This window comes from Canis lupus, chromosome 31 (genome assembly GCF_048164855.1).
Source record: "Canis lupus baileyi chromosome 31, mCanLup2.hap1, whole genome shotgun sequence".
NCBI lineage: Eukaryota > Metazoa > Chordata > Mammalia > Carnivora > Canidae > Canis > Canis lupus.
Genome location: NC_132868.1, coordinates 18,425,907 through 18,563,305, shown reverse-complemented (window position 1 = coordinate 18,563,305; position 137,399 = coordinate 18,425,907). Strand labels below are relative to the sequence as shown.

The 137,399-nt window shown below is 42.5% G+C and overlaps 4 protein-coding genes and 1 pseudogene across 8 annotated transcripts; 1 reads left to right on the top strand and 4 right to left on the bottom strand.

Moving 5' to 3' along the window:
* Nucleotides 1–4,353: 4,353 nt before the first annotated feature.
* On the bottom strand, nt 4,354–10,178 carry LOC140622086 (5-hydroxytryptamine receptor 3C-like). The gene is made up of 9 exons (XM_072807602.1): nt 10,112–10,178; nt 8,462–8,628; nt 7,989–8,033; nt 6,858–6,967; nt 6,401–6,570; nt 5,910–6,070; nt 5,344–5,548; nt 4,915–5,130; nt 4,354–4,798 (listed from the first exon to the last, which is right to left on the bottom strand). Exons 1-9 carry the CDS (start codon nt 10,176–10,178, stop codon nt 4,596–4,598), a joined length of 1,344 nt encoding a protein of 447 aa, XP_072663703.1. The 3' UTR covers nt 4,354–4,595.
* Nucleotides 10,179–15,651: 5,473 nt separating this feature from the next.
* Nucleotides 15,652–16,279, bottom strand: LOC140622088 (ATP synthase F(0) complex subunit C2, mitochondrial pseudogene; annotated as a pseudogene).
* Nucleotides 16,280–17,424: 1,145 nt separating this feature from the next.
* LOC140622085 (5-hydroxytryptamine receptor 3C-like) lies at nt 17,425–23,925 on the bottom strand. The gene is made up of 9 exons (XM_072807601.1): nt 23,859–23,925; nt 22,381–22,547; nt 21,915–21,959; nt 21,336–21,445; nt 20,887–21,056; nt 19,119–19,279; nt 18,388–18,592; nt 17,786–18,001; nt 17,425–17,654 (listed from the first exon to the last, which is right to left on the bottom strand). Exons 1-9 carry the CDS (start codon nt 23,923–23,925, stop codon nt 17,425–17,427), a joined length of 1,371 nt encoding a protein of 456 aa, XP_072663702.1.
* A 7,441-nt stretch (nt 23,926–31,366) lies between these two features.
* Nucleotides 31,367–35,143, bottom strand: LOC140622414 (5-hydroxytryptamine receptor 3C-like). Its single transcript, XM_072808144.1, has 9 exons — nt 35,123–35,143; nt 34,704–34,748; nt 34,146–34,255; nt 33,703–33,872; nt 33,385–33,509; nt 32,924–32,926; nt 32,357–32,561; nt 31,942–32,157; nt 31,367–31,811 (listed from the first exon to the last, which is right to left on the bottom strand). Exons 1-9 carry the CDS (start codon nt 35,141–35,143, stop codon nt 31,582–31,584), a joined length of 1,125 nt encoding a protein of 374 aa, XP_072664245.1. The 3' UTR covers nt 31,367–31,581.
* An 11,583-nt stretch (nt 35,144–46,726) lies between these two features.
* On the top strand, nt 46,727–135,775 carry ABCC5 (ATP binding cassette subfamily C member 5). Of its 5 annotated transcripts, none has more exons than XM_072807594.1 (30): nt 46,727–46,866; nt 50,511–50,694; nt 76,932–77,089; nt 77,281–77,436; nt 78,114–78,261; nt 83,185–83,418; nt 83,569–83,742; nt 84,341–84,488; nt 86,599–86,747; nt 87,565–87,672; nt 91,058–91,414; nt 94,722–94,793; nt 97,163–97,287; nt 97,409–97,481; nt 99,998–100,201; nt 101,079–101,222; nt 103,655–103,757; nt 106,050–106,234; nt 106,815–106,961; nt 107,254–107,383; nt 108,611–108,764; nt 108,850–108,978; nt 110,810–110,996; nt 112,789–112,878; nt 114,849–115,038; nt 119,046–119,205; nt 129,597–129,675; nt 130,669–130,782; nt 131,386–131,550; nt 134,307–135,775. In XM_072807594.1, the coding sequence occupies exons 2-30, from the start codon at nt 50,566–50,568 to the stop codon at nt 134,406–134,408; spliced, it is 4,314 nt and encodes a 1,437-aa protein (XP_072663695.1). In that variant the 5' UTR covers nt 46,727–46,866; nt 50,511–50,565; the 3' UTR covers nt 134,409–135,775. The 5 variants fall into 5 exon arrangements, with proteins under 5 accessions (XP_072663695.1, XP_072663699.1, XP_072663698.1 ...); XM_072807595.1 differs by lacking the exon at nt 46,727–46,866 and adding an exon at nt 48,913–49,046; XM_072807598.1 differs by lacking the exons at nt 83,569–83,742; nt 84,341–84,488; nt 86,599–86,747; ... (19 more) ...; nt 131,386–131,550; nt 134,307–135,775 and adding an exon at nt 80,727–80,801 and having other exon boundaries at nt 83,185–83,308.
* Nucleotides 135,776–137,399: the final 1,624 nt, after the last annotated feature.

Below are 137,399 nucleotides of genomic sequence, written 5' to 3'. Positions count from 1 at the left end.
GAATAAATATATACAATCTTTAAAAAAAAAAAAAGTCTGCCTGTGTAGTGACACTTGTGATGTTCTTCCAAAGAATAGAAGCTAGCTAAATAATTTGTAATATAATATCAAGACAAATGTTATAGGGGTGCCTGGATGGCTCAGTGGTTGAGCATCTGCTTTTGGCTCAGGTCGTGATCCTGGGGTCCTGGGGTCCTGGAGTCCTGGGCTTGAGTTCTACATCGGGCTCCCTGCAGGGAGCCTGCTTCTCCTTCTGCCAGTGTCTCTCATGAATAAATAAATAAAATCTTTTAAAAAATAAGACAAGGACAGCCCGGGTGGCTCAGCGGTTTAGCGCCGCCTTCAGCCCAGGGCAGGATCCTGGAGACCCGGGATCGAGTCCCATGTCAGGCTCCCTGCATAGAGCCTGCTTCTCCCTCTGCCTGTGTCTCTGCCTCTCTCTCTCTGTGTCTCTCATGAATAAATAAATAAAATCTTAAAAAAAAGAAGAAGACAAATGTTGTAAAAGTATTACCCATTTTAAAGTTTATAGGACATTGTTTTATAATTAAATGGATAAACTCACAATCTCTCATATAGTATATAGTAAGCAATTCTAGCAATAACTTTTCTGCAACTTTTAATTTTATTTTTTATCTTTTTAAGATTTTATTTATTTATTTGAAAGAGAGAGAACACAAGCAAGTGGAGGGGCATAGGGAGAAGGAGAAGCAGACTTTCTGCTGAGCAGGGAGCCCTATGTAGGGCTCAATCCCGGGATCCTGGATTGAGTGATTGCCTGAGCCAAAGGCAATCACTTAACCAACTGAGTCACCCAGGTGCCCCATCTTTTAAAATTCTATATTATCATCAGTTCTTTTTTTTTTTTAAGATTTTATTTATTTATTTGAGAGGGAGAGAGAGTGAATGAGAGAGAGAGAGAGAGAGAGAAAGAGAACATGAGCGGGGCTTTGGGGGCAGGGGCTGCATGGAGGGGGCAGAGGGAAAAGCAGACTCTCTGCTCAGCAGGGAGCCCCATGTGGGGCTCAATCCTGGGACTTAAAGATCATCTCCTGAGAGGAAGGCAGCCACTTAACCAACTGAGCCACCCAGGTGCCCCTCACTAGTTCTTTTTTGAGTGAGGCTGTATACATGGGTAAGTAAAATAGTTTCAGTGATTAAAGCCATTTGAAAGTTTCTATTCGAAACCCTTTGAGTGGATTGTAAATGTTTACCCTCAGTTCTTAAATATTACATAAGAGCATCAAAATAATCAACATGGGACCTCTTTTCAATTTCTCACCTTGCTCATCCAAAGATCTTGGCTACCCGGATCTACTGTAAATGTAGTGCTTGTCTATCATGTTTCATCTCAGCCTCCCTGTATGAATACATCAGTACAAATCTGAGGACATATCCCCTCATTATATGATCATCTATTTCTTGGCTGGCACAAATGTCACTTTCTCAGAGAGGCTTTCCTAGAACATCCTGTTAATCTGTGTGTCACTCTCTGTCCTATTACCCTGTTTTATTTTCTTCGGAGTAATTATCAGTACATGAAATCATCAGTTTGTTACTTTAGAAGATTAGCTGCCTCATGCCTTACTGGCCTATAAGTCTTATAAGTCTTACTGGCTTATCCCCAGCTCTTAGATAAAATGCTCACTACATAAATAAGCATAAGATTGGATAAATGAATGAATGAATGCTTCACTCATTCCATGTTGCTGTTCTGGGACCAGATGATTAGATGGTCCATAGAGGCAGAGACTCATTTGAGCTTGATGGCATGTGCCATCTCCAATCAAGTGTCTCTGAGTTGGTCTGATTGGTGAATGTTTTATATAGTTAGAGATGGTGGAAACTGTGTCTAGCCTAAAGTTGTGGGTGATTTCCAAATCAAGGAAGCATGCAGAGCTGACAGGTGAGTGGGGAGCTGCAGTCTGTGGGCTCCTGGTGAGTCATATGATGATGGAGGAGGACCAGGGACAGACACTGTTGAAACTCAATATATGAAGGCAGGAGTCAGTCAGGGAGATGGCAGCAGGGAGCAGGGGAATGAAATAAGCAGGAAGGAAGTGGTGAGCACAGAGAATTATGTGGTGGGGTTATGTATTTTTGTTGTTGTTTAGTCACTTTATTGAGATATCACTTAGATGCCATAAAATTCACCTATTTAAAGTATATAGTTCAATGTTTTTTTGTGTATTTGCAGAGTTATGCAATCATCACCTGTCTAATTTTAGGACATTTTTATCATTCCCCAAAGAAATCCTATACCCATTGGTGTCATTCCTCATTCACCTGGCCTTTTCTCCACCAAGTCCTAGGCCACCACTAACCTACTTCCTGTCTCTATAGATTAGCAGATTCTGGACATTTCACTTAAGTGAGATTATATAATATGTGGTCTTTTGTGATTGGGTTTTCTCTTATTTGGCATAATATTTTCAAGGTTTATCCATAGTGTAGCATGTATGAGTGCTTCATTTCCTTTTCATAGCCAAATAATAATAATATCATCATATAGATATATAAAATTTTATTATCTGTTCATCAATTAATAGACATATGGGTTGTTTTAGCTATTTTGAATAATATTGCTATGAACATTTGCATACCAGATTTTGTGTGGACGTGTTTCCATTTCTCTTGGGCTTGTATCTAGGAGTAGAATTGCTGGGCTATAGGGTAACTCTATGTTCAACATTTTTGAGGAGCTGCCAAATTGTTTTCCAAAGTGCCTGCACTATTTTGCATTCTCTTGTGGGGCTGTTCTGGTAGATGATTTTATGAGTTTGTTCTGGGCCCTTGAGCCATCTGAGTATCATGAGAACAAGTGTGTCGTGATTCAGCCTGGATCCTGCTGTTCAACTACGGCTGCACAAACCCCCTGGTCCCTGAGGCCTAACCTGCAGTGATTCTGCACTAATGTAACCCCAGAGGTGTATTGCGATTAGTCAGTCCCTGCAGGTCCTCCATCTGTTCATATATTAGTCATCCTTCAGAGTCCAAGTCAATACTGCCTCCTCTGCTAGCTCAGTGCTTTCAACTCTGACTGCACATCAGAATCTCATGGGGAGCCTTTAAATATAGCAGATCCAGGGTCCACACCAAAGGTTCTGATTTAATTGGTCTGGGCTAGGGTTATTTAAAAGTCTCTTCCAGACTCCTGCATGGCTCAGTTGGTGGAGCGTCCGACTCTTGTGTTCGGCTCAGGTCATGATCTCATGGGCCAGGTGGGACTCCGTGCTCAGTGGGAGTCTGCTTGAGGATTCTCTCCCTCTGCTCCTTCTCTCGCTCCCACCTGAGTGTGCATGATCTCTCTCTTTCTCTCTCTCTCTCTCTCAAATAAATACATAAATCCTAAAAAAAATTAAAAGCCACTTCAGATAATTCTAATGTGCAGACCGAATCGAGAACCACAGCTCTGCTCCCACTAGAAGAATCCTTTCTCTTCTGAAATTTACAGCAGTTTCTTTTCAATGGCACTCACCAAAACTTTAAAAATAGATCCCATATTTAATTGCAATTATTTGACATATGTATTTTATTTGTCCAGCTGGGCCACAAGCTCTTTGAGGACAGAGCTGTGTTTGACTCATACTCAAGTCTCCATTTGTCAAGGGACATCTGTTTATAGCACCACCTGGGCTCCCCCTGGTACTACTGAGGAATAATGCATAGGAACCAGCCAGACAACAAGTTCTCATGAAGCCTTCCCTGGCCACCCACCTAAACTTGCAGTCTCCATCCCCTGCCATTTCCCATTCTTCCTTTTCTTTTCTTTTCTTTTCTTTTCTTTTCTTTTCTTTTCTTTTCTTTTCTTTTCTTTTCTTTCTTTTTTTTCTTTTCTTTTCTTTTTTAAAGATTTTATTTATTTATTCATGAGAGACAGAGAGAGAGAGAGAGAGAGAGAGAGAGAGAGAGAGAGGCAGAGACACAGGCAGAGGGAGAAGCAGGCTCCACGCAGGGAGCCCAACATGGGACTCGATCCCGGAACTCTGGGATCATGCCCTGAGCTGAAGGCAGATGCTTGACTACTAAGCCATCCAGGCATCCCCCATTCTTCCTTCTTTAATTTGCCTTTTCCCCTTGGCACTTAGCACATGCTCTATGTTTCACTTATTATCTTCTTTATTGTCAGTCTCCACCCACTCTCCCTGAGGAGAGGGATTTTTGTCAGTTTGGCTCACTGCTGTACCCTCCGCACTCAGAATAGTGCCTAGCCATAGTGGGTGCTCAATAAATATTTATTAAAAGAATAAATAAATAAATCAGCCTATATTTAAAAAGAAATTTAATCCCTTTTTTCTACACCAGTGTGAGAGTTTTTTTTTTTTTTCTAAAAAATTTTTTTTGAGAGTTGGTTTTTTTTGGGGGGTAAATACTTGTAGTCATTTATTACAAAGCCTTCCTTATCCAAGGAAAGTTACATTTCTAACATATACATGTACATTCTGAGAGTCTGTAGAAGTTCTACTTAAGCCCTGGATCATGGTGTGTTTGGGTCTATGTATGCGAACTGGAGCAGAGGAACAGGGGCTGGGATGGTCAGTTGAAGCTGAACAAACTTGAACCCTGGCTTGCTCTTCTACCATAGAATCCACCTCCTACGTGTTCCAGAGGACGATGACCACGATGATGGAGGAGGCCAAGAAGAGCAGGTAGAGGCGGAAGAGGAAGGTGTCCATCATATGGCTGAACTGCACCCACAGGCCAGCTAGTTGAGTGCTTGTCAGTCCTGAGTCCCCGCTCAGCTCTGCCTCCCTGGGTGCCAGCTCCTTCCCTACCAACTGCCCCGGATCCTTCGGTCCTGTGGAGAAGACAGAGACTCAGCTTCAAAGTGGGAAGGAGACAGGATTGGGGAGGTGGAGGACTGAGGAAGCTGGCTCCAGTGTAGAGAGTGTAGGCGGTGCAGACTTTTCTTACCGGGCAGGTGAGGGGGCGTGAGGCCTGGGCCCATATTCTCCTTCCAGAGCTTGGTGGGGCAGCATGTCCTTGGGCTGGCCCAGGAGAGGAGCAGAGAATGGAGCCACCGAGGCATGGCTGGGGGCCGGGTGGTGGCCAGGTGCAGCAGGTAGGTGATGAAGATGGTCTCCAACAGGCTAACCACCATCAGGGACAGACACAGGGCAAAGTAGACACCTGGGGTGGGGGTATGGAGCATGCATGAGTGGGGCCCAGATGAAGCAGCAATCCCCCGCTTTTCTCTGTTTCACACACAAAGCCCTTTCTGAAATGACCATGATCACTTTCTCCTTTCTGCCTTAGCTGTGTCAGCAGGTCTAGCCAGCGCACTTGTGTACCCTGCCTCCTTTTATCCCCCCCTACTTTCCAACAGTAAGGAGGTAGGCATACTGATGAGGGGGGTGCCACTAGCAGGAAGTAGTTTATTCATCATGAGCAGGAAGACGTTGTAGCCCAGCAGAAGGGTTATCTTGAATGGGGCACGGTTCTCGCTTTCTGCCGGCAGGTAGAAGCTGAGGGCGTCGATGGCAATCAGGAAGCTACTGGGCACCAGAAGGTTTATGATGTAGAGGTTGGGCCTGCGCCTGATGGCCACCTGGAGGCAGGAGAGAGCAGAGAACCAGGTGAAGCTAGGGCTGAGGGAAGACTGAGGGACGATTACAGCTCCTTTCTCCCTTGGTGTCCTCAACCCAGCAGGGGCTCTTCCTGGGTGAAAAGCAGCCTTCACATGACAAAAAAAAACTCTGCCACACCCACCAAAGAAAACCTATGCCGGAAGTGGCAGTTTCAGACAGGAGGGTGGCTTTGGGGGACTTGGGAGAGAGAAAGGCTGTGAGGGTTGTGGCACCAAGTGGCTTTCTGGTCTTGGGGTAAGACGTGAGAGGCTCTGGGATTTAGAAAGATCTGATGAAGAACAGTAAGGAGGATGGACACATCTCACAAATCTCTAGGCTTACATAGAACATGATCTGGTCAAAAAGACTGGAGCCCACAGACATCTTCGGCGTGGCCTTGGTGATGCCCAGGAGCTCCCACTCCCCTTCTGTACGGACAATGTCACGTGAAGTGTCTGCTATCTCCCACACTTCCTTTGCCATGCCCAGTAACATGTTTTCCACTGCAGGGGAGATAAACACTCATTCAGCACACTGTTCAGCATCTGCTCTGTGCAGGGCTCAGAGAGATGAGCAAGAAAACTGCTTTAGCTCCCTGTCTCTGGCTGTCCAGTAACATGGCTCCTTCACTCCTCAGTCACCTCCTTTCAATTCTGGGCTTTCTCCTCCTAAATTCAACTCCCCACCACCATCCACACACCCCCAATTAGCAAATACCCCACTGTCCCTCTCTAGGCATTAAAAAAAATAATAACCTTGTTGTGTGTGATGTTTTGTTGCCCCACCGATTGAGCTCATTTTACCCCCTCCCAGAACCCACACCCACACCTCACCTGTATAGAGGAAAGAGCTGAAGGTGAGGGTGCAGTTTTGCTGGTCAAAGGGGAAGTAGAAAATGTCCAGGCTACAGATGCTGGTCACCCGCATTGGTTTGTTATATACAATGTGACCGTCACTAGTCACATATGCAGAGAGGCCTTCTGGGGTCTGATCCACATCCATGCTAAGTGGCAGAAGGGGAGAGAGGCAGATGCTCTGGGTTTCATATCAGCTTAGGCGGAGCTTCCCAATGTTGCTCACTGTGGCTCCTCTGCCATCTTTTCTGCCCACCACTTTCTCATTTCCAGAATAAATGTCTTCTAGAAATGAGATACTGTTGATGAGCTGTGATAGTGCTCCTCTTGGAAATAAGTTTTTGGTGGCCCCAGTGACTGGGTTTGCCCTATACTGCCCTGGCTTGCTCCTTGCAGAAGGGTTTCCCCTCCAGTTTTCCCTAGCCCCGGCACTCACGATTCCACGATAAAGATGTCTGGGAGCCACAGGTTCTCAGTCGTCACAGTGAGTTTACTGATAGCTCCACATTCTTCTGGATCCCAGCTGATGAACGGGTTATTCCAGACCTAGATCACGGAGCACAGGTGGCTGAAACCTGGAGCTAGTTTATGTCAGCATCTACCCTTCCATTCCCTTAAATATATATACATGTGTATGAATTTTTTTCCCTAAATGTATTGACTACAGGCATATGATAAAATTTTAACCATTCCAGAAAGGTATAATATAAAAATCAAGCTATTCCCTCCTTGATTCACTCCAATTCAGTTTATTTTATTTTTAAGATTCTATTTATTTATTCATGAGACACACACACATACACACACATACACACACAGAGAGAGAGACAGAGACAGAGACACAGGCAGAGGAAGAAGCAGGCTCCATGCAAGGAGCCTGACTTGGGACTCGATCCCGGGTCTCTAGGATCAGGCCCTGGGCTGAAAGCAGCGCTAAACTGCTGAGCCACCCGGGCTGCCCCCCATCTCAGTTTATAACCTCAACTCAGTCTCCTTATTAACAGTTTCTTGGGTATCTTTCTTTTTTTTTTTTTCTTGGGTATCTTTCTAGAAAATTAATTAATACATATTCCAGCATTCATTTTTTTTTCCAGCATTCATTTTTACTTATACAGATAGACTTATACTTTGCACATTGATATTTGTGCATGTCACTTAAAAAAAAACAAACCCTCATTTCCTTTTAAACTCTGATTCCTCTTCTCTACCTATAATGGTAGAAGCTGAGGGCGTCGATGTGATAATGTTCCCCTTCTCTAGCTAACAGTCTTGTTAGCTTTTCAGTTTCCACTCAAAGGAAATTTTAAGCTGGGTGCTGAATACCTTTGGGCCCTGGAGCTTACCTAGGGGTTTTCAACTATACCACCCCCGTCTTCCTGTATTTTCCATCTATGTCTTTCAAAGTTGTTTGGCAGCTGAGAAAGTGATTTGTCATCAGCATGAGCCTTATTTTGTTTGGATTTGTCTATTCCCTCGGGCACTGCCAATTTCAACAAATGTGATTTTTGCAAACAAGCCCAGAAAAGAGGGGAAAAAAAGGGAAGAGAATTAAGCTGGAGTTACGTACCAACTTTAACCACAGAAATGATGTGAGCAGCTGGAGTTGTTCATCCTGACAAAAAAAAGTCCCCATTCAGGATGATTAATGCCCCGAGATCAGGTCCCATTCTACCTCTTGCCTTTGTTTTCTACATGGTCCTGTGTGACTGTTCAGTTTTTCAGTTACAAATCTCAAAAGAAAAGTGGGTCTGAAAAATGCAGGTTACATTGAAAATGTAGGGGAAAGGACAGCATGAAGTCCCATTGGAAATATGTTTTATCCACCTATAGGGGCAGAACTCAAGACAAATGTTCCCTGCAGACACATCACTGCAATGTTCCCCTTCATGTCTCTCCACCCCCTAGGATGGACATCTAACTTGTAGAGCATTTGGGGATGGATTGCTTGCCACTGGACCAGTGCAAAGTTGGGTTGCCAGGGTGAAGACTCCTTGTTCCCTACTAGCAGTCTCTGGAAAGAATGTAGGAGTCAGAACTCACCACTTCCAGGATGGCAGACAAAATGAAGGAGATATTGACTTGAGTGGGGATGCTGTAGTTGATGACTGGACGGAAGTCCTTCTGGTTAAATATAGTCTGGAAGACAGCAGGGTCCACCCCATACTTGTCAAAGCCTGAGCAATTGATGGTGAAAGTGCTTGACCTTCCTGTAGAGAACAGAGACCTATAAGATGGGAATAGGGCTTTTATGTTTCCTAAGTAAGAGGAGTATCAGGGCTGAGGCCTCAAGCCTCTCCTCAGAGAAAGAAAACGTGGACATGGGGTGAAGCATGTGAACCCCTCCTTTCTGGGCCAAGACTTCTGAAGGCCGAAGTTTTCCTGCCAAGGCTAGGGAGCAGGAGCTGGTCTGGTAGGAAAATGGTGGAAGTTGATGTGGTGAGCTGAACCAGGGCTCAGACCTTTCTTCCTGTGCTTTGCTCCCGTATAAAGCCTATCCAAATTTCTATGTAAACAGCCTCTCTGGGGAGTCCTATTCCTTCCACAGTCCCAACCCTGAAGTTTTGGCTTTGTCTGACCATACTTTTTTTCTTTCTAGCTCTATTATGATTTGTTCTCATAGTCACTGAACAAAATTTCCCTAAAATTTTGTTTCTTAATCCCCCCCTTTTTTAAAATTTTTATTTATTTATGATAGTCACACAGAGAGAGAGAGGCAGAGACACAGGCAGAGGGAGAAGCAGGCTCCATGCACCGGGAGCCCGACGTGGGATTCGATCCAGGGTCTCCCGGATCGCGCCCTGGGCCAAAGGCAGGCGCCAAACCGCTGTGCCACCCAGGGATCCGATTAATTTCCCCTTCATGCTTTTATATCTTTCCATTTCCTGGAAAGAAAATTTTGGAAAGAAGTCAACATGAGTGCAGTGTGAAACACACAGGGACTTAACGTTGTACTGAATGTGAATTTACTGACTGCCCACTGTGTGCTGCACTCTGTGCCCTTCCCAAATTCAGTGGCTTCCTCTAAGATCTGTGGGATCCATCTTCATCATTACCATTCTGAGAAGATCTCACTGATCATCTACCATGTGCTGGGTGGAGCCATGCAATGAAACATAGAAGCCCCTTGGCCCCTCTCACCCACATCCCAGCCGCATATACTCTGTGATTATTCCTGTCAGTACAGCCCAGCAAGTTCTTCTGTGCCCCATCCATTACTCCCCCGTACCAGCTAACTCCAAGGTACATCTCCAAACCAAAGAGAAACACATTCTGGGGAAGAAAATGTTGTCCTTTCCCCTCTACATCATCTCCTCTGCAAGATCTTCTGAGTGAGGTAGGAAAGGAGCTATGTTACAGTCAACAGGACTCAAACCACCCTGTTCATAGTAACTGTATCTTGGTAGAAAGGAAAAGTTGGAGACTAAAAAAAGTGGGATTGGAGAGGTGATGAATAGAAGGATAGACAGGATAGTAGATGCCGAGGCAGACAAATGAGAGAGGGGCCATGTGTACTGATCAGTGGAATGGGGTTTTTGTCTGTTTCCAAGGAAGCCATAACATAGATACTACAGAGAAATAAAATGTTTAACCTAGCTATTTTAGATGCTCTCTAGGTCTGGAGAATGAAAGGGTTTATGGATTTTGCCCAGAACAGCGTTTCTGTCTTTCCTTGTTCTTGCCCCATCTTACCTGGAAGCAGAAGGCTGACAGTGAGGCAGAGCAGGAATCCCCCCTCAAAAGGCCACCCCCCTTCCATCCTCCTCTTCTGGACTCTTCTCTGGGGATTCACCACGAGCCCCCAAACCTTTGAGCTTAAAGGAGCTCAGACCACACCTTGGTTCCTGATTTTGAATAGTGCTCATGACAGGTGACCACTTCCTGGTGAGAGGCTGTGGCCAGAGAATGTTCTGCTTTGCCCCTCCGCAGGTATGCCTTCTGGGCTCCAGGCAGGGAGGATGTTAGGCCAAGACCAGGGGAACAGCATCTGTTTAGCAGCCTTGTCTAGATGAGTGGTTCTAAATCTGAATTCCAAGTACTTTTTCAGAGAAAATTGGAGACATGGGAGATTGGGCAGGTAAGGTCGTCAGGTAAGGGGTCTTCAGGTCCTTCAGGAACTAACTATGCCTCAGGGAAAGTATATGGATCACTCAGAAAGGGAGATGGTAGAGACACCTGCTAATTTCACAAGGCAAGAACACATAATTATTTTGCTGCAGACCTAGAAATGTATCCTTTATCCACTTGTGGACATTAGGGATTATTGTCAATAGTGAGTTAAAAATATTGAGAGAGTAAGCTCCTTTTTTATGATGAAAGCCTGACTAGCAGACCTCTGCCCCCACAGCTAGCACAGCTAGTGCAGATCTGCAACATCCCTTGTTTGCACTATTAAAACATCTTCATAAGGCTTGTTCTGTCTAGTTTTCTCCCAGTCCAATTCATTTTGCCATTCTCCTAACACAGAACTCTCCTACACGCCCTTCCTTATCTTATGTCTCTTAGAGGCCTACAGACCTGGGGCTGTGGGGGAATGTTGAATTAAAAATCATAGTGATCTTTTTGAAAATACCTCCCCCTCCCACCCCCAGCCCCTATGGAGGTGTGTGTGTGTGTGTGTGTGTGTGTATTTAAAAGCTCCCCAGATGGTTTTGATTCACACTTAACTTCACTGAAAACCTTTGGGCTAGGCTATGTTACCGTACCACAAACAGGATACTGAAACTGATATAGTCAAGATACATAACTTTAACACCAGGATCCCTATGTTGTCCTTTTATAGCTGTAAATACCTCCCTTCCTCCCTAATCTCCTGCTGTCTGGCAGCCATTCATTTGTTCTCCATTTCTATAATTTTGTCATTTCAAGAATGTTACGTAAGTCAAACCACGCAGTATAAACTTTTGAGAATGGCTTTTTTTTCACTGAGTGTAATTCTTTGGAGATCCACCCAGATGGTTGTGTGTATCAGTATGTGTTCCTTTGTATTGCTGATTAGTATTCCATGATAGGAATGTACCACAGTTTGTTCAACCACTCACCTGTTGAGTGGTTCAATTGTTCGACCAATTGAAGGACTTCTGAGTTTTAAGGGAAAACACTTATTTCCTCTACTTTACTTACAACACTTTATATATATATATGTGTGTGTGTGTGTGTGTGTGTGTGTCTGTGTCTGTGTTTATTTGAAGGAATGAGGGGCCAAGGGAGAGGAAGAGAGACTTTGGAAGAGAGACTTTCAGGCGGACTTGCCACTAAGCACAGAGCCTGATATGGGGCTCCATTTCATGACCCTTAGATCATGACCTGAGCTGAAATCAAGAGTTGGATGCTTGACCGACTGAACCACCCAGGTGCTCCCACAATATTTCTGACACCAAATTGTGGGTTTTCCCCTCATACCAAGTAATTCTGACGCTCCCCTTCTGGCATACCCCTTGGGTTAAAGGCTCAGTTCCACAAGACTTAGCCCCACTTCAGGTGCCAGTTATAAGTCAGGGCCTTCTATACTTCTGACCAACTGACAATAAATTGGGGGAGCCTCACAACCCCCTCCTCAGATTCAATTTTTTGCTATAACAGCTCACAGAACTCATGGAGACATTTACTTCTGTTAACTGACTGAAAAGGATATAATAAAGTATATAGATGAACAGCCAGATGAAAAGGTACACAGGGTGAGATCTGGAACAGTCCTGAGGGCAGGAGCTTCTGTCTCTATGGAGTTCCAACATGTAGATGTGTCACCAATCTGGAAGGTCTCCAAACTGCATAGTTTAAGGATTTTTTTAAAAGATTTTATTTATTTATGTATGAGAAACACACACAGAGAGAGGTAGAGACATAGGCAGAGGGAGAAGCAGTCTCCACACAGGGAGCCTGATGCGGGACTCCATTGTGGGACTCTGGGATCATGCCCTGAGCCGAAGACAGACGTTCAACGCCTGAGCTACCCAGGTGTCTCAGTTTAAAGATTTTTTACAGAGGCTTCATTATGTAGGCACAATCAATTATTAAGTCAATCTCCAGCCCCTCTCCTCTCCCTAGAGGATGGGGATTAGGGCTGAGAGTTTCAAGCTTTTAGTCATGGCTTGGTCTTTCTGGTGACCAGTCCCCATCCTGAAGCTATCCAGGAGTCCAACGAAAGTCACCTCATTAAAATAAAAGATGCTCTTATTATCCACAAAATTCCAAGGGATTTATGAACTTTGTGTCAGAAACTGGGAGCAGAGACCAAATATACATTTTTTCACAGAGTTGTTCAGTTTTTTCCTATTACATGGAAAGCTGTTATAAACATTTGTCTATGGGTTTTTGTGTGAACAAGTCTCCTGGAATAAATATTCAGAAGTAGAATTGCTGATTGTATAGTATTTGCATGTATGATTTTTAAAGAAACTGTAATACTCTTTTCCAGAGTGGCAGTACCATTTTACATTCCACCCACAATGTATGAATGATCCAGTTCCTCTGCATTTTTCAAGGTTTAGGACTTTGGATAAGGAAAGACTTCTGAAAATAGGACCCTAAAATCACAAACGTAGAGGAAATGATTGATAAATACAGCAGTTAAAAAAATTTTAAACTTATTTTCATGAAAGGACACTAAATATGAAAAGCCAAATCATAAACTGGGAAAATAATTTTATAACATATAACTGAGAAAAGAATAGTAGAAAATACACAAAACATATAATGACAAACAAAACAAAACAAAACAAAACAAAACCCTATCAGGAAAATGGACTAAAGACATAAATTGGCACTTTATAGAAGAGAAAACACAATCAGCCAACAAAAACCAAAAAGATACTCACACAAAAACAGGGAACAAACTGATGGTTGCCACAGAGGAGGGAGATGGGCAGAATGGTGAAGGGGAGTGGGAGATACAGGCTTCCAGGTATGGTAAGTAAGTGACGGGGATGAAAGGCACAGCATAGGGAATAGAGTCAAGGGTATTGTAATAGCATTGGATAGTGACAGATGGTAGCTACACTTGTGAGCACAGCATGACATATAGACTTGTCAAACCACTATGTTGTACACCTGAAACTAGTGTAACATTGTGTGTCCACTATACTTGAGTTTAAAAAAGATAAGAAAATAGGGCAGCCCCAGTGGTGCAGTGGTTTAGCGCCGCAGCCGGGGTGTGATCCTGGAGACCCGGGATCGAGTCCCACATCGGGCTCCCTGCGTGGAGCCTGCTTCTCCCTCTGCCTGTGACTCTGCCTCTCTCTCTCTCTGAATAAATAAAATCTTTAAAAAATAAAAAAAAATAAAAAAGATAAGAAAATAAACACTGAGATGTGAAAAGGTTGTGAGGATATTGCTGGATGCTGCTAAAGAAAAGAGAGTGAGAAGCTAGTAGAAAGCACAACCCAAGAAGTTAGAAATATGATCAAACATTTGAGGACAGTAATATATCCAGGGCCAGTGGGTTGGTTTTTACAAACAGTTCATAAACTTCCATGCACACTCTTAACAGAGATTTATGAGAGAAATTGGAGGAAAAGGAAATAAAGTTATTATCACAAGGGCTACTATTTTTTTTTAAAGATTTTATTTACTTATTCATGACAGACACACAGAGACAGAGACACCGGCAGAGGGAGAAGCAGGCACCATGTAGGGAGCCCGATATGGGACTCGATCCACCCCACCCCCCCCAACCCCGTCTCCAGGATCACACCCCCCCGCTGAAGGTGGCGCTAAACCGCTGGGCCACTCGGGCTGCCCAAGGGCTACTATTTATATATATATCTTTTATTTATTTATTTATTTATTTATTTATTTATTTATTTATTTTATTTTATTTTATTTTATTTTATTTATTGGTGTTCAATTTACTAACATACAGAATAACACCCAGTGCCCGTCACCCATTCACTCCCACCCCCGCCCTCCTCCCCTTCTACCACCCCTAGTTCGTTTCCCAGAGTTAGCAGTCTTTACGTTCTGTCTCCCTTTCTGATATTTCCCACACATTTCTTCTCCCTTCCCTTATTTTCTCTTTCACTATTATTTATATTCCCCAAATGAATGAGAACATATCTTTTAAACGGGAGAAGGATGGCAGGAACCAGAAGCACCCCCTCTGAAATTGTGAAATACTCCTAATGTTCCTGATGACATGTCTGAGCTAGTACTAGCTTAAAATATTTTGCTTTGTTTTTTAGATCATATTTTAGATCACAAAGTTCATCTCAACCCTAACATATGAACAGGATGTTCTTTCGCAAAGGATATTGTCAATTATAATGGTCTTGGCACAGAAAATCTAAAGTCAAATTTCAACGAGGTGGAAAAAACTTGCAAAATGACATGTAGAGAAATACAAATGTGGAGATGGGAAAAGAAATGATGCAAAAGTGATCTTAAAAAATTGAAATTCAAAAAAAAATTGAAATTCTGCAAAGATGAGGTAAACATTCTTCATTTTATGCTACTGGCAAAAGTCAAGGACAAGTTTCTGCATGAGAAATATGTTCTGAGTAATGGAAAGAAGGAAACATGAGAATGTGCAAGCAGAAATACCTGTCTGTGTATAATTAATATCTCTAAGAACTCAAAAGTAAAGTTGATGCATAAAAGTGGGTTGCTAATTTTCCACATTAGATATGGAAAAACAAAATAAAATATACCAGGATGGGATAAAGGGATTATACCTAGAAATAGTAAAATACTGATTCTTGGTTGACTGGCATTCATGCATACATTTAATCATTCAGTGAGTCTATATTAAGCACCCATTGTGTGTCAGGCATTAATGCCATATTCTGAGTTAGACAAATGAATGAGACATTGTACTTGACCCACCCAAAAACATAGTCTCTTAGAGAAGGCAGAAATATAAATAAATCTCTGAAATGTATTCACCTAATTGAAATATAATTCAGAAATTTGTCTTTGGTATTCTTTTAACTTCCCATTTCAATTTCTGGCTCTCCTCAGGGCCAGCTGTTAGAATCCTCCCCAAGATCATATCTGCCTATGAAGTTGTGAAGTACTATTATAAGGAACACTTTAAAAAATAGGGTTTTTTTTTTTTTTTGGATAGTAAAGATAATACATGCTCATTGAAAAACAATTAAGAAAACACAGATGAAGATATAAAAGAAAATAGTAATAATTTTTAATCCTATTATCCAGGACAAAGTTTGCTTGTGCTTTGGTCTCTAGCCATCTATATCTTTTTTCTCTGCACTTCTTTTTTTTTTTTTTTTCTTATTAATACAGTATTTATTTGTCTTTCCTCTGTCAAACCCTGAGCCAACCACTTTCCCCAGGCTGCCTGGGGAGGTATAGGAAAAGGAACATACAGGGATACAGGGCAGACAAGACATGGGAGAAAGACCTATGGGAGGTGGAGACGACTCCTTCACATGGCAAAGAGGATGAGAAAAGCCACCATCAGGCAAAGAGCCCCAGGGCCTCCGAGAGGGCAAAGCCCAGAATGGCGTAGGAGAAGAGCTGTTGCTTCAGAGAGGGATTCCTGGCATAACCAATGATGAGGCTCCCAAACAGAGTCCCAATTCCAGCCCCAGAGCCAGCCACCCCTACAGTGGCAGCCCCAGCCCCAATGAACTTGGCTGCCGTGTCAATGTCCCTTGAAATGGTGCTGGTTTGGAAGCTGCGGCTAGGAATAAGTGAGGTCAGGGGATGTGGGGCTGTCAAGCTGCTGAGGCTCTTATCTGGCAGTGTCTCTGGTGGTTTTAGCACCACTGCAGACAGTGATTGGCTCAACAGCTGAGAGGTGCTCCGGACCAAGAAGGGGGTGGAGACGAACTTTGCACAGGCGTACATTTTCAGGGGATGAAGGGCTGTAGCTGGAGAGCTGCTCCCAGAGCGGAGACGACCGAGAGGCTTTCTCTGCACTTCTCTCCAGCCTTCTTTTTCTTTTTAAACAGAACTTATGTATAAAAACTGTTTTATAACTTGTTTTTTTCCACTTTATATATCATGAATGTGTTTCCATGGTATTAACATTGACCTATATTCTCACTTTAAATGGCTACAAAGCATCTAATTGTGTGGCTGTATGACAATTTATTTAACCTGAATCCTTGAATTAAGGTCCCTAACTAGTATTTCTGGACCTCCTCCAAGCAAGTATATCATATTTTATTTATTTATTTTGAGAGAGAGAGAGCTCAAGGGAGTGCAAGTAGGGAGAGGGGCAAAAGCAGAGTGAGAAAGAGAAGCTCAAGCAGACTCCGCTAAATGTGGAGCCCTACAGAGGGCTTGATCTCACAACCCTGAGATCATGATCTGAGCAGAAATCAAGAGTTAGATGCTTGACCAACTGGCCACCCATGTGCCTCCAAACATGTATTCAGAAGGCCCTCCTTGTTTGATTTTGTGAATTCTGGGTGGTGGTGGGGAAGATACAATATATCATTTATTTCAAAGAGCAATTTCTGGAATGAGAGAGGTAAAGGCAAGTGAAATGAAAGTGGTTGATGAAAGAAACATTTTGCAATTGTAAATATTTTATAGTGATTTCTTACAAATGAGACTTAACCCTTTCATTCTTTTAAAACTGTGAGTGTCTGAAAGACTTCAAATCAAATTGGATTACACACTCACTTAGAGTGAACTATCAGTGTCTTGCAAGAGAACTCTCTGCCCCAATGTTTATGGACCTATTGTAAATGTACTGAAGAGCCAGTGCTTTGTGAAAAGTTGTTTTTTGGGACAATCATTGAAGGAGAGACTGCTGACCCTGACCTCCATTGGTAACAGAGTCAGAAGTTAGGTGTGGCTAAGGAACACTAAGTGTGTAGGAATGAGGACCAAGGCATATGAGAAATCAGGAAATTGTTTGGGGGCAGTTCTGAACCTGTACAGTAGGGTTGTGTTGGAGTTTGGGGGATATTGATGGGGCATGGTAGTCACTGGGGTAAGTGAAGAAGTTCAGAAAAGGAGCCCAGGTCTGGCTGGCTCTAACACCAAGAGAAACTTCAAGCTGTGGTTTTCATGGAGGAGTGGATGTGGATGTCTCCCTAGGTGTTCCAGAGGATGATGACTGTGACCACAGAGGTGGCCATGAAGAGCAGATAGAGGCAGAAGAGCAGGGTATCCATCATGTGGCTGAACTGCACCCACAAATCGACCAAGTGCTGCCTCTGAGCTTCATCTTCCTGCTGGGCCCTTGTGGACTCAGGACACCCATTTAACTCTGCCTCTCTGGGACCTGACACCTTTCCCACCAACTCCACGGGCTCCTTCACACCTACAGAGGGAAAGAGACTCAACCATGGGTCATGAGGTGCGCTTAGGGAGGGAGGGGGGCAGGGAAGGAGGCAGGAGCAGAAGAGTGGAATTGTGGGAAGAGGAAGTATGGGCAGTGCTGCCTCCCCTTACCAGGCAGGTGAGCAGGGTGGAGGTTTAGGCCTTTATTTCCCTTCTGGGGTGCAGTGGGGCAGCATGTCCTTGGGTTGGCCCAGTAGAGGAGCAGAGAGTGGAGCCACCAAGGCATAGGTGGGGGCTGGGTGGTGGCCAGGTGCAGCAGGTAGGTGATGAAAATGGTCTCCAGCAGGCTGACCACCATCAGGGACAGACACAGGGCGAAGTAGACACCTGAAAGCAAAACAAGTTATAAGTAAACCAGGGCCGTTTCATCTCTACACTTTTCTGAAGACTTTCTCCAAATCCAATGTTTTTTTTTTTTTAAGGTTTTATTTATTTATTCATGAGAGACACAGAAAGAGAGGCAGAGACACAGGCAGAGGGAGGAGAAGCAGGCTCCATACAAGGAGCCCAATGCAGGACTTGATCCTGAGAATCTGGAATCAGGCCCAGCGCCAAAGGCAGAAGCCCAGCTGCTGAGCCACCCAGGCATCCATCTCCAAATTGAATCTTTCCACAGAACCTCTTCCCTCCTTAAGTGGAGAAGCAGCCAGTTTCTGGTTCCCCTCCCTATGCCCTGCTGCCTTTGCTTCCCTGGAAAGTGGGAGGGACCATACTGATGAGGGGGGTGCCACTGGCTGGGAGTAAGTCATTCATCATGAGCAGGAAGACGTTGTAGCCCAGTAGAAGGGTTATCTTGAACGGGGCACGATTCTCGCTTTCTGCTGGCAGGTAGAAGCTGAGGGCATCGATGGCAATCAGGAAGCCACTGGGCACCAGAAGGTTTATGACGTAGAGGCTGGGCCTGCGTCTGATGGCCACCTGTGGGGCAGAGAGATTATGGAGAAGGTAGCAAATATACTGATGCCAAGGGGTTCTTGTATATTTGACTATAGTCCTTGCTGATGTGCTGTTAGGCTGGCTGTGGGATGATTGCTTTAGGTAACACATGTATTTAATTGTATCCTCTACTGAAGTGTCCTGCTTTGTTGTCTAATTTTCAGTGGTAAATGTGTCCAACCTGCTGGGAACACAACAATTGCAGACTTTCAGGGGCAAGTAGGGCCCTTGGGGCCATCACAGAGGTGGCTGCTCCATTCTGAACAGTAGAGCTTGTTACAGCTGAGCTACTCCTCCTCTTTGTAGGGTGGAAGAGGGGGGAAAGAGGGGAGGAGGGGAAGGAGGAGGCCCTGGTGATCCTTCTTTAGGGCAGTTAGGATAGAGGGTAGAGTGGGGAGCAGGTGCTTAACCCCCTGGAAATCCTTTTTACTTTCCAAAGTGCCTTAGGTCAAGAGGAAAATCACAGAGGACCTGGGCTCAGAAGTCAGAAAGGGACCCTTGGACTTACATAGAACATGATCTGGTCATATACGTTGCTGCCCACCAGCATCTTTGGGGTGGCCTTGGTGATGCCCAGGAGCTCCCACTCTCCCTGAGTCTGGATGAGGTTGCGAGATGTGTCTGTTATCTCCCACACTTCCTTGTCCATGCCCAGTAGCATGCTATCCACTACAAGGGAGACCGGGGACAGCTCAGTCCAGAAGTGCTTCCAAGATTCCTGCACCCAAGTTAACTTCCCCCCCCTGAGCTTCTTTGGCAAACTTTCTTCTCTATTCCTTTTCTTCTTCAAGGAACTTTATAACCTACCTGGGAGACCAGACAAAACAATTAGAAAATGCTTCAGTGTGCTGGATTTCATGGTAGACTTTTTTTTTTTTTTTTTTTTAAGAAGGAATAAGTGAATGCAGTCTGAAGTATTCAGAGAGGACTTCAATGCAGGAAGTACAAGGGAATACAGCTGGTCTTTGAAGAAAGAGAAAGAATGGAGGGGGAAAGAAAGTTTTTTCAAAAGTGGGTTATAGGACCACAATTCATGTATATGCAGGCTGCAGCATTGATTTTTTTTTTTTCCGGTTGAAAACAAGAATGAATCAAAGTTTTTATGGGAATACTGGGTATGACTCAAAGTGAGTCAAGAACTTTTGCAATCATTCCTATTTTCCTTCTCCATTTCCCAGTTGTATGATGTTGTTTTAGTGGTATCAAACTCGAACAGCTCAACCTTTTTATAATTACATGCATGCCCACTATAATGATTAATTTATCCAAATCTGCCACATGACACTTGGAGGTATTCAGTGTGTTTACTGGTTTAAGTGTGTTAGCTATCAAAATTAAGTTTTCAGCTAAAAATTGTAGAGCAGCAGCTCTACAGCAGCTCAAGGTCAGATAGGCCTCATTGGCATAAGGGCCACCCAAGATCTCAAGCAGTCCTTTTTTTAAAAGTTTCTTTTCTTTTATTTACTTATTTATTTTGGTAATTGCTATACCCACTGTGGGGCTCAAACTCACAACCTGGAGATCAAGAGTCACATGCACTTGTGATTGAGCCTCGCAGGTGCCCCTATAGTTTTTTTTCTTAATTAAAGATTTTATTTATTTATTAGAGAGAGAGTGTGTGTGTGTGTGTGTGTGTGCATGGAGGGGGAGGGTCAGTGGGGGAGGGAAGAGTAGACTCCCCACTGAGTGTAGAGCTTGATGCAGAGCTCATCCCAGGACTCTGAGATCATGACATGAGCCGAAGTCCAACGCTCAACCAACTGTCACCCGAGTGCCCTTCTGTAGTTCTTTTTTTTTTTTTTTTTAATATTTTATTTATTCATGAGAGACACAGAGAGAGAGAGAGAGAGGCAGAGACACAGGCAGAGGGAGGAGCAGGCTCCATGCAGGGAGCCGGATGTGGGACTCGGCCCACCCAGGTCTCGAGGATCACACTCTGGGCCAAAGACAGGCGCTAAACTGCTGAGCCACCTGGGCTGCCCCCTTCTGTAGTTCTTTTTAAATAAACTGTATTGAGAAATTAAAGCAGTGATTCTTAACCCTGTCTGCACATTAGCATCTCCTGAGGACATATAAAAAGTAATCAGTACCTGGGCCCCACCTGGAACAATTAATTCGAAATCCCTAGAGTGATGCATAGTTACTGACATTTCAAAAAAGCTTTAGTGGGTGGCCAGAGTTAAGAAACACTGATCTAAAACCTTCCCTAACAATACCTGCACCACTTAAATATCTTCCCCAAATCTTGAATAACTGGCAATACATGTCTTGCTCACCTGTGTAAAGGAAGGAACTGAAGGTGAAAGTGCAGTTCTGCTGGTCAAACGGAAAGTAGAAGATGTCCAGGTTACAGATGCTGGTCACCCGCACTGGCCTGTCATACTTCATTCGACCTTCACTGTTGACAAATGCCGTGAGACCTGGAGGTGCTCTATCCACATCCATGCTGCTCGTGAGAGGGAGGGAGTTGGTGCTGTGGTGCCTTCATTAGCTTTTGTTTCCCTTTCTTCCCATATCTTTCCCTACTGTGCTCCCCTTTTGGACCCTTTCTCTACTGTCATGCCATCTTGTCTCTTGTACAGCTCATAGTATTTTGTGCAAGTCAATTAATTGAGATTAACTGTTCTCCTGTCTGAGTGTCTTGGTTTTCCTGTGCTCTGCACTGACCCTCAGCTGTTCTTTGCAGATGGGCTTTGTGCTGGCTTTCCCCAACCCAGATACGCACGATTCCACAATGAAGATGTCTGGGAGCCACACGTTTTCAGCTGATACAGTGAGGTTTTTGAGGCTGACACACTCTTCCAGGTTCCAACTGATGAAAGGATTATCCCACATCTGTAGCCAGGGCAATGGGAAAAGAGGTGAGCAGTGGTGCAGCTAATTCAGCCAGCTTCTCCTACCTTCTTGTTCTTCTTTGAGCTCTGATCTTCTTTCTCCCACTCATGTCCCTGTGACCACAGCGGGTCTCCCTCTCTTTATCCAGCTAAGTGCTATTGGTAATGTACCCGGTAATGGCCTTTTTTCCGGATAGACCTTAATTATAACCTAAAACCCCCTTGGTCCCAGGAGCACACCAACATATTGGCCTGCAAACCATTTGGCCATTTTCTTGGATCACTATTTCCATTTTTGCAAGCTGCCTGGGGAGATTTGTGTCCTCAAGGTCAGTCCAGTTCTAGATGGAATTATTTGGTCCTGGAAAGATTTGTACATGAGTAGAGGTTGGACTAGGAAACCTCTAAGTTACTCCTCACCTTTATACTTACAAATGGAAGTGGGAAAAGGACGGTTGAATCTGCCTTACCACATTCATCCACAGGAATGACGTCAGAAGCTGGAGCTGTGCATTCTGGTAAAGAGATTGCCATCCAGGATCATTAGTACAAAAAGACTTGGCTCATGCCCACCTCATATTCTTACCAATATTTACTAATTTATTGGGTCAGGCATAGTTCTAGATGCTCGACTGTCTTTTCCTCACTTGTCTGCCCCTGTATCTAGGGACAATTCAGGTTTTAACTGACATACTGATCACTTTTTCCTGGAGCATTCCAGAAAGGACAGGACTCAAGAACAAATCCTTCCTGAAAAAAAATACCACTGTAACATTCTTCTTTATTTCTCCTCATCCTGTAGGAAAATCCTCTAATTTGTGTAGAATCCATTTAGAAGACCTATTGTTCACTACCAGACCAGTACAATGTTGTATTAATAGGGCAGAGGATCCTTGTTCCCTATTAGAAAAATGGAAAGTGGGGACTAGGTCTCACCACTTCCAGGATGGCAGACAGGGTGAAGGAGATGTTGACATGAATGGGGTTGCTGTAGTTGAGGACTGGACGGAAGGCCTTTCTGTCAAACACTGCTTGGAAGGCAGCAGGATCCACCCCATATTGGTCAAAGCCTGAGCAATTGATGGTGAAAGTGTCGCCTCTTCCTGTAGTGAGCAGAGACCCTGTGAGAGAGGCCTCCATGGCTAGGGCTGAAGCCTCTCTGCAGAGAGAAAACGGGTGACATACTGGGAGGAGTGGGAAGCCCTCCTTCCTGGGCCAAGATTCCCCAAGGCCAAATCCCTTCCTGCCAGATCAGAGGGGATAGGCAGGTCTGGTAAGCAAATAGTGGAAGTTGATGTGGTAAGCTGAACCAGAACTCTATTCTCATTCCTATTGTTTCGTCCTCATGCAAAACCTGCCCAAATCTGTATGCAAACTTGGCCTTGGTGCAATGGCAGCTACTTCAACAAGTCCTCAAGTGTATCCATCACAGACTGCTTGGATCTACCTAGTAGCACCTCTCAGCACTGCCCTAAAACTCATCATCCAAATCACTTAGAAATCTGCTATAGTGCATTTCTCTTCCTTATTCTCAGAGACTTCCATTTTCTGAAGACAGTAAGTGATTTATCAAGAAAATAAAGGAAGTAAATAATTTTACGTTCTAGGTAGATATGGGTAACATGTAGTAGGTATTCTGAATTGGTATGTACCTTGGCACTATGCATTTATTTTGCCCTTCTCAGATTTAGTGACCAGATATCTTGGGGTTTATTTCCAGCATTGGGATAATTAGATGATATCACTGAGCTTATACCACATGCCAGTCATATAATGTGGCCTCTGCAGGTGTTGTCTCTTCGCTATGACCAGGAACCCATCTTGGTAGTACCTGGGCAGAATCTTTCCCCATTTGAGCTTTGTGAGATATTTTGCTTTGCTTGTTTCTCTACAACTCTATCTCTTTCCATAATATTTAAGGTATATATCCTGACTAGGAACAGATATTCCCTCATGGAAGCAAAGTATCTACTCCTACCTCAGATTGATTTTTTTTTTTTTTCTCAGATTGATGCTTAGCCTCCCTCAGTGTTTTACACTTATTCCTTCATGGCATGTTTAAAATCTATGGCTACTCTTCTCACAGATACCATATCAAGGGAAGAAGACAGGGAGAGTAGGATGAGGGTGTGGTGGGAGGGACATTGGTAGTAAATGAAAAGGTGGAAATGGAGAGGTGGTGAAGTAGGACAGTTTGGCAGATCTCTATATGGACAGGAATACAGAAGGCTGTGATCTGATCAGCGGAATGTCTATCGGTCACACACACACACACACACACACAGTCAAGACACAGATATCAGGGAAGAAGTATTTAACATGTTACTTCCGAATGTCCTCCAAGTGCTGAAGGGAAGTTCCTAGATGTCCTTTAGAACCACATTTTGGTCTTCCCTGTTCTTGGCCCATCTTACCTGGAAGCAGAAGGCTGACAGTGAGGCAGAGCAGGACTCTCCCCCCAACAGGCCACCCCCCTTTCATCCTTCTCTTCTGGACGTCTCTCTGGGGATTCACCATGAGCCCCCAAAACCTTGAACTTAAAGGAGCTCAGACCACACCTTGGTTCCTGGTTTTGAATAGTACTCATGACAGGTGACCACTCCCTGGTTAGAGGCTGTGGCCAGAGAGGTCACAGCAGAGTGTCCTGCTTTGCCCCTGTGTTGGTATGCCTTCCGGGCTCCAGGCAGGGGTGGGAGTTGGGCCAAGACTAAGGGAGAAGCACCTGCTTGGCAGCAATGTGCTGAGATCAATAACAAAGCAACTCACTTTAATGAGAGGGTGAGGGCTGGGGAAGTAAGAATTAAGTTCTTCTAAGGCCAAGGAATCTTCAGATTTAGAGAGGTAACAATATTTAGTGATTTTGTTATGTATTCATTAAAGGTAATTACAAATACCAAATTATAAAGCTTGATTCCTGCCTTCATCATCTATTGTCTATATTTTTTCAACAGCCCCTACCAAGATTTCCTCCTTTCAATCCCTTTGCCTTTCTGATTCATTTCCCGTAAACCAAATTTTCTATATTTTTTTTACTTTATTCATTGATTACATGGTTATGGAAGTTATAAAATTAAGGTAGCAGAACCATTTTTAATGTCTTTGTGTTGTCTGTAGAGTTATGCAGTATCATAAACTAGTAATCTCAGATAACATCAATATTCATGGCATGTATCAGTAGTATGTCTTATGTGACATCTCTATATAGAAAACACACTTGGGGGGATCCCTGGGTGGCGCAGCGGTTTGGCGCCTGCCTTTGGCCCAGGGCACAATCCTGGAGACCCGGGATCGAATCCCACGTCAGGCCCCCGGTGCATGGAGCCTGCTTCTCCCTCTGCCTGTGTCTCTGCCTCTCTCTCTCTCTCTCTCTGTGTGTGACTATCATAAATAAATAAAAATTAAAAAAAAAAGAGAGAAAAAAAGAAAACACACTTGGGCCAAATGAATGAATTGGAGCATTGTTATATTAAGTATCTTAGTTACATTTCCAGAAAGACTTAGAAATTTTTTCTTTTTTTTTAAAAAAAATTTTATTTATTTATTCATGAGAGAGAGAGAGAGAGAGAGAGTGAGGCAGAGACACAGGCAGAGGGAGAAGCAGGCTCCATGCAGGGAGCCTGACGTGGGACTCAATCCCGGGTCTCCAGGATCATACCCTGGACTGAAGGCGGCACTAAACCGCTGAACCACCCGGGCTGCCCTAGAAATTTTTTTCTTGCAGAAAGGGGGAAGAATCAGATCTAGAATACAAAAGAAACTTTGTTCAGAATAGAAGATTATGACGGCTCTAAATTGAAAGAGCTGAGGAAGGCAGGAATGACTGAGGGGCTCAAGCTAGGGAAACATAGGAAAGACATATTTTCTGTCTGGTTTGAAGGTTTGAGACATCTGCAGTGCTTCAGCCCCGCCAGCTCTGTAAGGTATTTCTTCTCTGTTTTGGAAACTTGGCCAGAGGATTGGGCCATCATGCCATATAGGACCAAAGTACTACTGTGTCTATATCCACATGGATGCACTGGACTCCTGGATTGGCTAAGAGTGAAAGTCTTTCAAGTACACTTGAGTTTCACAGGTAGGCTGGCTATCAGACCTTGAGTCTAGGAAAGGGGGTTGACTTCAAGCCCTGATGAAAGGCAGCTGAGGACAGTTGATGTGCATCTTGCTTTTATCAAGGTTGGATGAAAAACTGGACCTAAGTCAAAAGGTTGGACTCAAAAGTAGAGTGGGGGGTGGCGGGGGAAGAAGAAAAAGAAAAACAGATGCCATTCTATTCAAGGCCTTGGTAATACAACCAATCCTTCCAATGATGTCTGATTACAATGAGAACAGATTCCCACGGTACTTCCTTTAAAAAAAAAAAGATTTTTTTTATTTATTCATGAGAATACACAGAGAAGAGAGAGAGAGAGAAGAGAGAGAGAGAGGCAGAGACACAGGCAGAGGGAGAAGCAGGCTCCATGCAGGGAGCCTGACCCGGGACTTGATTCTGGGTCTCCAGGATCACGCCCTGGGCTGCAGGCGGCGCTAAACCGCTGAGCCACCCAGGCTGCCCTCCCGTGGAACTTCCGCAGATGATTTCCAACGGCCATAAAAGAAAGATTACTTGCGGAGAGTTTCAGAATTCTGGAGGGTCACAGGTAGGGAGAAAAGATAAATATTTTAATTTGTTTACAAAACAACATGTTCAGGACTTCTGAGTGGCTGAGCGGTTGGGCGCCTGCCTTCAGCCCCGTGGGTGATCCTGGAGACCTATTGAGTCCAACGTGGGGCTCCCTGCATGGAGCCTGCTTCTCTCTCTGCCCATGTCTCTGCCTCTCTCTGCGCCTCTCATGAATAAATAAATAAAATCTTTTAAAAAAAAAAAGTAGATTTAGCTGCCAGGAAATGCATATGATAGAGGCAGAAGAAATAGAGCAGTAAGGCATCTCCTTTCCTACTCTATAACCTCATAGAAAGCAGGGGGCACATCTTGTTCTATCCACTGACCCCCCCACTGTCCCCACCCAGGGTGTAGCATATAGTAGTTAGCAGTCAGTTACACACAAGCACCTTGGGCAAATGTAAGAAAAATAGTAGGGAACCCCTTGGGGGTCCTGAGGCCACATCAGAGAAGTTGCTTGCTATTCCCACCTTGCTAAGGTGTGGCCCTCCATCTTGTGTGCAGTTTGGTAGAGATAGGGTTTGGAAAATGCACTACAGAGGAGGTGCAGAGGCCTAGAGCCCGGGCCCAGCCTTTTCTTTCTGATTGCCCCTCCAAGTTTCCAATGAAGGCCTAACCAGAGCTACCATTTATTGAGTTTGTGCCATGTGCCCTACACTGCGTTAGGCACTTTACTTACAGTATTCTTATCCTCCCAACTGCTTTGAGTGGTATTACTCCCATTTTATAGATTAAGAAAACTAAGGTAAAGAAGGTAAAAAATCTTGTTCATTGTCCGCCCAGGTAGAAATAGGTAGAATCCAAACACAGATCTGATTCCAGTGTTCTTTCCTTGCTCTTTTTATTACTCCACAGCTGGGAAGTCTTGTGGACTGGATTATTAGGCCCCTGGTTTTCCCACCAGTGAAATCCCTAGACAATCCTTGGATTCCAGGGTAATCAGTGAGGACAGGAGCTGTAGTTTTTCAAGTCACAGACACCAATAACTTTCTCCTTAGCTTATTCCAAGCAGGATCACACTACATGGTCCTACTCATCTAGGACCCTGGTGGATTAGGCTTGGAAATCTAGCTGTAACCTGGCAAGGGCAGAATTAGATGGTGGAAGGGGGAAATTAGTTTTGCAGCCCTGATGGATTGCAGACACACACAGAGGCCATCGGCCAGGGCTAAGGATCCAGGAATACAGAAGCAACTGGAACACCCAAACGGCAGAGTGGGTCACTAACTGGGGTCAGGTTGGCTGTGGTGTCTGGAGCAGGAGAGAAGGAAGGTCTTGGGACTCTGAAATACACCTGGAAAGAGAGTCGCATGGACTAACACTCATCTGACCTGCCATTCTGACAGGCCCAGACTCTGATCCTAGGCTTTCTTGAAATATGACAGACAACCCCACACTTATCACTTCATTTTTCTCATCTGAAAAATGAGGAGGCTAAACCAGAAAGTCAGTAATTCTTTATGTCTGTTGCCTCCCACCTAGAAGTCGATTTTGCATACTGAGTCTCAGTCTGCGTGATAAATAGATGTTCTCTGGTGCATCGCATTTGGCTTTCTAGTTTCTGTAAGCTTGTAAATGATTTTTTAATCCATATTTTTAAAATTATTTAATCTGTGTTATTAGTTACACTTCATAAATGAAATTGAAACTTGTGGGGGTGAATCCACCTATACAGGTTTTTACCCAACAAGTAACAAAGTCAGGTTAGAACCCAGGGTTGCCAGATTCCAAAGTCTCCCTTTTAAACTATTTTTCCCTCTGCCATTTAGAAGAAGCAGTGCTAATGAATGATCAAATAGGAGAGGTTATCAAAGGAAGGTCAGAAATTGGAGAGGAAAAGGATGGGCTTGATAAGAAGTCTGTGACTTCACATGGGAGAGTGGACCTGAAGGGAGAGAAGAGAAAGCAAAGACAGTAATGAGATAATACATTTTAATGCCAGGTTAATATGGACCTGAAAGAAAATGTGAAAAACATGGAGAAATACTGCTTATAATAGTTTAGAGAAAGGAAGTGAATACAGGTATGTGCAAGAACCACGGATAACACTGCTGATGAATGGATAAGATGAATGGCTACCATGCAGAGACAAACCATCAAATGCAAGACAGCCCAGGCAGGACCAGTTTCCTGTCAGCAGATTTTTCTAAAGATTTTCCTAAATTACTTTGCAAAGCCTTTCAGACGTTTGCCCCATAACAAGAGGAGAGTCATTATCACCAAGTGTACTTATCAGACAATTCTATTATAGATGGAACAGAAAGGCAGCAACCATATCAGTCAATTTTCTGGGAGGGTTCTGGTTTCAAGGTTCCACATGATTATTGTTTGTGTGTTAAGAGCGTGTGTTCAGATTTTGCTTGAGGAGAAGATAAAATCACCATAATTATATTATGCCTTCTCTTACTGAAAGGAGATCTAGCCTCTTAATTCATGTGTCAAAAAAGACAAATCGCATAGCTCCTGTTCAAATGAAACACTTAATTCATGTGCCAGAACAAATGTGAAGAAAATAAGCGTAAAAATATGTACCGTGAAGATGGGTGGGAAAACTAAAATGCCACATATTGATCTTAAAGAATTTCAGAATCCCCCCAAAAGCTGGGTCATTGAGCTACTTAGAAATGTCAAGAATGAGTTTCCAGGTGACATGTGAGATGACTGTCTTGGGAAAGGGCATAGGAGAAGAAGATCCAAGTATTTGGCTGTAGAATATGTATGAGCAGCAAAAAACGAAATCTATGGAGGATACAAAGGAAAAGTGGATTTTTGGGATGAGATCTGGGGAAATACACACTACAGAAAGAAGTGGAGAAAGTGCAAGTAGTGAACTTACCTATTATGTATAAAGGGGGTGGAGGGGAGACGGGAGGAGTGGTAAAGCCTGAGGAAGGGAGTAAAAGAAAATTTAAAAGAAAGTTTGTCTTTGGGACCCTGATCAGGTCTATTTTAATTCTGACATTAGCTGATAAAGATATGCAGCAGAACTGACATCTCAGCATGGAGCTCGGAGCTCTTAGAGAACCTGTCCAGTTCTCGTCCTCAGTTTGGAGGGCAGTGAGGCAGAGGCTCAGAGCCCAGTATCTAACCATGGCTCAGTCACTTAGCTGTGGCACCTAGGAGACAGCTCAGTGGCTGTCACTTCACCTCTGTGCTTCATTTCCTTCGTTTATTTCATCTCTTGTATCTGAATATATAAAACTGGGGACATTAATACAAAACCACAGCACTATAACCTAAAGAGCTTTGAAAACCAAATGATTTTTCATAAGTTATTTGGTGGCTAAACCTGACCTGAAATGATGTGAGACTATCCCTAGTATCATTTCTGTTCCCTACTGTGAATATTCATAGATTTCACTGCAGAAATGTTAATGTGTTTGATCATAGGGTGCTGCCCTGTACCCCATATAGTACATGCATATTATTTCCTTTTTAAAGTCTGGGATGCCTGGGTAGCTCAGTGGTTGAGCATCTGCCTTTGGCGCAGGTCATGATCCCGGGATCCTGGGATAAAGTCCCACAATGGGCTCCCCAAAGGGAGCCTGCTTCTCCCTTTGCCTGTGTCTCTGACTCTCTCTGTGTTTCTCACGAATAAATAAAATCTTTTTAAAAATATGAAAAATTCCAGATTCCCAAACACATTTGGCTGCAAGGGTTTATGGATCTACAATTCATACTTCATAGGGTTACTGTAAGGATTAAATGCGATTATTTATCTAAGACACTTAGGAGAGTGCCTGCCACATATTCATAACTTACTAAGTGTCGGTTATTATTATTATTATACTGTGTCCTTTCTAAAGGCTCACTTTGTAGAAAGCTGTGAGTTGAAGAATTGAGAAATAATAACAGATATGCTGATTTATTTGGGTGAATGTCAGGGCCTCCCAATTTGAGCCTGGATTGTGTATATACTAGGTTTTGGACATGCCTAGAACACTGGTGATGGTGAGGGGGTGCTTGACAGGGCCTTAGAAACTGAGAAACCAAAGACATTCTTGGAAAAAAAAATGCGAGTGAAAGAAAAAGAATTAAGGAACACAAGTTGAGTTGGAAGACCATGGGCCTGGGTGCAAGTAGCAATTTAGAGCTTAACAGGGTGCCTCTGCCTCAATATTCCAGTTTCCTATGGACTTCTGCCCGAGGGCCAGCTGTAGGAAAGAACAAGTCATAGCTGGTCCTGGTGACTCAACACCCAGCTGGGGACGTCTGCCCCTACTGGCTTGGGCTCCTGCAGCAAACAAGGGGTAGGACCTTGGCCCGCATCACCAACAGCACCACTTCCAGTGAAAATTGATAGCCTTGCTAACCTTTGGGCATCTACAGCTCCCTGCAGAGGGAGCCAAAGAAGTTTGAGCAAGAGCAGTACAGAGGAGGAACCAGCTAAATGCTGTTTAGTAAACATTACGTTAATCTTCTATCTTGCGATAGAAAGTCATAGAATAAAAGAAAGGAAAATAAATGGTTGCTAAAAATAAACGATTTTGTGTGAGTTTTAATTCATATGCTCTCATATCTGTGCTTTTCTGAACCTAGGGTGTCCAGCAAATCATGTCACAGCTCCCATGTACAGTGACACAGTGGAGCCTCTGCTTCTCCCAGACAGGGGAAGATGGGAGAGATGGGTCAACAGACAAACACTTGCAAAATCATAAGGCAAGTGCTGGAAAGGGGAATTTTCCAGTTCACATGGGGGCATTTGTGTTACTCGTAAGTAAAGCAGATGCCATTTTCAAATGTGCTGTCCTTGGCCTCATGTTCTTTACTTCACACAATTAAGGGCACATCCACTTTGATCGCAACACAGTTAACGGTAATTTGGGATTATGTTAACATCTAAATGCTTAAGGATGAATGAGTCATATGTCAGGCTGTGACAAAATGCTTCACACTTTAAGTAAGAGATGCCTGATTCTGGCACATTATTAATTTCTAAAGCTTAAATCCAGAAAAACTAGATTTAGGAGATTAATCTCTATTTTATTATAATTTCTTATAATTGGTTTTGAACCCTTCTCTCCCCTCTCCCTGTTTTCACAAATTGTCTAATAGACTTAAAAATCATTTTTACTTTGGTAATGAGTAGCTTCTCCAAGAAGACTCTCAATTCAAGATTTTTAATACTGTAATATAATGCAGGAAAGAGCCAATGCCTTCTGCAAAGGGGTTTATTTGGAGTGAGTCAATCAAGAAAGTATTCCAGGAACTTGAATCTTGAGGAGTCAGGCAGGCAGCATGTACCGGAGGCATGAAGGGGGCTGATGGCATGTAGGAGCAAGGACCCTCTCTAGGAGGCACAGGCAATCATCCAGGTCTTGTCTGAAACTGCAGAGGACTGAGTTGAAAACAACTGAAACACCTGAAAACAAGGTGGTTGCCAGGGCTGTGAGGCTGGGATTTGGGCACACATGGGAGCTTGGCTGGTTCCAGAGGCAAGAGAAGCTCCAGACTAGAGCTTGTAGGTGGGCATTTGCCTAGGTGTTCCAGAGGACAATGACCGTGGTGATGGAGATGGCCATGAAGAGCAGATAGAGTCGGAAGAGCAGGGTGTCCATCATGTGGCTGAACTGCACCCACAAATCGACCAAGTGCTGCCTCTGAGCTTCATCTTCCTGCTGGGCCCTTGTGGACTCAGGACACCCATTTAACTCTGCCTCTCTGGGACCTGACACCTTTCCCACCAACTCCACGGGCTCCTTCACACCTACAGAGGGAAAGAGACTCAGCCATGGGTCATGAAGTGCGCTTAGGGAGGGAAGGGGCCAGGGAAGGAGGCAGGAGCAGAGGAGTGGAGGTGTGGGAAAAGGAAGTGTGGGCAGTGCTGACTCCCTTACCAGGCAGGTGGGTGGGGGTGGAGCCCAGGGTCTTATTTCCCTTCTGGGGTGCAGTGGGGCAGCATGTCCTTGGGTTGGCCCAGTAGAGGAGCAGAGAGTGGAGCCACCAAGGCATAGGTGGGGGCTGGGTGGTGGCCAGGTGCAGCAGGTAGGTGATGAAAATGGTCTCCAGAAGGCTGACCACCATCAGGGACAGACACAGGGCAAAGTAGACACCTGGAGGGAAAATTAGTCTGCCTGAGGGTCAGAGGTACTTCCCAGGACTTTGTGTTTTCTCTTTTCCCAGGGAACCTTTTTCCAGGATCTCTTTTTACTCTGACCTGGTTCCACTGGACCATCTCCCCACCCCATCCCCCACTTTGCTTTTATTATTCTGATGGAGGGAGGGACCTTACTGATGAGGGGGGTGCCTTACTGATGAGGGGGGTGCCAGTTGCAGGGAGTAAGTCATTCATCATGAGCAGGAAGACGTTGTAGCCCAGGAGAAGTGTCATCTTGAATGGGGCACGATTCTCGCTTTCTGCCGGCAGGTAGAAGCTGAGGGCGTCGATGGCAACCAGAAAGCCACTGGGCACCAGAAGGTTTATAACATAGAGTCTGGGCCTGCGCCTGATAGCCACCTGGAGGGAGGAGAAAGTGAGGAATAGGCTGGGAGGCTGCTGAGCCAGTTAAGAGCAAGAGTTGAGATGCGTCTCAGACCAAACTGTCTAGGAAGGAAATGTTACCTCAAGTCCCTTTCACTTTCCTCTCTTTCCAACAAAGTCATCTTAATCACCAGTCTCCCTTTCCAGGGTTTGCTTCTGCCATCCTGCTTACCACTGAAATGTATCTCATACCTTGTTGGCCCAAGGTGTCAACTTTCTTCACTTCCATTTTTAGCCCTACCAATGTAGGGCTCTTAGCAGGACTGTGGGACCAAATTCCTAGGTATCATGTACATTTTATCCTTGTATTTCTGCTTGTTTTCCTTATCAAGGTCTACTCTCTAGTGACCTTGTCGGTGGCCATTCAAGACCAGTGGGAGGTAAAGCAAGGCAGTGGCAGATAATTTGGATTTGAAAGCATAATATCACTTAGTGTTTCATAACTTTTCTACCATCTCTTTTTAAAAATAAATATAAAAATTCTTGTTTTCCAAAGAGTTCTGATAGACATGGGAGTTGGGAAGCTCATTTTCACTATGAGTCACTCCCATAGGAACTTTGTTTTTTCCTCAGGGAGGATTTATTCAATCAAGATTTACTGAGTTCCAGGTACCGTTTTAGGTAGTGGAGATTTATCAGTGAAAAAAGTTATAAAAATCTCCACCCTTATGGAGCTTACTTTCTAGTGGGAGAGCTTAAATTCTGGTGGGAGACATAAGCTATGCATCTTAGAGAAGACCACAACCATGGCCCCTGAGCTCACATAGAAAATGATTTGGTCATACTGGTTGGTGCCCACAGTCATCTTCACCATTCTCTGGTGGATATTCAGAAGTACCCACTCCCCCTTGCTCCGAATGAGGTTCCGTGATGTGTCCGAAATCTCCTGCACTTTCTTCTCCATGCCAAGGACCATGTTCTCTACTGCAAAGGAGACCCAGACAACTCAGCCTCGCAGAATGCTCCCAAACCCTTTGCCCAGACTGTTGATCCCTTACCACTTAGCTTCCACACCCCTTTCAGTGAGATCCCCTCACTCTTCCCAGCTTCCTGGCGTCTTCTTTCTCAAAACCCTTTCTCTGCCTCTCAATAGGCCACTATAAACAGCCTCACTTACCTGTGTAGATGAATGAGCTGAAAGTGAGTGTGCAGTTCTGTTCATCAAAGGGGAAATAGAAGATGTCCAGGTTACAGATGCTGACCACCCTCATTGGCTTATCATATTTGATGAGACCTTCGCTGTTGATATAAGCCATGAGACCTGTAGCTGTCTGATCCACATCCATGCTGTATGTATGGGAGAGGGATAGGAAGATGGACACTGTGGGTTCCCTGTCAATCTTGGCCCTCTTTCTCAGGGCAGACCATCCCTGTGCTCCAACTCCTCTCATTTGACTTCCCCCTTCCACCTATAGCCATATTCTGGGAGGGGGTGTGTGTACGCTCAATTCAGACATTGCTCCTTCTAAGTTGAGTCTTTGCATGTCCCTTATTGGTTATATCAATTCCTTCCTTGGAGATAGGGTTTCCTTCTTGCTTTTTTCCAGGTCTGATACTCACAACTCCTCGATGAAAATATCTGGAAGCCAAAGATTCTCAGCTGCTATGCTGATCTTCCTGATGCCCCCACATTCCTCTGGGTTCCACCTGATGAATGGATTGTACCAAATCTATAGGAAACCATGGTGTGGGACAAATGGGGTGGGAACTAGTTTTAATCGCACTCTGCCTCCTGTACTTTACATTTCTTTTTTTCTCTCATTTTCTCACTCTCCTACGCCCTCTCTGGTGACAGCTGCCACTATGTCCTTAACAAAGTCCTTCTAGTTCTCCCTTGATGCTCTCAAAGAAGACCTTGACCTTAGCTTTGGAGTCCCTGGGATGGAGACACTTGAGTCTCGTCTTTCATGATCTTGGTTTATTATACTTTCTCCCTGTGCCCCATCTCTGCACTCCAAAACTGGCAAAATAATCAGGAAGTTTTGTGTTTTCATTTGTTAGTCCGGCTGTGTTTAAACTTGTCTGATTCGTGAGTATTCTCAGCTTTATCCACTGTAATCTGCACCCAGGAGTGGAAAATGAGAGGTACCATAGTAAAGGGGAAACAGTCTGTCATACCAGGTTTAGCCACAGGAAAGACGTCATCAGTTGAAGCTGTGCGTCCTGAAAAAAACAGTTTTTATCTAGGATCATGGTCTCCATGAGATCAAGTCCAATGCCACCACCTACCTCCTACTCATTTCCAACGCTGTTCTATGTGGCAATTATGATTTTTAATCATAAACCACTGAAAAATGGAGGTCAAATAACCCAGGGTACAATAAGTGAAGTTAAAAGTATGAAAGTCTATTGGGGTTATGTTTCTTATGGAGTAGTCCAAAAAGGGACAGATTTTATCTGCCATGATGTCACTGAAGCATTATGCCCTATCATATCTTCCCACGCCAAAGAATGAGATTTTTCACTTTATAAAATTCAAGCAGGGAACCCACTGCTTACTACTGCTCATCCCATTGCTATGTTGAGTCAGGACTCACCACTTCCACAATGGCAGACATAGTGAAGGAGATGTTGACAAGAGTGGGGATGCTGTGGTTGATGACTGGACGGAAGGCCTTTCTGTTAAACACTGCTTGGAAGGCAGCAGGATCCACTCCATATCGGTCAAAGCCTGAGCAATTGATGGTGAATGTGTTTCCTCTTCCTGCAGAGAGTAGAGACCCTGTGAGAAGAGTGTCAGGACTGGGACTGGCTAGTGTTTCTGCACAGAGAAAACAGGGGGCATGAGAGAAGCATGTGAGCTCCTCCTTCCTGGGCCAGGGAGTGTGGCCTGGGCTGGTAGGCAAATGGTGGAAGTTGATGAGGTGACTGAGTCAGGGCTCCATCCTCAATTCCATTGTTTCTGTACCTATGCAAAACTTGTCCAAACATATAGGCAAACTCAGCCCTGACCACCACTTTTCAGTGTCCTGAATCTTACCACAAACCTCTCCACCTTTATTCAGTGTCCTTCTATTGCTCCTCTCTGTCCTTGATACACTTAGGTGATGTCAGTGATAATTTTTGGAATCACGGTTCTTCTCCTAAATACATTAATACAGCATAGATGATCATCAATTAATGACGAAGGCAATCAGGTTGGCAGGATGAGGTATGTGGGACCTTGCAGAAGGAACTCAGGTTTTCAAGTTAATAAGAATTTACTGTGTTTCTGCTATGCTGTTCAATTGTTCTCTTCTAAACCACAGTGGTTCCCACCACTGAGACTGTCTTAAAGAGACTTCCCTGCCCATCTTATACCTGGCCTTTTTCTAGTCATACTTTGTGATGCAGAAATAGAGAATTATGTGATAGCATCTTCTGGTAGAGTCTATTCAGATATGTCTTTGATATTGTACCAACCCTCATTGTTCATTTGCAATAATGAATGAGAAAAAATAATCTGTTGAAAATTTTTTCCTGAAAATGTTTTCCTTTTACATGACAGATCTTCTCATCACCTTCTCCCATTTAGCATTTTCTCTGTTCCATTTAATTTACTTCAAGAGAGCTTAGAAAGAATTTTCTTCTTTTTAACATTAGTTGATACTCAGAAACATGCAACTGGGTTATGTGCCTGGAAAGAGAAAGAAGTGGGGAAAGAGAAGAAGCCAAGAGAAGTGCAGGGGGAGAAGGATCTTAAAGAGGTACAAAGCTGCCAGCGTCCTGAGTTTTTGTTTTTACCAAAATGGATATCCAGGAACTGGCTATCTAGGAGTAACAAAAATTTGCCTGGTTTGTCTGTTTCTCAGACATTATATGTTTGCTTTGTTTTTGCTCTTGTCCCTTCTTACCTTGAAGAAGCAGGTGGAGAATGAGGCAGAGGAAAAATCCATTCTCACGGAGCCAAACTCTTCCCATCTTCTTCTCTTTGGCTCTTCTCGGAGATAATGTTGATCTCTGGGGACTTAGTGATGATTTTGATCTTAAAAGACCACAGGCCACACCTTGAACCCTAGCTTTGAATAATACATGTATCAGGTGGCATTGGCCAACTCTCTAACAAGCACCCCCGGTGACAAGAGAATATCACAGAGGACTACCCTACCCTGTGCCCTAGTAAGCCTGAATCTCATCTCCAAAAGTAATTTGGCAAATCAGTTTGGAGAGGAGGAAGAAAAAATATTTGGTAACTAAAGCAGTGCTAATGGTCTCCTCATACTTTGAGTCAGTCTGGCATATAATGCATCAGAAAAGGCACATAATAATTGCCAGTCTTCAAGTGGTACATGCATTTACTTTAACCTTGCTACTATCTTTCAAAAAAAAAAAAAAAAACCAAAAAAAAAAAAAACAACAACAAAAAAACAAAAAACGGGGGCCTCCTTTTTATAATTGACTTCTGACTCTGAGGTTTTATTTATTATTTTTTAAAGATTTTATTTATTTATCCATAAGAGACACAGTGAGAGAGACAGAGACATAGGCAGAGGGAGAAGCAGGCTCCCTACAGGAAGCTGGATGCGAGACTCAATCCCAGGACTCCAGGATCACACCCTGGGCTAAAGGCAGACGCTCAACCACTGAGCCACCCAGGTGTCCCTGACTCTGAGGTTTTAAATATGACTTCAGTATGTCAAGCTTTTGATTTTTTGAGTGTGTCAAAAGCAACCCAGGTCTACTAGATGGAGGGAGTGATCAGTGGGGTAGACAAGAGGTGGTAGAGAAACACAATTTTTAGTGAAGTTGACTTATGAGAATATGAGCAAACAGCTTGCAAATTAATGTTGCTGTGGCCCTGCTAATGTTTGTAAGAAATTAGTTAGTTGTCAACATGTTAAAAATTGGGAGATTTCATGCAAAACCTGTATTTCTGGCTTCATTTGAAAAAATAAAATTAAGCAATACTGAGCTCATGTTGACAACAATCTGCTAAAGCTAATGGTTATGCCCTTTAGATGGAACATTCTTTCTAGATCAACACAGTCTGTCACCAACTATTGATTATTCCTGACCAGCTCCCCTCATTTATGTTACCTGCTTGGCCTCTCTAGGCTTTTGAGTTTGCTTTGAATGTGAAGATTGATTTTCTTGTACAGTTTTAAAAGAGCTTTGGGAAGTAATTTCAAAATACCATGCCATGCCTAGGTGATCACAGGTCTCATCAGATTTAGCATGTACAACTATTTTTTTAAAGACTTTATTTATTTATTTATTTATTTATTTATTTATTTATTTATTTATTTATTTATAACATGCTCAAGCAGGGGGAGAGGCAGAGAAAGAGGGAGAAAGAGAGACGCAAACAGATTCCATACGCATTGGCCGCAGAGCTGGACATGGGGCTCAATCTCATAACTCTGAGATCATGACCCCAAGATCATGATCTGAACAGAAATCAAGAGTTAGATGCACTGAGCCACCCAGGTGCCCCTAGTATGTACAACTATTTGATTCATGGTGGAAACCAGACATGGTATGGTTAAGTACACCAAAGTCATCAATGGGGTTTAACCTGTTTTATACTAGAATTAATTGCATTAGGGAAGGCTCTAGAGAGGGTAATGAGTGCCTTAGAGAACAAAGGGAAAACAATTGAAGGGGAAGTTGAGTGGATCAGTTGGTTAAGCATCTGCCTTAAGCTGAGATCATGATCCTGGGGTCCTAAGATGGAGCCCCACATAGGGCTCCCTGATCAGCGGAGAGCCTGCTTGTCCCTCTTCCTCTGCCCCTCCCCCTGCTCATGTTCTCTCTCTCTCTCTTTCTGTGTCAAATAAATGAATAAAATATTTTTTAAAAAAGAGGGACAGCAATTTCTTCAATGAAGAAGCTTTACAGACTGAACTGGAATGATTCACTAACAAAGGTTTCCTTATCTCTCATATTGTGGTTAGAGATAATGTCTGTGTGGTACCTTTCCAATTCAAAGCAATTACTGAATTGAAGTAGAAATAAATGTAAAAATGGCAGTAATAGTAGTTCTTATTGTTACTCTGGCTCTCTTTAGATTGCTCAGGTTGCTTCAGCCTGAATGGAATCTTCTGGACTTAAAATGTCTGCATTGACTGAAACAATCCTGGTCTCTGTGAGCATCATCTTTTCTCCCAGCTTCGCTCAGCTTTAGGTCACCAAAAGCGTCATCCCTCATTCTCTTCAGCAACCCTTTGCATCATTTGAGAATCCTTTCTCCTATGGGAAGTTTTTTTTTTTTTTTTTCTTTTTTAAGGTGACTTTAGATCAGCATTTCTCAAAGCATTTTCTGCAGAACATTATATCTACAGGATGTTGAATGCATGTCTAAAAAATTATTTTTGTTACTTTAAGTTCAAATAAGTCTGGGAAATACTGAATTAAGATGGCTAAATAGATTTTATTATTTTAGGATTTCTCAGAATATTTAGCCAAAATGTTCACGTGACTTGAATATCGTATATATAATTTCCCAGACTTAGTTGACTTTGGGAATTTCTTTTTCTCAGAATATCTTGCAAGACTAACACTTCATCCATAATTTTGGGGAACCACTGCTTTAGGTAAATAGAATAAATGTAGAAGAAAAAAACTTGAAAATTCTACAGATGAGATATAGAATGCAAATAGGTATATATAAATAAATCAAGAGATCAAAAAATAAATTAGATAAGTATTTTTTAGATAAGCATTATAAAACTTGAAGTTTGATATGTAAGAACCTACAAACAAATAAAAAGTAAAATAGATACAATTTCAAGCTGTTTCTGAATCCATGAGCCATATAAACTTTGGCTCAAGAAGGAATCTTTTTGTTTTTTCTTTTTCTTTAGATCAGTGATCTACCAGCTGTAGACCACATGTCATTCACCTAGATCTAATTTTAGGAGAGTTTAAAAACATGTTTTGGTATTGTTACTTTTCAAATATGCTCAGACAGTAACATTTCAGTAGCCGAAAAGCAACGCTGATTTTTCTCCTTGGTAGTCTTATAATCAATCAAGTATATGATTTGTGTTTAAGAGTACATATTTTTTTCCTCATGGTGTTCAATAAATGAATTACTTTGAGTGAAAAATAAATACAGCCTGGATAGATTTCTAATTTTCCTGAACAGATATTCATGCCCAAAAAAAGTTATCACAAACGTAGACTGAAGTGGTTTATCTTTTCTTACCAGAAGCCCATATTTATAAAGTAAAACACTTGAGAAGTTTTGGGGGAGTGCCTGGGAGTGACCACTCTTCCAGCCTGTGAAGGCCTGTTTTTAGAGAGAAGGCACCATCTTGGCTGCACTACCGGTTTGGCTTCTCTGGTTTAGTGGGACCCTGTTGCCTTCCACTTTGTGGCTTGACAGGTGCCCACTCCACACTTCTCCATAATGTAAGAGAATCCCCCATGTACTTCTTACCAGGAGAGATGTCAGACCCATAGCATCATTTTATTCAGTTGAGTAAGTAACCCATCAGTTGTCATTCTGGAAGGATTAAAATCCCAAGGTCTGTCTATGGGCTATGATGGTTATTTTAGCTGAGCAGATTTAGATGATTGTTCATGTGGAAGGGGCAGCTAAAGTAAAAACATGGAAATTACAGTGTTGTGAGGACCTCAGATTTGAGTAGGAGAGTGACAGGAAATGAAACTGTGGTATTAAGTGGGGCCAGATCATGGAAGGCCTTGTATACATACGAAGCTGGAGTTTGATTTTATTCTATCACTCACTGGTTCTCAAAGTTGAATAAGGTTCAGACCTCTTTTAAGGGAAACAAAACTCCTAAGCCCCTGATATTGACTTGAATTATTTGCAATATCACTTAAATATGTATATTCATAAAATCATGTATAAAGTCCTTATACTCACAGCTCTTATACTACTATAAAACCAGAATAAATTTAGCAAATTATATAAGACTGTAGAATCAACACAACACTAATTTAATGGGATAATACTGTTTTGCTAAAATTAGATAATTGCTGTCTATTTTCCCCTCTTTTTAACAAGGAGCTAATTTTTGAACACCTATCTATTATTTTGTGTTGGGTCAATTTGATAGTGCTTCTCAATATAACAGTACTTAAAATTTTTTTTATAGCAGTTCGTTTCTTTCTAACTACTATCCTTACCGCTAATGAACTTAGGACGTTATTACTGTGAAGATGAGAAGTATGTAATTCTTTCCTTCATAAAGTGACTATGTGAGCATTTATCATAATGCTCTATACTGCTGTGTACCATATGAACACTTACCCTACTCATTGTGGTTCTCTGTTGAAAATACTGTGAAACCTTTGTCTGTATAACATGCAGTGATGTCATTTGGCTTTCATTCGGCATTGTTGACATCTTTTTTTTTCTGACTTATTTAAACATTAAAACAATTCCAGTATAATGAATATACAGTGATATATTAGTTTCAGGTGTACAATATAGTGATTCAACAATTCTATACATTACTCAGTGCTCATCATGATAAAGGGACTCTTAATCCCCTTGACCTATTTCACCACCACCCATCCTCACTCCTCTGGCAACCACCAGTTGTTCTCCATATTTGAGGCTGTTTTTTATTTATTTGTCTTTTTTTCTTTGTTCATTTGTATCTTAAATTCCATATGAGTGTAATCATATAGTATTTGGCTTTCTCTGACTGACATTACATTTAGCATTATACTCTCTAGATCCATCCATGTTGTTGTAAATGGCAAGACTTCATTATTTTTATGGCTGAGTAATATTCTATTATATATATTATGTAATAATATAATCTTTATGCATTCATCTATGGATGAACACTTGAGTTGTTTCCATATCTTGGCTGTTGTAAATAATGCTGCAATAAGCATAGAGTGCATGTATCTTTTCAAATTGGTATTTTCATTTTCTTTGGGTAAATACCTAGTAGGGGAATTAATGAATCATATAGTAATTTTATATTTAATTTTTTGAGTAAACCTCATACTGTATTCCACAGTGGTTGCACCTGTTTTGGCACTTTGACATATTAAATCCTCTTCTCTTTTCTAAGTTGCCGGAGATCGTTAAAGAGGTTCATCATTCTCTCACATTGTTGTTTCTGTGATGTCAAATAAAGATTCAATTTATTAGCTAACTTGAAGAAAAAAAGTTTTATTTCATTAAAAAGACTTTCATTATGTAGTTGACCTGTAAAAGTGAAATTTTGTCTTTTTTTTTTCTTAAAGTTTTTTAAATTCATTCATGAGAGACACAGAGAGAGAGGCAGAGACATAGGCAGAAGCAGGCTGTGGGAAGCCTGATGTGGGACTTGATCTAGGACCCTAGGATCATGACCTGAGTCAAAGGCAATGCTCAACCACTGAGCCACCCGGGTGCCCCAAAACTTTGTCTTCATAAGTGGCAGGAGAATTCAATGTGAGTGTCAGAGCAGATATGGAGTGATTGTTGCCATTTGACTTTAGGTCCTGGTAACCTGGGTAGAGGAGGCTATCAGAGGATATCACAGTAGAACATTTCTCCTGTCAGTGAGCAATGGTACCACCATCCATCCAGTTTTGCGACCACAAACCTAGGTGTTGCCTCTTTCTCACACCACTTTATCTAATCCATCAACAAGGTCTGCTGATTTTACCTCTTAAATTTCTTTTGAGGCCATCCAATTCCCTCCATCTTTTCTATCACAATTCTAGTCCAAACCACCATCATCTCTTCACTGGATGACAGTACACATTCCTAGCTAGACTCTTCTCTTTCATTCTAGGTGCTTCTAATTCTTCCTCTGGTCTGCCAGACATGGTACAGTTTTGAAAATGCAAGTTTGATTTCTCAACCCTTAACCCACTCACCTTTTAAAACCTTGCAGTGAGGGACTCCTGGGTGGCTCAGTGGTTGAACATCTGCCTTGGGCTGAGGGCATGATCCCGGGTCCGGGATCGAGTCCTGCACTGGGGTCTCTTCAGGGAGACTGCTTCTCTCTCTGCCCATGTCTCTGCCTCTCTGTGTATCTTTCATGAATAACTAAATAAAATCTTAAAACAAAACAAAACAAAACCTTACAGTGGTTGCCTTTTGCTCTTCCTCTAAGATTTGTAACATGGTCTGTAATGCCTTTGGAGACGTTCCCTTCCTTCTCCTACCACTTGGTTTTTGTTTTTCCCCCTGTGCAGAGTGTTCTATGCTCTGCCCACCTCCATTGTCTTCACCTCACTAGCTCCTACTACCCTTCAGATGCAACTCATACCCTCCTTGTCTAGTACCTACCACGGTTATAATTTAAATTTGGATTAATGTTTACTTATAACTCTAAGCCCCATGAGGGCAGGAAACTTGTATGTTTTAGTCCATTGTATCTCCATAAATATTGAATGAATATTTTTAGTATATTACACAACATAAATATTATTTTAGAATATATGCACAAGTCTGGATTTACATAGATTCTCCACTTTAGTGCCTTGCCTGAGGGTTGGAGAATATCATCCCCCAAAACATTTTACGATACAAACACTAAAATGTGTTTTGCATCCCCTTAAAATAGGAGGGGATGCTTTGTAATCAATACCATGTAAATAAGTATAAATCTTGTTATACTTATAAATAAGTCTTTGGCTCAGGCCATTGGCCTGACAGTATATAGACAGTATCATAGCATATTGAGGCCTGGCACCAGGGCTGCATAATGCTCATCTGCTGCTTTTTTTTTTTTTAACATATAATCAGTATATTAGACGTATTTCAGGGAGAATTTAGAAACTTTTCATTTGATATGAGGGTCTCAGATATGCAGCTTTTGAGTTCTACAGTGTTTGAGGCCTGGTTGGAAGTACTAGTATACCTTGGCAAGGTGGCTTGAGGTGTGCTGAGGAAAAGTGTTTTTTATCCAACCAGATGGCCAGAGGTGCTTCAGGAATCCTCATCAGTAGATATAAATATAATACAGGTATCTGCAAGATTCTTCTGTTTAATTGCACATATATCCATTGAGAGGAGAAATGGTTTGTTTCTATGATATTAAAACATTTTTATTGTGAAATTCTTAAAGGCTAATAAAAATATAGCAAAAGATATTAGAAGGACCTGTATACCCACTTGAAGCTTTATTAAATTTTAACATTTACAAGTTATTTTAAAAAGAAATAAAATAGGGGCCCTGGCTGGCTCAGTGGTTGAGCGTCTTCCTTTGGCTCAGGTCGTGATCCTGGGGTCCTGGGATCGAGTCCCGCATCGGGCTCCCCACAGGGAGCCTGCCTCTCCCTCTGCCTATGTCTCTGCCTCTCTCTCTGTGTCTCTCATGAATAAATACATAAAATCTTAAAAAAAAAAAAAAGAAATAAAATATTACAGAAACAGACAAAGCCTGTGTGCATCCCTCTCTGATCTTATTCTTGTACCTCCAACACCAGCTCTATCTCCAACTATACCTTGAAATTGTTGTTTATCATGTCCAGGTATATTTTATATTTTTAAGTACATATATGTGTATCCATAAACAACAGATCACACTTTTGCATATTTACAAAGTTAAGACAAACGGGGCTATACAATTTGAGTCTTTCTGTAACTTATTCTGGTTCAACATTGTTTTTGAGACTTATACATACTGATATGTTATAGCCTCTGTTCTTTAACTGCTACATAGTATCTCATTGTACGAATACCATAATCTAGTTATCTGTTCTCTTGTTAACGGAACTTATTTTCACTACTACAAACAATGCACAATGAATATACCTCCTTGGGGGAGGCTCTTTAGAGCGGCTTTTCTCAGCTAATAGCATTAAGCCCTGATGCCCTAAGGTATTCACTGTGTGGAATGAATTAACTTCTCCCTTGGACATCTAGAGTGATACTAGATATGCTATCCTTAGAATTAAGAAAAGAGCAACTCTGATAATTTTGTTTAGAACTTATTCACTTACAGAAGCCTCCATTGAGAAAGGCTACCCTACAGCATATATGTAGAAGTGGCATTGCTGGGTTTAAGGACAGGCTTTTGAGGTGGAAACTATTAGTCTTTTCCTACTTCCATTGTAATGGAATTGTAGATGGCTCATAACTGCCCAACCAGATTGCATTTTCCAGTTTCTCTCTCGCTTAGATGTGCCCATGTGACTAAATTGTCACTAAAAGAAGGTGAATGGAAATGATGTATGTTGCTTCCCTGCTGGTGCCTCAACACCAGGTCACGCTTCTTCATATTCTGTTTTTCCTTCGTTCTACCTGGGTGACTGGTGGTGGCAATGAGTAGGACAACTGTGGGAGCTATATGTTGACCCTGAGAGAGCCACCAACACCCTGGGTCTCTGACTGCTTGCAAGGAGCAGGACTATAGTACTAATCTGATATACTTACCTAAAGTTTTACTTATGAGAGAAATAAACTTGACTTCAATCCACTAAATTTTGGGCATTTGCTAGGGGTCTAACAGTAAAGCCCTCTAGCCCATTTCCAATCTACAAAGTATGGCAAAATTGCTCTTTAATGTGGTTCTATTGATTGATACTCACTCTGCCAGCAACATGTGAAATATTCTGTTTTTCCAGATCCTGGACAACAGTTGGTTTTGTCAGGTGTTTATGTCTTCCCATAAGATAGGCCTAAAATAGTATCTCATTGATATTTTAACTTCAGTTTCCCTGATTATTTTCCTAATTGGGTATCTTTTCATGTTTGAATAGCTGCTCAGATCTCTTTACTATGTGTAAACTGTTACTACCATTTTCCTTTCTTTTTAAAAGATTTTATTTATTTATTTGGCAGAGAGAGAGAGAGAGTGCAAAGGTGAGCAGGGGGAGGGGCAGAGGGAGAGGGACAAGCAGGGAGCCCGAAGCAGGGCTCCATTCCAGGATCTTGGGATCATGACTTGAGCTGAAGGCAGACGCTTAACCAACTGAGCCACCCAGGTACCTCATATTTGTCTATTTTTGTACTGGGTTATTTGCCATTTCTTATTGAATTGTAGAAATTATTTGTATATTTTGTTATCAAAAAATGTTGTCAGTTACAACTTGTGGTTTCACTTTTCACTTTATGGCTCTTGTACAGAAGTTTAAATTTTAATGTAGTAAAAATATGTCAACGTTTCCATGATTTGCTTTTGCAACTTGTTTTAGAAGTTCTTCTCTATTCCAAAATTCACCAAGATATTTTACATTTTCTTCTAAACATTTTAAAGTTTTGCCTTTCACAGGTAGGCCTTTGATCTACCTTACATTGATCTTTCTATGTGGGCTAACGTAATTCCCCGAGTTTTAAAAAAAATACAGATAACCAGTTGTCCAGCACTGTTTATCCAAACTTCTCTTCTCTATTGATCTGTAATGTTTTCTCCATCACAGTTCATGTTTACATATATGCATGAATCTGTTTCTAGCCTCTTTGTTCTGTTGGATCAGCCTATTAATCCATCCTTATGCAGGAACACCGTGTTAATTAATTCAGCTTTATGATACTTTAGCGTCTTCACACTAGCCCGTTGTATAAAGATGGACAAGTCACTTTACCTTCTTTTTTTTTTTTAATCTTTGAAATGGAAAATCTATACCTACATATAGTGTTGTTATGGATATTAAAGGAAACAAGAATTTCATGTAAAGCACCACATACATGTAGGTAGGCACTCAACAGACTAGTGATGTTATGATCGTGTTGATGAAACACAAAGAGAAATACTGTGATGAAACTCTTTGGGAACCTCAGTTTGATTTACGAAAAGGAGTATAAGGCTCTTGCTACTCTAGAGACTGTGATCCTCACCTTTTGGTATCTAGAAACCAGGTAGCCCAAGAATATGTGAAGGGCAATGGAATAAAAGTGACAAAGGTGGTATCAGCGCAGAATGCAGTATCGAACCCTGAGCAAACAATCGTTAAAATATGAAGATAAGATTTGGGGCTGGCTGATGGCTGATGACCTTCACAGTGTTTCCTGGTGTAGACACGGCCGCACACCGTCGGTCCGCCCTGCCTACAAACACCGAGCTGCCCGCCCACTCACGGCCACTGTCAAGCCTCCGGGCCACCCACTGGGGCACACGGCCTCGGAGAAGATTCCAGACAGGCTCGCAGAAGCTCTGAGAAGGATGGTGCAGAGCCAGGAGCGCGCTGGAAAGGAGGAGCAGCCTACACCTCCTCCGGGGCTTCTGCGGCGCTTCTGGGAAATATAGTCCTTTGCAGTGTGTCGAGCCTCGGGCTTCGGGAAGGGGGACTACAATTCCCTTCAGTCTTGGGGAGTCTTTGTGCAGCACGCCTGCGCAGTCCGGCGGCCAATGCCGCTATAAAGGCTTGTTTTGCTCCGGGGCTGATGCTCGGGAGCGTGGTCGAGTGGCCGGTGCGGTCGTCCTGGAGCCGGGCACGGGTAGGTATCTGCTCCCGCTCACCGCCTCCGTCTCCCTGGCTTGTCACGGGGGTCACCCCTGCGTGTTCCCTCCGGGGGTGGCGGGCTGGGATCGGGGGTAAGAGCGGTCCCGGGGACACGGAGACCTGTAAGCGCAGTCTGGCCTCCTTCTGGTCTGCTGCCGGCCCCTCCGCGGGATGCAGCCCCCCCACCCCAGCGCTCGCGGCGAGGTCCTGGCGTTTGGAGGCAGGTGGGGTGGGATGAGTGGTCGGAGCGCTGGCTACATTCCGGGCTGCGGCCACCAGGGGGTGCTGCGCCCGCGCCCCGTGGGTGTGGGTCGCTGTGGCCTCCTCGCGCCCGAGCCGGCCGTGGGAACGCCCCAGGGTCAGGGCATCCCAGGCCGAGCTGGTCGCGGAGAAGCCCCCACGCTCATGCTCGCCGGGAGGGAGGCCTGGGGCACCGTGCTCAGGCCGCACGCCGGCGACTCTGAGCTGCCAGCGACCTTAGAAGTCCTCCTCTGTGTTTTTTTTTTTTTTTTTTTTTTTTTTTGCAAATGGATAAATGGAGGTTCGTGACCTAAGTGCGCACAGCAAACCCCGGGCAGAGCCCCCGGAATGGGATCCAAATCTCCTGGCTGTCATCAGTCGCTTTCCACTCCCACCACACAAGGCTGCATGTTGCTTTGCGTTCATTGCACGGGTGTGTGTGGGGGGTCATCTGGCTCCATGGGGAGGCGGGAGGCAGCGGGGCACAGGGATGGTTGGCCAAGTTTCAGAAGGCTTTGAAGGGCGAGATGGAGGGGTTTTAATGGGGTCCGTGGCCTGAGTGAAAGGAGCGGAAGGTTGGAGGCACAACAAGTGGAGTACTGGAGGGTGGTAAATAGCTTCAGGTTTTCTTGTGCAGCTTCAGGGCCTGAATGAGATTCCTAAGGTCGGATACCTAAGGAATGTTGTAATGAAGGCAATTTGGACACACCAGTCTGGCTGGTTATAGTTCTTGTCGTCCTGTGGAACCCCCCCCCCCGCCCCCCCATGCAGTTTCCTCTGCATCATTGTGCGGGGTGAATGTCTACACGTTTACCACTGGAAGAGAGCCTTGGTTAAAAAAAAAAAAAAAAAAAAAAAAAAGCAGCTGACCGGATGGCCTCCACTCTATTGATTCTGAGTCTGGTCACTTCTTTGGGGTTCTCCCACTTTAGTTATTCAGCTATTGTATAGCTGTGACTCCAACATTAAAATAAAAAAAAAATCCTTTTTTCCTTTCTTGAAAGCTGAAGCAAATTACCATTGAAAAACAACTTTTTAACAACTGTGAGGGAGAAGAGAGGAAAATAGAGAAATACAGGTAGAATAAAAAATAGTTGAGCCTACTGATCCTTTCTTGGTTGCTTTCTTCAGATTTGAGCCTGTTTCTTTCTACAGCCTATAGGGATTCCTAGCTCTTGGGTGGCCTCCATGTGGGGTCCCCTGGCTTATAACCCTGATACACAGAAGATGGAATCCTCCTTATGTTCAAGGCCAAGAGATAGTAACTTTGTACCTCCTGAAGGCCTGCCTTCTCTCACCGTTATGCCTCTTCTCCCAGGACACTAAGGAAACCAGTGTTAGAGTTAATAGGACGCTGCTCCCCACCCCCTTTGTACATACAGAACTCGAATAAAGTGATTGAAAACACATTTTGTGTATCAGGAGCTCTTAGACAATTGAGATGTGCTTTATGTTCCTCTTGACATGGCATTTGGTATTGTGAATTAGTTTGGCTGTGTCCCTTTCAAACTCACTTCTCTCCTGCCTTTTTTCAAAGGAGGTCTAATCTTGTCAGCCTCCACATAATCAGCTACATTAGGGAACCTTTTGATAGGAAGGCTGAACTTCTGTGGTCCTTAAAACAAGAGGGATTACTCTGATCCGCAGCTGCATCCGACATCAGGGACCCTGGCAGATGCCAGGTCTGTTTATAGTTTAGGCTTAATGAGGTCTCAGTGACGTGATTGCTGTGCTCTCGATGGTGAGCTGGTGTTCTTTATGTTGCAGTTTGTCCTTGGACAAGGTGACTCTTTTTTTTTTTTTTTTTTTTAAAGATAAGTAACCTCGCAGTATCAACTCAGGGTACATGAACCAGACTTCTGAGAGGCCAGAAGTCAAGCTTTCTGTGTGCTAGAAGTGTGTCTGTATGGGGGAGAGTTACTCCTTTTTTGTTTAGTAAGTATTTTCCTTTTCTCTGATATCTTGAAAAATGAATCGTAGCTGTCAGAATTTTATCCGCAGAGTAGTACTTTTAAGACGTGGTGATAGGTAGGAATTTATGGCATCCGAAAGGCAGCACAGACAGCTACACTTCTTTAATTGTTCGTGAGGCTGGTACGAAAGGTGTTTTCTCAGCTTGTGTCTGGGAAACTTTGAACAGTCTCTGAGTCGGAAAAACGTTTTCAAGAGGCATGTATGTGCTTTATTTTCTCGGAAGGAACCAGAGTCATTACAGGATATTGATTAAAGTTAGGCAGGCAAGCAGGGGTTTAGAACAGTTTCAGGGAGATACTACGTTAAGATTTTGTAGGACAGGATGGGGAATCTGTTTTTGTTATTGTTTCTTAATAACAGGTTTGTTGAGTTATAATTTATATACTATGAAATACACCCCTTTAAAATATACAGCTCAGTGTTTCAGTAGTACATTCACAGAGTTGTGCAACCATCACCACGGTCTAATTTTAGACCACTTTCAGTACCCCAAGGGGAATTTGTTTGTAAAGTTAAGGTGCAATATTGTTTTGTATTTTATCCGTGTAAATTCATGGAGCTTTAAAATAACATCAACAAATCTGTTACCCGATTATAAAAATGCTGAGTTATCGTTGGTAGAATAATTGCTTTGCAAGTTTTCATTTAGTAACATTTAGCAGAAGGAATGATATCCATTTTAATTTTTTTTTTTTAATTTTTATTTATTTATGATAGTCACAGAGAGAGAGAGAGGCAGAGACACAGGCAGAGGGAGAAGCAGGCTCCATGCACCGGGAGCCCGACGTGGGATTCGATCCCGGGTCTCCAGGATCGCGCCCTGGGCCAAAGGCAGGCGCCAAACCGCTGCGCCACCCAGGGATCCCGATATCCATTTTAAAATTGTGGAGTTTGGAATGCTTGGAACAGGCTTAAAGCCTTTTTTTTTTTTTTTTTTTTTTAGAGACTTATCTAAGTTCTCTCTATACATTGGGTTTGAGCTTAGTTCGAAGGGGTCAGTATCTCTTTACTAATGTGTTTATTTTTTTCTAATTTTTTCCCCCTTTAGAGGTGGGAAGTAGTCATTCTTGATTCTCCTACACTGAAGTTTCTTTCTTTAAAAAATGAAATGGCACTTGAAAAAGTTCTGAAAAATTATTTTTTGTAGATACCATAAGAAAACTTTTGTCCTTTTTCCCCTATTTTTTAAAGTTTATTTATTTATTTAATCTCTACACTCAGTATGGGGCTGGAATTTGCATGCTCTTCTGACTGAGCCAGCCAGACATCCCTCTTTTTTCCTATTTTAAAGTATTTTTGCATAGGAACATGCAAAACATAGGAAATATCTTTCTCTGATGAAATTTTTTAAAGTTCTTAAAAGTATTTTGAAAGTTCTGGTATAATTAACATACAGTGTAATTCCTTGATGATTTTTAATTTCAGAAATTCTCAAGTGAAACCAAAAGTCTGTGAGCCCTGGCACCTCCACTCAGAGAAGATGAAGGATATCGACATAGGAAAAGAGTATATCATCCCCAGTCCTGGTTATAGAAATGTGAGGGAGAGAACCAGTACTTCTGGGCAGCATAGAGACCGCGAGGACTCCAAATATAAGAGAACTCGACCGGTCAGTATTTCCTTTCCTGAATCCCTTTTCTTACCTACTTGCTATACTAGACCACACCTTTTTTTTTTTCTTCTCATTTAATGCATCATTAAAAAGAAGTTTCATTTTTGTTGTTGGCTCTAGGTCACTGGTAAGAATTTATGGTTGCATGTGAAGGAGGAGAGGTTGGCTTCGGCCTCCCACCTATTTCTTCCTCTGAGTTCTCTCTCTGGCTTATACTGCCCTTTGGTGCCTTCTAAAAAGGCTTTGCTTAAGAGAAGTCAGCTTATGGGGATGGGGGTGGAGGTGCTGGGGAGGGACCAGAGGGAATATGAACCGTTAAACTTCATGAGTGTACTTAAAATTGTTTTTTTCCTTCTACCTCTGTTTTCTGTGTTTAAAATGTGAATCTTTGGAGGGACTCAGTCAGATTTCAGAGTATTAGAACAATTCTAGATTGTTGTAGTAGAATTCTTAAGTTTTCTAAGGAAATCCGTGAATGTGAAGGAGCCTTTAGATAAGAATCTAGTTTTCTCCAAGGGAAATAATGAAATACACATTTTAAACTGGAAGAGATATCTTTCTTCTGAAAAAAAATTATACCTTTTCTTCAATTGCAAAAGTAACTAATAAGGAAGATGGGGGTGATTGGATTTGGGAAGGTGAAGTTTGCGTTCATGTATTTGTTATGTGAAAACTTGAGAATCATGTGACTTTGCAGCTGACACTGGAGTTTCATTAGCCTGACATTATCTGTCCCTCTTTGATATATGAAAGCTGTTGCTTTATTAATCAACATTTTCTCACTAATAGGTGTTTTCTGTCCACAGTGTATATTATACAGTGCTTTCCTATTCAAGCTTAACTTTGGAGAAACATAGTCAACGTAATCACTGTCAAATCCTTAAGATGCCAGTTTTGTAACTGATTTGTGTCATTTATCAGGGCCTTATATTAAACATCTTTGAATATCTTCTGAGTGCTAGGCACTGTTAGTATAGCTCTTAACTCTGGAAAAAGTCACAAAGGTAGCATTAGAAATGGGTTTCGAAGAATGATTGGGTGGAGATGCTTTCAAGCTACTATGTCATCTGTGCTTAGTGGTTTATGAATAAAATAGTACTAGTAGTAGAGCCAAACTCATGGGATCACTGAGGATTAAATTAGATAATACATACATAATGCTTAGAATGATGCCTGCCACATAGCCTGTGCTCAGTAAATGTTAGATCTTAGAATAGTTTTCTAGAGCTTAGGGTGTGAAGGAGAAAATTCTGCATGCCATACTAAGGAATGTTTTACTATGGCCATTTGGGAGCTCTTGGAAGTTATTGGGGAGGGTTTTTTCCCCCTTTTTATTTTGAGATAACTGTAGATCCACATGCATTTGCAAAAAATAATACAAATAGATTCCATACATACTTGTTTTTTTAAAAAAGATTTTATTTATTTATTTGAGAGAGAGAGAGCATGAGCAGGGAGGAGGGCTAGAGCGAGAGGGAGAAGCAGACTCCTCGCTGAGCAGGGAACCCAAATTGGGACTCAATCCCAGGGCCCTGGGATCATGACCTGAGCCGAAGGCAGATGTTTAACCAGCTGAGCCACCCAGGTGCCCCAATATTCCATATACATTTTTTCCAGCTTCCCCCAATGGTAACTTCTTGCATCACTGTAGTACAGTATCTCAACATTGATACAATCCATCTACCTTATTAAGACTTAACTGGTTTTATAGTTTTGTGGGCACTGGTTTGTGTGTGTGTATTCTATGCAGTTTTTTCACATGTGTAGATTTGTGTGACCACCACTGTAGTCAGAACACACGACAGTAGCATCACAGAGATCTCTCATGCTACCCTCACCTTCCTCAGAGCCACAGCCACCTACTTGCCCCTCTCTCCTAGCCTTAGGCAACCTCTAATCTGTTCTCCACCTCAGTAATTTTGTCATGTAAGAATGCTATATAAATAGAATCACATAGTATATAACTTTTGAGATTGGCTTTTTTCACTGTGCATAATTCCCTTGAGATCCATCTACTTTGTTGTACATATCCGTGCTTTTTGTGAGTAGCATTCTATGCTATAGATAGTTCTTTCCTTTTAACTGGGAGTACTATTCCATGTTATAGAGGAACCATAGTCTGTTTAACCATTCATTTGTTGAAGGACATTTTGGGTTATTTCTAGTGTGTAGTTGTTACAAATAAAGCTGCCTCGAACATTTGTGTATAGGATTTTGTGTGAATAAGCTTTCATTTGTTTGGATAAATGCCCAGGAATGCAGTTGCTGGGTCATATGGTAAGTGCATGTTTAGTTGTATAAGGAACTTCAATACTCTTTTCCATAGTGGCTATACACTTGTACATTCCCACCAACAATATATGAATGATCCAGTTTCTTGTCATTCTTGCCAGTATTTGGTGTTATTATTATTATATTTTATTTTATTTATTTATTTATTTATTTATTTATTTATTATTATTATATTTTAGGCATTCTGATGGGTATGTCTGATATCTCATTGTAGTGTTTCATTGTAGTTTTCATTTGTGTTACCTGATGGTTAATGATACTAAGCTGAGAAGGGATTTTTAAGACTTGATTTTTATCTTAGGAAGATTAGTTTTGAGACAGTGTGGAAAAAAACCATATGGGAGGGAGAGACAAAAATATAAGGAGTGGTCAGGAGGCTCCTATGCCAAATTACATGAGAGAGGCCAGGGGTCTGTGTCCAAGCATAATAGTGAGGATGGATGAGAGACTTAGGGACATCTCTGGAAGGAGAAGGAAGTACTGGGGTTGGGGCATGGGATTGGTGATAAGAATTTAAAACTGTGAATCCCCAAACTAACGTATGGGAAAAGAAGATTCAGGAGGTGAGAATGAGTTTGCTTTGAACAAGTTGAATTTGAGTGTGTCCAGATAAAGTGATCAGTAGATAGAACACAGGCAAGGAGTAGGGGGAAAAATTTGAAGTCATTAATGCATCATGTAGATGAAACCTTGAGAGTGAGCAAGCTTGCTCAAGGATGTCTTCTAGACCAGAGAGAAGTGGAACCTGGGAAGCTATGTGTGGTCTGGTGAAATTTCTGGGGCCAGGGTCTCTATCTAGTTGGTTAGAGTAAAATTGACATTAGAATGTGGTAGTGACAGCCCAGCTTTTCCTCTGCAGGTGGAGAAGAGCTGGAAATAGAGACACTGTTGTGCCTTTTGTCCCCTGAATTATTAAGTCAGCTCCCAGACAGCAAGTTTCCTTCATGTGATTAAGTCTTATCTTGAAGAAACAGGAAGGCTAATACCACTTTGATAAAATTTCGGAAGTCCACATGAATTTCGTTTTCGTTATCCTTTCATGTTTCCCAGACTTTTAAATTTGAGTTCTGTTTTCATGATTTTTATCTTATCCTTGTACCCTCTGAACTTTTTTTTTTTTTTAAGTATTTCTTTTAATCTACCAGGTTTCTATTTTTTGTTCATCCTTGACCTAAGCAATAAAATCATAGGTTTATGCAGGCTGGTTTTTATATACATTAAAATGAATATATAACTATCAGGTGTTTTTAAAAGTTCACATTCCCCCTAGGATCTTATTACCTGTTGAAACCCTAAATTTCTTAGACACGTTTATCTTGAACTTACATCATATGTTAGCAGTTTGCTGAGAGAACTAGCAAGATGATAAAAAGTTTCTGGCTCAGAGATGGTATAAAAATGGATAATTTAAGTAGTTGGGAAGCAGGATGGCTATATAAACATATATTTTTTAAAAATGTAAGGAGCTAATTGGTTAGAGATTACAATTTCATGTCACTTGATTGCTAACTATCATTTCTGTATTAGCTGTTAAGGAGGAAATCTGGGATAGGGCCTCTCCGATGCCAGGTATCCATCAGAAATAAAAAACAGCACCTCCGAGTAACAAAAGATAAGGATACATCTGTGGCTCTTAGTTGGCAAACAAGGTTTTATTTACCACCATTAGCCTTTCATGGGTTCAGTTGACATGGAAACATGAAACTGTGTCAAACCATAAATCAGAAGCAAAGCACCAAGGAACAAATTGTGATTTTGAACTGGCCAGTGATTTTTTTTCTCAAGCTGTAAACAAAGTCATAGTACACAGTTTGCCCATTTCTTAATATTGTGGCGGAAACTTTTGGAATACCCTTTGGAAAAAATGCTCTCATCAGTCACATCTTCAAATATTTGTATCCCATCAGCATAGAGATAATTCAGGTAAAAATCATTCATCTTTACACTTACCTTTGTTTAGGACTATTGAGTTAATGCTTGTGGCCACACATGATTTAATGTTTAGCAGACATCCTTGAATCCTGAAGTGCATGTGGCATGTCTTCTGCTGCTGTAAATTTTTTGAGTCTAAGTCCTAACCTTGGCTGGCATTAGGCCGGCATTATTTGAACCCACATGAAGATTTATGTCTAGACTGCTCCTAAACACTGACTGTGTCTGAAGCATGATTCTCCTGGCATGGCTCCTTTTCTTACAATTGCTTTCAGTATGCACATGTAGATCACGCCACTCCACAAGCGCTGGTTGGTTTGTTTTAAGATGAGATGTTTATTCATTTTTTTATTCAGCACTCTCCAAGCTGCACACACAGCTCTGAACAAAGTGGTCTGGTACAGATGAAAATAAACTGGTGTGGGTCCTGCCTGCCCTGCTGTAGAACCTGAAACTCATAGGCACATACACAGATTATTGTAATTTAGGTGCTGTGGAAATTAATAAGAAGGAAAGAGTGCTTCGGTTTTTGAGGTCAGGGAATACTTCAGGAGAAGGTGGCATTCACCGGTACTTGAGGTATAGGTAATGTGGTGGAGAAGTAAAGAACTGGCAGAAGAAATTGTTGCAGATACAGAGGACTAGGCCCTGTTGACTTTATGCATGAAGTGTAGAGTCACAGATGTAGAGGGATGGGTCAGTGAGTTTCAGATGATGTGTGTTCTTGAATCATAGGCCAAAGAGTTTGGATTTTAGTTGCTTAAAATTCGAATTTGAGCAAGACAAAGCTATTTGGCATTTCTATAAGCTTTTTTTATTGAAGGTAGTCATTTTTGCTTGCTGCTCTCAAGCCAAAGCCAAGGGTGACTTGTTCTTCACAAAACATGTCTAATCCAGGAAAAGAGGAAGAACGGAAAATAAGCAGAAGTTAACTCAAGTTCATATGCCATTATGGCTGCTCACTCTTTTTTTCCCTTCTCTCAAGTGGAAATTTGTGGTGGAATTTTCTTTCTATCAAGTTAGAATGTTTTGCCTGTAGAAAAGGTAACAAAGCAAGTATTCATGAAGTCCAGTGATCTTCACTTGTGTTTCTCTTAGTTCCGTGTGAGACTGGCCCTCTAACCTTGGTTGGAGTTTTCATAATTAGTGATTTGAAGTATTTTGGTGAGCTGAAGTTGTATCCTAGGGGTCAAGGATGTGAGTCTAATCTCTTACTGAGAAATATGATTCTAAGACATATTATTAAGAAAGAATTATAGCCTCACTGTAGAAACTGTGCAAAGTTGTAGAAGGTGATAGCAGAAAACATAGATTACCCTTAACCCCTCTACCTAGAACAACTACTGTTATGAGAGATTTGACTCTGAAAGCTTTTCTGTATGGACTAAGGGTATGTGAATTTGTCTATGTCCTTGTATTTTCAGAGTCAAGAATATTACCTGTGAGTCCACTTGCTGTTAGGAAGGAGAGCAGGATAAAGGAGATTAGTATTTGCAGTCTCTGCATTATTTTTCTCTTGATTGGTACTTAGTGACTCAGCAGATTTTTTGGACAGTCAGTGATACGATGAGTAAGAACACCTGCTTTTTTTTTTTTTTTTCCTCTTTTCCCTGTAGGCATTTATAAAGCTGTATAAAGCTCAGTACAAGTGTGATACGGTTATCTGGCTTGGTGCCACATGTTGGTTTTCAATAGCAGCCCAGAGTCCTCTGGTGGAGGTGACAACAGCACTGTTACTGGTTCAGAGCTTGAGTGGCTTTCTTGCATGGTGAAATGAATCTACAGTGCCATGGGTCTCCTGAGGTTGGCCTGCTGCCATGATCATGAGCTCTTTTATGCTGTCTGCAGTAGGGCTGCTGCTTCTTTCCTAGGAAATGCTGTTTAAGGGAAATAAATATAGCCTGTTGGCTTGAGTTAAGGAAGCTTTCTGTCAAAGTGGAAGAAAAGTATTGGAACAGCTTCCTGTATTTTAAGCAGCTTTAAATACCGACGTCTTTATTGTGTTAAGATATATAATTTGGACATTACAAATGATTAATGAAAACTTTTTCAGTGAAATCTTGGTTCTGCTTTTAGGTCGCCTTCTGCTGATGCTCTCTTTAATGTCTCAACATTATTTCCCTTTCTCTTAATCAAAAATAAAAAGGTCAATACCGGGAACAGGAAACAAGGCCTCTAGAAGTCTTTGCATTGGTCAAACCTCTCACTATCAAAATTACAGATTAATGTGAAGTTAATTTGGTGCACCAACATTCACTAATTAGCAGAATTAAGCTTGTCTATCCCTTCTTTATCCTCTTTTTTAGGGAGTTAGCCTATTTAGGTAATTAGATCTTATATATATTATAATTATTTAAGATTATTTTGTGAATTAGCTGTTCAGGGAATCAACTTAATTCTGTTATTAGATATCAGGTGAAAACTTCTGCTTACCAAAGCAGATACAGTGTTGAGCAGAAAAGTAGCCAAGCTGCCCAAATCTTTATTTTTGTGTTTGTTTCTCATCATGGTTGGCGGTTACAGCCTTGCTCTGCAGTACTGGGGTCACGTGACGGAACTGCTAATGTCTCACACTAAGGATCTGATGTGGATGTATGTGTGGTACTAAGCACTAAGGGAAGTCTTATGTACAGATTTTACTTTGGATTCTGTTTTTTTTTTTTCTTTGAAAGCTAAAGCCTGACAGTCTTGATGAGATTTTGTCAAATGCAAAAGAGCAAAATTCTATCTAAATCTAAATCTAAATCCGAGTCTAGGTTGCATGTTAAAATCACTTGAAAAATATTAAAACAATACAGCGCCCTATCCCAAACCAATTAAACCAATCTCTGGAGTAGGTCTTGTGTTGTTTTATTTATTTATTATTATTTTTTTATTTTTTAAAGATAAAAAAAATTTTTTTAATGTATTTATTCATGAGAGACACACACACACACAGAGAGAGAGAGAGAGACACACACACACACACACAGGCAAAGGGAGAAGCAGGCTCCATGCAGGGAGCCGGATGCAGGACTCAATCCCGGGTCTCCAGGATCAGGCCCTGGGCTGAAGGGAGCATTAAACCGCTGAGCCACCCAGGCTGCCCTCATGTTTTAAAGCTGCCCTGGTGATCCTAATATGTAGCCATTGCAGAGAATCTCTGTTGTAGATCTCATGGAATAAAGTTTCTTCCATCCCCTCAACCATTGGGGTTCCAAGTGTTTCCTGAGTCCTTTTTTCTCTTCTGATGGATTTTTCAGTTTAATCCTTTAAGACTTTATCATTGTAATAGCAACGTTAATCTCACACCCCAGTGTAATAGGAACTTTGAATAAGTTCCTTGGAATTTAGCTTATGAAACAACTGAAAGCCCTCAAATTCCTGCTGATTATTGGATAATGCTAGGTTATGAACTGTAGAAAAATACCTGTTTACCATGGTGTTGGTGTTAAGTTCTATCCATTGGTCTTATGGATTAATCCATGAACGTTGCCTTCTAGAATTTTGCTGTCCCTTTGGACTGAAGTGGCCACTATTTGGAAATTCTTTTTTTTTTTTTTTAAGATTTTATTTATTTATTCATGAGAGAGAGAAAAAGAGAGAGAGAGAGAGGCAGAGACACAGGCAGAGGGAGAAGCAGGCCCCATGCAGGGAGCCCGACGTAGGACTCGATCCCAGGACCCCAGAATCAGGCCCTGGGCTGAAGGCGGCGCTAAACCGCTGAGCCACCGGGGCTGCCCCTATCTGGAAATTCTTAAAGGAAGAGCTTGAGATAGTCAAGATCATGTCCCTAACCCACTGGAATAAGGATGGGATGGGAACTGGGAGAGGAAATGTCCTTTGGGGGATCCCTGGGTGGCTCAGCGGTTTAGCGCCTGCCTTTGGCCCAGGGCGCGATCCTGGAGTCCCAGGATTGAGTCCCACATCGGGCTCCTGGCATGGAGCATGCTTCTCCCTCTGCCTGTGTCTCTGCCTCTCTCTCTATGTCTATCATAAATGAATAAATAAATCTTAAAAAAAAAAAAAAAGGAAATGTCCTTTGTAGTTTTCTTTTTTTTTTTTTTCCTTTGTAGTTTTCTTTACCTTGTTAGAGGTAGAGAGGATGTGAACACTTGAAGTTAGCTAGTCTTGGGAGGGTATCAACTTTTTAAATTTCTTTGCTAATTTAAAAGAAAATGTTAATTTCTTTTTAATTTAATTTTCAGTATTTTGAGTCTCTTGAGATCTATGTGTGCTCATACAAGAGTACCCTTAATAAGTCTGTCTCTCTAGATGTTTGTCATAAAGGTGGCTACAGGGCCAAGACATCTGTAGAAAAGCTTTTACCTGGGGGACACCTGAATGGCTCAGTGGTTGAGTGTCTGCTTCGGTTCAGGTCGTGATCCTGGGGTCCTAGGATTGAGTCCCACATTGGGCTTCCCTGTGGGGAGTCTGCTTCTCCCTCTGCCTATGTCTCTGCCTCTCTGTGTGTGTCTCTCATGAATAAATAAATAAAATCTTAAAAAAAAAAAAAAAAAAGAAAAAACTTTTACTTGGGCCAGAAGCTGCCCATTCTGTGGTTGTGTTAAGATCTTGTGAATTAAGGAGAGGAGAGGGAGAATGTGCTGTAAGATCTGAAGCCAGTCTATTCTGACTGTGCCCCAAATACCTCTTTCTTTCTTTCTTTCTTTCTTTCTTTCTTTCTTTCTTTTCTGTGGAGTGTGCCAGACAGGAGTGTTGCAGCCTTTAATCCTCTCAGAAGCTGAGAGGCGCCTCTGCACTGCCAGTTGATTCCTGCCATCCCTGCATTCAGGGACAACTTGGATGAATCCTCAGCCCCCTGGCTTAGGAAGGCTGTCCTGCTGTTGTCCTGCTGTCAGGAAGGGATTGTTCAGTCTGGGGAATGATTTCTGGCCCCTGGTATCTTGTCCCAGCGGCCTCCATGCAGGGAAAAGCCCATGGTTGCCCTGTCAGCAGGCATTCCGCTGTGGCAGCCTATTAAAATGGGATGGGACAAACCAGTTAAACGGTGGTCATGCTGTGCGATAGGTGCGCCAATTATCCCAGCCATGGGGATGGTGTTAGAGTGCAAAGAGGTGGGGAAGTCTCTTATGCAAGTATCTCCGTTTGCTAATGGATCAAATTTCCCTTGTTTACTTCACCAGATGGACATGAATATCACTGTGTGTTTCCCTGACCTTTATTTGAACCGAGCAGAACCTGGATTTCAGGGACCCCTTTTAGCTCGCATTGTGCCCCCTCACCATTGCCTTAGTAGGACAGAAAATGCTCAGCATCTCCTAGCTACAAAAGCCTCAGGAGGATATAAATGGCAGTAGTATTTCCTTGTTTAATGTTTTCTCAGTTCCTGGATCAAGCAGTATTTTTCCCTTTGGAACGAATCAACTGCTGCAGATGCCTCTCTCTGGCCGAGTCATCTGGCTGTGGAAAGTCTTTTCAGTCTGCAGTGCACATTTAGAGAAATAGGTGCCCTTATCCCATCTCAGGAGAAACTTGAAAAAATTACTTCTAAAAAGGATTTAAAAAATACCTTAAAAATACTGTTAAATTCCTGTTAAAATACTTTAACATAAAAAATAAATAGGCCTCATAAAAGACATCCCCCTAGATCATCATATATCAAATACTATATGAGCTGGTTAGCTAATTAGGGCTACCCTACCCTAGCTCTACTTACATTTTGGGGCCAGGTAGTTAGTTCTCTGTTGTGGGAGGTTCTTCTGTGCATTGTAGGATGTTCAGCAGCATCCCTGGCCTCTGCCCACTGGATGCATAGTTGTGACAAACAAAAATGTCTCCAAACATAGCCAAATGCCCCTGGGGCAAGCAAAAGCACCCTTACTTGAGAACTAAGGGACTGCATACACTGTGAAATACTGTAGCCATGTGTCACTGAACATTTGAAATATATGAGGTCCAAGTTGAGATGTGCTAGAATATAAAATATACCCTGGGTTTCAAAGACTTGGACAGAAAAGTGTAAAACATCTCATTAATAATTTTAATTACTACACTTTCACATTATGTAATTAATGAACTATTTATTACATATATTAAAATGTACATAATTTTACATTATTACAATTTTGTTGATTGCATATTTAAAAGAAAACATTTTGTATCAGATTAAATAAAATATTTTATTAAAATTAATTTCACCTTTTAAAAAATGTGGCTACTAGAAAAACTTAAATTAACATTTGTTGCTTGCATTGTATTTGTATTGGACAGCAATGAGCCTGATGTACTTGATCTAATGTACTTTAGCCATTAATTTTGTTTTAGGTATTTAGTTCCTATAGAACCATTGGATTTAAATTATTTTTTTCTTTGGTAAATTTTCCTTCATACATTACTATTATAAAGACAAAGAGCTTGTATAGTGCTACATATTACCAGTTTACTCTTCTGAGTACCTGCTGGTGGGTACCACCTCTGCTGGTGGCATATTAAAAATTAGATCATGTTCAGATGATGTATGTTTGTCTTAACACTTCCCTCCTTGTATTGGAGGTATGTAGAATTGTATCTTAAAATTTAGAATTTTTAGTTGGTGACATTGAATTTAGAGGCTGAGAGATAGAAGCTTTTGAACCAATTTAGTAGATTATTCTGCATTTTGACATTTTATAAATACAAGAAAGTAACCTGCTAGAGGGTAGTGATATAGAGGTATGGGGTCTCTTTGTTCATTCTTGCATCCCCAGCACCTAGAGCAATGCCTGGCACACAGGAGGCCTTTCAATAAATGCTTGTTGAATGAATAGGTTAAAAAAAATCATATATTTTTCAATAAAAGTGGGCTGTTCAAATATATGTTACCTTGTCATTTCTTTAGCTTTATTTCCCTTCCCCTTAATGTAAATTTCATTCTGCAGAAGTTTTCCTTTTTATATTTAAAACCATCCATTTTGCCTTTGATAAGTTTCTGGCTTTGGGCGAAAATGGAGACTACCTCCCTCCCATAGCTCAGCTTAAATGAGCTATTTAATTCTTTTTCTTCTATTTATTTCATCTTTTTAATGTAACTTTTTGGAGTTAATCCCAAATGGATTAATGTATGGCATATCCTTTAGATGTTGGTGTTCCCAGTTTCCAACATGGGGGGCGGGGGCATCCCCTATACACAACATCAAGTAATTCTTGGACACCAGCAGGATGTCTGAGAGTTCAACTCAATTCTGACACTATCCAGAGACAGCATCAGATTCTACAGAATAAGGGTTCAGTCCTACAAAACAAGCCCCCACCTCACAACTTCAGACTCCAGCCGCAAGCCCCAGGTTGTTTGTTACCTGTATTTCTGACAGGCTGGCTCCAGATGGGAGGTTCCAACAATCTCCTCCTTAAAGTCCTTTTAATTTGCTACAGCAGCTCACAGAATTCAGGGAGACTTTTACATTTATCAGTTTATTAGTAGAGGGTATGATAAAAGATCTGAATGAACAGCCAGATGAAGAGAAACACAGGGCGAGATATGGGGAAAGGGCATGGACCTCCAGGTGTGTCAGTCTCTTCAAATTTCCATGTGCTCACCATCCTTGGAAGCTCTCCAAATCCAGTGGTTTTTGAGTTTTTATGGAGATTTCATTACATAGTCATTATTGACTAAGTTACTGGCCATAGGCTAATTCAACCTGTAGCCCCATGGTGGGGGCAAGACTGAACGTTCCAACCCTTTAATCACATGGTTGGTCCTCTCAGCAGCCAGCCCCCAACTTTGGGTGCCAAAAGTCACTTTGATTAAGACAGTAAAAGGTGCTTTTATCACTCTCAGCACTGAGAAAATTCTAAGAGGTTTTGGAGCCATGATCCAATAGCTGTGGATGAAGATCAAATACATAGGAGAAATATATTTTGGTTATCTAAGTCACCAGATATATACTTCTTATAAATCACAGTATCACAGTGTGAAACCTGGATCTCAGTTTATTCATCTTTAATCTGTTATTTGTCCCACAATATTCACTGAATCATTTTTCTCTATTATATTATTTACACTTTCACATAGTAAGCCCTTATAGTTTGAATATATTAAGTCTTTTCTCTTGCTTCATTTCCGTTTTTAATCCATTCAACCTTAGAATGTTGACAACTCACTTTACAGACTGTTAATATGGTAGGATTAGTTTTCCTTTACCTTTAAACAGATAAACTTTTTTTTTTTTCCTGCCTTGCATGGCCACATAAACTTTTGTGGGAAGCCTAGAGAGAAGTTAGGCCTCCAGTAGAATAGTTAGGAGGATGAGACATCTGTGCAGTTACTGGCAGGGTGATATAAAGATAATTTTATGTTTTTTTTTTTTTTAATTTTATGTTTCAATATAAGTATAATGTATCTATCTTTTAACACCTGTTTATCTTTGGTTTAAAAACAAGAAGTACTCTTTTGCAATTAAGTAAAATTGTTTATGTACATTCTAGTGTTCTAATCATGTACTTGTGACTTTGACTTTGGAAACTACCATTTGCTTATCATGAGGTTAGTTGAAAGAGTCAGAGTTAGAGTCATAGTTTATTTTAATCTGATACTCATCCTGGGGAAAACAGGAGAGCTGTCTATAAAGGTACATTTAAGGTCATCTTGTAGAGTGGTGGTTTATTGGCTTGTTTTTTTCTTTGAAAGGAATGTGGCATTGTGATATCTATAAGGTACTTGACATAATGCTTGGCATATAGTAAGTGCTGTGTTGGCTTGTTATAAATTAATTTGCCCAAATAATCTGTCATCTTCGAGTAAGCAGTTTGCCTTTACAGATACATGTTAGTCATGAGATCTGGCTACAAACAAGAAAGATTACACTAGCTGCCTCTATTTCTTGCTAAAGCCCCAGGGTAGGTTAGATAGAGGTAGCTTCAGGTCAACAAAATAAACCTGAAAGTACTAAAGCTAATAGTCTGTTGGGGGAAGGTCATCAAGAGGATGCAACTACCAATTGACCCATGAGCTGGACCCTTAAAATTGGAAGCTCCTCACCCCAACCTTTGCCCTTGGAATGTGGCTTCCACTTGCCTTCCCCTCTCCCAGAAGCTGCCCCAGGGACGTAGGCTTGAGATAGTAATGTGTTGTTGAGACCAACCATCTATATGGTATACAGGACTGAACCTGGTTATGGCTTCTATAGAAACTTTTAAGATTCTGGCAGGTGGGTATGGAGACCTACTCATCTTGTGGCCACTCAAGAAAAGTCTCTTATGTAAGTTCCCTGGTTTGTTAAACCTGACACCTCTTTGGTGTCTCCTTGGGGGTGCGGGTTTGGTTTGGGGCTGATACAGTTGGCAAGCCAGCCGGGAGACCAAAGAAATGACAATGGGAAAGAGGCATCCTCCTTGGGATAGAACCCTGGTTGGCTATCAACCTTGATATAGGGAGTGAAGACCCATATCTTAGATGCTTGTGGACCCCCACATGAGTCCTGGGACACCCTGAAAATGCCAGTAGGTTTGATGCATGTTTGAGAAACCACACATAGCACACACTGGCAAAGGAGGGAAGAGAATGGCTGTCACAGTGAGCTGGCTTCTCCTGCAGTAAACCAGCCCCCATACATTCAGGGCAAGAAGACACCAAAGAAAGAGGCAGACCACTCCAGATTGGTAGGTGGTTTAATAAACAAGGGAACTTACATATGGGACTGTTCTTGAGTGGCTACAAGATGAGTAGGGTTAGAGACCATAGTGTGCCATTTTGCAAAGCTAGGAGGGTACGGGCTGCCATGGATTGAAGTCTAAGCTCTTGTGACAAAGCCTGATTAGGACTCTATGAGTGGGATTTCTAGAAAGTGAAGAGAATAGAATGAAAGGGATGATATTGTGGTGTTTGATAGTGAAACAGACAAAATGCCCAGTGCTGTCTAACCCTTAATACAGAAGAAAGCTCTAAATAGCAATTACTCAAAAAACTCCTAGGAGAAAACTTACAGTCTTTCTGTGCCACCCGCCCCCCTTGAGGTTGTAAATCTTATCATGTCTTTGAAATGTAAACACCCCAAGAGATAACCAAAATAAATACTGCCCACAGAGACTGAATTTATAAATGCGGAAAAAGGGACTTTTCAAAATACAAACTGCTGTAGAAGCTCCCTTGCCCCAAAAAGCTTTAGCCATGTGAGTGATATCTGATTCATGGCTAGACTTTTGGAATGAAAGCTATCGGATATCTGTGTCTGTCTGCATATTATGTATGTCTCTGGATATATATTACGTATGTGATTTTTTTTAATCTCCCGAGGGCGTTGCCAAAATTATTATGTAAAGGGAGTTCTATTTAATTGGTTTAAGGAAAAATAACTTTTAACATCAATAATGTACTCGTGTAAAACTGAAACCATTTTATTTCATTTGCTAAAAGGACAAAGTTTTCTAGGACTATTGGTCTGACGTTCTTGATGAGACTGTGAATGGTTTTTCTTTACTTTTCAAGTAATCTGCCTAGAGAACAAAGATTCTATGTTTTTTTGGAAATAATTTCCTGTGCCTCATGTTATCTTTATCAGGTCTTTGATTATTTTAGAAAACGGAGTCTTCTCTATTAAAAGAGCTAGTTTTTTTTTTTGTTTTTTTTTTTTGTTTTTGTTTTTTTTTTGTTTGTTTTTTTTTCTTTTTTACAATTCTGTAACTTTCTGTATTAGACTTTGAAGTCTATAACTGTCACTTTGGCAGAACAGATAACTAAGTATTGTTTCACAGTGGCTTGTAATCTAATTGAGTGTTTTAAACCTTTTGGTATTTTTGACAAACTTCCCATAAATAAAATTCTAATGAAGTTTTGTTGATGTTGAATGAACTAACTTTGGGATTTTTCAGAGGATCCCTGCGACATCGCAAAAGATGTGTTCTCTGTCCTTGTGAAAGGAAGACATTGAACTAATTGGGCTTATTTGGTATATTAAATTTCATGGGAAGCATTGTCAAATAAGTGATGCTAAACTTTCTTTTCTTTTTTTTTTTAATTGTTCCAGAAATTGTACATTTCTAAAAATCTGATATAAATTCAGTCATAATTCTCATTATTTTCAAAAGGGTGTCACAGAAATAACCAAATTTTCATGTCAATCATGTTATAATGAACTCTCATCAGATCCTTAACCATGGCCATTTCTAAGTCTTTTGTCATTTACAGACATTTATTGTTTTATTTTGATGTTTTTGCCAAAGTGTTCCTGCAAAAGTACTTCATCTTGAAAGAGATTCACGGAAAAGACTGACAAGTACAGGTTTCTGATAGCCATGATCAGTTTGCCTTCAAGTGGGAGGAGCAGTCATGGACCTTTCATGTGCTTCCTCAAGGCTACACACATAGCTCCACAATATGTCATGAGATAGTAGTCCAAGACGTGACCCTATTCACCTTCTCCACATCAGTAAAACAGGCCCATTATATTGATGATATAATGTTAACACGTGAAGACTTGCCTCTGCTGCAGGACACTCTGCAGATTTTGCTGGAACATCTGTGAGGGAGAGGATAGGAGTGTACCTATAGAAAATTTAAGGCCCAGGCACTGGCTGTGAAATTTTTGGGAGTCAAGATGGGCATATTCCTAGAAACTGTATTCTTTTTTTATAAAGAGTTTATTTATTTATTCATGAGAGACAGAGAGGAGCAGAGACATAGGCAGAGGGAGGAGAAGCAGGCTCCAATGCAAGGAGCCCAATGTGGGACTCATTCCCGAAATTTCGGGATCATGCTGAGCCGAAGGCAGATGCTCAACCACTGAGCCACTCAGGCATCCCGCAGAAACTGCATTGATAAGGTATAAGTCTGTTCATCCTCTAAGAATGTGAAAGAGCTATAAACTTTTGTAGAGGTTTGAGAATTTCAGAGGACTTTTATTCCCCACCTGACACAGTGCCTCCACCCCTTACCCCTTTACCACTGCTACCTGGTAAAGAAAGGACATGTGTGGGACTGGGGATCAGAGTAGCTAGCCTCCTTTGAGATGACAAAAACCTAATGAAGTAGATTAAAGCTGTGGGCATCTCCCAAAGAGGACTGCCATTTGAGTTAGATATGTCTGTGACTCTGGAAGATGTGAGTCAGGTGTTGTGGCAAAGACAACAGCAGAGAGTACCCATAGAATTTGGTCCCAGCTGTGTAAAGAAACAGAAACCTGATATAACCCCTTACACCAATAGTTTCTAGCAGTGTATAGAACACTCCTCCAGGTAGAGCATCTCAGACAGGAGCCAATGTGACAGCCAGTGGGCTGAACTCAGAGTGGTTTGGCTGGTGGTCATTCATTGAATCCTACTGTTAACCCTTTACATCAACAGTTGGGCTATTCTAAAGGAATTAGCCCTGTGGTTTGGACAATAGGAAGCTGAGAAGTAGATGATTATAAGTGGGTCTTTGTGTGGTCAGGATGTGCGAGGGTACATTTGGGTTCACCTGCAAGAGCCTGAGACAATCCTCAATCTCTTCCAGCTTATAAGGTACTGACACCCTCTTACAGTTAAGAAACTGATGCCCTAACTCTGGTATGAGCCCTTTAGTAGATATAGCAGACTAGGTGCATAGAAGGAAGAGCCACCATTGTGCTCAGGTGGGATGCTGTATTGCTCAGGATGCCAGATTGCTCTTGAAATACAGTGATTTGGTTAATGTAAGAACAGCATGTTCTCTGTGTTCCAAACAATACCCAAGGCAACTGCCAAAGGAATCTGGGGCAATCCACTGTAGTTCTCAACTTGTGAGAGATTGGCAAATTGATTCTATTGAGCTTCCGTCAGAGTGAGGGTTCTAAATATGCCTTGGTTTGTGTGAACCCTGCATCTGATCTCACCCAAGCTTTCCCCTGTTGCCACACAAACTGGCTGCCACCATTAGGGAATTAGAGAAGGGGATTAGAGAAGTTGAGTACCATGTACAGATACTCAATCAACTAGACAGTGATCAGAGGTCACATGGCAAAGGTCATGGTGTTTCAGCCTGAACAAAAGAATATGACATTGAATGGACATGTTCGTGTTCCATCGCCCCTATTGCCTGCACGTACTAGGGTTGGTAGAAAGGAAAAATGGAATCTTAAAGCAGCAGATATAATTACTAATAGATAAAACCACTTCGGCCAAGTGGACTCAAGTACTGCCCCAGGCTTTAATACATTTGTATGGTCAGCCATTAGGCCCTCTTGTCCCATATGCCAGACTGGGGACCCCTGCTCAGGCACCCAACACTGTACAGGTATGGATGACATGGTAAAGAGCCATTGTCCAACTTTCACCATGGATTAACATGCTGTGCTACTGAGAACACCAAGCCCCATCATGCCTGGAGTTTGCAATGAGATGTCTCACCTGGATTGGCAAGTTAGTTCATATCCTTGGATGACGGGGAACTATTCAGTTTCCACTGGGATCCTGTTGTTGAAACCCACTATGCTAGAGTAGAACCTGTGCCATTGAAAGAAGGAAAGAGGTGGGCATCCTGGTCTGGTATATCCCACCCCCAGTCCATTCCCTCATGCCTAACAGTGATGCCTCCCTGGCCAGGTATATAGTCTGTATAACAAGGTCAAGTTACTAAGGCTGCCAGCCTCCCTCTCCTCAAGGCTCAGTGGGTAGGTTCTCTTTTCCCCTGACACAATCATTTGACCACCTTCTTTGTTCCCTCCATTGGCCTGGAGGACATTAAGGAAATGATAGCCAACAATGCCCATCCTTATTGAACACTGAATGTCTCTAATGAGAAAAGCTGTCCTCCAAAATAGAATGGCCTTGGACATTATTACTGCCTTGCAATGAGGCACCTGTACCATTATCCAGACAGAATGCTACATGTGCATACCCGATGAGTCTCTAATGTATCATTTTTATTAAATCAGATGAAGGCACATGTAAATGCCCTGAGTGATCCAACCCCCAGCCCAGGGGACTTAATAAATCAGTGGCTTGGAACATGGGGCTTTTGGTGGAAAAGTTAGCACTGATTTTGGTCATTATCTTAATTTGGGTTTTCTCTTTTATGTGCCTGTGTAATTGCTGTGGCATCTGCCTTCACTGCAGCCAGTTAGCTGTCAAAGAGGCTACCACCATGCAAAGGAAAGTCCTTGCTGACTACTACTCAGGGCACATTGTGGAAGAAGGGACATGTGAGATTGTAGGAGCTGGAGGTAAAGGCTAGAGTGTTGGGGAAGGTCATCAGGAGGATATGTCTGCCAGCTGACCTGTAAGCTCGACCTAGGCAATCACAGGTTCCTTACCCACTCCCCTGTCCTTGGAATGTAGCTTCTACTTGTCTTACCCACTCCAAAAAGCTATTCTTAGGACACTGCTGTGAGATGGTAGTGTGTTGCTGAGACTATTGGATGATATACGTGACTAGACCCAGTGAAGGCCCTTGCATAAACTCTTATGTTTAGTGGGCAGGCACAGAGATCTACTTGTCTTGCGGCTGCCTAAGATAAGCCTCATGTAAATTCCCTTGCTGCTTGAACTTGCCACCTACCAGTCTGAAGTGGTCTGCCTCTTTCTTCAGGCTCCCCTTGCCTTGCATGTACAGGGACCAGTTTGCAACACAGCAGTTCTTTTGCAATAATTCTGGATTACATGTTCTGTAATAAGGTTAATCAGGCAAATGGGATAGATGTCTAATTGCTAGGAGCTATACTCTCTAATCCTGTAATCCTCCATTATTTAGGAATTTATCCTAAATAATTCAGAAAGAGAAAAATAAGTTATAATTATTTATCATACTGTTAATGATAAGCAAAAACAGTGGGGAATCTAAACAGAAATAAGATGGTTAAGAAGTTTCCTCAGTGGTATATCATGAAGCATTAAATGATAATAATGTAGATTGTGAGTCAACATAAAGATATTTTAATTGATATATATATATATATATATGTAGAGAGAGAGAGAAAGTGTACACATGAGTGAGCTCATGGAGGGAGGGGCAGAGGAAGAGAGAGAAAGAGAGAGAGTCTCTATGCAGGCTCTACGCTCAACTCCGAGCCACACACAGGGCGGATACAAGCAAGAGTAAGAGCCTATATCTCAGGAGCTCCTACTAGAAAACCACAGGTACAGAAAAGACATAGGAGGGAGGAAATAAACTTTCTGATCCTAGAAGAGTCAGGAGATTATGACTGAATTCCTCTAAGTCAGAATCTGGCTCAGGTGAAAGGATCAACAGCACCGCTAGGCCTTGGTTGGACTAGGGTAACTGGTTTTCCTCCCTGCAGGAGGGCCACCCCATGGAGACTGCAGCTCCTCAGGAGAAACAGGGTGGGCCCAGAAAGGGGGTCACTCCCTCACCTATCACACACATTGGTGGGGCACCTGAGCTAAACCAGTCGTAGACAAGCTGCTTCTGGGTCTGGGTTTGTATCCAGTAGAACACCTCCATTGCTGGGATCTATGAAGAGTCAGCACTTGACACAAGGGTTTGTAGAAAGAAAGAAAAGAATAACAACTGCAAAAATAAATAAAAGAGTCAGGGAAAGCTAAAGAAGAGAGGAAATATTTGAGATAGGCTGTAAGATTTATCAGATGAATAAATTGGTAATGTAGTTAGTATGTGTTAAATGTTTACTATATGCACATACTTTGCTAAGCACTTTTCATTATCTCATTAGTTCCTCTCAACACTATGTGGTAGGTGCATGCACCATTGTAAAAATGAGTAAACGAGTTTAAAGTGGCTAGGTAACATGCTGAAGGTTGGTGAATCAGCACCAGAATCAGCACATGAACCCATGTCGTCTGTCTTCTAACATCCATGTTCAAAGTCACTATACTTCACAATGACGTCCAATTGTGAGGAAAGTGTACCTATGGAGGTATTAATACTACTTTAAGAGAAATAGTTTTATTGGAGTAAGAGGATTTTCTCTTGATTTCTTGCTAATGTTATTTTAACATTCAAGAATTCTTGCCATCAGCTACAACATCTATTGCTTATTGCTTTGAGAGACCTTCAAGAGAAGGAGCTAGGTGCAGATATTTCTTTATCCTCACTGAGGTGGTAAGATATGACAAGGTAGACAGTATAGGAAGCAGTATAGGAAAAATGGGATATGATTTGGAAAGTGGGTGGTTTAGAGTGGCAGCTTTTGATTCTCTTAGGTCAACAATGTCGACTTCTTTGTATCTACACTGTGGGAATTCCTCCTCCCTGTTTTATTATTATGTGAAAATTTGAGGATTAGTGCAATTTCAACCATATTAATGGGAGTTTAATTTTTGTCAGGGTAAAATTATACTGAGTTTCTTGTTCTAAAGTCAAAAGCAGTAGAAGAGCTCTCAGTGGCTGTTATGTTGCAGATATTTAGTAACGCTAAATTACTAAATGCTAAATGGTACTCAAGGTATTTCTGGGGCGATGAAATCTTTCCTGTCAACATTCATCTGAGTCTTTTTGTATTTATTTATTTATTTATTTATTTATTTATTCATTCATTCATTCATTCATTTATTCATTTATTCATTTATTTATTTATTTAGGAGAAGGAGGAGGATGGAGCAGAGGAAGAGGGAGGGAGAGAGAGCCTTTAGCAGACTTCACACCTAGTGTGGAGCTTGAAGTGGGGCTGGACCTCACAACCCTAAGATTGTGACCTGAGCTGAAATTAAGAGTCAGACACTTAACTGACTGAGCTACCTAGGTGCCCCATGATCTGAGTCTTTTTTTTTTTTTAAGGTTTTATTTATTTATTCATGAGACACACACAGAGAGAGGCAGACACATGAGCAGAAGAGAAGCAGGCTCCCTGCGGGCAGCCCGATATAGGACTCAATCCCAAGAATCTGGGATCACATCTTGAGCAAAGGCAAGTGCTTAACCACTGAGCCACCCAGGCATCCCTCATCTGAGTCTTTAAAAAAAGGCTCTGTATTTGACATTCTCCATCACGGAAAGCTACTTATGACCCAGGAGGTGATGGAATATGACATCATTATGAATAATCAAAGGAACAAAACTCATGCAACAAGAGGATTTTGTTAAGTCCATTCACTTTTCTGTTCATAGGTTTTGTTGAAAACTATAAGTTGGCATTTTAGAGATGAAGAAAAATTAGTGTACTATACACATAGAAATTGGCATATTCTTATTCCCAGCATCTGGAACAGTCTTGTACATAGGTGCTCAGTAAGTCATTTCTTGAAAGAATGCATTAAACAAGATGTGAAGATTTTTGTTTCCTCTTAATGCTACTGTGCCATTCTCATGTAAGAATAGTAAGAGGTGGCATACCAAGCTTTCCTTTTCTGATGCTGCAATGTCAAAAGATTTTACGGGGCACCTGGGTGGCTCAGTAGTTGAGTGTCTGCCTGCTTTTCCCCCTGCCTATGTCTCTGCCTCTCTCAGTGTGTTTCTCATGAATAAATAAAATCTTAAAAAAAAAAAAGATTTTACAAAACTCCCTTAGCTCTTAAACTTGATTCTCCTAGAAAAGCAAAAGAACTAGGATAGCTAAACCAATTTTAAAAAAGAAGAATAAAGTTAGAGATATCACATTACCCTGTTTTAAGACTTACTATCTAGCTATAGTAATCAAGTTAGTGGTATCATTGGAGGGAGAGAAAAATAGGTCAGTGGCATAGAGTCCAGAAATCAACTCACACACGTATGGGCAACTGATTTTCACATAGGTACAAAAGCAATTTAATGAAGAGATGGTAGTCTTCAACAAATGATGTTGGAACAATTGGACATTTATAGGCAAAAAAAAGAATCTTCATCTAAATCTTACACTTTGTTTTTTTTTTTTTAAAGATTTTATTTATTTATTCATGAGAGACACACACAGAGAGAGAGGCAGAGACACAGGCAGAGGGAGAAGCAGGCGCCATGCAGGGAGCCTGATGTGGTACTCGATCCCGGGTCTCCAGGATCATGCCTGAGCTGAAGGCGGCGCTAAACCGATGAGCCACTGGGGCTGCCCTAAATCTTACACTTTGTATAAGAATTAACTCAAGGTGAAATATTGCTCTAAGTGTAAAAATTGTAAAACTTTTGGAAGAAAACATACAAGAAAATATTCATGACCTAGGGCTAGATGAAGCATTTGTAGACATAACATTAAAAAGCACAATCCATAAAACCAAATCAACAAATTAAACTTGATCAAAATTTAAAACTTGTGCTCTGAAAAAAAATAAATAAATAAAAAATAAAACTCGTGCTCTGTAAATTAAGAAAGAAAATATATGCGAATCATCTAACAAAAGACTTGAGTCCATAGAAGATAAAAAATTCTCTAAACTCAACACGATGAACCATCCCACTTAGACAATGGGCAAAAGATGTAAACAGATACTTCACCAAAAAAAGAAGTATAGGTGGCAGATAAGCACAGGAAAAGATGTTTCACATCATTAACCATTAAGATAGTGCAAATCAAAATCAAAATGAGATATCGAATCATGCCTAAATGAGTGGCTAAAATAAAAAAAATAATGATAATACCAGGTGATGGTGAGGATGTGGAGAAACTGGATCTCTCATACATTGTGAGTGGGAATGTAAAATGATTCTGCAATAAAGTAATTTCAGTGACAACTATGTTTGAATCACAGGTAATGTCAAGCTGCTTTATATGCTTCTTATACTTTCAAAGTTAAAATAAGAAATGAGATCTCCATTCCCATACAGATAGGTAGTGGCTATATTTGCCAAGTTTAAGTTACGGTTCTGGCAGTGTGTTTAGACCCTCAATAAAAGACAAAGGAAATTTCCATATTTCAAGATCCATTTACGTTAGAGATAGTGACGATGGTTGTCCAACATTCTCAATATAATTAATGCCCCTGCACTGTACACTTAAAAGTGGTCAAAATGGCAGTTTTCATATATGTTTTACCACAATAAACAAATCCATTTAATGATGTCTTTTAGAAACTTCTACCTTTCAATTGGAAGTGATTAATCTGAATATAATGACATAATAAAAGCAAATGTCAAGAGAAAAGTCTAATAGAATTCTCTTATGCCTTCCAAAAGATAAATATGCTCAACTAAAATCATGTACTCGTGGATTGATGTTCAGTATTTAGCAGTACCTGTCTCTGTGAAAAGACATTTTCAAAGATGAAATTGTAAAATCTTATTACAAATCAGCCATTAAGAGATGAAAGTTTTGATCGATTTTAATTCTAGGGAAAACTATTTTTTTTTTTTTTGGGAAAACTATTTTAAACCCCAGTTAAGTGAAATATTAGTCCTCCATTCTTCTCATTAGTAGATCTGTATTACCAAAAATTTTTCAATTATTACTGTATTTTGAATTTTGTCAAACATTTTGTGGAAATTTCTTTTCCTTTGTAATATAAATACCTACATAATGCCCTTGATTTTGCCTCTTGGCCCACAAAGCCTAAAATATTTACTATCTATCTGGTCCTTTACAGAAAATTTTGCTGACCCCTAGTTTAGAGCATTGATTTTTCACTTTCTCTTCATTTCTAATATATTATTTTGAAGAGTTCACATCTGTACTGTGTTCTGCGTTAGTTTTATCCCACAAATTCTGATGTGCTATAATTACTTACCATTTAGTTCAAGATATTTACTAATTTCCAATTGACATCTTCTTTAACTCATGTTATTTAGAGATTTTATATATTTATTTGAGAGAGTGAACAAGAGAGAGAGAAGGAGCAGGGGGAGGGGCAGAGAGAGAAGCAGACTCCTGGCTGCCCAGGACCCCAGGTTTATGTCCTGAGCCAAAGGCAGACACTTAACTGACTGAGCCACTCAAGCGCCCCTAACTCATGTTGTTTAGAAGTGTGTTGCAAAACTTTTTTTTTTTTTTAAAGAGAGTGTGCAAGCAGGGGGAGGGACAGAAGAAGAGGAATAGAGAGATTTGCAAGCAGACTGCCTGCAGAGCGTGGGGCCTGTTGGAGGGCTTGATTCCCAGAGATCATGACCTGAGCAGAAATGAAGAGCCCGTTGCCAAACTGCCTGAGCCAAAAAGGCACCCCTACATAATTTCTAAATATTTGGAGATCTTTTTGATATCCTTACAACATTCTGTACCTACTCTGTACATATTCCCAGTTTCTATTTCCTTATAATAGGTATGTTTGTATTTTTAGTGTATCTTTCTCCTTTCTTAATCCAATGATTTTCTTCTCCTTGTGGTTATAGGCAGCTTAAAGGTTCAAAAAACAACCAACCAGGGCAGCCCCAGTGGCACAGTGGTTTAGCGCTGCCTGCGGCCCAGGGTGTGATCCTGGAGACCCTGGATCGAATCCCACGTCAGGCTCTCTCCATGGAGCCTGCTTCTCCCTCTGCCTGTGTCTCTGCCTCTCATTCTCTCTCTGTGTCTCTATGAATAAATAAATAAAATATTAAAAAAAAAAAACAACCAAACAGACAAAACCAAAAAAGAAAAAAATCTACCTTTGTTGTATTCTTGACTCTCAGCAACCTTTAGTTCATTGTTAGGTACCACAGTCCCTAACCACGAAATAAGTGTTCACCTTATGCCTAAGGACTTTATGTAAGAGTTAATTCTTGATATTGACTTTTTTGTTGTTGTTGTTATGGTGTGTTGTTATTCTCTTGAACTGTCTACCTTGCCTTTGTCAGAAGGACAAAAATGTGTTTCCCAGTTGCCAAGGCTGTGTACTTTACTGATACTAAGCAATACCTTATCTTAAGATGCATAACTGTCTTATGAACTAAAGCTGCTGTGTTTGAGGAGAGAGCCACCTAGACATATAGGTACCTCCATGAATAAATCCATTTCTGCTAATATTTGAGTGGCCTCTGCTCTGTGTGGAAAAGAGGTGGTGCATAAAAACAGAGACTTTGCCTGTGTAAGACACAGTGTGGAAAGGGCTGCACCATTTAACTTTTTCTTGATTTGAGGACTTGTTCTTTCTTGCTATTTCCAGTCATTGCTGGAAATATTTGTGATAATGTGAGAAAAATGATGGCGTACTTATAATCCTTATCTGAGGAAAACAATGCTTCTGCTTCCGCAACAAGAAGGGGTAAACTTTGAGTACTTTTAGAGTAAACAAGGGGAGAAGTGTTCAGATTCTTGGCCCACCCTCTTCTGCTTCAGTTAGAGTTTGGGTTATATGTATTTTTGTTAATGTGATTTATTGGTATTTTAAGCTTTATGGTAAATATGGTTAACTTCGTATTTCAGGTCATGAGACCCTCTGCTTCATGGAGCAGACATCTAACTGTTGGAGCTCTTTAGCTGTGCAGCCAGGGTGTGGGCCCCTATTCTGCTGTCCCTGTTGCTGATAAAGAAGAGAGAGGGGAGATATGTGTTCATACTGGCTTTTCTCTGTGACAGAGCTGTTTAATTGGGGGGTGATTGTGAAGTTTTTGTCATAGAAAATGGGCAATAGAATTTGCAGTTAGTGAAATGATTGACTCTCACTCCACATTGGGAAATGAAAGATAAAACACATTGGTGATAAAAACATAAGTTTTAGAATGTACAACACAAAGAGTGAATCTCAATGTAAACTGTAGTTTTAGTCAATAGTAACATATCAATATTGGTTTATCAGTTGTAACAAATGTACCACCCTCATGCAAGATGTCACTAATGGGGGGGAAGAGACGGGGAGATGAGGAGGTCTATGGAAGCTCTCTATACATTTTGTTCAATTTTTCTGAACCTAAAAGTGCTCAAGAATTGAAAAGTTTTAAGGGGATCCCTGGGTGGCTCAGTGGTTTAGCGCCTGCCTTTGGCCCAGAGCGCGATCCTGGAGTCCTGGGATCGAGTCCCACGTCAGGCTCCCGGCATGGAGCCTGCTTCTCCCTCCTCCTGTGTCTCTGCCTCTCTCTGTCTCTCTGTCTCTGATAAATAAATAAATCTTTAAAAAAAAAAAAAAAGAAAAGTTTTAAGTAAGTGGTTAAATGTTCCTTAGTAAGTTCTTAGCATATGAATTCATGTTTAACCCTGACCCTTGGGATTTCTCAGATGAGGGGAATCTGGTTTGCAGTTTGAAACTGTTACATCAGGTAGATTTGCCCCTCTGTTCCTCTAACGTTCATTAACAGTGCTTTTTTGCCCCCTCTCTCTATCTTTTGCCTTCGCTATCTGTTGAAACAGTTGGAATGCCAAGATGCCTTGGAAACAGCAGCCCGAGCTGAGGGCCTTTCTCTGGATGCCTCCATGCATTCTCAGCTCAGAATCCTGGATGAGGAACATCCCAAGGGAAAGTACCATCATAGCTTAAGTGCTCTGAAGCCCATCCGGACCACTTCCAAGTAAGAGACTCTGCCGGTTAATGATTTGCTGTGAAGCATCAAAAGCATCTTTGAAAATTTGGGCTAGGATTCGACTACTGGGGAAGACCTGTTTTTAGTCAGGAACTCTGTTTAATAAACAGTGTATTATAAATGCTGGCTAGCCTCTCTCAGTCATTGACAATTTCGTGCTTTGGGTTTTCTCTCCTTAGACACCAGCACCCAGTGGACAATGCTGGGCTCTTCTCCTGCATGACATTTTCTTGGCTTTCTCCTCTGGCCCGCATGGCCCACAGGAAGGGGGAGCTCTCAATGGAGGATGTGTGGTCTTTGTCCAAGCACGAGTCTTCTGACGTGAACTGCAGAAGGTAGGCGTCTCTGGTCCACCCTCGTCTCCCACATACCGGGTGTATAGGGCCTGAGCTAGCAGGGGGAGTCCAGCAGTGTGACGCCCTCAGCTCTGTGTTCTTTTAGGATCTGAGCTGTCCTGTGGAGGGAGGGTAGCCTGGGGATGACTTTCTCTTTGCTCTTCTGCTTTATCTCCTATTTCACCTTTAATCCTGTTTTAACCACGGGCTTTCTCTCTCTCTCTCAGCCCTGCTTCTCTTCCTGAGTCTACAGGGAAATTATGTTGCTGCCTTGTGACAGAATGCATTTTTGTGGTAGCTGATTATCATGATTAAAATTTAGTTTGCAACTTTGCAGTTGACCATAGGATCCTTCAGAAAGAGTTGGGGACCCTTGAGAAAGGAAGTTCTTAGCCATAAATGAATTCTATTCAGGGATAATTTTTTTGGGTGGAAGGAAGGACTTTTGTTCTCATCATTTCCTGTCTCCTGAGAGGCTCCTGAGGGTAAATATGTAGTTGCCCAGGAAGGATATTTTTCCCCAGAAGGTGAAGTCTGTGTACATAGTTCATTAGTTCAAAGAAGAGGCTGGTGTGAGTGGTGTCAAAGCCTGGAGACAAAAAGCAATGGAAAGAGGGAAACTAGGGTGTCTGATCACCTGGGGAGATGTGTAACAGAGGACATGTGCCCTTGTTAAGACTAGAGAGACTGTGGCAAGAAGAGCTGAATGAAGTTGGGCCAGACGCTGCTTCCCTCCGAAGGGTTGTGTGGATCTTCTGCCGTACAAGGCTCATCCTCTCCATCGTGTGCCTGATGATCACGCAGCTGGCTGGCTTCAGTGGACCAGTAAGTTCTAACCATCCCTTCTGACAGTCTCCAGGGGCCCGGCCATGGCCAGCTCTAACACTCTTATTCTGTTGCAGGGGTTGTGCTCACCGTTGGGCTAGTTAGCAGCCTTAGAGATGCCTCTAGGTCTGTTGGAAGGGAACCATTGATTTTGGAATGAATGGTAGCTGGTCAGCAGCTGAAAGCATGAGCGGCCGTGTTGCCAGAGAAGAGCTGGAACTGGCTTGCTTTCCTGGGGCGGGTGAAGATGAATGATTCTGGCTCCGCGCAGGACTGTGCTTCTTTGCTGTGTGTTGACATGAAACGACAGTCTTGGTTTGGGAAGATGTGTCTTGTGGTGCTGTGAGTGGGCGAGAGCAGTGTTGTGTGGCATAGGCTGCTGAGCTAGTGCTGGTGACACACTGAATGCCTGGAGGCAGAGTTGTCAGGTGTTTGGTGGTTCTGTGGCCAATGAGCCCGAAGAAACTAGATGAGTGTTGAGGTTTTTAGAGTCCAACCTGGAGTCTATTTTAAGTTTTGGTTTATAGTGTAAACTGTGTGGCAGGTGTCGGGGTGGCAGCCGTGGTTTTTTCCTAGCGTGTACTGAAGCAGAGTAGGTAAGAGAGTGATGTTCACACTGTTTTCTGGACACCTGTTTCTTACACCTGCTGTGCTGCTTTACACTTGAGACTTTGATTAAATCTATTTTCTACATATTTGCCTTGAGGCATCGGAGCAGTAGTACTACTTATACTGTGCATTTTCCGTGTGTGGGTAAGCTGGAGGTTCATGGTTTTGGTAAGTATATGCCTAAGATGCATGGTGATTAGGTAAAACTAATTTGCAGTTTTTTGTTTTTTTTTGTTGTTGTTTGTTTGTTTTTTGTTTTTTAAATGTTTGATGCCTTTAAAAGTTCTGATCTCTTTTCTCAAGCAGAGAACACTACTTTTCTGGTATTAGGTTTCTATATTAATTGACCAACTAACACACTTTTGTATAAGTTTTAAGTAAGAGAGACCATGTGAGTGAATATTATGTTACTGACCAAAATGGCAAACATTTTCATAGGACCAGCTTCCCCCAAGAAGAGCTTCTGTCATTGTTTCACTACAGGGCTGGTGGCTGCTCTGAATCTTCTGTAGAATTCTTTGAACTGGGTAGCACAATATGTAGGCTTTCTTGATTCCATTTGGCCAGTGCAAGAAGTTCATTGGCTCCCCCCATGCCAAAAAAAGAAAAAAAGAAAAAGAAAAACCAACAAAAAACAAAACCAAAAAGGGAAGAAATTCCAAAGATTGTTGAGATTTTAATTTTTTATTTGGGAATAAAACGTACCTATGCATTTTCAGTTTGGGGGCCTACAGTCACTCCCTGGAGCATCTGCATATTCCTTTTTCTCTCTTTTAAGCTACAGCATACTGGAATGCTTACTCTAGTAAACTCTTCTAGATGCCAGGGAAACACTGAGAGCCTTCCTTTAATAGGAAAACAGCAACACATTTTTCCTTCTCTCCACCCTGTTGGAGAAGAGCAACTTAAGGCCTGTGTTATTTCATGGGATGCCATCCTCGAACAATTGAGAAAGCAATGGTCCCATCCATAGTCTCTCTAAATGATAGAAAGATTTAAAACTATAAGCAAAGCAAGCTTCTTTTTCTTCTTCTTCTTCTTCTTTTTTTTTTTTTTTTTTTGGAGTACCAATTCTAATAAATTTCTCTTTAATTGGAAATTAAAGAATCAGCCTGGTTTTGAGATTCATGCTAGCAATGAGCGTACCTTCTGTTCTGTGGATTTAAATCCTTTCAAAGGACATCCATTTTAGATTTCTGCACATTTTCCAATATGGCACAACTTTCCAACTGGCTTAGTCTGTCCTTACAGAAATCCATGTAAAGAACTTACTCTCCAAATACGGGGATAGTTCTTTTCTCCCCTCAGGCATCGCTGAACCTTGATAGCCATATGCAGAATATATAAAACCACCAAGTTAGTGTGTATGTATGTTTTTTAACTGGCCAGACATCTGTACATCAAGATGATCCGAGGTTTTAGTGATGCCAGTGGACCAGAGCTCTGTGCAGTGTCCAGAGGTCACAATAGTGTTAATGGAGTTCCAGAATGTATAAGGGTATGGTCCTGACCTAACATGAAGAGTGGCCAGACTTGCTAAAGTTACAGAGATGATATGTGGCCTTCTTGGATTTGAACAGTTTAAAAAGACCAGGCCTGACCTCTGATTTTTGTGTAAAGAATTAGCATCCACCCTGTAGATCTGCAAGAGAAGGCTACCTCCTGCAGTGCTATATCTTGGTGAATGCTAACTCTGCTCAAGGGCCTTTTGGGGAAAGAGCAGTGAATAGCCTCTAGAGAGGTAAGTTTTCCACCTTCCCAACCTCTCCCCAGCTGCAGCTTGCTTGGTGCTGTCAGGATCTGGATTTGGGGGGAGTCTCTCTGTAGTGGAACCAGTGACAGAAGCTGTTCTTTAGAATTTTCAGGATGGCTGTATTCTGCGGTCAGAATGAGAGAGTCAAGCTGAGCAGAATCTCTCGCCAAGAGTTCAGGTAAGGTAATGTTTATTCACTGGGAATGCTTTCCACAGCCAGACAGCTATGCTGACAATCTCGAGTTTTCTCCCAGTTTATTTACATTTAAATGCTAAGTTTGTAACTTTTTAAAGCTAAATTTTGCTTGGATTTTTCATGAGAACCTTTTTTTCTTTATTCCATACAAAATGGTTTGAAATGTAATTGTTTCTTTAAAAAAAAAACAAAAACCCTCTGTGTTGGAAATTTTTTAATCTGCTGTTTCCTCTTCCCCTCCCCCACCCCTGAAAGTTTTACATAATGTAAGCCTTCGTTATTATGTCTTTTTACCTTCCCTCCGGGCTCCCCACCTCTGGGAGGTACTAATGCTATTACCCAGTGCTGAAAAATGGCACTGTAAAGGTATGGGAAGGAAGGAACCCCAAACTACAACCTGCTGTCCTTTCACGCCTTCCTCTGGAGACTGTTCCATCAGTGCCGAGGTGTGTGAGAAAATGCTTTACGGCACCGCCATCTTACTGAGTTGCTTCACGTGAGGAAAAATGGGGTCTTGACCTTGCCACTCAGTGACTCAGTTCCACATTTTGGATTGCATACTGGAAAAGAAGCCAATCTTCTTGCTAGTAAACCAACAACCCAGCTGTATGCAGTGGTGACCCAAACAGTGGATATAAACCTAAAAATCTGAGGGAGGGGAGAGGTGGAATACAATAGTTCTCGGAATCTGAAACCTCCTATTTATTTGATCAGGTTACTTAACCGACGCTTGACAGAAATCTGATTGGTGGGGATCTCTTAGGATCTAGCGGACATCTGGTATTAATTTCCTTTCAGGAAAAAATGAGAAATGCCAGTTAGCCCAGAGAGCGTCTGGGTTCTGGAATTCAGCATTAGCCGCCTCAGGACAATTGTGTCTGGCCTCCATTTTTGTCTGTCACTCAGAGCTGGCTTCCACCTACAGTACCCTGTGCTATGAGGATCCGGGGTAGTTGGGTGGATGGGTTCCTCGTTTTTTTTTTTTTTTTTTTTTTTATTCCTTCCTTCAGGGTGGGGGATCGCTTTGGCTTTCTTTTGTTGTGGCTTGTTTTTATTTCATTTTCGGCAAGATCAATTTTAGCTGCAAGGACTTGAAAAAAGACTCTTGAAGGATGCCGCCAGTTTTTCCTTGAGGCCTAGATTTTTGTATTCTGTCCTGAACAGAAGTCACTCGTCATACAGCCTGCTGAACCAGTAGCACCCAGTGATTTTAAGCAGAGTTACCGCTTTGGGGAGTTTTTAGTTTTGCTTTGTTTTTTAATTCTCTTTCCTTAAGCAGCAAGGTCTTATTCCTGGAGAATCTACTCCATTGCAGACTCACTGCAGCTTCAGGAGCCTTAATCGATTAAGTGCTGTCAGCTTGATGTACTACTCCGGACTCTGGAAACAGATATCGGTTCTATTCTGTATTTCCACTATGTGTAGCTAAAACGACAGTCGGAGGCCAGATGACCTGTTAGATGGCTAGCCTTGTAAAATTCGACTCTGTATGTTCCCATGTATGTTACCGCAATGCTCCTCCTGTTGTACAGTGTCTGTGAGATGCTCTTTGAAGATGGTACTTTTATTTTTTTTTCATTTTCAATAAAAGTACATTACCTCCCACTTCCTGGTATTTAATCCTGTTGCTGAATGTGCCTTGTGTGAGTGTGTGCTCCGGCGTTGCAGGACCTCAGAGCTGGAGGTGGCACTCGGTGGTTCTTGGGGGCTGGCTGCCTTCCCTCACTGCAGGTGGTGTTAGACATATGCTACCTGAGGTAACATGTTTTTGTTTTTGGGAGGGAGTGGGGAGCGGGGGAGGGCACACGGGTGGGTTTCTGGATTTTGGATAGTCTGCTTTGTTTGCTTTCTTCTGTACTATTAAACTGCCGATGTTTATTTTCAGGAATGTTTTGCAAATGCACTTCTCACTCTTCCCCAGTCCAACTGTAGGTACACTGTTCCTTTTTATCAAATAAGCACGTTTGAAACGATCCAAAAAAAAAAAAAGGTCTTAATTTCCTTTAAAGACATGTATCAATGTGTGGAGATACTGGAATAAGGTCCAATATATATTTTTTAATGACCGGTGTTTAGAATTAATTTCAGCTCTTGGACAGGTTTATGTTACATTAGAAAGAGTAACGGTTTTGGTGGTGTCCTTAAGGAAGAAAAACTCAGTTTAGGCCTACCTCCTGCGAAACGCCCTGAATAAATATCCGCAGGCATAGAGTCAGTCGTACCTGGTCCTTTAGGGTCTTCCTCTGCATATTGTATGTGCCACTGTACGGTGGAGCTGCTTTCTCTTTCTAACTTAACATAAAACTGTGGCGTGGTGTGTGGGTGCAGTGGAGATGTTGACAGCAGCATGTGTTTCTCCCTGTAGGCCTTCGTGGTGAAACACCTCTTGGAATACACCCAGGTCACAGATTCTAACCTCAAGTACAGCTTGCTGTTGGTCCTGGGCCTCCTCCTGACAGAAGTCGTGCGCTCTTGGTCACTGGCACTGACTTGGGCATTGAATTACCGAACTGGTGTCCGCTTGCGGGGGGCCATCCTCACCATGGCGTTTAAGAAGATCCTTAAGTTAAAGAACATTAAAGAGAAGTCTGTGGGTGAGGTGAGTAAAGGGTGTTTGCTTCAGAACAGAGAGAGCTCCCTGCTTGAGCTCTTCCTTTCTGTTGGATCTCTGCTTTGTCTTTCTTCTTCCTCCTGAGGCCAGTGGCCAGCATTCTTTCAGGGTCCTCTCATTGCCCTTTGTGTCTTATAGCTCATCAACCTGTGTTCCAATGACGGGCAGAGGATGTTCGAAGCAGCCGCAGTTGGCAGCTTATTGGCTGGAGGACCCATTGTTGCCATTTTAGGCATGATTTATAACGTAATTATTCTAGGACCAACAGGCTTCCTAGGATCAGCTGTTTTTATCCTCTTTTATCCAGCAATGGTGAGTAAGCCTCCTTGCTGTATCACAGCAGCTTCTCCTTACATGAGTTAACTTCCACTAGGTTTTATATAGTAGACATTGCTGAGGTATCACATCTCTGATTGGAAATTTCCTCAGAGCAGGTACCTGGTTTGGAAAAGTCTGAAAAGAGCTATACAGTATTCAGTCCATGTTGGCAGAATTTTGTCCTGAGAGGAAGGTGTCCTGTGAATAAAGGCCCAGACTCTCACTGAGACTTAAAAAGAGAGTCTGAGAGAAGGAGGAGGCCAGCAGGTGAACTCTGCCCTTGAGAACATGGGAGTGTCTGAGTCTGTCTCAATTTGATGCTAACTGATATGGCTCTTCTGCTTCCCTTTGGTAGCACTCAATATCCACAATTACTATGAGAACAAATACTTATCTTAACTTCCTTACAAAGATATAAGAATTTAAAAATATTTTATTATAATTTAATAGACCAATTTTACTAAAGGGCAGTACAACTACAGATACTCATTTTATTTATAATAATCTTGAGCAAATTTATTTCCCAGAAAGACTAGACAGTTCTTAAGTTTGAATAAACTCTGACTTGGCATGACCTCGCTTTTCCTTTCAGATGTTTGTGTCACGAATCACTGCATATTTCAGGAGAAAATGTGTGACTACCACAGATGAACGTGTCCAGAAGATGAATGAAGTTCTCACTTACATTAAATTTATTAAAATGTATGCCTGGGTCAAAGCATTTTCTCAAATTGTTCAAAGTGAGTTTACAGATTTCATATGTGCATGTGGTAGAAGAGCTTTATGTCTTTGCTTCCTGAGCATGTTAGCTGCTAGGAATCCTAATATCATAGGATCATAATATTTTACAGATATTATTATAATATCTTGTAATCTTTATATTGAAAGGGATATTAGAGACTTGAACTCATAATCTCATTTCACACAGGAGAAAACTAAGACCAGAAAATTGTGATTTTTCCCAAGATAACTACACTAGTTATAAGCAACACATTCAGTTTCAAAGCTCCCTATCTATACTGTCATCCTGCCCATAATTTTGTAGCCTGGCCATGAAGACATCATAGAAAACAATATCAAGTGGCTCCTGAGAGCTCCACCCTTTCCTCCCTGCCACAGGTATATGTGCATCACAGGTAGTAAGTGAAGTGTGAGATCCTGGAGGAGCGGAAGAAGTGCCACACTAGGGGTCAGAACAGCTGGACTCGGCCTAGCTCAGCTGCTCAGCCATTGGGGCTTTTGGCTTGTTTTTTATTTTTATCTTCGAACAATAGACTTATGTTGAGTAACAAGGCCTATCCTGGTTATCCTATCAGTAAATTCAACGTAGACATAAACATGTCTAATATGTAAATGCCACAATGATTGGAGGAGTAATTAGAGACTGGAACATTCAAAAAGGTCTCAACAAAAGTTAGAATGATGGGCCTTAAAAAAGATGACATTTAAGAGGGGTATATTTAAAGACACTTCACAACTGAAAAAAGAAGACATATTTACATTTAAACTTAAGTATAAAAGATATGGGCTGTTAATTGACCACCTCATAGTGAGCTAAACTCAATACGTGGTGGATGCAACAGTTAATGGAGTTTTCCGTTGAATAGAAATCCAGCCTTCAGATCAAGGAAGCTGTTTTATTTTAACTGCTTGGCTTGTCGATTAAACCTTCAGGAACATTGTGTCCAGTTCATAAACTTTATTTATCAGTGGTCATCAGTAGGAGGTGGCCACTGAGAGGTGTCCAGCAGTGGTTTAGGCAGCCTTGTTAAGTAGTGAATTCATTGCCAGTAGAATGGAACCAATGGATGTTAATTGGATATCTGCCAAGCATGTTGTAGGCAGCTGTCCTTTCTGCCTCTCTTATTCTATGGTTTTATAATTTTCTTTCTGAGAGTCTACTTATCCTTCAGCCCCTGAATTTGGTATCTTTACCTGTGTAAGTTTGAAAAGAGTATTCTTTCTCATTATGGACTTAGGCAAGGTATATGGTAAATGTGAAAACAATGGGTTAGATTTTTTTCAAATATGATTTAGGAGCTAGCTCTGAAGATAGATCCCAACTTCTTGGGCAGTGGTAATACCTTTAAGGTGAGCGCAAAGCTGCTCAGAAGAATTGCTTTTATGTTTAAAACTTAAAAAAACACATATACAAAACTCGCCACTATTGTCCTACTTCCTACAACATGGTCTTTAATACTCTAGGGTTGCTCTGTTAATAAGGATCTCAGTTTTGCAAATACTTCAGAAAAATCATTCTACCTACAAAAATTGTATTTCACTCACCTTCTGTCAATCATCCTCGCTGCTTTTTGTGTGAAAGCCTCTACCCAGCACTGATGTATGGTAGGCACGGTCATAAACCTGAGTTTTTTTTTTTTGTTTTTTTTTTTTTAACCTGAGTTCTTTTTAATTCTCCATTACCGTGGTATGGTCTTTTCTGTGATTACCTGGCCAGAAATACACAACAACCAGGCAAGCAAACGAAACTGCCAACTGCAGATACAATTACTGTGTTCATTCCTTCTAGATGGAAGATGTTTGCAAGCAAAATCAGAGTAAGGCGGATGATCATTGCACTGATAAGTAGGGACTGCTTTCTGTTAGGTTCATTCTGTGACTTGATTCCATTTCAAACCCCAGGCTTATGTACTGGTATTAGTAGTAATAATTGGTAGTCATGTTGACCTAGCTTTTGCATCACAGGTTTTAAAGAGTTGTTTTAAACCCTATGTGCCTGAAGACCTACCGAGTGTTCTTTAGTGACAGAGGACCAATGTCCCATGGTTTCTTTTGAGTTGCTTTCAAATTGGCTTGCTTTTCAGCAATTGGCTTGCTTTTTATTCTTAGAAATCCGAGAGGAGGAACGTCGGATATTGGAAAAAGCTGGGTACTTTCAGAGCATCACTGTTGGTGTGGCTCCCATTGTGATGGTGATTGCCAGTGTGGTGACTTTCTCTGTTCATATGACCCTTGGCTTTGATCTCACAGCAGCACAGGTCAGTGGATTCTCAGGGTTCGGGAAGATTTTAGAAATACCGCACATAGAGATGCTCTGGTCCTCTTGTTTCTGGATTTGGAGGTGCTACCAGTAATATTATTTTTCTTTCATGGGATTAAGCCAAGAAGTAGAAGAGTGGAGATTCAGCCCTAAATATAAATAACATATGGGTTGTTTTAAGTTAACCCAACTTTGGATTTAATTCTGAAAATTCAGACCATCCTTTGGTTCAGATTTACTGAATTTTTTTTTTTTTTAAGATTTTATTTACTTATTCATGAGAGACACACAGAGAGAGGCAGAGACACAGGCAGAGGAAGAAGTAGGCTGCCTGCAGAGAACCGGATGTGGGACTTGATCCTGGGATCCCGGGATCACGCCCTGAGCCAAAGGCGGATGCTCCACCACTGAGCCACTCAGGTGTCCCAGATTTACTAGAATTTTAACTGAAGGTCTCATAAAAGCTGTACCTTTAAAAAAAAAAAAAAAAAGTGTATGTGGAGTGCCTGGGTGGCTCAGTCAGTTAAGCATCCGACTACTGATTTGAGCTCAGGTCATGATTCAGTGTCAAGATCAAGCCCTGCACTGAGTTCGCACTCAGTGGGGAGTCTGCTTGGGATTCTCTTTCCCTCTCTCTCTGCCTCTCCTCCCTATAAATAAATAAATCTTAAAAAAAAAAAAAAGCATATGTGACTCATACCAACTTTGACATAAAGTTGCAGCCTTCCTTAAATCTGAAAGAAAATTGATGATGTTTTGTTATTTTTGTTGCAGACTCTAATCCAGTTTAGTTTCTTTTCTTTTCCTACTTTCAGGCTTTCACAGTGGTGACTGTCTTCAATTCCATGACTTTTGCTTTGAAAGTAACACCATTCTCTGTAAAATCCCTCTCGGAAGCATCAGTTGCTGTTGACAGATTTAAGGTAAGTGGCTCCCTTCCCCTCCTTCGTGGCAGGAGCCATCCTTGGCAAAACTAACTGCTGCCTTTATTCCAATGGGCCACACAAGGCTGGCCAAACTTGGTTTTTGTTCACTTTTAGCCTTCAGTCAAGTTGGTAAGAAAGGGAGCAGTGGAGGAGAGTGAATTAAGGGAGGGGGCTAGTTAACTTTTCAAGTGAATGTGAAGTTTTACCTTTTGTGGACAGCCCATCAATTCTGTGCTCCCAGGATTTGTGTTCCCCTTCAGAGGCAGGCCCTTCTTGGGCCTGACATGGGTACATGTCCTAACTTCCTGGGACTTTCAGTAATTCAAACCCTGAAGAACAGAACTGTTAGGTGACTGTCAGCTTTTCCTCACCTTGATCTGTTGTCAACCTCTACCAAAATGCTGTCATCATTTTGATTGGTCAGGATGCTAAGCCGTTTACGATACTTTCTTTTTCCTTCCCTGTAATTGCTGCTCATGATGCAGGAAATGCAGTGACCTGGGAATAGTCATACAATGAGATCATGTCGCAAGTGCAGCTAGGAAAGTATCAGGTCTTTTCTAGAGGTGGTTAGTTGATCACACTTCAACTGTGTTCTTTATGCCTTCAGAACAATACAAATAGATGATATAAGAGAGATATAGATTCTGGAGGGTGGGAGGATATTTGAAAGTGGTTAATACTTTTTAAAAAGGAGCAGCACCTGTATGGGCTAGAATTCTGTGACAATGCCCCTATAGGGAGTAGCTCCTACACTCCTGCCAAGCCTTCTTAACTAGTGAGAACAATGCAAAAGCAACGTTGGTCACTTGAAGGCTTTTGAGGCTCAGGTGTCTGAGGCATTAACATCCTCACCTTACATGTTCCAGGAGAAAACAATTGAGAATAATGGAGAATATGAAGAACGGAGAATAGCTTTCCAAGATTTGTTTATACGCTATTTATTTATAGTTAACAAGATGAATTTTGTTTGGGCAAGAAAGCCAGTCCTCAATAATGCATCCCCCAGCCCTGTGCCCTCTCTCACTCCAGGCTGGCTGCTAGAAGGCTAAGAGCCAGAGCCATATAAAAGAAATGGTCTAATTGTAATCAGAGCTTTATTTTGCTAAACCTACAATACCTAGTCATGAAAGAAAGCATATGTTTTGACCATAAGTTTGTCCCCCTGTCCTTGTTAATGAAGGGATTTGGTAATATTTTGGATGAAAGAATAAGGGTTTATAGTATAGGTTTGTTTTCCCTGTTTCTCAAGGACAGGCTTCTCTTCATTTACTAATGAGGACTTGCATTAGCAGGTGGCTTTTCACACCACTGCTCCTTCCTCTATCCAGGAAACTTCAGAGTTAATAATAGAAGCAAAATCACCCATAGCTGTATTATATGCCCCTTGAGACTTCAGTTCCATTCTGTCTTATTCTTCTTGGCAGGCTCCTCCTGCCTCTCTTCTCTCTCTTCTTTTCTCTCTCTCCCCTTCCCCTTCTTTCTCCGCCTTCTATCAGGAGGATGATAACATGTAGAAAGACAGTAAGAAGCCACCTTGAGACTTTTCTGTTAAGATTGTTGTCAGTATAGGGTTGCTCATTTTTAGCAAATAAAAAGGTAGGACAGGTAGGACACCCAGTTAGTTAATAACTGCATGGGACATACTTACACTACCAAATTATTCATTGTTTCTCTAGAATCAGAATGTAACTAGATGTCCTGTATTTTATCTGCAACTTTCTGTCCTCTTTTCTGCTCAACAGATACACTCTGAGTGAATGAGGGTTGTGTTTTGATAGTCGGTATTCTATAGTAAAATTGAGGTTTATGGTTTATGGACATCTAAGATTCTGTTGTCCTGGCAGAGTCCAGTCCAGGTAGATATAAATTCAAGCGCTGTTAGGCCCTTGTATGCCTCTGCATGTCTCAAGAGGAAGTCAAGCTGCAAGGAGCCCATGGGAAGGAAATGTGGAGAAGGAGCTGTGCAAAGTAGAGCACTGGCTTGTTTTTTTCATAGTCCATTGAGGCCTGAAGGATCCCTTTAATAACTCCTTGTAGAAGACAAATGATGAGAATTCTATCAGCGTATGGTTTTACTCTGTGAAGGTGGTCAAAATATTTGGCAGGTTATTCTTAGCTCAGTCTCTCCAGAAGGCTCTGAATGAGTGAAAGCAACAGTTGTTTTGGAAAATTAAACCTAAGTTTGATGAAGAGTGAAGGTTATCGAGGGTATTTAGAACCATGACACTTCTGGGAAGATTGGAGATTAGGAATGTGGCAATCAAAGCTTGAAGTTTAGGATGTAGGAGAAAGGGCTTACTCTAGGGGAAGGAGATTATATGTTACATTTAATAACACCTTCAAACTTTAAAATAGTTGAGGGTTCTCAGTAAATAAGCAGAGTCTTGACCCTGAAAGTCACCTTTTATCTAAAGTCTAATGTTTAAAATATTTTTTATTAAAAATTTTTAAAAATCATATTGGGAATCCAACTGGGATAGCATTCTATGGAGATTTGCAGTTTAGAGAGCTGTTGGAACTGGGTTCAAGATCATGAGCACAAATAATTAGGTTTATTATGGTCAGTGCTTCAAATCTAATTTCAGAAATACTTAGCTTTTCAATCGTTCCACTTTTATTCCCTAACATAACTCAAAGGGACTCTGAGAATGAGTGGATGGAAAGTCTTGTTGTCTCCCCAAGGATGTTTCTGAGAGAGAGAGATCCTTCACTTCCTCCCAAGTCCATTCCTTTGGGTGTTTGAATCCTCACAAGTTCCAAAGCAGAACTTTGAAGACATGAGAACTTGGCAAAAAAAGAGGCACTCTGCTGGTGATAAAACCTTTGGTACTCCCTTCTAACCCAAGCAAGCTAGGTCTGGTTACCACATCTCAGCTTGCTTCTCCCCATACACACATGTCACGTTGTTGGTAAGGGATGTGTACAGACTTTGAGGTTCTGCAGGAGTGTTCTGGAAGGGAAATGGTGTGCTGAGGGCCCGTCTAGGAGAGCAACATGCCTTTTGGTTTTTCTGCTTGCATTTTACTACCTGCTTTTCAGCAAGTCATGGGTGAGAACAAAGGGCTGCATATACGGGTTAGTTAAGTGCACTTTGACCACAGTAGATTGGTAGAAAGGAAAAGGCAGATTAGGATGTGATTGGTAGCATAGAGAGTTGAGCCACTGAGCAGGCCCCTGTCCTTCCTGAGGGTGTCCCCACACCCCCATGACCTCTTGCCGGGCCCAAGACTAGGCTACACTAATGAGCTACCTTTTGCCCTTCAGCTTCCTTCCACTGTATAGCCTGATGTGTTTTGCCACGTGAGTGTGCGCCCTAGGCTTGTCCCCCTGGTCTTGATCCAGTGTCTCATCTTTGCACCTCTCTCACAACTCCTATCAGAGTTTGTTTCTGATGGAAGAGGTTCACATGATAAAGAAAAAACCAGCCAGCCCTCACATCAAGATAGAGGTGAAAAATGCCACCTTGGCATGGGACTCCTCCCACTCCAGTATCCAGAACTCACCCAAGCTGACCCCCAAAACGAAAAAAGACAAGAGGGCTGCCAGGGGCAAGAAAGAGAAGGTGAGACAGCTGCAGCGTGCTGAGCAGCAGGCAGTGCTGGCAGAACAGAAAGGCCATCTCCTCCTGGACAGTGACGAGCGGCCCAGTCCCGAGGAGGATGAGGGCAAGCACATTCACCTGGGGAACCTCCGCCTGCAGAGGACATTGTACAACATCGACCTGGAAATTGAGGAGGTAAGCCCTGTGCCTCCCCATACCCCACGTGCAACCCATCTGTCTGCAGGTATCTGAGGGCATCTCCTCCGCAAGAGCCGGTGGCTGCTTTCCTTACACCTGAGTACCTTGTGGCTGGGACTGGTTTTGAACTAAAGAGCAAATCTGGCCAGCTCCAACTCTACAAAGGAATATTTAGGCATCTAATAGGAGAACTTAATACCAACTGATCTCATGAGATGCTCATTTTACAAGCAAGGAAATGAAGCATTCAAGTAGATTTTCTAAGACTTTGCCCTGAATAGATTCTAGTTGTTACAGTTGCCTATAAGTTCTAATAATTATTTCTGGTTATTATAACTCTGGGTGAGCTTCTCATTACCACTAGGCTGTGCATAGCATAGACTCTGGTCCATATAAGAACTCTCCATGCTGTTATGGACAAATCTATGTGATTATTTATATATTTTTATTGAAGCATAATTAATAGCCAATGTATTAGTGTACATTACATTACATGTGTACATTAGTACACAATGTATTAGTGTACAATGTATTGGTTCTGTAATTATTTTTAACAATTGGCAATAATGAAGGATCATTATGATGAATGATGTCACAGCCCGGGTAGCAGAGGACTAGCGTCTCTCAGAGGGGCTTCTGTGCAGAGTGACAACAACAGACTCCAGGTCAGGCCTTTGCAGATAGTCTGTGACAGGGAACCAGCTGCACCATTCAGAAGGTCCGAGATGTATATCTATTTGTTCATTGACTGTTTTTGGAATGCCAGCTTTATGTTAGGCCCCGTTGTGGGTCTGGGGCTAGAGCCGCAGAAAACCAACTAGACAAAACTCTCTGTGCTCCTGTAGCTTATGATTTAGTGGGCAAAGGCAGATAGTAAACAAGCACAATATATGGTATGTCAGATGGTGATAAGGGCTGTGAGGATGATAGAGTTCTGAGGACGATGGAGTGCTGGGACCCGCAGCAGGTGTGGTTGCAATTTAAACAGGCTGCCTGAGGGCAGCCTCATTTAAAAAGTGATATTTGAGCAAAAGCCACGAGGTGAAGGAGAGAGCCATATGGATATCTGGGAAGATCATTCTAGGCAGAAGGAACAGAAGCACAGAGGCCCTGAAGTCTGCAGTGTGCCTCTTCCAGAGCAGAGTGAGCACGGGACAGAATAGCAGATGCTGGGGGCAGAGAGGCAGTTGGGGTGCCAGAGCCTCCCGTAGTGACTTTGCCTTTACTCTGAGTGGGAAGAGAAGCCATTGCAAGGTTTGGAGAAGAATAATAAGATCTGGGACGCCTAGGTGGCTCAGCGGTTGAGCATCTGCCTTCGGCTCAGGTCATGATCCTGGGGTCCTAGGATTGAGTCCCACATCGGGTTCCCCATAAGGAGCCTGCTTCTCCCTCTGCCTGTGTCTCCACCTCTCTCTGTGTCTTTCATGAATAAATAAATAAAATCTTAAAAAAAAGAATAAGATCTGACTTACATATGAAGAGAAACATTCTAGCTCCTGGCTTCAGAAGAGTATGGAGGGAAACAAGGTAGGAGAACAGTGAATCCAGGAGAAGCATATCTTGGACCAAGAGTGGTGATGAGACATGTTTACCTACATAACTGAGCTAGGGAGTGGTGGGTTTCAATGCAGCGTATATCAATATCAGCTGAGGTATGTTACATGGACCCAGAGCCAAACTGGAGAGAGAACAACAAAGCTCCCAGCTCTTGAAAGCTGTAAACAAAAGCGGGCGATGGTCCTTAGTGAGAGCACCTGAAACCACTAGTGTAGTGTTAACTTCTAACAACAGGCTTCTTATTTAATAAGAGTTTTCTTGATTATTGAGGCAGCTCTATTACATTTATAATCAGCCCTCTTAGAGGATTATTCCTTATATTCAGCTGAAATGTACTCTTCTTTTTTTTTTTTTTTTTGTTTTTTTTTTGAAATGTACTCTTCTTTCTTTTGATTCTCATGCTACCCTTTAGAGCCCACATTCACATGATAGACCTTTAGCTATTTGGAGAGGGGTACCCTTACTTCTTCCAGCCCCCCCTCTTCAGGGAGGGGAAGGGAAGTTAATGTTTGCATGAGATCCTCTGGGCCCGGGGCACTTCATTGTTGTTATCTCTATTAGTCACCACCGAGTCATGAGAACAGAGTTTTCTCTCTGTAAAACCTAACTGATTTAAGTAGAGATCTATAAAACCTAACTGATTTAAGTAGAGATTGAACCCTTGACTTGGTTTCCTCATTCCTACAAGGCTGTAATCTTTCAAACTCTGGGACCGTGTCAGAAACTTCGTTTGTCCAATATTGTCCAAGACACTGTACTTTGTCTATAAAGATCACTCCTTCCCTGAAGTTGCTTTTAGCCCAGTGAGAAACCCTGTAAGTCACCAGACCATGATCACATAGTTAGCAGGTGCTCCTGGAGCTGGGGGTTCAAATCAAGACCTGTCTGCCTCCAGAATTCATACTCTTTTTCTTAAAAAAATATTTTATTTATTTATTCATTCATGAGAGACACAGAGGCAGAGACATAGGCAGAGACAGAAGCAGGCTCCCTGAGGGGAGCCCAATGTGGGACTCGATCCCAAGATCCTGGGATCATGACCTGAGCCAAAGACAGATGCTCAACCACTGAGCCACCCAGCTGCCCTAACGAGTGGCCCTTTTGAAATTGCCTGTCCATTCTTGAAAACTTTCAACACCACCTATTAAGAACTCATTATTTTGCCTGGGGAGATTCAGTTAATTACTGAATCAGGGGGAAATCAGGCTTTCCCCTCACTTTTAATTTTTAAGTGAGATTGATGACTTCTTGGAAATCTTTTGTAGAAAAATGGAAACAGTGGTGCACAGAGTTTTTATTGAAAATAATTCATAGGCCCTAGAGAAAAAAATCCTATAAAATCAAATGCAAAGCAGTAATTTTCAAGAGCCTTGCCCCCATTTCTAAAAACAACAAAAATAAAGAATCAAAAAAACCATGGGTTGCCAAAAAAGTAAGAAAGAGGCTGGGCCTCTCTAAAAGTGATGTGGGATACCTTCCTGTGTGTGGCATATTTAAGTTCTCTAAATGGCTTACATATAACATTTAACATGTTACATGTTATACAGATATTTTCTCCTATGTATCCCCACAAAAACCCTGTGAAGTAGGTGGCTGACAGGTAAGTGACTTGCAGGGTCATCAGGAGGATAGTTCCCCTCTAGATGGACTGTCATTAATGTGTTTTTCCTCGAAGAAGTAGCAGTACCTAGAGATGAGTGGTCAGTGGCCCTTTAATGACCTTCCTTTCTCTATGTGCTTTGTCCAGGGTAAACTGGTTGGAATCTGTGGCAGTGTGGGAAGTGGAAAAACCTCTCTCATTTCAGCCATTTTAGGCCAGGTAATATTTTTGTTTTGTCCTTGGCCTTTTCTGCTTCTTTCTCTGTAATCTGTTTAACAAGAGTCTTGGGAAGAATGAATTTACTTCCCGAAGGGAGTCAGGAAAGGTAGAAACAAAATGAACCCTTGGTCTGTGTTATGCCCCCTGCCCCCCCACCACATTCCCATCCCTTAGCAGCATCGCATCTGGGAGTGGGTTCAGTGGATACCTAAGGAATGATTGATACATAGCTGGAGCCATCTACTCCTCCTGCCTTCTTTTATTCAGCATGTATTTATTGAGTGCCGCATGTATGCCAGACAGCGTGTTGGGAAATGTCAGAGATGAGAGGCAGACTGCCAACACAGAACTAAACTCCCAAGAACTGACTGACCAGCATTACCAGCCTCTCTGTCAGAGAGATCACTGTCAGGATTTGATCTAGAAGCAAAGCACCACTCTGTTTTCAACCTAACCATTAAAAGAATTATGCCCTTGGGAGCTGATGGACTAGCTTGGGAGCTATGGCTTCTAGACATACAAGCATAGCACAAGGCAAAATGTGAATGGTTTGCAGAGGGGCCGGCAGAGGGCTGTCAGCATTTAGAGTGGGGCAGGTGCAAGGGTCATCCAGCTAAGACAAATGTGTGTCTTCCTATGTTTTCAAACCAAATAATAGGGAAAAGGAACAAGGTACTTCCACCTGCTTTTATTTTTTTTCTTATTTTTATTTTTTTAAATTTATGATAGGCACACAGTGAGAGAGAGAGAGAGAGAGAGGCAGAGACACAGGCAGAGGGAGAAGCAGGCTCCATGCACAGGGAGCCCGACATGGGACTCGATCCCGGGTCTCCAGGATCGCGCCCTGGGCCAAAGGCAGGCGCCAAACCGCTGCGCCACCCAGGGATCCCTCCACCTGCTTTTAATCTTGAATTAAACTAGCTTGGCTTAGATGATCAAGATGCAGATAAACTTGAACTTATTCTTATCTGCCTGCGGATAAGGTCCAATGAATTATTTATCCATATTGAGGAAATTAAACACATGCAAGAGGGAGTTGCGGAAGATTGTTTTGTGGTGTCCTGGTTATGGAATATTTTGTCTTGTTCAGTGTCACTGTCACAGTTGGTAGAGTGTGGCTCTCCTCCAGAGCAGTGATACCCAGTGTGGTCTGAGGAAAGCTGGATTCAAATCATCTGGAGTGATAGCGCCCCCACCCCACTGCTTCATGAGACTCTTCATTGGTTGGGCTTTGGAAACAGCCAAAACCTCCTAGGTGTTCTGATAATTTCGGCGTCAGATTTAAGGGTCAATGATAAGAGACACAGGGGAAATGAATGGGGAAGTGATATTGAGTGGGTGATGGTTAGGTTGAAAATGAGTGGGGCTTTGCTTCTAGATCAAATCCTGACAGCGATCTCTCTGACAGGGAGGCTGGTAATGCTGGTTGGCCTCACTTCTTAGGAGTTTAATTCTGTGTTGGCAGTCTGCAGTGTGGGTGTTCCTGCTGCTACAGCCAGAGGAGTTGAGTTTCTGCAGTAGACCCTCCATGGGTTTCTGAGCACTTTGGGTGCAAAGCAGGGCACTTACCAGTTTGTGGGCAGTTGGTACCGCTGTTATGATGTGTGGTGGGTGCACCCATGTACGTACACTGTGTGTTAACAGTGTTTGAGAGGGCAAGCTTGGATGTGCAGGATGGGTAACAAAACTTTGTTTCAAGCTGTAACATCCCTTATCCAAGACAGATATCTACTGTCTGTCCCAAAAGGAACCCCGACAGGATAAAATGGATAAATAATATCAATCACTGTGGCTGAAAACACAACTCAAAGCACACGGCTCATCATGCAGTCTCTTCATGTTGAACCAGAGGGTCCATCCTCATTATATGGATACTCCATAATACTAGTTGATGTCTAACGATTTTTTTTCCCCTTTGGTCCTCATTTTGCAGAAGCAGCTGGTTTAGCCAACAGCCTGGATTAATTAATTCTATAGATGAATTGAGGCAGGAACTAGCTCTAAATCCTTGCAGCATCCTCCCCAGGGGCCTTCTGAAAGGGCCTTCCGCTCTAGTGCTTCCCTCAGTTAAAATAGTTTGCAATTAGGAAGAAAGGATATAGAGTAGCTTATGGGTTGCTGAATGAATTGTTTGTTCATTCAAGTCATAGATTATGCTGGGTTTGTATCACACTTTAGCAAGGAGTACTTTTATTTTCTTTGCTGCTGTAGCTCTCTGTGGAATGAAGGCAAGGTCTGGATTCGGGTCCAAAGAGCATCCAAGGAAATTACCCAAATGTTGAACTCCATTGTGGAATTGTGGGGGGTTCTGTTGGCTTAGGGTGGTGGTTTTGCATCATGATGCCATTGGATGGTGTCTGTCTCCCTAGATGACACTTCTAGAGGGCAGCATTGCAGTCAGTGGAACCTTCGCTTATGTGGCCCAGCAGGCCTGGATCCTCAATGCCACTCTGAGAGACAACATCCTCTTTGGGAAGGAATTTGATGAAGAAAGGCAAGGAATGTTTGGTTTCTGTCATGCTTTCCGTCTTGGCCGTGTGAGACGCAAGGCAGCCCAAGTCAGCACGCTCTCCTCCAACCATGACCCTGATGCTAAGTCTCTTTATGTCCTTCAGATACAACTCTGTGCTGAACAGCTGCTGCCTGAGGCCTGACCTGGCCATTCTTCCCAACAGTGACCTGACTGAGGTACAGACCTTCTGCCCCTGATGGACAATGTGTTTAGCAGAGAGGAAGATAGGTGGCAGGCCTGTGCCAGAGCCACCCCTTAGTAATGTATCTTAAGTGTGGGAGTGCCTACACAGGGTGTTTTGCTTTCATTGGGACTTTATATCGGAAAGCATTTGATCCTTAGGGCAGGGTTATCAACGCTACTTGTTTGAAGCATATACATTTTTTCTTTTTTTTAAGATTTTAAAAAATTATTCATGAGAGACAGAGAGAGAGAGAGAGAGAGAGAGGCAGAGACACAGGCAGAGGGAGAAGCAGGCTCCATGCAGGGAGCCTGACATGGGACTCAATCCCGGGTCTCCAGGATCACGCTCTGGGTTGAAGGCAGCACTAAACCGCTGAGCCACCTGGGCTGCCCCAAATATTTCATATGTCATGTGGATTTTTTTAATCTTTTTTTTTTTTTTTAAGAGAGAGTGCACAAACATGCACACACACAAAGGGGTGTGAGAAGGGACAGAGGGAGTGGGAGAGAGAGAATCTTAAGCAGATCCACACTCGTTGCAGAGCTCAGTGCTGGGCTTGATCTCACAACCCTGAGATCATGACCTGAGCTGAAATCAGGAGTCAGATGCTTGCCTGACTAAGCCACCCAGGCGCTCCATATGTCATGCGGGTTTTAAACAACATCCCATTGTTGCTTCGGAGTTAATGTTTTCTACACTATTCATTTTAAAAACCATAAGTCAAGTATGTGCTTGTTCTTCTCTGAACTTGGTTCTGTCAGCCAGCCTCCTTACCCATATACAGTCTTTAGAAGAGCCCTCTTCAATTAGAAAGGAAAAGGCCTTAGCAAAAGTCTATCTTCCTTTGGCTTTCTGCCCTGGAACAGTTTGCAGAGGTGCGTCTTTAACACTGGTTTGTGTTCTTTGGCTGGACACTTCTTTCCCATGACGTGCCCTGAAGGTCTCTGGGGGCTGGCACTTTTTTCAGCTGATTTCAATGAAATCCTTCAAACCAGATTTGGTGAATGGTTTCATTCGTTCACTTGTTGTCAGATCTTAGTCCCCAGATCCATAGTAGACCAGCAGCAACAGTTTTGTTGGGAAGTGGTTTAGCAATGCGTTCTTAGGCCTCACCCCACAGCTACTGAATCAGAAAATCTAGGGCCAGGGCCCAGCCATCTGTTTCAACAGCCCTGCAGGTATTCTGATACATGCTCAAATTTGAAATCTCTGAATTCGATGAATTTTTTTTTTTTTTTTAAGGACAAGTTGTTTTTAAATTATAGAGCCAGTTACCTTTTGACAATTGATTTATCCATGTGTTTATTTAGTAACTTTTATCAGATGCTTGCTGTGTGCCAGCCCCATGTGCAGGAACTGCTGGGCACTGGGAATATAACGGAATAGGATAATGATCTGTGCCCTCAAAGAGCTTACAGTGGAAAGGATAAGATACTTGACAAAATAAGCACAAAATAAGCTGATAAAAGAGTCCACTTTCAAAACTTAAATTAAAAAAGAAAATAAAGAGCACCCTTTCTTTTGGGCAGTAGTAAAGAAAAGAGTGGGGGAGGTTTCACAGAGGATAGGATTCTGGAGCTGAGCAGGTATAGTACAGAAAAGGCATGAAGGGGCACCTGGGTGGCTCAGTGGTTGAGCATTTGCCTTCAGCTCAGGTCACCATCCTGGTGTCCTGGGATTGAGTCCCACGTCGGGTACCCCGCAGGGAGCCTGCTTCTCCCTCTACCTATGTCTCTTTGTGTCTCTCTCCCTGTGTCTCTCATGAATAAATAAATTTTTTATAAAAGTTTGCAAAATCCTTAAAAAAAAAAATGGCATGGCAGTCGTGCAAAGGTTCATAATAGACACATAATTTAAAATGGCTTAGAGGGATCCCTGGGTGGCGCAGCGGTTTGGTGCCTGCCTTTGGCCCAGGGCGCGATCCTGGAGACCCGGGATCGAATCCCATGTTGGGCTCCCGGTGCATGGAGCCTGCTTCTCCCTCTGCCTGTGTCTCTGCCTCTCTCTCTCTGTGACTATCATAAATAAATAAAAAAAATTTTTTTTAAAAAATGGCTTAGATCCCAGGGAGTGGAAGAGAGGTTGGTTGGCCATGGAGGCTAAAAAACTGCCATGGAGCCAGATGGTAAAGGGCCTGCTTTCTATGACATGTTTGTTTAGATTTCTATTTTTAGGGCTGTTAGACTTTTTAGGTGGGACATGGTCAGCTTTGTGTGTTGGAGAGATCTTTCTGCCCACAGAGAATGGATTGGAGTGGTATGTCCAGGGGGAGTGTAAGGCCAGAGGTAAGATGAGTAACCAGCTGTTTATGGGAGAGGAGGAGTTGTCTTCCTCTGGTCTGGCTCCCCCAGTTCCAATGTGAACCCTGGAGGATTGGAGTGGCAATTCCTCCAGGTGGGGAATTCAGTAGAAGGAGCTGGTTTGAGAGGAGCAGTGACCACGGTGATCACTGAGCATGGTACTGGACTTGAGCTGGAGGTACTCACTGTGCTTTCTGGACTCCTATAGATTGGTGAGAGAGGAGCAAATCTGAGTGGTGGGCAGCGCCAAAGGATCAGCCTGGCCCGGGCCTTGTATAGTGACCGGGACATCTACATCCTGGATGACCCCCTCAGTGCCTTAGATGCCCATGTGGGCAACCATATCTTCAACAGTGCTATCCAGAAGCACCTCAAGTCTAAGACGGTTCTGTTTGTTACCCACCAGTTACAGGTATGGGGCGGGTCCTTTCCCAGGCTGCCCACCTTGGCTTGGGAAATCAGGAACAGGGAGGTGGGCTTGATTTGAGTCCCTCCCTAGAACTCCCTAGAGGTTCCTGGAATCATCAGTGTTAATTTCCTCAGCAAATAGCCCCCAGCCCATTGTACCAATAAAGCTCACTGTACCCATGTACCAGATGGCCATCTGAATGAGAGAGCCTTGGAGCCTGTCAGCTTTTTGCATATAAATCAGTCAGTAAAAGGGCTGAGAGGAGTAGGCTGCAACTGGAGTTTGGGTATGAGATGGTTTGGAAAGCATTGTGTTAATATCTATATGCAAGTGAGAACTGTTTAAGGAAAACAAGCTCTTCTCCCTCTGGCATGCCAAGACAAGCAGCCACTTTGGAGAGCAGCTCCAGGATGTTGCCATCTGCTTTGCATATGCTGTCAAGTTTAGGGGGCTAATCCCCCACTCTGCCGCAGAAAGTCTGTAGTCATATGTACTTCTGGTTGCGGCGAAAGGATGTGAAGTTTAATGCAAGGCTCATGTGGCTCTGTCAACAGATTTCTGTCAAACACTAGAGGTGATGCTCCTTGAACCGCATCACAAGGCACAGTAAACTAAAGCAGGGATTCTCTCACTCTTGGCACTATTGACATTTTGGGGCAGATAGCCCTTTGTTGTGGGGGGCTGTCCTGAGCATCCCTGGCCTCTATCTACTAGATGACAGCAATACTCGTCCCCAGCAACCAAAAAGGTCTCCTAGAGTGCCAGATGTCCCATGGGAGGCTCAGTTGCCTCCAGATGAGAACCTCTGAAGGAGGGTGTGGGCATTCAGCGTATTTGCACAATATCAGCCACACTGTGTTGTCCCTGCCTTTGTCTCCAGTACCTGGCCGATTGTGATGAAGTGATCTTCATGAAAGAGGGCTGTATTACAGAAAGAGGCACCCATGAGGAACTGATGAATTTAAATGGTGATTATGCTACCATTTTTAATAACCTGTTGCTGGGAGAGACACCACCTGTTGAGGTAAGATTCTCATGGCATTCGTGGGCATCTCCTCTTTTCTAGCAAGGGAGACATGACCATAGCGAGATGATGGAGAGATCTCAGCTGAACTCTTATGGCAGGGGCCCTATTTTCTGGCGACCAGAGTCCTATGTTTAGGTCACATACCGGTGCTGCTCTATGAGAGCAGGATTATGGGGCTGGTTGAGCTGATGTCTTCTGCCACTGAGAACAAATTACTGAGGCAATGACAGGGAGAAGGATATAGGTTCAGTGTGTGCTGTTGTTTAGTCATAACCTAGCTTTGTAAACTCCGTCATTCCTGATTGAAGCATTATGACTCTCCTTTTTAAATAAACAAGTGAATAAAGAGTGGGGGAAGAGAAGTGAAATACTGCATACATTTGAAAATGATCCCTGGTGCCTTGGCTGCTAACTTGGCACTCATTAACTGACACCTACTGTGTCCCACTTACTGGATGAGACACATTATAGATGTCATCCCATTTAGTCATTTTAACAGAGCTCTGTGGTGAAGTAGGATTATCCCCCACTTTTACAAGCTGAGGGAATGGAAGATCAGAAAAGTAAGCTGCTTGCTGAAAGGGCGGCCTGACTCCATAGTGCTCCTTCTGCCTTGCTATCCTGCCTCTTGTGGCAACACAGAAAGATGACAGCTTACCAGAGCTTTACTCTAGACTCCAAGTTAGGCAAAAAATAGAGTATTTTTAGGTAGAGCTAGCCAAAGAGTTTTTTTTTTTTTTTCTTGCCAACCTGCTCTCATTTTGAGCTCCTTATTCTGTGGTCACCTTGGATCCTAGGGGTGCACTCAAGCTAGGCTAAAAGCTACTTCTTAGCTACCAGGTCATTTTGATGTGTGCACAGGATAAAAACAGAGTATCAGGACTTCTTGAGAGTCCTATTTCAGTCTTTGGGTGTCATCTTATTTGATTTCACAAACGGTACCACTAACTGTTTGTGACCGATGTGTTTTAGGCTTCTGGGAATAACAAGCATTCTAGAGTGTCACCAGGAACTTCCATAGAGACACCTGAATCCATTTTATAACTCTCCCTATGACTCTCAGAGTACTTTGGACTCTTCAGAAGTTTTCCTCCTCACTGTAGACATGAAGGGGAAAATGAGAGGGAGAGCTCAATCCCATGACCCTAAGATCATGACCTAAGTCAGATGCTCAACCAACTTCCACTGAGGCACCTCAGGCTTATAGGTTTGAGCTCTGCACTGTGTGTAGAGATCACTTAAAAGTAAAATCTTTTAAGAAGTAAATGAAGTAAACTATAGAAGGGAATTTTCTATATAAAGATAATAAGAGGAACTTCAAAAGGAGAGCATTGGGCAGCCCCGGTGGCGCAGCAGTTTGGTGCCGCCTGCAGCCTGGGGTGTGATCCTGGAGACCCGGGATCGAGTCCCACATCGGGCTCCCTGCATGGAGCCTGCTTCTCCCTCTGTCTGTGTCTCTGCCTCTCTCTCTCTCTCTGTGTGTCTATGAATAAATAAATAAAATCTTTTTTTAAAAAAAAAAAAAAGGAGAGCATTAAGCAGCTTCCATTATCTCAGGTTCAGTGATGAATGTTTATTAAGTCCCTTTGTGCCCTACTACAATCAGTGCTTGGTGCTATGCCTGGTAGAGGTTACCACCACGCATCAGACATCATCTCGTCCTTGAGAGACTCGCCATCTCCTAGGAAAGACCGATGCTCTATGCTTTTACAGGCAATTGTAAAACACCAGGCCACATTTGCAGCAACATGCTATAATGGAGTACTAACCAAGTGCCTGGGAGAACAGGGGAGGGGTGAGTTCTAGAGGAGTTTAAATTGCCTCAGGGAGGATATAAGATTTGAATCCTTCCAAATGAGAACAACTGTAACTGAGTTGGGACAAGAGGAGGGGCATTCCAAATGAAGAACCGGTGTGGACAAAGGTCCAGAAGTGGAGAATGACAGTGTGGTGTGAGGAATGGTATGAAATCCAGTGTGGCTGGAGAGTAGTAGAAGCCACAGGAGTGGGAGAGGAACATGTGGAGTCAGGCAAGGGCCAGAATGTGGAGTTTTTTTGCAAAACCAGGCTGAGGAGTTTGAATGTATCCTGTGGGAGCAGTGGGAAATGATCAGATCTAGGATTTGATTGAGTAATGTGGAGATCAGAGATGAGAGGAATGGAAATGACCCCAGCCCTAAAACTTTGGGCAAGTTGGAGTGGATGAGAACATTGGAGAGAGCAGTGTCAATGGAATAACAGGATAGGAACCCAAATCTCAAAGACTGGAGAAGTTGAGAAAGTACGAGGCGGTGGCCCTTTTAAGAGGTTTGATGTATCTTTTCTCAAGAATAGCAGCAGCTTGACAGATCATTCTCCAGTATGTCCTGTGGGCATTTTTCTGAATGGCCATACTGTAACTGGAGACACTTTTTTTTTTTTAATATTAGATTAATTCAAAAAAAGAAACCAGTGGTTCACAGAAGAAATCACAAGACAAGGGTCCTAAAACAGGATCAGTAAAAAAGGAGAAAGCAGTGAAGCCGGAAGAAGGTAATGACCTTTTTCAAGATTTTAGATTATCATTCAAGTTTATCAGAAAGTATGCCAAGTGGTAATTCATAATGTTTGACAGCATTGTGTGTTGTAGAGTCTCTTGCCTTATATTTCTGGAATAACAAACTCTTGTATAACTTTGGGAGACCATGAGGCGCTTTCTGTTTGCTTAAACAGACCAAAGCAGTAAGAATGACCTTTAATCCTCTTCTCTACACATTGTGGGTCAGGTGTCTGTAATCATAGCTGAGTCATCTTGAGTAAGGAAAAACGGAATGATGGGTTGAGGTACACCCTTCCTCCTGTGATTGACCTCTGCTCTTTTAAAGTCAGTGCCAGTCTATGGGGCCGCCTGGCTGGCTCAGTCGGTATAGCATGCGACTCTTGATCTTAGGGTTATTCGTTCGAGCCCCATGTTGGGTGTAGATATTACTTAAAAATAAAAATCTTAAAAATAAAATAAAACTTGGTGCTAGTCTAGGCAGAGATGCTCAGCACCAGCAATGCCTATATCTTCAATGGCTCCGTTGTTAGAATGATACACTCATGGCTTTTTCTGATGAGGCTACAGCAGGACCAGGCTGAAGAGTTACAGCGCAGGTTTTTCCCTTCTGACTTTCCCCAGCCAGAGTCCTGGCTCTGGTTTCTTAAATCCCTTATCTTATCAACTAAAAAAAAAATACTGAGTTAGGAAGGCTATTTATAATACCTCTGGCAATATCACCTTTGTGAACTTTAAGTTGCCTATCAGTTTACCAGAAAGAAAGAAAAAAGAATGCAGCCCTGTTTTAAAGCTCTCCTTTTGTTGTGTCACCATGTCATCTCATGTTATGAATCCAGGACTTCTGAGTTTGTGGCTGCTTTGACCCTGGGCCTGTTTTCATTTCCTTGTTCTTAAAACTGCACAGATGTTTGCTGTTAAGAGTTGACCATCCTGATTTAGCACACCCTGCCACTTTTCTTTCTTTCCTTAAACCGTGTATGAGACTTTGAATTAGGTGTGATTTAAGATACCTTTACGCACACAAACTCCGCACAGAAGGCTGAGTCATCTGTCAGTTCCTGGCAAAGGCAGTATTAAAAACCCCAGAAAACCCTGAGGGAGCATTTGTTCTCATACAGAGCCCCTGACCTGGATACTCACAACTCTTCAAGTACTCCAGGCACGTGAGGCTTGTTCCAAGATAATTAAATGTTGCCCGTGATAGAGAGGCACTGGCATTTTGTAGGGCTGTTTCTCTGGGTTAATGCATCAGCATCAGTCACCTGACCATCCCAGGGAGCCTCCAGGAGGTACCCTCCTCAGCTGATTGACACGGCCTACTGAATTTACCTCCCGAAATGTCAGCCCCATTGCCATGACCCTGGTTCTGGCTGCCATTATCTTGCACCTAGAGTGTTCCCGCTGCTTCCTTTTAAATCTGTCCTCTATGCAGAGAACTGAGTTCTCTGAGACCAACCGACTCACTCTCCTGCAGGAAGTCTTGTGGCAGCCTCTCATTTCAAAGCAGTGCTTTCTAATCTCGGTCCTGATAGGGCACACATAGAAAAATGTCATCATTTGTATGGGACACTGGGATGCATAGATGAGGCTGCTCACTGCTAGAGGTGGCTGATCCTGCCAACCACAGCCTGGAAGTCTGATTTTCACATGTGTGGAGCCCACAAGAAGTTCTTGTCTGAAGGATGAAGTTCAGATACCTTTATCCTCTGACCACGGCCTCCTTGGTCATCCTTATCTCCTGCCACTCTTCAGGTGCACTTCATGTTCTAGCTTGCTGAACTGGCTGGCTGTACATACTGCTGTTTTCCCACCTCTGTCTCGGGGATCACCTTTGCCCTCCCTGGTTAAACCTGCTGTGCCTTTTGAGGCTATACAGAAAGCAGAAAGTCTTCCCTGAAACAGCTCCCCCAAGGAGGTTAGGTACACCTGGATGTTCCCATGCTGCCCTGCATATATCTCTAGCATTGTATTTAGCATATTTTATTATAATTATCTGTTTTATTTTATCTGTCTGTCCTACAGAAGAGTCCTCCGCCAGATTTCAAGGGGCAGGGACATAATCTTAATTGTCTTTACTGCTCCAAGGCCTCATCCTGGGCCTGGTTCATGGTAGTGCTTAGTAGGTGTTAAATGGAAGAATATTCTAATAAGGATGAAGTAATTCTAATTTAGATCCATGTGAAACTAGGTTTTCTTTGATTCTGCTCTTCTATAGGTACTTAGTTTTGGGAAAGTAGCCTTTTCTTGCTGAGTTCATGTGTTTTGTTTTTGTTTTTCCTACTTAGGGCAGCTGGTACAACTGGAAGAAAAGGGGCAGGGTTCGGTGCCCTGGTCAGTGTATGGTGTCTACATCCAGGCTGCTGGGGGCCCCTTGGCATTCCTGGTCATTATCTCCCTTTTCATGCTGAATGTGGGCAGCACCGCCTTCAGCAATTGGTGGTTGAGTTACTGGATCAAGCAAGGAAGTGGGGTAAGGTTACTCATTAATGGGAAAATTATATGCCTAAGAATGTGGCTGTTTCTTTGTGTTCTCTGGCTGTTCTTAGGAAAACCGCTCTAGTTTTCAATTGAAAGAACTAATGAACAAGGATTACCCGGGATGAAAAACACAAGCCCCTAATGTAATCTCACAAGATAGTTGCTCCCTTGGGACGTTTGGGTGGTTCAGCAGTTGGGCACTGCCTTTGGCTCAGGTTGTGATCGTGGGATCTGGGATCAAGTCCTGCATTGGGCTCCTGCGAAGAGCCTGCTTCTCCCTCTGCCTGTGTCTCTGTCTCTGTGTGTGTGTGTGTCCCTAATGAATAAACAAATTAATCTTTAAAAAAAATAGTTGCTCCCTGATCAACTCATGGAGCAGTAGGACACCTGAAGGTTGTCTGCCTTCATCCACTGGAAAAGAGAGAAGTGGGGGGCAAAGCCTGCCTTGTGTTTGCCACAACCAGCTTGCACAGTCATTATCCTGCACCTTCCTTTGAGCTGAGAATGGCCCTGAGTAGGAGTTCTTGGCTGCCCTTAGGAATCTTGCCTCACAGAGCCTTGCCTCCAAACAGAACACCACAGTGACTCAGGGGAACAAGACCTCTATGAGCAGCAGCATGAAGGACAATCCTCTCATGCAGTACTATGCCAGCATCTACGCCCTCTCCATGGCAGTCATGCTGATCCTGAAAGCCATTCGAGGAGTGGTCTTTGTCAAGGTAGGCAGTGGTGGCTTCAGTGGTGACTATGTGGTGAGGCTCCAGCATGGCCTCTCTCAGGTTATTTCTGAACAGGGGAGCTCCTCTGAAGCAGGATGGCTGTAGCTGAAATGATCTGTAGCCCATTAGTCTCAGCCTTTTCTTAGTACCCACCTCTTTCTTCCATGACCCTTTGCCCCTCTCCAGCTTTGGGAGTGGATGTCCTATGGAATTGTGATCTGGATAAATAGGAACTGAGTATTCCTGAGTCCCTGAGTTTCTGTGCTCTGATCACTTTGTCCCCTGCTGCTAGGGCACACTGCGAGCCTCCTCCCGGCTCCATGATGAACTTTTCCGAAGGATCCTTCGAAGCCCTATGAAGTTTTTTGACACCACCCCCACGGGGAGGATTCTCAACAGGTTTTCCAAAGACATGGATGAAGGTATTTCTCACTGCTTCTTTTATGCTCTGGAGCACAAGCTGCAGCTTCTTGTGCTCTCTAGCCTTCTAGGTGACTCGCCAGGTGTACACATCTGTCCATCTTTACACTCTTGAGAGAGTGTGGTAGTTGCTGGCATCCACGCCAGGAACATTTTGCTTTTGGACTTTCTCTGGGTTGCAGCTTGTACTTAGGCTAAAGACCCATCTGATTGTTTTCACCTGTTGTCTAAGTTCTCGTTTGATTTCATTTAACCTGAAAACAAGTTCAGAGGACTGAGTTTGCATAAATGCTTTGGATGGGAGCATCTGAGATTCCAAAACATGTTTACTTCGAGGGTAGTACATTGGATGTTGGACACCTACAACCTCTGGCAGGTTTTCTGGATGCTGCATGGGCTGTGCCAGCACCAGAACTTAAACACTTCTCATGGCCCATAATAATAATAATGGCACCTGATATTTATTGAGGGCTTACTGTGTAACCAGCAGTGTGCTGAATGTTCCAGATACATTATCCTAATCCTCACAGTAGCCCTATTGGATGGGTATTGTTTCACCCACTGAATACATGGGAAAGCTGATGTCTAGCAAGGTTAAATAACTTGCCCAAGATTTCACAGCTATTAGATAACAAAACTGGGAATTGAGCCCAGATCTTTTCACCCTAGAGCTAATGCTTTTAACTATCACCCTGTGCTGCCTCCACAGGAGTTTGTTTCAGATGTTGATAAGCCAACAGAAAGCCATGGCTGGAGGTAACAAGGGATCAGAACCATCACTGATACACAGAACTGATGCATGATATAATCCCATTTCTGCTAAACACACACACACACACACACACACACACAAATGGAGAAAAGATGGAAAGAAAAAAAAATCAGTGATACCAACATGTCTGGGATTTTTATGAAAATACTCCAGCCAAAAGTGGGAAAAAAAAGTGGGAATAGGAGATAGCCCAGAGGAGATGAAGAAAACCCAAAGGGGTTGGGTAGCCTAGTAAACCCAGGAGGGGGCCTGGGGGAGAAAGATCATTTAGATTTTCTTGGAACAAGAGAAAATTAGATCAACCAGATTTCTAGATTTTTCTTTGATTTAAAAGACAACAGACATTTCAGAAAGAGAATTTGTGGAATCTCTTTGTGTTTATAAAAAAATTTTGGCCTCATTTTTCCTATTTGTGGATCCCAACAGTCTGACATTTGTTCCTTTATGGTTTCTCCAGTGGATGTACGCCTGCCATTCCAGGCCGAAATGTTCATCCAGAATGTCATCCTGGTGTTCTTCTGTGTTGGAATGATCGCTGGAGTTTTCCCGTGGTTCCTGGTGGCAGTGGGACCCCTCTTCATCCTCTTTTCAGTTCTGCACATTGTCTCCAGGTAAAGAAGAAGTGTTCATGTCTCCCAGGGATGAAGCCAGGGTTGCTTGTCTACTGCTCTGACACAGAACTCATTCTCTCTCCAGGGTCCTGATTCGAGAGCTGAAGCGTCTGGACAATATCACACAGTCGCCTTTCCTCTCCCACATCACATCTAGCATACAGGGCCTTGCCACCATTCATGCCTACAACAAAGGGCAGGAATTTCTGCACAGGTCAGTGCTGATGGTGGCCGGAGGGCTCCAAGTGGAGTCAACATCCCAGCATTTAATAAGCCTAAGAGGCCTTTCAAGGCCAGAGTTGGGGATTGGAAAGCTTGTTACCGAGAGGATTAGTGATCTAATGGTCTCTGATTAAAATTCACTCACTTCCCAGAAGTCCTTTTGAAGCAAATGAGAAGACAAAAATATAGGTTTGGAGTCTATTGGCTTTGGACTCTAAATGGCTATAATTGAAGGAGGTTCTTTTAATTTCTTTTTCTTTTTCTTTTTGGAATAGTGAGGGTCATTGACATTAGACTGACATATTAGCTACTGAATATGATTTAGATGAGAAATTTATATACATAGACTGTCATTGTGGAGATTTATTTTAACAAGAGATTGGAACTAACTTAAATGTTCTTCGAGAGAGCTAGTTAAATAAGCTATGGTATACCCATATAGATTATTATGTGGCCCTTAAAAAGAATGAGATAGGGGTGCCTGGGTGGCTCAGTTAGTTAGGCATCTGACTCTTGATTTTTGTCTCAGGTCGTGATCTTGAGATCAAGCCCCGTGTCTGGCTCTGTGCTGGGCCTGGAGCTTACTTGGGATTCTCTCTTTCCATTGTCCCACCCACTTGTGCATACATTCACTCTCTAAAAAAGAAAGTGAGTTTAGGTTAAACAATTCAAAAAAATATTCCTAACTTTAAGAGAAATACAGTAAAATAAGCTCCAAACAGGTATATGTACATACATACATATGAATACATTGAAGTGTATTGAAAAAAAATGCTGAGAGAAGATACAGCAGAATATTAACCCTGGTTTTAACTGAGTGGTGAGAATACTTCATTTTCTTCTTTACTGCATTTCCTAAATTTTCTCCAAACATCTTATATGAAGAGGAAAAGTGGTTTTATCTGTCTGTGTGTCTGTCGGTCATCTGTCTCTCTTAAAGCAAAGCATTATTTGCCTGGCAAGACTTCCTGCTTGGGAGTTCTAATTATGGGCAGCCTGGGTGGCTCAGTGGTTTAGTGCCACCTTCAGCCCAGGGCATGATCCTGGAGACCCAGGATCGAGTCCCACATCGGGCTCCCTGCATGGAGTCTGCTTCTCCCTCTGCCTGTATCTCTACCTCTCTGTTTCTCTGTTTCTCATGAATAAATAAATAAAATCTTAAAAAAAAAAAAAAGGGAGTTCTAGTTATATGTGTATGTGACACCCAAGCCTTTGGATGGGGTCTGTTCTGCTCCCTAGGACCCCTGCTGACAGTAGTGTCTTGCTCCTTCAGTGGCAAAGATTGTCCAGATCTTTTTTACTGTCATTTAATTTCTGGTTCTGTGCTCCATGGTCTTGGAAGCAAGTACCATTTTACCCAACAGCAATGCCTCAGCAGATGTTTTCTACTTGACAATGTTCAGTCTGCAAGTTTATCTTTCCAGGTCTTAGGGCATTTCTGCAATTTGCCTATGTAGCCTGTCTCTTTGAGGAAATCACCCCAGATCTAAGATATTTTTCTAAAGCTTAACCAACCTCTTTATTTGGTCTCCTTTCCCTGTGCATTTGTTGTACTTTCAACATAGATATTTTTTCCACTAATATTTTGAACATGTTTCTTTGAAACTAAGAAAACTAGAGACTAGTAAAACTAGAAAACCTCAAGTTGTCCTATGTGTGGCACCTGGAATCCTTTGTAGTCCTTAGGTTCCCATATCCTCCTAGTGACAAACAGGAAATACTTGAAAGCGCTCTATCCGTAATTCACCAGTGCTCTGACATCACTCACTCCCAGGGTACTGTGGTATTTTGTTTGTCTCTTAGGTGTTCTGTCTCCCTCACAGGTACCAGGAGCTACTGGATAACAACCAAGGTCCTTTCTTCTTGTTCACGTGTGCAATGCGGTGGCTGGCTGTGCGGCTGGACCTCATTAGCATTGCCCTGATCACCACCACTGGGCTGATGATCGTTCTCATGCATGGACAGATTCCCCCTGCCTATTCGGGTCTTGCCATCTCTTATGCTGTCCAGGTCAGTCTCCATGCCCGGGGCTGGAGCATTACCTTTGCTCGCTTGAGTCCTCTGCAAAGCACGGTAGGGGGCTCTCCCTAAGTCTTTGACTCCTAGAGCCTCTGCCCACCTGCTTTGCTAGTAACATCCTGGACTTGGCTAGGGTGGGGAGGATGGGAGACAGTACGGGTGGTATGTAGGAACAAAGGGATTTAAGGCTGTTGCACGTGTTTAAGAAATAGGTGCAAAAAATTAAAAAACAAAAAAACAAAAACAAAAGAAATAGGTGCTATGTATTTAGAAATAAACATGATTTTGAAAATAGTTTCTTAATTATGGGTTTCTGTGTTCACCACCCTCTCATCTCTGGCCTCTTCCTGGTCTTCTAAGAAATACTATGTCTTCAATATGCTTCTTATATGCATTTTATTATCAGGCCTCTGATTTTCCCAAAACTGTTACATATGCAGACCCAGCCCCTAGGGATAGTATATGGTCTTAAATAGCTCAGAGAATAATTGGGAACTTGAACTCTAAGTATTTTGAAGATGTTAAAGAATTATGATTAATTTTTTAGATATCATCCTGGTATTGGGCAATGGTATTGTGTTTTTAAAGAGTATGTGTTAGAGGGATCCCTGGGTGGTGCAGCAGTTTAGCGCCTGCCTTTGGCTCAGGGCACGATCCTGGAGACCCAGGATCGAATCCCACATCGGGCTCCCGGTGCATGGAGCCTGCTTTTCCCTCTGCCTATGTCTCTGCGCCCGCCCCCCCCTCTGTGACTATCGTAAAAAAATTTAAAAAAAAGTATGTGTTAGAGAGATGCAAGCTAAAATAAGGATAAAATGATAGGATGTCTAGGATTTGCTTTCACATACAGAGGGTGGTGTGCTATAGATAAAACAATATTGTCTATAGGTTGACAGGTTTTTAAGTACTTGGGAGTTCATTATACTGCCCTTTCTACTCTTGTTTATGTTTGATATTTTTCCATATCAGAAAGATCAAAATAAATAAGTAGCCATGAGAACCAAGAAGAGATATGTATCTTTACAGATTCCCAAAGATGTCTGTCCATGTTACACAGACTTAGTTGATTATTTGTTTGTTTTTTTTTTAATATTTTTTTCTTTATTTATTTATGATAGTCACACAGAGAGAGAGAGAGAGAGAGGCAGAGACATAGGCAGAGGGAGAAGCAGGCTCCATGCACCGGGAGCCCGACGTGGGATTCGATCCCGGGTCTCCAGGATCGCGCCCTGGGCCAAAGGCAGGCGCCAAACCGCTGCGCCACCCAGGGATCCCTTTTTTTTTTTTTTTTTTTCTTTATTTATTAGTTGATTATTTGAAGGGGGAGAATATATGTTGTATGCACTGTGGTTCAGGATCCTCAGTCTGAAGCACACAGGGGTTCTGCATTCTCAGTAGTTGCTCACAGGTTGATAAATATCTCCATTTGTTGTGATAGCCAGAGCAGGTGCAGGCTTCTCTGAATGAAGCCCAGAAGTTACTCAGCTGCAGATATGTGTACTGGAAATGTAAGAATGGATGGAAAGCCTTTGGATACAGGGAAGCCAGTGCCAGCAGTACCACAATGCCACCTGCATTCACTGAGAATTACAGTTGATTGGGGGATAATAAGCATTGTGTTGAACATTTAGAGAATGACTTGGTCTGTAAAACCAGCTGCTGCAGGTGCCCAATTCAGTTCATATATTGAACTGTCATCCTCTAGATGGAAGAGGTTTTCTAGTGGTGTCCTGACATGTGTTCATAAGGAATTCTTTCTTGGATTTTGCTTCTTGTTAACCAGTTAACGGGGCTGTTCCAGTTTACCGTCAGACTGGCATCCGAGACAGAAGCCCGCTTCACCTCAGTGGAGAGGATCAACCACTACATCAAGGTCAGGATGCTAAAGCCTATTACTGTGGTCCGACCCTTCACAGGGTCCTTTCACCCTTTGGCTTCCTCAGGGGGCTGTGCAAGGAGGATGCTTTTTTTCTCACAAGGGAGGACCAGCACTCTCTTCAACATGTGTGGAATGGAGAAGAGATTATCCTAAGGGTTTCTAAACGTTCTTGTGAACTGTGATTAAAGGATGTGGGTTCATCAGCTAATTTACAAAATGTCTAGAATTTTGTTAGCTGACTACTGTAACATTTTCCTTAACATCGTTTAAAACCATGTATTGTTTTAAATCTTACTCTACTTCATTTGTTCTTACCTGGGGCTGGCCATCTGTATTCCCTGCTGAGCTTTAGGCAGAGATAGGCTTGGGCCTCACTCATCTCTGGAGATTCTGATACAGTCAGTCTGGGGTGAGACCCAGGCTTCTGAAGTTTTAAAAGCTCCATAGCCAATTCTAAACTGCATTCATAGTTTAGAAACCAGTTAACTTAGTTGATACCAAGATGAACTGACTCTTCCCACACCTTGCCTTAGTGACCCCTGCAGTGTTGCTGGGGGTTACAGCATCTTGCTGCCATGGCATGTCCTACCTGGAACTCTGAAGGCCGTTTTCTATAGAGAGAAGCAGAGGCACGAGTACTTAAGATTCTCCAACTTAACTCAGTTCATAGGAGTTACCTATTTTGTGGATTTCCCAGAGACTTTATCATCAATTTCCAAATAATTGAATAATGAAAACATGGTTTTGAACTAGTATATTATGTTCAGCTGAGAACTAGTGTATTATGTAAACTGCATTTTCCAGCAGACATGCTTCACTGAATTGTTTTGACAATGAACCTCATTAATTGTAGGATATTTCTTAAGCTTACAAATTATTATTATTTTCAGAAAGAATGGCAGATGGCTATCTAATATATCTGCTAATAGCTGTTCCTTTTATTTATCCATTGGCTTCTTTGCCCAGTGCTCATGTCTGTGGACGATATGTGTATGTAGCATTTAATATTGCTGTTGGTGAGAGTCTCTTGCTGGAGAAGTCAGGGTGATGGTCAGCCATAGTAGAGTGGACCCTGCACAAACCAGTCACATTTCTGAGGAATGGCTCTCACTGCCAGTTCCTAGCCTGGATGCCACTGCCAACATGGAGCCCTTCCAGTTTGGAGTTCAAGACTTCAGGCTCCACCTGCACTCACACCCACACCCCTACCCCTGCCCAGAGCACCGTAGCCATTGGCTTTCACTTCCCCATAAGGCTGTAAAGCCCTATGACTAGTCGCCAGAAAATTTCAAAACATTGCAAGGTGTTGGTAACAAAAACTACCCAGTTACATTGAACACAGCATTTTAAAGCTGGATGGATTTTCATGATTCTTTAATCCAGTCCCCATGATGACAAACTAAGACCTAGAGTGAAGAGGTGATAGATATACCCAGATCACACAGCAACTGGTAGCAAATTGGAATTAGGTCCTATATCTCCTGGGGTGACTGATAACATCCAAATGCCAGGATCTGATAAAATGCTCAGTAAATGGTAGTTTCCTTCCTCTGGGTTTGGGCCATTGGCTTTCAAATGGTGGAATCTTGTTTCAAGTAGAATATTTTGAAAGAATTCCGATAAAAAGTGGTGTGTTTGAGGAGCTCATGGAAGACTTCATGTGCCACCCTTGACCTTCAGTTTTATGGAGAAATTCTGTAAGATAGAAAACAATTTGAAAGCCGACTGCCCTCCCCTAGATGCTGCTTGGTGGCCACTGTAAACTGCTAAGTGTAAAGTTAGTCACTATCATACTGTCTAGTTTAGCAGTAAGAAGCACTTACTGCCGAGAGCATCTCCCATAGGAAGGGAAGAGAGCAGCAGCTGCTTCTGTGTGGGCTGTTGTCTGGGTTTTATTTCTCTTCAGAAGCCTTCAACTCCCACAGAATCTGGTCAGTCTGACCCAGTCACTTCTGTCTCCCCAGACTCTCTCTTTGGAAGCACCTGCCAGAATTAAGAACAAGGCTCCCTCTCCTGACTGGCCCCAGGAGGGAGAGGTGACCTTTGAGAATGCAGAGATGAGGTACCAAGAGAATCTCCCTCTGGTTCTAAAGAAAGTGTCCTTCACCATCAAACCCAAGGAGAAGATTGGCATCGTGGGGCGGACTGGATCAGGTAAGAGTATGCAGAGGCCTCTGTGGAAATGTTTGAACCTATCTGAGTTAAGTTTGGGGTCTGTGATTTGCTGTGTATTGAATATTACTCTCATTGCTTCAAAGCAGCTCTGTATTAATGGTATCTCTGAAGCCAATTTTCTCAGTGTATTCTCAACTTTGTTTTTGTAACACTTAGTGTTTTTTCTGATCATAAAAGTATACATTCTCAGTGCAGAAAACTTGGGAGTATATAGCAAAGTACAAAAGGAGAAAAGCACCCTATCTCCACAACCCAGAGATAATTACTGTTAATACAATGGTGGGTATCTTGTCAGGCTTTTTTTGTGTGTGTGTGAAGATTTTATTTATTTATTTGAGAGACAGAGCACAAGCAGGGGAAGGGGCAGAGGGAGAGGGAAAAGCAGACTCCCTCCTGAGCAGGAAGCCTGATGTGGGGCTGGATCCAGGACCAAGAGATCATGACCTGAGCCGAAAGCAGCTGCCCAACCAACTGAGCCACCCAGGCACCTCTTGTCAGCCTTTTTCTATCTACAAGTATGTTTACAAAAACGAGGTCATTTTACAAACACTGTCTCATGGTGTGCCTTTAAATCTTTCAAATATTTTTCTATGTCCATTAGTGGCCTATGACATGAATTCTACACAGCATGATATAAAATTCCATTTTATGGATGTACCATAATTTGTATTTAACCAGTCCCCAGGACACCTGGGTGGCTCCGTGGATGAGTGTCTGCCTTCAGCTCAGGGTGTGATCCTGAGGTCCTAGAATTGAGTCCCACATTGGGTTCCCCATGGGGAGTCTGTTTCTCCCTCTGCCTGTGTCGCTGCATCTCTCTCTGTCTCCCATGAATAAATAAATAAAATCTTAAAAAACACACACACACACACAAAACCAGTCCGATTGTAGGGCATTGATGTTGTTGTCAATTTTTCACTATTATGAGTAGTACTGCAGTGAATATGCTTATTTCTGTGAGGTCAAAATACACAAAAAATTTAAGTCATCTGTGACATATTGCTAGTGTTGCCTCATGTTTATCAGATGCTAATGCAGCTCTAAATAAGGAACCTGTGTTAAGACAAATTATTTTCTTAAAATAATAGTTTCAAAGAAAGCTTCTCATATTACTTCTATGCCCTTTAGAATTCTAGGGTCAAGACTTGAGTAATTCATTTCTTTCCCTCTTACCTTCCTCAATTCAAAGATTGAGTCTTGTTTTCTTTTACTAACTGGTTTACTTGGTATGAGAAGTCTCCTCTGGTTAACTCCTCATCAGTTTTTGGGCTCCATGCTTCTTTGGCATCAAAACTCTTCTAGCTTTGTTTCTCTCCATTATAAAAAAGAAGAAAGAAAGCCTTGTATCGTTTCTAGCCAATTTACTTTAAAGAACTTGCTAAGATGAGAAGAAAAAGCCATTTCTTGCTTTCTATTTGAAGGAGTTATTTCATGTCCAAACAATACACTGTAAGTTTTTTATGCTGGAAGGATAATGGTCAGCCAAAGAGGGTGGCTGTCCTCAAAGCTCTTCCTTTGCTTTCTCCCTCAAATTCCCTCCGCTACATTGGCTCCTGGGGGTACACTGCTCTCCTGAAAGCTCTGACTGATATCTCCTGTGATTCCCTTTAATATGGGTAAGACAGACTGAACTATTAAGACTTTATTAAACCTGGGACGCCTGGGTGGCTCAGTGGTTGAGCGTCTGCCTTTGGCTCATGGTGTGATCCTGGAGTCCCGGGATCGAGTCCTGCATCGGGCTTCCTGCATGGAGCCTGCTTCTCCCTCTGCCTGTGTCTCTGCCTCTCTCTCTCTGTGTGTCTCTCATGAATAAATAGATAAGGTCTTAAAAAAAAAAAAAAGACTTAATTAAACCAGGGGTGCCTGCGTGGCTCACAGTCAGTTGAGTGACTGACTCTTGGTTTCAGCTCAGTTCATGATCTCAGGTTATGAGATCGAGCCCCATGTCTGCATCCAGAGCAGAGTATGCTTGTTCCTCTACCTCTGCTCCTCCCCTCTCTCATGTGTGCACACTTTCTCTCTCTCAAATAAATAGATAAAATCTTTTTATTTTTATTTTTTTATTTTTTATTTTTTTGATAAAATCTTTTTAAAAAGACTTTATTAAATTATAAACAGTGACAGAAGAAAAATTAAAAAAAAAAAGATTATAAATAGCCTGACTTACAAAGTCTAAACACTAATCCTAACAAGCTTCTTCAAAGACTCTTAGACCATGGACATGACTGTGAGGACTTCATGGCCTCTTTTACTAGTATATGCTATCTAGATCCAGAGAACTATAAAGTCTTCCAGTCCAGGTGACATCTTTTGTTAAAGTGGAACAGCGTGGTCTATTTATCTGAGGACAGTTCCTTCCTTAGTTCAGATCTTAAAACAAAGCACTGCCTTGGCAGTGAGGGAGTCCCATTGCATCCCTTAATGAGGGTAGGGGGCCACTAACCAGACCCCCCAATTCTGAATAAAGCCATTCACTTGTATGAGGAAAACTCCTCATTAAGAGTCCTGTTGTGGGGCACCTGGGTGGCTCAGTTAAGTGCCCGATTCTTGATTTCAGCTCAGGTCATCTCAGGATCCTGGGATCCAGCTGGCATTAAGGATTCTGTGAGGAATTCTCTTGGGAGGATTATTATTATTATTATAACATTAATATTATTATTATTATAACATTATTATAATAAACTATGTGTCCAACGTTAGAGGACTGGTCAAATAAGTAGGAGGACATCCCTACTATGGAATATATTGTAGCCACTAAAACTTTAATTTGTAAAATTTTTCATAATATGGTTGAGTGCTTGTTATATAATGTCAAGTAGAAAAAGGCAATTTTTCTAGTGTAATCTCAATTACACTAGAGAAAAGGACTGAAACAAAATGTATCAAAAGTAACAGTAGTGAGATTATGGGAGATTGATGTTATCTTCTTGGATTACTTACATAACTTTTTTTTTTCTTAAGATTTCATTTATTTGAGATAGAGAGGGCATGAGCACAAGCAAGGGGGAGGAGCAGAAAGAAAAGCAGGCCCCCCACTGAGCAGGGAGCCCAATGTGGGGCTCTATCCCAGGACCCCAAGACCTTGATCTGAGCCAAAGGCAGATGCTTAACTGACTGAGCCACCCAAGTGCCCCCCTTCTTATATAACTTTTAAGATGAAGATTCAGGGGATCCCTGGGTAGCTCAGCGGTTTAGCGCCTGCCTTCTACCTAGGGTGTGATCCTGGAGTCCCGGGATCGGGTCCCACGTCGGGCTCCCTGCATGTAGCCTACTTCTCCCTCTGCCTGTGTCTCTGCCTCTCTCTCTCCCTGTGTCTCTCATGAATAAATAAATAAAATCTTAAAAAAATAAAATAAAATAAAATAAAATAAAATAAAATAAAATATTCAATTACGAGAAGCTGTCCTGCTCATCACTGTAACACTGCCCTCATCAGTTTCTCCCTCAGACCTGCTTTTCTATCACAGGTCCTTATCATGGTGGAGTCATTTATAGCCATTTATTTACTCCTTCCCTGTGTGTTTTCCCTAGAACTGTGGAAGGTCTTGTCTTATTTCTCTTTCAGCTACCATAAGAGGATAAAAGAGAGAGAAAACATCCTGTCCTCTGGTTTGCCCCTAGCTCCTTGCTCTAAGAACTCTGTTCTTACTTTGCCTGAGATGTGTTAAAGCCTGTGTACCCACTCCTAAGGTGAAAAGCAGGCATTTTTCCTATTTACTCTCATGAAAGTATGGTAGTACCTCAGACTCCCTCTCAGGCTGAAGCTGTGAGATTTGAATGTATATACTCGGTAGCTCAGTAGAGTGCCTTTTTTCCTGTTTCTGGCTATCATTTTAGTTATCTTAGTCAATTATCTTAGTTAATCAGATGAAATAATTGCATAGAACTTGAAAAACAGATGATTTTGTCCCAGGAGAATAAACCAGTTTTTGTTGTCACAAAATTTGCTAATTGAACTACTTTTCTGCATATCTTTCACTCCTCAGGCAAGTCCTCTCTGGGGATGGCCCTCTTCCGTCTGGTGGAGTTATCTGGAGGCTGCATCAAGATTGATGGAGTGAGAATCAGTGATATTGGGCTTGCCGACCTCCGAAGCAAGCTGTCCATTATTCCTCAAGAACCAGTGCTGTTCAGTGGCACTGTCAGGTAAGGATCTTGAGTGTGCGTGTGCTTTGTGCTGCAGTTCAGGCCAGATGGGCACTTCAGAGCCCCTGTGTGGGACTACCATCTAGTGGCCTTTGATCTCGTGCTTTTCCCACCACTGGGTGCTTCTTCCTGCAGAAGTAAGGGGCAGCTCCACCATACTAGCCACCTCATTAATGAAACGGGGGCTGAGGGCCCCAGAGCATGGTGGTGAAGAAGTCAGAGAGAGCTGGGCTCAGATCTCTGCTCTGTGGCTTCAGACAAGTTACCTGACCCCGCCTAAGCTCATTCTCTCATCCATAAAGTGGGGATATTATTAAGAACTGTGGTTGTGGGGCGGCCCGGGAGGCTCAGCGGTTTAGCGCCGCCTTCAGTCCAGGGCGTCATCCTGAAGACCCGGGATCGAGACCCACATCAGGCTCCCTGAATGGAGCTTGCTTCTCCCTCTGCTTCTCTCTCTCTTTCTCTCTCTCTTTCACATGAATAAATAAACAAAATCTTAAAAATAAAAAAAAGAACTCTGGTTGTGGAGATTGAATAGGTTCATACAGATTATGCACACACTGACTCTGGCAAATGGTGAGCTTCAGTGAGCAGTAGCAACTGGCAGCCTCATCCCATCGTCCTTCATCTTCCTCCTCCATATTATCATCTGTGTCATGTGCGCTCTAAGTTGCAGTCCTCACGGTGGTTTTCAGGCATTGTTATTACTCATGTGTTTTTATTTTCCAATTATCTTCCCCCACCTTTGGTTCTGACTCTGGAATGATGCCTCTTTCTGAAATCTGCCAGGATACCTAAGATAAAATTCCTCCTCTTGATCTGTTAAAGTAGTCATGAAGAAGGAAATATAATCCCATTGACTTTCTCTATACCTTATCCTTCCTCACCCTTAGACTTCAGCTTTTGCCTTCTTGAAACAATGAAGTTCTATGATTCATGTCCATGTCTATTCAAGTTGCTTCTCCTTTGAACTAAAAACAGCTTTAACTATATAGCTGACCTAAATTGGATTCTTTTTTTTTAATTAAATTTCTTTAATTTTTAGCAGTCTTCAAAAAAATTGGTACCAACTTAATTTCAGATAAGCACAGACTTGTCTTTAAAATTAGGTCCCCTCCCTTCCTTTGGAAATGCCACCTGAACTCACTGATTGAAGGAGGTCTGGTAGATAAAATGAATTCCCACCTACCCGCAAGTAGGGTCGACACTCTTGGGTTTATTTATTTTGGCATTTTCTCCAAACACTAATTAGTTTGGGTGGCATAGATTGGATCTGTTGATGATGCTCAGTCATTCCCTTTGGGAACTGAAATAACAAGGTCAAACAAATGTCAGAAGAAAATTAGAATTTATTGAAGACTCGGTTTTAAAATTAAGAAATCGAGAGGTGTCGCCAAATCTGCTCTTCCCTCCCATAAATCTCTATTTTTAGATGCCAGAAGAATGCCTTGGAGAATATAATTGGCCTTACAGTTTTTGGCCAGGACAAAAGAACCATTTTTTAGTCATCATTTGGAAAAGAATTAAAAACATAGTTTGTTAAACTTGACTCTTAAATGCATTGCCACCCAGAAGCCTCACTTTTCATTTTTAAATTTTATAGCATTTCATTTGGGGCTGTGAATCAGAGGCTTAATGGATAAGCGCTTGTTTTGGCAGCACATATACTAGCATTAATGGTTAAGAACTGACCTGCTGGAATGTGCAGCTGGTGTTCGTAGAATATCATGGAAGTGCAGCTTTCATGGGAGTTGGGGCCATTTGTTATTGGCTCTAGAGACATGATGTTACTTGATGGACAAGCTTATAATTGGTGTGCTACTGCCCTGAGTTTTTAGTTATTGAGCTCAGAGTACTATTTGGGCAGTCAGCTGCACAAATTTAGGAAATCACGTAAGTTTCATGTTCTGCTAGCTGTAATTTTGGCTTTTTAAATCGGTAGTAGAGACTGAGGACAAATTAAATCCCAGACCTATCATCTTCCTCCTTTTATTCTCTCAGGCCTCATACAAATCCCAAAGAACATTCAGCTTTTGGTGTTCTTTTGCTTTTCTTAGAAAATTAGAAAGCCTATGACAAATTTCCCAAGGCAAGGACAGAGTAGACCGGCTGTTTCTCAGAGGTCTCCTGGAGACCCTGAACTGAGAAACTATGTTTATTGCCATTAACCAGCATTGAGGGTGGACTCATCTTGAGATACCAACATGCAGTTAAAACATAAAGAACTCTCTGGGCACCTGGGTGTCACAGTCAATTGTACATCTGATTTTTGGTTTCTGCTCAAGTCATGACCTCAGGGTCACGGGATTGAGCTTCAAATTGGGTCTCTGTGCTCAGCACGGAGTCTGCTTGGAATTCTCTTTCCCTCTCCCTCTGCCTCGCGCACTCATGCTCACTCTCTTGCTCTCTCTCTCTCAAATAAATAAATAAAATCTTTTTAAAAAAAACAAATAAGACAAATCTTAAAAAAAAAAAAAAACATAAGGAACTCTCAGAGTGAAAGCAAGATGAAACCGAAATCAAATGAAACTTAAGGTGATGAAATAAAAATGTCTAATTGTTCTCATACAAATATAATCTAAATTACAGACCAGATCATTTGGGGCCATACTGCTCCCTAGATTAGCCGGACTCTCTGTCCATTACAATAGCTGCATCTAGCCCTCCCTTATCCAGCTATAAGGCCTATGTTTCTGTGACTAGTCCCTTTACTGTGCCTCTTGCTGTGATAGCTGGCTCCAAGACAAGAGGTTTCTTCTCATCTTGACCTTAAACATTTTTGCCGACCTTCCCTCCTTCATGGCTCTGATGGTACCTTCCTTTCCTTTCCCCAGAGGATCCTGTGCTTCCTGAGAGCCTTCCCCTCTGCCCTAACCAGCCCCTCCTGCAGTGTATTCCACCCTCTGAGATAGTTGACAGCTCCGCGTGGCTGGCAGTGAATCTGACTCGCAGTAAGACTAAGTGTCCTCAGCTATCACTGTCTGTGAGCCTCACTCTGCTTCCAGGGGCTGGGCATCTTCTCATCACCTGGAGCATCTCTGTTGGTGGCCATTCATTAGCAAGAAGCAGTGTTCTTTCTTCCTATTCAGATGCCCTCTCTCCCTTTTGATCTACCCATGAAATTTTTACTTTTTGAGGAATATTTCTAGTTCCTAACTCAAAATCGTAGCAAAATTGAGCCCAACTGACCCATTCTTCTTTGGTTCATTCTGGGCCCACACGCCTTCACATGGAAGCAGTTAGCACTCTAGGGGGAATGGAAGATGTTCTAAATTTGAAGCAGCTTCTTTCTTAGAAATCTCAAGGTCTGGGCAGCCCAGGTGGCTTAGTGGTTTAGCGCCACCTTCAGCCCAGGGTGTGATCTTAAAGTCCTGGGATCAAGTCCCACGTCAGGTTCTCTGCATGGAGCCTGCTTCTCCCTCTGACTGTGTCTCTGCCTCTCTCTCTCTCTCTCTCTCTCTCTCTCTGTGTGTCTCTCATGAATAAATAAATAAAAATCTTAAAAAAAAAAAAAAAGAATCTCAAGGTCTGGGACACCTGGGTGGTTCCGCAGTTGAGCGTCTACTTTTGGCTCAGGGCCTGAGGTCCGGGATCAAGTCCTGCATCAGGCTCCCTGTGAGGAGCCCGCTTCTCCCTTTGCCTATGTCTCTGCCTCTCTCCCTGTTTCTCATGAATAAATAAATAAATCCTAAAAAAAAAAAAAAAGAACCTCAAGGTCTTATGGTTTTCTCTGAATAATTCTGTTGTTGAAGGGGGCCCCTTTAACTTTTTTTTTTGCTTTCTTTATTTCCTTCTTTCTTTCTCTCTCCCTCTTTTTTTTTTTCTTTTTGTTTTTGATAGTCTTAGTTTCTTTGGAACTTGGGATTTCCCAAAAGCTTCTTAGTCTTAATATGAGAAAATAATACAAAGTCTAGAATAACTGTATCAAGAACACAGAGTGTTCTCTAACGTTTGCTGAAGTCATTCTGGGCAAGATATATGAGAAATATTTACCTTCCTCTCAGTTTTGCTGTGAACCTAAATTGGCTCTTTAAAAAAAGGGAAGAGGTGCTCAGGCCCCACATTGGGCTCAGCGGGGAGCCTGCTTCTCCCTCTGCCTGCCACTCTGCCTGCTTGTGAGCTTTCTCTCTCATTCTCTGTCAAATAAATAAATAAATAAATAAATAAATAAATAAATAAATAAAATAAAATCTTAAAAAAAGGGAAAAGGTCATTCTGTGCCAGACACTGCTGCTCTAAAGAACAACAGTAATGAATGTAGATAAGCTTATTGAGAACTTAGTATGTGGCAGATGTTGTCCTAAGCATTTTAATGGATTAATTCTTCAGATACTCAAAACTCCATGAAGTAGGTACTATTATTCTGATTTTATAGATGAAGAAATGGAAATCCAGAGAGGTTAGATAATTTGCCCAAAGATAGGCATTTGAACCTGGGCTGTCTGGGCCCTCACACACCACATGCTGTATCCCCTCCTGATGTTCTCATGACCCCCACTCTCCATCACAACCCTGTGATGGGAGGGGTTGTGTTTCCAAAGCCAGAGGTAAGCCTGCTTCCCCAGGGCCTGACTTTTAGTTACCTTTTTTCCCCCTCCGGCATCTTCAAAATCTCCTGAATAACTATTTAGAGCTCCCCTTTTGCTCCCGGATAGCAGAAGGACTGTGGGTCCCAGGTCTCCTGCTCTGAGGCCCTAGGCTGTCCAGGAGGCACCCATCATGATGACAGGCCAGTGTGGTGCAGCAGTGTCTCCCCACGTGTCAGAGAGGCATTCCTGCTTCCTCTCATACTTTCAGAGAGATTCGTGGCCTCATTTTGCAGTGGCCAAAAGGCAAGCATAGAATACTGCTAAAAATAAAATATGAAGGACCAAAGATGAAAATGCAGTTCTGGCAACATTAGGACCCTAGGACTTCAGACTACTAAAAATAGGTGCCTTCCTGTTCAGATGCCTTTTTTTCTCTATCTATCCACCCAGCCAAAACTCTTGATGTTATGGATGCATAACTTTGCTTTCACTTCTGTTTGTGGATCAGACTCCGGGCCATCTGGCTTCTGTAAAGAGGGTGTATTTTCTTCTATTCCTGATTGAGCTCCCTGTTGAGATCAGTCTGGTGTGGCTTAATGTGTGTATGGCACCTCCTGGTGTGTGTAAATATTCCTTATATATCTGGGACCCATTGCTTGGTTTATGGTGGCTCCTTCCGCTGGTATGATGGGCTTAGGAGGATTGAGCATCAATCCTATCCATGTTGTCTGCTGAGTCGTCACCCACAGAGAATCTGAAGGGGCAGGCTCCTCAGTGAGCAGGCTACTGCGTGTGTACTGTGTCTGGTAAGAGGTACATGATGGGCTTCCTAGGTATATTTGTTCCGTAGGGAGGTCACAACAAAGTGCCACAAACTGGATGGCTTAAAACAACAGGAACTTACTCTCTCACAGTTCTGGAGGCTAGATGTCTGCAATCAAGATGCCAGCAAGATTGTGCTCCCTCTGAAACCTTTAGGAGAGGATCCTTCCCTGCCTCTTCTACCCTCTAGTGGTTTGCCACCAGTGTTTGGTGCTCCTTGGTTTATAGGTGCATTATTCCAATCTCGGCCACCATCATCACATGGCCTTTTCCCTTTGTGTCTCTGCCTTCATGTGACCCTCTCTTATAAGGACACCAGTCGTATTGGATTTTTTTTTAAGGTTTTATTTATTTATTCATGAGAGACACAGAGAGAGAGACAGACATAAGCAGAGGGAGAAGCAGGCTCCATGGAGGGAGCCTGATGCAGGACTTGATTCCAGGACCCCGGGACCATGACCTGAGCCAAAGATAGAAACTCAACCACTGAGCCACCTAGGTGCCCCCAGTCATATTGGATTTAGGGCCCACTCTACTCCCCTCTACCGAATGACCTCATTTTAATGAATTAATACCTGTACTGAACCTATTTCCAAATAGGATTACATTCTTCGATACTGGGGGTTGGGGATCCCTGGGTGGCGCAGCGGTTTGGCGCCTGCCTTTGGCCCAGGGCGCGATCCTGGAGACCCGGGATCGAGTCCCACGTCGGGCTCCCGGTGCATGGAGCCTGCTTCTCCCTCTGCCTGTGTCTCTGCCTCTCTCTCTCTGTGTGACTATAATTAAAAAAAAAAAAAAAGATACTGGCGGTTAAGATTTCAACTTCTCTTTTGGGGGAGGACATACTTCAACCCATGACAATAGGCATTGCTGTGCAGTTTTAAAGAACACTTCCTAGACTAAAAGTCTAGGAGAATTATCTACATGTTCCTAGCCTGGAAACTAGCATTATAGACTCCTTCGGTCTTGAGCATATATTTATTGAAGTCTTCCTCTGTGCAAAGGACTCATCTTAGAAGAAGTAGAAGGAACCTGAACGAGTGGTAAAATCCAGAACCTAAAATTAAACAATCCTGCCAGGAACAGGTAAAGAAGGGGCAGATTTAAGCAGTAGGTGATGGGCTCAACTAGAAATTGAGAAAGTGGGATCCCTGGGTGGCGCAGCGGTTTGGCGCCTGCCTTTGGCCCAGGGCACGATCCTGAAGACCCAGGATCGAATCCCACGTCAGGCTCCCGGTGCATGGAGCCTGCTTCTCCCTCTGCCTGTGTCTCTGCCTCTCTCTCTCTGTGTGACTATCATAAATAAATAAAAATTTAAAAAAAAAAAAAAAAAAAAAAAAGAAATTGAGAAAGTGAAATGTCAAACCATAGGTGACAATTGATCAAGTTACTGGGGCTGGAAATTCTAGTCTTTAGTAATATGGATTTTCCACAGGCAACTATACCTCAACAGTGGAGACTGAACAGCATTCAGAGACCAAAGAAGGCAGATATTTATAAGCAGGGAGATTAGGGGTAGAACCAGAGCAAGGTGTGTGCCCCAAACCTTGGGAGCCTGAGCAGACTGTCAAGATGAGAACTCGGTACATTGAAGCACAACAGGAATTGAATTACTGGAACTGGATTGCCAAGAGGAGATTCAGGCTCATGAAGAGGGACCAGAAGCTCTAAATGAGAACTAGAGTCAGAGCAGAATGCAGATGTAGAGCAGCCCAGCACTAAAGCACATATTAATCCTGACTTCAGCTCTTACAGTCAAAGATCAGAGTTGATTCCCTATAAAGGGCAAGGGTGATTTTTCAGCTTGGGTCTGTGGCTTGGCTGCATGTAGACCATGGTGCGGGTGACGAGCAGGAGACCAAGCAAACTAGAACATGACCTCTATTTGTAACTGGTCATAATTTCCCCTTGGTGGAGTACCCTTCCTTCTAGGTTTAGTAAGAACTTACAAAAGGCTCTTACAAAGAGCTCTGAGGAACTTTTTTTTTTTTTAAAGGTAGAACAATAATAATAATGATAAGTTAATAAAGTGAGTTTTTTTAAAGAACTCTGAAGTTTATGGTTCAAAAATGAGACCTCTGTTATGACCCCAAAGGTCAGGAATTCTGCTATAGAACATGAAGAGGTCGAATATGAGGCCACACAAATAGGAGAGAGAATATTGTGAAAACTTGCATCATCACATAGATAAATGTCACTCAGAAAGTTGTCTTGCTAACTTTGCCCCACGAGAATTCTCAGCAGTCGTTGTTGAACCAGGCAAAAGTATAATTAATCTTTTATCCTTCAGACATGGGACAGCGAGCATGGGTTTCAGTCTGTCCCTAAACTGATAGTGTGTAAGTGTAGAAGATTCTCCTAAGAGGCAACAGAAAACGCCCAAAACAATAGGGCACCTACATGGCTCAGTCAGTTAAGCAAACGACTCTTGATTTCGGCTCAGGTTATGATCCCAAGGTCCTGGGACGGAGCTCTGCACTGGGCTCCCTGCCTAGCGAGGGGTCTGCTTCTCCCTCTCCCTCTGGCCCTCCCCTCCCCCTGCTCGTGCTTTCTCTCTCTCTCAAACAAGTAAGTAAAATCTTTAAAAAAAACAAACAGAACAATAAATGTTAATCTTGTCAACCCGGATGTTTGTGCAGATAGACTCTGGAGTGTTAGGGAGGGTTGGGGCTTCCAGTGTGAATAGAAACAGGTGTACTTCTCCTTAGACTTAGCCCATGGTCTGTCATTTCACAGTTTAGATTATCAGTAAACTGGACCACCTTCTTAAGAATTATGCCTGCAAAGATGTTAGATATTAGATGGTATGCCTATAGAAAATTGGTCTTCCCCATCCAGACTTTTCAGATAGGACTTTATCAGAACTCTTTCTAAGGAAAGAGTTGAACTCTTCCAAAGTTCAATGTACTTTGGAAAGTACATTGAATATATGAATCAGAAAACCATCAAGCATTGGAACCAGGCAGCTAACATGTCCACATGTACCTTGTGAATTTAATAGCTGCCACTGAGTAAATGTTTGCTGTGTTCCAGGTACTGTACATCCTGTCTGAAATGTTTACAGGAAACTACTGAGTCATGTCACTATATCTCCATTGTATAGAAGAGACTGAGGAGTGGTTTGCCCCAGGTTGTGGAGGTAATAAGAAGCAGAGTGGGGATTTGAGCCCAATCTGCCTGGATCTACATGTACATATGCTCCACCACACTGTTCCTTTCCTCTGTTATTACAGAAAATGCTTAAATTGTCACATACTGATGCCTCCTATCAGGAAGTCAAGTAAGGCCATATGTTCTTTTATTCTTACAACAAACATTAGACCGTGTACATGGGATTCAACAGTAAATAAGATCTAGACAAGGATCCTGATCCAATGGGGGCAGAGACAAATGAACAGAGTGACAAGTGCCATAATGAGAGTGAGCATGAGGACACCTAAATCAGGCTTTAAGGGCCAGGAGACGCTTTCTGCATCTAAGTTGTGACCTGAAGGACAAGAAAGAATCATAGGCAAGGAGTCACAGCAATGACAATAATAGCATCTTAATAGTAGCTCCTGCACACACAACCATGCAGCGAGCGCAGCTCTGAATACTTTCTACATGTGACATGCAGCTGTCACAACCTTTTGAGGGCACTGAAGCATAAAGAAGTTAGGCTAACTTGGTCAGAGTCACACACTTGTAACAGAACCTGTGTAGGAATCAGTAAGTCTGGCCCCAGAGCCCTTGCTTTCACCAGCGTCTCTTAAGCAAAAGGATGGGGGTGAGGTGCATGTTTCATGTGCAAAGGGCAAGAGGCACAAGAAAACAGAGCCAGTTACAGTCTCCCTGGAGAATCCAGAGGGGGCCCAAAGGGATGGGCAAGGTAGGTGCCAGCCTATTCTTCCTCCTGTCAGGTGGAGTTCTGGGGTAATGTCCTGCTTGCATTTGCCTTGCCTGGGATTAGTAACCCCAGACATGGAGACAAATGAGACATGGAGCTAAAGTTCTCCCAAAGACTTTGTTTCCCATATGGGAAGTATAATTTTCTAAACTAAGCAAATTACACCTAAAACCTGTAAATGCCATGTTTAGATGAAAACAAGACACCCCAAAATTAATGTAATCTCCCAATTTCCACCAATTATCTATTCCACTACCACCTCTCCACTTTCATCCTCCATGACAAAGAGCCTTTTCCAGAAATGTCTAGTTCTATTCTTCTGGTATCATCCTTGATGTTCTTGATATAGCCCCTATTGGTCCAGTAAGCAAGAATAGTTCCCAGACTGATTTTCTGTACCAGTAAATTCCTTCCTCTTGAGCTGCTCTTGACTCTCTCCTTTCTGCTCTGCTGGATCAGCTCCTCCTCCTGGTCAGCCAGTCACCCTCAAGTCTGTTCACAGTGATAGGCTCTCACCCTGGTGCATCAAGAAGAAAGAAGTTGTTTTTCCAAATACACAAAGATGTATTTCAACATGTATATACCAAAATGCTGTGTTTGCTTCCGATGGTCTGATTAGAGGTGATTAAAACATTGGTTTCGGTTTTATGTTTCATGTATCTGTATTTTTTTTTTGTATCTGTATTTCTTAATTTTCCTGTAACATGTATTATTTACATAATAAAAGTAATAAAAGTTAAAGTTTTATAAAGAAGAGGACGCCTGGGTGGCTCAGCGGTTGAGCGTCTGCCTTTGGCTCAGGGTGTGGTCCTAGAATCCTGGGATCAAGTCCCACGGCTCCCTGTGGGGAGCCTGCTTCTCCCTCTGCCTGTTTCTCTACCTCTCTGCCTCTCATGAATAAATAAATAAAATCTTTTAAAAAGAAGTTTTATAAAGAAGACAGAGAGTCCTAACCTGTTCTCAGATACATTCCTGTAACAGGCAAACAGCCGCACGTCTACCTAAGGCTGGCTGGGGAGTGAGTCCTCTGTGACTTTGAGGACTTTGATCCCTCCTTTTCCCAGGTGTGTTTCAACTTATACCACAGACAGCCTTTGTGGTATGGTCACTTACGTATTGGATCACTGAGAAACTTCTACTGTGCTTCTCTCTAGGTCAAATTTGGATCCCTTCAACCAGTACACTGAAGACCAGATTTGGGATGCCCTAGAAAGGACACACATGAAAGAATGTGTAAGTGAAGCAATGAGGAAGGGCTTTGCTGGAATTTCAAGAGTGGAAATGTAGTGATGCTGTGGTCACTCCTCAGGCTTCTCTGGCTGCCTCTGTCTAGCCTGGCCTGTCCCTTTATTTCCAGGATAGCTGTGTAGGATCACTTTAGATAAGGCTTCCCAGGCATTTCAGAAGGGGCATAAAAGTTGATATCTCTTGACCATGGTCATATTGCCCTTTTGCTATCCATTGATTAACAAAGATATTAATGACCAACACTCAGATTCCATAATTCTTTTAAGTTCTATTTTAGTCATCATAACAGTATAACATGCTTTTTTGAAACATCTGTATATGCACCGAGCCTACAGAAAGCATGCAGCATGCAAAGGGAGTCATTAACCTCTTAGAGTAACTCAGCACGCACCTTCCTGAGGCCACAGTCTACATGATATCCCTGACCTGGAATAGGATCTTTCATGGCCCTGAATTGAGTCAAGCTCAGGATCCCCTGTCCTGATTCAACTAGGTCAGTTCTGCCTTAATCACTTATATATTGGGCTTCTTCAAACAATTTCATTTGACGGGTAAGCTCATAGCTTATTATAAAGGCAAGTTTGACAGCCATAAACCTATAACCTTGGAATACAGGAAAAGCAATCTCGCTATCTCCATCTCCTATTCCATGACCGTATTTTCAGAACCAAAAATTAGGGCCACAATCTGACAGGATTTGGGGACATGAAAATACTGGAATTTCTAAGACCTTTTAATGGTATGAGGCTAACAGAATAGTATATTTGAAATATGGAATGTCATAGAAAATGAGAGTCCTAGTACATGTGATCATCACGCCTGTACCTTCTTACTAGATGAGCCAGATTCTTGGCTAATTGTTTCAGCTGTTTCAAAATAGTTTATTTTTGCCACTGGATTTTTGACAAAATTTAGTTGTTTTTTTTCCCCAAAAATTTACTTTTTGACTCTTCTAGTCTTTACTGCCTTTCTCCCTAGATTGCTCAGCTACCTCTGAAACTTGAATCTGAAGTGATGGAGAATGGAGATAACTTCTCAGTGGGGGAACGGCAGCTCCTGTGCATAGCAAGAGCCTTGCTCCGTCACTGTAAGGTAAGGTGGTTTGTGGAGTGGCTAGGAAGGAGAAGGATGGCCTTTCCCTGCGGCATGAGGTCCAAAGGGACTCCTGGCTCCAAGCCCAGTGGAGCTTTTTAGGAGCATGCCCAAAGATGTTTTTAAACTCACCTTGACCCAATCTGAGTATACAGGTGTTTTTGAGCCTTCAGACTTCCCTGAGCCTTTAATTTCCAAAGGGTGAATTTTGTTTCTGGCCAGGTAGTAGTTGTAGTACTCTTAGAAACTATAGACTGAGACCTCCAGGCTATCAAATACAGTCAGTCACTTTGTTTTGTAAACCAGAAAGGGAAGATCCAGAAAGATTATTCATGTTTAGAGTCACAGAACAAGTAGGGGCAAGCACTTTGTTAGATCAGTATCACATGCATAGCCTTTTATTTGTGGAAATGAAGGCAAATGCATGGGTTTGGAGTTGTACCTGTTCTAAGCAAAATGATCCTTTTACACGTGTGTACCTACTTAGGAAAGACAGATTATGGTATAAAATTCAAGCAATGAAATATATTTCAGCAAAACCTAGATTAAGTAGAATGCCTAAGGAATTGATTGGATCTCTCTTTCTTTCCTCTTTTCTGTCAGATTTTGATTCTAGATGAAGCCACTGCTGCCATGGACACAGAGACAGATTTACTAATCCAAGAGACCATCCGAGAAGCATTTGCTGACTGCACCATGCTGACAATTGCCCATCGCCTACATACAGTCCTAGGCTCTGATAGGATTATGGTGCTGGCCCAGGGACAGGTACTGAGCCCCTGGGGGATTGAGGCTGGCATGTGGCCTCATCTGGGAGGAAAACTGGCCACTGGCAGGATTGGGCTGATTGCCATCTTAGTGCTATTCTTAGCTTTCAGATAAGCAGCCTTAGCAACTCTAATCTGGCTGCCACTGGGAGGGACAGAGCCCTCCAAAGCCAGAGATTGAGTAGGGGCACTCTTACTGGGTTCTCATTTTGCTTTAATACCTACTTTTTTGTTGCTTGTAAAAGTGACATTTTGACTTAGGTCAGAGAGCTCGAGCACTTGACTAATTAACTCATGTACACAAGAATTGCCCAAGGTGTATTGAGTCCGGCCACCTCATGTTTGCTTTTTGCAATCATTTGGTGGTGCCAAACTTCTTACACTGGTGTTCCAAGCTTTCCCACAATCTGGCCCAGCCCCACTGCCTTCCTTTCCCACTCTCTCCTTGCAGGTGCCAATGACTGTAGACAATCTTGCATTCCCTAAGCTGGTTCCCCTAGGTCTTTTCTCACTCGGTTCCATCTACCCCCAATGCCTTTTCCTCTCATTCCCTCTTCTACATCCCCACATCTGTCTGCTTACAGCCTGCTTGTCTCTCTGAAAGACACAGCTTAAATACCCTGATTTGCCTCTGCCACCTTAAACTTGATATGTCCCTCTCGTGTAGCTCCTCTGCCTCCTCTGATGGTAGCTGGCTAATGCCCCATCTCCCCTATTAGACTGTAAACTCTCTTAGGGCAGGGCTCCATACCACATTCTTTGCACATGGTAGATGTTAAGTATGTCACTCACGATGTTAAGTAAATTTATGTTGAACAGATACCTCCTTTGTGTGCACCTGGGATGGCAATAGATTAATGGTTCAGCAGAAATAACAAGCCAGTTACAATGTGTGACTCTGATTAATAATAATGGCCACCAAAATAGCCACTTCCATCAAATGCTTATTGCGTGTCAGGCACCATGCTAGGGGCCTTACATACCGTCTCTCAACATGTAATTAATCATCACAACCACTGAGAAAGATACAGATGTTTTAACCCTGCCTTCCAAAAGAGGAGATGGGCTCAGGGAACTGAACCTATCTCCAGCACACAGGAAGGAAGAGTTGGAGCTGAGCTAGGCCAGTGACTCCAAAGCCAGTGTTTTACACTGCAGGACCACTCTGTCCTTCTGTGGAGAAGTACTGAGAAAAGCAATTAATATAACAGGTGTAAGCTGGGCTTCAGAGTGGAGTTTGAGAGAACATAGGAATTCATTATTTTTCTCCTCATTTTGAAATTATATTAATGTTAGTGTGTTTTGTTACTATCTTTGTTTGCATTATCCTAAATGTTTACTGTGATTCTTATGCATTAGATACACAGAGCTACTGCTCTGTACATAGGTATTAAATAGAATATAATAAAGTAGAGGGGACCAAGAACAGTTGGGAAGTTCTTTCTTAAAGACGCACATCTAGGGATCCCTGAGTGGCTCAGCGGTTGAGCGTCTGCCTTGGGCTCAGGGCATGATCCTGGAGATCCGGGATGGAGTCCCACGTCGGGTTCCCTGCATGAAGCCTGCTTCTCCCTCTGCCTATGTCTCTGCCTCTCTATCTCTCGGTGTCTCTCATGAATAAATAAATTAAATCTTAAAAAAAAAAAAAAAGATGCACATCTAGACCACATTGTTTCTACGAGTGGCCTAATGTTTTGGAATGGGGATTGTTTGGCTCTTTATGAAGGACTCTGTCCTTCTTTTCCCTTAATTTTTGTTTCTCGTGAATTGAAATTGCCTTGTAATTTTAGGAAAACCTGAAAAAAGCATAAAGGCAAAAATAAGTTAAGTCATTTACCTCCTCAGGGACAAGCATCAGTAATTCATAATAGATTAATTTATCCCCTGCCAGCATTTTTCATGCCCCTATATACCCAGACTCTAGTGGGTAGGATGTGCTCTGCTGTGGACGCACAATTCTGGAATGAAAGAGGTGAATAGTAGGAGTCTGTCATCCCATGGCCAGAGGCCAGAGGGGTGGCTCTTCAGCAGCTCAGCAAGGTCAGGTTCTGTGTCAGCTTCCACCCAGGGCCCACCTTCCCTCCCCTCATGGTGTGGGATGTCTGTGCTAGCACCCAACATCACATCCTCACACAAGCAGTCCTGGGGAAGTGTACTTTGTCCTCATGCCTATATTGGGCAGAACAGCCTTTCCTAGAAGCATCTCAGAGACTTCTCCTTGGTCAAGGCTGTGCCCCATGCCTTGGCCCGCTAGCAAGAAGGCTGGGAAAGTGAGTGTGTGACATTTTCTGCCTCTATCATGGAATGCAGGTTCTACCAGCAAATCATTCAGGGTTTTGTTTTGTTTTTTTTTTTTTTTACTGCAATATGATTTTCCGTGGCTGCATAGAAGTCCATCATAGGAATGGATAATTGACCAAATGACTTACTTCCTTTTTATTCTGTGAAGTGGGTATTTTGAGCTGTTCCTTTTCCATCTATAGTGGGTCAGTTTACACAAGATGACATTTGCCTACTATGCCCTTGACTTGAGCTGTAATTTTTTTCCCCCTGAGACTGATGTGAAGGAGATCTGGATGTCTTTGTCTCTAACCCTTTGCTTATGCCCTGGTTAGTAAAAACAAAAAATCAAAAGTGGAACCCACAGGGGCATGGCAGGACTCATCGGATTGTGTGTCACTGTGATTCTGCCCCCAGGGGGCTTTGGGGCAGTGGTCCTCTGAATGACCCTGAGTGACGTGTCTCCTTCCTTTGCAGGTGGTGGAGTTCGACACCCCATCAGTCCTTCTGTCCAATGACAGCTCCCGGTTCTATGCCATGTTTGCTGCTGTGGAGAACAAGGTTGCTGTCAAGGGCTAACTCCTCCCCGCCACCAACGTCTCTTTCCTTGGAGCATTTGCCATCCCCTGCCTTGGGCAGGCCCCTCATCGCGTCCTCCTGCCGAAACCTTGCCTTTCCCAATTTTATCTTTCGCACAGCAGTTCAGGATTGGCTTGTGTGTTTCAATTTTAGGGAGAGTCATATTTTGATTATTGTATTTATTCCATATTCATGTAAACAAAATTTAGTTTTTGTTCTTAATTGCACTCTAAAAGGTTCAGGGAACCGTTATTATAAATGTATCAGAGGCCTATAATGAAGCTTTATACGTGTAGCTATATCTATATATAATTCTGTACATAGCCTATATTTACAGTGAAAATGTAAGCTGTTTATTTTATATTAAAATAAGCACTGTCCTGATAACAGTGCAAATTCCTTTCTATCATTTTTGTACAGTTTGCTGTACTAGAGATCTGATTTTGCTATTAGATTGTAGGAAGGGTAGCATACTGTTCTTCTTCGGCTGGTGGTTTCACGGTGCCGGGCTCTGTGGGTGTTGAACAGGAAGATGTGTGGCAGTAGTGGGCCCTCCAAGGGCCCCCTCTGTGTCCCCGCACAGCCACACCCAGGGCGGGTGGAGGGGGCTGCTGGAGGCCACGCAGAGCGCCGTGAATTCTCAGGGCTCCTGCTTTCTGTCCTGTTGTCATTCACTGTTTCCGTCGGGAGAGCAGTGGGGCAAAGCCCCAGACCCCCAGAACCCCCTTCACTCCCTCTGTCAGGAATGAGAATCATGGAAGAACATTCCTTGGACGGGGGGAGGTTCTTTCCTGCCTTCCTCTTTTTGCTGTTGTTTCTTAACCAGAATCAAGTCTCTTCTTCACAGAGTGTCCCACTGCCTCAGGTTCCTAACGCTGGCCAATGCACAGAGCTCTCCAGCTCCTACACCTGTTGGCTCCAAACCCCGGGGCCGGCTGCTGCTTTCGTCAGTGGTACTTTTTTCATTTGCCTGGTCCCGCACCTCCGCAGTTCAGTGACAGGGTTCAGGAGTTTGTGGGTCTGTTCTCTCTCACTGCAGTTGTCACACAGTCTGTCTCCCTCCAAAGTCTGCAACTTTAAGCAGCTCTTGCTAATCAGTGTCTCACACTGGTGTAGAAGTTTTTTGTACTGTAAAGAGACCTACCTCAGGTTGCTGATTGCTGTGTGGTTCCGTGTGTTCCCGCAAACCCCCTTTGTGCTGTGGGACCAGTAGCTCAGGTGGGCGTGGTCGCTGCTGTCATCAACTGAATGGTCAGCGTTGCATGTCGTGACCAACTAGACATTCTGTCGCCTTAGCATGTTTGCTGAACACCTTGTGGAAGCAAAAATCTGAAAAAGTGAATAAAATTATTTTGGATTTTGTAGCACTCTTGGTGTTTAAAAGATGTCTTTGAATGGCTTTGGGGTCCTAGAGCCTTGGCTCTGAATATTCAATGATGGAGTCCCATGCTGGAAAGACCAGTGACAGAGCAGGTTGGTTGCCAGAGCAGGTTGGTTACCAGCGTTCCAGCATGCCTGGAATCATCATGGCAGGGGCTTTAGTCCCTTCAGCCTGTGTTCCTGGGCCTAGTCACCAGATAAAGCTGCCCTGCTGCTAATGGGGGGTGGGGCGGGGGTGTGTGAATGGTTGTGGGGAGGCAGGCAGTTGTGCTGAAATATACTTTAAACGAGCGGTTTGTTGAGAATTCTCAGTGATTCAAACAATGCATTTGCCCTTTCAGCCAGTTCATTCAGATGAACTCCTTGAGAATTAAACACCATTCCAAAGGTACTCATTCTAAAGCTTCTCAATATATCGTGTCGAGTGCAGCCAAGAAGGCTTTTAAACTCTTTGTATTGGTTCTGCTGATCATCAGTGGAAATCATATCTTAAACCTAGCCATTTCTGTAAACTGCCATCTTAAAAATTCAGGGGGCTGGCCCTGAAGTTAAAATTCGGTTCCTCCTTGCCATGTACCAAGTGCTAAGTAGGCACCTGTGACCGTGGCACATGTCCTGGGTGGTGCAAGTATGGAACGTCCCTATCGTTGCACAATGTCCCATTGGACGGCACTAAGGTAAACAGCCACTTTTTTTGATTCCCTGGGTTTGCCTTCCAAGAAGGTAACGGTATCAGTGGAAGAGCTCCTGTGTGCTTGTCCTGTTCAAGCGAGCGAGTCCCTGCTGCATGTGAGACACTCCCCCCTAAGGAGCCCCTCCTTTACTGCCCTTCTCTTCTATCTCCCCGTCTGTCTCCCTCACCTCTCTCACTGCTTAGCCCCTTAAAGGGAGGCACTTCCTACCTTCTGCCCACTGCCTCCCCCGCCATGGATCTTTCACTCCTACAGACACAGCTGCGGGCTTGGCCTGTCTCCTCCTCAGTGGGAGCGCCTCCAGCGGCATCTTCTGGGGGCCTCAGACAGCCTCTCAAAAGTCTAACGGGGCTCCTTGTCTCAATCAGCAGTCCTCTGGCCTCCTTAGTCTCTAGACTAAGTCTAGAAACCTTGAATGATTTCAGCTCTCCTGTCCCTTCCTGATAAAATCCGTCACTCCAGGGCCTACACATTCCCACCACCACCCCCTTCTCTTCTCTGCTTCTGCCCTAATTCAGGCCCACCTCCCTTCTTTTTTCATATTGTGGCTACAGCTCATAACCAGTCTCCCTGCTTCAGTGGCCTTCTCCGGACCATTGTATATACTATTGTCAAAATGCTGACCAAAAATGCAAGTTGGTCAAATACTTTGCCCAGCAAAAATTTTCAGGGGACAGTTGCTCGTAAAACGGCCCATATTCCTTAGGTTGGCATTCGCGGTGTCCATTACCTGGCTCCAACCCTCTATTTCTACTCGGTATTCCTAGAAACAGTCCAATATTTTCACACCTTGAAGTCGTTGCTATTAGCCTGGAAACAATTGATCCTCTCCTGTTTGTTTTTTTGAGAAGGATGGGGTGGGGGTCAGAGCGGGAGAGAGAAAGAATCTCAAGCCGGCTCCATGCCCATTGTGGGGCCT

Coding starts and splice junctions, on each gene's coding strand:
- LOC140622414 (XM_072808144.1), bottom strand. CDS start 35,143: ATGTCTGCCATTGTGGAAGTG. Junction 33,873..34,145: donor GATATTTTCATCGAGGAGTT/GTGAGTATCAGA, acceptor CCATACATACAG/CATGGATGTGGATCAGACAG. Junction 32,158..32,356: donor AACTGGCACCCCCCTCATCA/GTAAGGCACCCC, acceptor TTTTCCCTCCAG/GTGTCTACTTTGCCCTGTGT.
- LOC140622086 (XM_072807602.1), bottom strand. CDS start 10,178: ATGGAAGGGGGGTGGCCTTTTGAGGGGGGATTCCTGCTCTGCCTCACT. Junction 6,071..6,400: donor CAGCTCTTTCCTCTATACAG/GTGAGGTGTGGG, acceptor TCTCCCCTGCAG/TGGAAAACATGTTACTGGGC. Junction 5,131..5,343: donor TAGTGGCACCCCCCTCATCA/GTATGCCTACCT, acceptor CCCCCACCCCAG/GTGTCTACTTTGCCCTGTGT.
- ABCC5 (XM_072807594.1), top strand. CDS start 50,566: ATGAAGGATATCGACATAGGAAAAGAGTATATCATCCCCAGTCCTGGT. Junction 97,288..97,408: donor AAGGAATTTGATGAAGAAAG/GCAAGGAATGTT, acceptor TATGTCCTTCAG/ATACAACTCTGTGCTGAACA. Junction 130,783..131,385: donor CCTTGCTCCGTCACTGTAAG/GTAAGGTGGTTT, acceptor CTTTTCTGTCAG/ATTTTGATTCTAGATGAAGC.
- LOC140622085 (XM_072807601.1), bottom strand. CDS start 23,925: ATGAAAGGGGGGTGGCCTGTTGGGGGGAGAGTCCTGCTCTGCCTCACT. Junction 22,548..23,858: donor TGTCAGCCTTCTGCTTCCAG/GTAAGATGGGCC, acceptor TGCTCACTACAG/GAAGAGGCGACACTTTCACC. Junction 21,960..22,380: donor TGTCTGCCATCCTGGAAGTG/GTGAGACCTAGT, acceptor TCTCTTTACCAG/AATGCACAGCTCCAGCTTCT.